General features: G+C 37.9%; 10 protein-coding genes across 28 annotated transcripts; 6 read left to right on the forward strand and 4 right to left on the reverse strand.

Moving 5' to 3' along the window:
- The first annotated feature begins 23365 nt into the window (after nt 1-23365).
- On the forward strand, nt 23366-25805 carry LOC116255150 (SPX domain-containing protein 4-like). Its single transcript, XM_031630915.2, has 3 exons — nt 23366-23963; nt 24926-25091; nt 25169-25805. Exons 1-3 carry the CDS (start codon nt 23544-23546, stop codon nt 25636-25638), a joined length of 1056 nt encoding a protein of 351 aa, XP_031486775.1. The 5' UTR covers nt 23366-23543; the 3' UTR covers nt 25639-25805.
- A 2238-nt stretch (nt 25806-28043) lies between these two features.
- LOC116254135 (uncharacterized) lies at nt 28044-43283 on the reverse strand. 13 transcript variants are annotated; one of them, XM_050077723.1, is made up of 9 exons: nt 42675-43283; nt 42398-42596; nt 42048-42195; nt 40328-40386; nt 33915-33988; nt 33520-33669; nt 33037-33322; nt 29180-29413; nt 28044-28661 (listed from the first exon to the last, which is right to left on the reverse strand). In XM_050077723.1, the coding sequence occupies exons 2-9, from the start codon at nt 42542-42544 to the stop codon at nt 28302-28304; spliced, it is 1458 nt and encodes a 485-aa protein (XP_049933680.1). In that variant the 5' UTR covers nt 42545-42596; nt 42675-43283; the 3' UTR covers nt 28044-28301. The 13 variants fall into 13 exon arrangements, with proteins under 13 accessions (XP_049933680.1, XP_049933681.1, XP_049933682.1 ...); XM_050077724.1 differs by lacking the exon at nt 40328-40386 and adding an exon at nt 40202-40254 and having other exon boundaries at nt 42398-43283; XM_050077725.1 differs by having other exon boundaries at nt 40328-40380; nt 42398-43283.
- An 8886-nt stretch (nt 43284-52169) lies between these two features.
- On the forward strand, nt 52170-59576 carry LOC116254502 (pentatricopeptide repeat-containing protein At5g38730). 3 transcript variants are annotated; one of them, XM_031629926.2, is made up of 7 exons: nt 52170-52604; nt 52839-54186; nt 54309-55102; nt 55191-55403; nt 55478-55680; nt 55760-55804; nt 55930-59576. In XM_031629926.2, the coding sequence occupies exons 2-3, from the start codon at nt 52884-52886 to the stop codon at nt 54770-54772; spliced, it is 1767 nt and encodes a 588-aa protein (XP_031485786.1). In that variant the 5' UTR covers nt 52170-52604; nt 52839-52883; the 3' UTR covers nt 54773-55102; nt 55191-55403; nt 55478-55680; nt 55760-55804; nt 55930-59576. The 3 variants fall into 3 exon arrangements, with proteins under 3 accessions (XP_031485786.1, XP_031485787.1, XP_031485785.1); XM_031629927.2 differs by lacking the exon at nt 55930-59576 and having other exon boundaries at nt 52839-52953; nt 53039-54186; nt 55760-55851; XM_031629925.2 differs by lacking the exon at nt 55930-59576 and having other exon boundaries at nt 55760-55851.
- A 3578-nt stretch (nt 59577-63154) lies between these two features.
- Nucleotides 63155-73957, forward strand: LOC116254501 (DEAD-box ATP-dependent RNA helicase 3, chloroplastic). The gene is made up of 10 exons (XM_031629924.2): nt 63155-63848; nt 64838-64974; nt 65094-65508; nt 66095-66193; nt 67494-67718; nt 68260-68637; nt 69511-69654; nt 71074-71169; nt 72349-72605; nt 73559-73957. The coding sequence occupies exons 1-10, from the start codon at nt 63435-63437 to the stop codon at nt 73635-73637; spliced, it is 2244 nt and encodes a 747-aa protein (XP_031485784.1). The 5' UTR covers nt 63155-63434; the 3' UTR covers nt 73638-73957.
- Nucleotides 73958-80458: 6501 nt separating this feature from the next.
- LOC116254463 (arogenate dehydratase/prephenate dehydratase 2, chloroplastic-like) lies at nt 80459-81586 on the reverse strand. The gene has a single exon (XM_031629858.1). It carries the CDS (start codon nt 81584-81586, stop codon nt 80459-80461), a length of 1128 nt encoding a protein of 375 aa, XP_031485718.1.
- Nucleotides 81587-90753: 9167 nt separating this feature from the next.
- LOC116254751 (uncharacterized) lies at nt 90754-95872 on the reverse strand. Of its 2 annotated transcripts, none has more exons than XM_050077987.1 (3): nt 95028-95872; nt 92056-92355; nt 90754-91284 (listed from the first exon to the last, which is right to left on the reverse strand). In XM_050077987.1, exons 1-3 carry the CDS (start codon nt 95608-95610, stop codon nt 91088-91090), a joined length of 1080 nt encoding a protein of 359 aa, XP_049933944.1. In that variant the 5' UTR covers nt 95611-95872; the 3' UTR covers nt 90754-91087. The 2 variants fall into 2 exon arrangements, with proteins under 2 accessions (XP_049933944.1, XP_031486172.1); XM_031630312.2 differs by having other exon boundaries at nt 91915-92355; nt 95028-95869.
- A 3503-nt stretch (nt 95873-99375) lies between these two features.
- On the forward strand, nt 99376-99993 carry LOC116254464 (uncharacterized). The gene has a single exon (XM_031629859.1). It carries the CDS (start codon nt 99376-99378, stop codon nt 99991-99993), a length of 618 nt encoding a protein of 205 aa, XP_031485719.1.
- Nucleotides 99994-108648: 8655 nt separating this feature from the next.
- Nucleotides 108649-110154, reverse strand: LOC116254465 (RING-H2 finger protein ATL64-like). Its single transcript, XM_031629860.2, has 2 exons — nt 109950-110154; nt 108649-109623 (listed from the first exon to the last, which is right to left on the reverse strand). The coding sequence occupies exon 2, from the start codon at nt 109447-109449 to the stop codon at nt 108649-108651; it is 801 nt and encodes a 266-aa protein (XP_031485720.1). The 5' UTR covers nt 109450-109623; nt 109950-110154.
- A 2081-nt stretch (nt 110155-112235) lies between these two features.
- On the forward strand, nt 112236-123181 carry LOC116254691 (uncharacterized). Of its 4 annotated transcripts, none has more exons than XM_050077985.1 (10): nt 112236-112357; nt 112479-115326; nt 115420-115542; nt 116347-116412; nt 116797-116947; nt 117092-117192; nt 121875-121919; nt 122004-122297; nt 122478-122580; nt 122892-123181. In XM_050077985.1, exons 2-10 carry the CDS (start codon nt 115309-115311, stop codon nt 122972-122974), a joined length of 984 nt encoding a protein of 327 aa, XP_049933942.1. In that variant the 5' UTR covers nt 112236-112357; nt 112479-115308; the 3' UTR covers nt 122975-123181. The 4 variants fall into 4 exon arrangements, with proteins under 4 accessions (XP_049933942.1, XP_049933943.1, XP_031486092.1 ...); XM_050077986.1 differs by having other exon boundaries at nt 112239-112930; nt 115242-115326; XM_031630232.2 differs by having other exon boundaries at nt 112239-115326.
- Nucleotides 123182-131299: 8118 nt separating this feature from the next.
- LOC116254835 (uncharacterized) lies at nt 131300-132552 on the forward strand. Its single transcript, XM_031630439.2, has one exon. It carries the CDS (start codon nt 131796-131798, stop codon nt 132138-132140), a length of 345 nt encoding a protein of 114 aa, XP_031486299.1. The 5' UTR covers nt 131300-131795; the 3' UTR covers nt 132141-132552.
- The last annotated feature ends 10966 nt before the right edge of the window (nt 132553-143518 follow it).

A 143518-nucleotide genomic window follows, 5' to 3' on the forward strand; every position in this document is an offset into this window, starting at 1 on the left:
GAACCGTTTGGCCCACCCCTAAAAAAAATCTCAGCTCCGCCCCTATAGTAGTAGATACATGGAGGCTGGTGGGGGCCACTGCCTGCACCAGCTCATTAAAAATTTTCATTGGAAGAAATAAAATTACTATGTAATAACTCAAAAATTATATCTAGCGCTCACACGAGACTTGGGCTAGTGACTCAAGTGCCCCTCAGTCAAAAAATCCTAGCCCCACCACTGCTAACTTGGCCCCGCCCATATTTGACCCACTTTTGTCTATATTTAGTTCACCCTATGCAAATCATTGTGACAAACCAAGTGATCAACTCAGCCATAAATTTGGCAGCCATTTGAAACTTTTCTTATTTATTTTGCTGGGAAGAGGTCGAATCGACTGATCTGAACGATGTATCAGTTGGTTGACACCAAAAGTTTTTCATGCACTAGTATCTCATCTAGATGAGCTGATAAGCAGTGCAACAACCGATGCAAACTGATAAGACGTTAATATATTAACACAAATCGATACTTTCCTTGTGATCTCGGCCAAATCATTTGCTCTCAAACTGAAATGCATATCTCAGTATGGATCTAATGAATGAAAAGTAAGCAAATCCATGTTTCTAATCGTATCTATGTCTAGACATCATCAAACATGAACTGGATACGACTCAAATTGTTTATCAACTTACGAATTGGATTTGAATCTGATAGTGAATGTAGGTACCACATTTGGTTGTGACTAAGTGTTATTAAGTATAATCAAATTTGGTTAGACATAATTACATTTGGAGAGTCGTATGAAATAAGTGAGTAGGATATGAATCTCGCGATTATCTTAAAGTTCTGCCTAGAAATTTGTCCTCTTCAACATAAAATGAGCACTTTTGCTAAAAATCCTGATTTCCAGAGTGCAAAACTATTGGAAGGTGCGACTTTGGTTTGAAGGCTGCCACATTTTCATTCAACTGTTGAATTTTGTTATTCCCTTCTAAGCTGATAACCGTTTAGTTTTTTCACTGTTTTGTATAGTTTTCTTAAATTTAATAAATGAGCAATTTTGCACTTTTTTTTATGTTACGTTTCCACGTTTGTGCCATTAAACCAAATATTCTTCTTTGCCTTTTATATTGGATAAGTTATATTCTACAATCTATGTACATGGAGCAAATCAACGACAAATTGAAAGTACTCCACTGCTCACCAAGATATCTCTTAAAACAATAATCCTTTTTTATCTCTTTTCACCTTAATTTTTTATCTTTATTTTAGGAGCAGAGCAAGGTGTGTCCTTGTAGAGAAGGGTAGGGGTTTCGGCTTTAAACGGTAACACAAACAACTCCTCCTGTTCCTCCGGTTCACAATACAGTGGTTCTTATACCTAATCTTGTTTATTGCATGTCAGTGCCACAAAATCTTAAGTTTCCGGTGACAGATTTCTTGTTCCATTATTGCTTCCGGTCACACCGTGAACATGGAATAGCGACTCACTCAGTTTTTTGTCGTTGGAGCATGCAAACGAGGTGTAGGGAGTGGAGCTCGACTCACTTTTATGGCTGTTGGAGCATGAGGTGTGGAGAGTGGAGCTTCTATTCTTGAATTTCTTTTTTAACCCAATAGGGCATGCAAATGAGCTGTGCAAAGTGGAGAAGTTGCGGAGAGGATGAGAAGGGCAATGGGGATGGGTACGGACTACGGAGACTCGAACGTTGGAGAAGGTAGATGTGACAGAGACAACGCAGTGGCGGAGCTATTAAAATTGGCTGGAGGGGCACTTGTTTAAAAATACTGAAATCTGGTGGGACACTTATATATATATAAGGATAAGCATTTAAGATTCCTATTTAAAAATAAAGAACTTTTAAGAAACTGGTGTGGGCAATTGCCTACACCAGTCATCATGTGGCTACACCACTGGGTGCAACAGCAGTGAGATGAAGAAGTTCGTCCAGAAAAATCCTTGGAAAACTCTTGGTTTGCAAGCAGCAGAGGGAGTGCTCCGACTGAGCTCAAGGCAGAGGAGGCACTACAAACAAAAGGGGACAGGGAGATGGCTGTTGCAGCCATTGTAGTACTTCTTCCATGCGTCGGCTAGGTCAGTCCTGGTGAATGAGGTCTTTTGAATTTTTAAACATTTGTGGCTCAACAAACATAACCTGACTTATATATATGTATATTTTTAAGAGTATGCTTTATTGCTTTTGTGGTTATCATTCAGTATTAGAGGTTAGAAATGATTGCATATGTGGTTTCTTTCCCCTAATCCAGAAGCATGAGCAAACCTATGCATGTCAGATGAACCAAACATTTACAAATTGTCACGATTAGCATGGCTTTTCTGATAGGCACTCTTGAAAAACTGGAGTCTCCTTAACCCTATTTCCCAATGCTACCATTACCTAATAAGACTTCTCGCTGTCTTCCTGCACAACCATCATTTTCTGCAACAGGGCTCCACCGAAGGCTACCTCCATCTTGGCAATCAGTACCCAGAAATAAACCAGCACAAAGCAAATGATTTTTTTTTTTTTTTTGGAGGGAGTCTAAAAGTCCATTTTGATGGAGAAGATGGTAATAGCTCACCCACTAATTCAGCACCTCTTTATCATTATTCATGAAAAAACGTAATTCAATGTTTTTAATTTAACACGGTCAGTAGTAGCTACATATAGGCTGGCCCATGCCAACAACAAATTTTTTATTTATTTTTACATAGATTTATTATAATTATTTACTTATCTATATATGTTGTGCCCCTTCAAAAATGAGAATTTTTATAACAGTGCCCCATAGCCAAAAATTTCTAGCTCCGCCACTGAACAAGGTGACACATTTAACAAGATGATAATATACTACTTATGAAATCAAAACTATAAAAGTAAGCCAAGTAAAGATCTTTGATTAGGCAACTAGAATACCAAACAAATGACCTTTCATCTTAACAAGAGAGTTAGGCATGCCAAAAGAATATTGGGCACTTACAAATGCACACTTGAAAGAATCAAATGCTAATCAGTCTGCTTCATGCTTCATGCTTCAAGTTAATTGTTGTTGACTAAATGGCTCTACCAATCAGTTTGCTTTAGGAGTTAAAAGAGCAGACATGCTCGTAATGAGATGAATATATGTACAAAAGAAGATGCTGACAACTTCCAAATTTGGTCATTGAGGTACTATTGACAAGGAAGCCTTGGGGAAGGAAACAAATAAACGGACAATAATAACATTATCCAAATTATGAAGTAACATACAAAAAAAGTCAAGCAAAATAAAATTGCTTTAGTAAGTTGCATAATTTTTTTTGGAACATGCAAAACAAGTCCTATGTTATGCTGTTTGACATCACTCCAAGATGTGTAAGTAGTATTTGCTCATTTTATCAACCTATTGTTATTAAAGATGAAGCATAATTTTCATTCACTAACTTATGAAAATTGAGTTGAAGTACTACTCAAGAAGGCTTCATGGTCTTCAGGTCACATTATAAAAGTCAAGCTGATTATCACACTATGCTCACATACATCTAACGAAATTTAAAGAAGGTTTATATCACCATGAATTCACTACTATGAATGAATTTTACATTTTCATGCTATTTTATCCATTCAGGAAAAAAAATTGAATCAGCACTTCTACGTAGAACATTGAAGAACAATTGCATAACCTCAAATATGGTTTTCAGATCGTTTTCTTTGTATCCAATATAAAAACCAACTAATATTTAGATCTCATGGGACTTGAAACACGTGCTGTTGATATGAACAAACAAAAGTCGACAAAACCTATCGTCGAGCAAGCTGAATTTGGAACTCACCTCAAAATATAAAAAGGCTTCATTCTCTACATATCAATTATCCATAGTGCTTGATATTTATAAAAAACTTACTGAACAAATCTTGTCATGAGTTTAGAAAGGATGTTACGTCCATTTTGGATGAAAATCTAAAATCTCATTTAGGAGAAAATGTATTCTTAAAGTTGTAAAAGGAGGAAATGATCAACACTACTAGAAACTCTACCTGAGGCATAGATCAGAAAAATCTTATCAAAGTCAAGGAGACAAACATGAAAAATGGTTGAAAGAGGAGAACAATGAAGGAGAAATGAAACAGCCATAGTTATATGAGTGGAGATCAAATGCAGTAAGAGAAGATGAAACATACCTGGTAGTTTTCCTCGAGGGAAATAAAAGGTAGTTGGAGGACATGAAAACACCTTATGAAAGGAATGTAGAGGGGATGAAATTGGCAGATTTTACCCCTTGCAAGTTCGGGATTTGGAGTTGGTACTTTTCCAATATCGACTAATTGCATTTGATGATTTATAACTCTTTAATGTTGGGATCTGAAAATTGTTTTTAACTTAGTTGCAATGTTTTCTACCATATATAACTTTCTCAGTTTCAGAGAATCAAAGTGTTACGATAAGATCTTTTGATGGTCTTAGCATATACTTCTTCAATATTAAATGTAACCACATTCTTTAGACTAACAAGATTGTGGAAGTTGATGATCTGATGCTTGAGTGTTCTGTCTTGTATGAGAGTGTGCAGCATATAGTTGTATGAGTTGAGTGCAAATTGTATAAGTGTGAAATTCCATCCCTTTTAGGGGCTCTATAAGATCTAACTCGAATTCTTTCACGTTTCTTGACAAGCTAAATGTTTGCATCCTAAATTTTTTGTTATTTGGTTTTGGAGTGCTCCAGAAAAATGAGTTTTGTTATGAAGATGAAAAAGAAAGTGACTCACTCGTTGGTACGAAGATCAACCGTTCCCGGCGCCTTTACCGGGGGTAATCAACGCAAGGGTTATGTTTACCCTTGATGCATTTCATTTTGACTTGTACATCTTTTCCATTTTATATGCGGTGTAGGAAAATGTTGAAAGTTTGATGTTTCAAACTTTCAAAAAGATTGTTGAAAAATTACTTGAAAATGTGAAACATTTTGGAAAAAACTAGAATTGGAGAATATCATTTGGAAACCTTTGAATATCACTTTTGGAAATTATTTTGGTGTTCTCTTAAGACTTTAAGTAGGTTTTAGATTTTGCTCTAATTTGGTTGCTACCTAGTTAGAGCTCCATCACATCTTGCTTAAATTCTTTTAGAGATGTTCTTGTGGTCATTTGTGATGTTAAGTGAATGTGGATGCATGAATGCATTGATCGTATATGATTTGAAAGTAAAATCATTCATTCCTACCATAAAATTCATCTACAAACAATTCTATCACAACATACATATAAGATTTTTGTAATAAATATTTTTGATGAAAGAGAAAAGTTTTTTAAAATGGAATGAGGTTGTAGACCCTGAAGCATGAATTCAATATTATGTCATTACTTGATTTTTGGTCTTAGTGAAGTCGGCAAATGAAAAATTAAAATCTTAAATGATAAGAGGAAAAGATGAAAGACTTTGATAGAAAGAAATGTAGAGAAAGAAAGAGATAAAGATATCTTGAAAATCATAAAATCAAAGATTTAAAAGAAAGTAATATATATATATATATATATATATATATATATATATATATATATATATATATATATATACAAGCTTATGAAAATGAGGTTTAAATCAAATAGATAAGAGAAAATCATTTTAGAAAAAGATAGAGATTTAAAAATGGAATACACGTATATATATTCATATATATATGTACGAGAGTTTTAAAAGTATGTTAAATTATAAAGAGAGAATGACAAAGAAAGATATTCATGTGCACACATACGTATATAACATGTATATATGCATACGTTTTCATGAGTATTAAAATCAAGAAATGACTTGAAAATCACCGACTTCAATTTTTGATGTAGGCCGGAGGGGAACTACTACAACTATTCAAAAAAAAAAATTGATTTCTCCCACCATTGGGTATGGAAGAAAGTCAAAAATACATGAAATGAGGATTGACGAAGCACTCATTGGGGTTCCTAATCGGGCGATTAAGAAAGAACTAAATGTGAGAATGACATGAAAATGCATATTAACATGTACACATTCGCAAATGGCTTTCCCGAGTTGGATAAGTCCCAACCTCAAAATCAACACAAGAATAAAAAAGTCTCAACCCCAAGCACTCATTCTTACCGTGCAATTGCTCATTAATTAAGGAATAGAATACAATGCATGAACATCAATTCAAGCACGAATGATGGATAAAGCGACATAACAAGTATGTTTTAGGAAATAATTGAAGAAATGAGATTTATTTCACTTTGCTCATGCTCCTGGTGCATTCAAGATATAGCTTTCGATTCCGGATAGGAAATCATTCGAACTTTCTTGCACGGCCATGAGGAGGTGACAAGAGGAAATGAAGATAGATGAAAATACGAGGAATATTACATACCTCGAATATGGATGGTGTTGGAAATGAGTCCTCTCTTTTGAATGATTTTGGAGTCGCCTAACATGAAGAGATCTCTTTGTGCTCCTTTGAAGAGTTTGAACTTGAAGAATGTTTGCTCTCAATGTTAGAGAAGAAGAAAGAAATGGAAAGAGAGAGCTAAAGAACATCAAAAATTTCAAGTGTGGAAGCATGAGAGGTTCCTTCATGGTTGGCCCTCTTCAAGAGGGAGGATTGTGAGGGTATTTGTAGAGATTTTGGAGCCAAAATTTAAAATTCGAATTCAAGATTTTAATTCAAGGGGGAAGAGTTTTGGAGCCAAAATTTGAAATTTGAATTCAAGATTTTAATTCAAGAGGGAAGAGTTTTGGAGCCAAAATTCAAAATTTGAATTCTTTTGAATTTGACAAGATTTTCATGTAAATTTTGAATTATTTTGAAAAAGAAATGGGTTCGCCAATGGGTGTGATTGGCCACTAGGCTTGAAAAACACTTTTTTTGAGGCATAGACAAGGCTAATGCCTACTCAAAACGTTCAAAATGCCCTCCAACGATCAAAATTTTGAAGAAAATGGGGTCTACGCACAAGGCAAACCCTGGACGATGCTCTCGACCGCACGCATGCGTGACAGCGCATTGCTCACTGTGCGACGGGCTGTCACACTACGCGATCGTGTGCTGCACAATGCGCAGTCGAGGGACAGTGCGTCGCGCGATGCGCTCGCACGCGAGCCCGATTTTTTTTAAATCAAATAAAATTCAATAAAATATAAAAAATGTTATTTATATAGGAAGCATAATATATTTTTTATTTAAAATGCAAAAAAAGGTTTTTCAAGTAAAATCATAAAAATTCATTTTTTCTTGTTTAATTTATTTAAAAGGCATATAAAACTAGTTTTTTTCGTTATAAAAGGATGGTCGACTCCATTTTGAGCGACTCCGAACTTGCTCCAAATCCGATTTTGGTTTAGTCGATTGTCGACTTGCTCGAGCGTGCAACTTGGGTTTTAAAACATGTTTTGACATGAGAATGAGACCTTAAAACAAAGGGAAGGTCCGTGCTCGCGTGACGCTCAAATTTTGTCGTTTCGAACGTGATTTGAATTTTGGGTTTGAAATGCTCGATTTGGATTTAAACTTAGGTTTAGAAATTTATTTTGCATCGACACTCGCAAATTTGTTTTAAATCCAAATAATAAAATAATGGCCTTTTTTAAAAAAAATTGGGGTGATAACACTAAACCATAACCATCTGTTGAGGTAAAAGTCAAATTTTTTGTCATTAATAACCTGAAGACAAAACTTTTGCATGTCACATTTATGTAAAACCACGTATTGCTTTATTAATTCAATTATCCTATGTTTTCTAAGACAAGAAAGCTTTTCTTTTCGTTCATGGAACAGGGTGGTGTCATACAGATATTCTGAGTAAGTTTCTTGTTGATCCAACCATGATTGAGTAGGAGTTTGCTCTAGATTCATAGTTAATGACAAGGTCCTCAAATCTTCTCGGTTCCTTAGCTAAGGTGAATCTACGACTTGCTCAGTAGGAATAGACAAGATGATCTTGGCGACAACATCATGGGGTAGATCGTCTAGTGGGCTTGATGCAGCTTGCATGTTGTCTGCATTATCTCACACTCCTTTTTGTTATTCTTTTTAGTCTTTTTGTTGAAAGTCTTTTTTTTTTATATCCAAGTCATAGTATCATGTTTGTCAACTATCCACCCATCAAGAGGTTCGAGTGGTTCATTTTTATTTGCACAAAAATTCGTTGTAAAGTTTTTAGCCCAAACTGATCATCATGTGTAACCCATACAGTTGTAGGGATGTGGGGGTCTCATCTTCCCTTTCAAACATCAATGAAATATACTTTTTTGTGTGTTTTTGTTTGTCTTCTACCCTTTTTCGTATGTTTGTCTTTGCTAATCTTTTTTTAATCATACATGAATCACTGTGGCCACATATCCCTTTTGCAAAATCTACAGTTATACTCAAATTCAGAATGTTGAACATGGAAAAAATATTGCAAACAATATAGGAAATATCCCAAGCTGCACCAAGGCCCCTACACGATCTGCTTAGAGAAATTGTTGCAAAGATTGTCTCATCCTTTTCTATTGAGCAAGCCACTAACTCACCTCGGTTGAGGAACCGATAAGATTTGTAGACCCTGTCACTGATTGTGAATCTAGAGCAAATTCATACTTTGTCATGGTTGGATCAGCAAGATCCTTACTCAGAAATATTTGTATGATGTACTGTTCCATGAATCAAAATAAAGACTTACCTATCTCAAAAAACAAAGGATATTTGAACTAATGGAGCCATACATGGTCTTTCATAAAGCTGACATACAATAGTTTCAACTTCAAGTCATCATTAATAAAGAATTCGATTTTTACCTTAACAAATGGTTGCAATTTTGCCTAAAAAGAAACTTACAGTTAGATCTCAGAACCCTAGATGGGATGGACCGCCATGCTTATATTTGCAGTGGTAATCTCTACTTCATAAATATATATTTATATTTGAAGAGTCTTTACAAGATTGTCACAAGATTTGTGAGTTTAAACAACCACAACATAGTGGCATTAGAGTGCACAATTTTTGTAGAGTTCATTATGATTGGAAGATGGAGATGATCACTAGTAGAATGATTTCTTTAAATGGAAACAACTGGGCTATATGGAAAAGCAAAAATAAAGAGTTTACTTTATTGTAAATATTTATATGTTCTCGTTGAGGACAGAGGTTAACGAATATGATAGATGATAAATGGAAGCTATTGAACAAGAAAACCATTGATTGCATCAAGCAACAGTTACATGATAATGTTTTTCATTTAGTGTCCACAGAGATGACCACAATGTCATTATGATAGAAATTGCATAATCTTTATGATAGAAAAACAATTGAAAACAAGACTTTCTTAATCAGATGATCGGTAAATCCCAAACTAAAGAAGATGAGTCATGTAGCAGACCACTTGGATGAAGTGCATAACATAATTATCAGTTGTCAGCCTTGAAAATAGCATTAGATGATGAGTTTAGGGCATTCTTATTACTAATTTCTATACCAAGTAGTTTGATGCCTCTAGTTGTTTCTTTGAGCAATGTAGCTTCATATGGTGTGCTAAAGATGAAACATGTAATAAACAGTATTTTAAATGAAAAGACAATGAGAAAGTCCCTTGGTACCACTAACTCATATATGCTAGTGGTAGGAGATAGGGGAAGGTCCTGCAATAAATGACATGACAGATTAAAATCTAGGTCTAAAACAATAACCTAGATAACAAGTAAATGTTTCTATTGTGATCTTTTAAGTTACAGGAAGATTGATTGTAGGAAATAGAAACAACAAAACGAGCAAAAGAAAAAAAAGGTTAAGAGAGTGGGAAACAAAAAAAAAACACAGCAGTTGCTTTAAATGACAATGTAGTATTGCTTTTATATAAGGAAAATGATTGCTTTATAGTTGAGAATGATGATTCTGCGTAGATATTCTATATGGAGGCATCTTATCATGTCATTGGGATAGGAGATGTCTGCATTAAAACAAACAAAGATATAAATTGATTTTGATAGATGTGAGACATGTCCCAGATTTTAGAATAAATTTGATTTTTGTATGGAAATTAAATAAAGATGGATATTGTACTTCTTTTAGTTAGGTTAGTTGGAAATTGACAAATGGAACATTAATGTTGGCTAAAGGTTTTCGATTTTGCTCTTTGTATGGTATGAAGTTTTAAATCATTAGCATTGAGCTAAATATGATTACTAATAATACTTTATCATATTTGATAGGATACTAGGCTACATAAGTCAAAGATGAATTGATTTTCTTGTTTAAAATAATTTGTTGCCGAAGTTACATGGTGCATAGTTGTCCTTGTGTCCATTTCTTAGTTGGCAAGTTGCATATAATTTTCTTTCAGAAAAAAAATTATTTAAAATCTAAAGGTGTACTAGATTTGATTTATTCATATGTTTGTAAATCTATAAAGATGGAGCATCTTATTTTATTATATTTATTGATGATGCATCTAGAAATGTGTAGGTCTTTACAATGAAAAATAAAAATGAAGTGAGTAATATCTTTATGTCTTTTTACGCAATGGTTGAGTTTAAGACAAGTAAGAAAATAAAAGAATGTGTAAAGATAATGGTGGTGAGTATAATGTTTCTTCTTTACAAAAGTATTGTCTTAAACATGGTATTAAGCATGAAATGATAATTCTCTATAATCCATTGCAGAATAGACTTGAGGAAATGATGAATAGGGTTATAGTTGAGAGACTCAAAAGTTTGCTTTATTGTTCTAAGTTGCCTAAGTCCTTTTGAGGTGAAGCAATGCGCACTGCAATTTATTTGATAAATAGATCTCTTTCAATGCCTTTAAAGGGAGAGACATTCCACAAAGATTTTGATCAAATATAGAGATAAATTACCTAACGGTTGTTGGGTGCCTGGCTTTTACGCATGTACCTAAATAATAACAAACTAAACTAGACGATAAAACAATTCTTCTAATATTTCTTGATTATGCAAACGATGAATTTGGTTAAAGGTTACGTCATCCAAAGAATGACAAAATCTATAGGAGTCATGATGTTGTCTTAATGGATGATAAAATGATTGAAGATATCATGGGAGGCAAACAGTCAAATGTGAATGCAAATGATATTTATAGACCAACATTTGTAGAATCTAAAGAACTTTCATTTGAGCTTGGTGAAACTGATGAAAATGTACATGAAGAGGAAATAGATGCAGATAAGCAGTATGTAGATTGCTCTCATATGAAGACATACACTAGTTATGAGCGTGAGTTGGAGGGAGAGCTTCCTTCTCATGCAGAATCAATTGAAGAGTCAATTAATGAGGAATATGAGAGACAAAAAAACGTATATTCTGTCCACTAGACATTCTGTTAATCAACATGTTATGTTTACAGATATTGGTGAACCAAATTTTATGTAATAGTACTATATGATGTGCATAAAGATGAATGAATTCAAGCTATGCATGAGATATGAATTGTTTACACAAGAATCAAATTTATGATTTGGTAGAGAAACTAAAATACAAGTGTTGCAAAATAAGTGGATCTACAGGCTTAAAAATGAAGATCTAAGCAAGTTAAGATGCAAGACTTGATTAGTGGTGAAAGGTTTCAAGCAGGAGAAATGCATTGATTTTTTGTTTTTCTGTAGTTAAAATATTATCTGTCAGGGTAATACTTGATTCGATGGCATATCTAGATTTAGAGTTGGAGCAGTTAGATGTAATGACTGCTTTTTTTCATAGAGATTTAGAGGAAAAGATTTACATGATACAGTCAGAAGGTTTTGTAGTTGCCAAGAAAAAAACACATGGTTGACAAGCTGAAGAAGAGACTATGGATTTAAATAGACACTTAGGCGGTAGTACAAGAAATTTGATGCATTTATGATAAATCAAAAGTACTGTAAATCAGATATAGATCATTGTGTCTACATCACAAAGTTTTTATGAGGTAACTTCATTAGTTGGTTGTCATATGTAGATGACATGTTGATTGTTCTGCAGGTCAATTAAAGAAAGACATGAGTAAATTCTTTGATATGAAAGGCTTGTGACCAGCACAACAATTTTCTGGGTATGAAAATTATTCGTAATAGGAAAGCCAAAAAGTGTTGAGAAAGAGATGAAAACTGATCAAGAAAATCCTCTCCTTCCTGAGATATCGAATGTAGGTCAAAATTATAGCCTCTTTCCTAAGATAGTGGATGGTGATCGAAAATGTAATCAAGATCCTAAAAATGTGGATATGATTTGTAACAACTGTCTATTCAAAAAAAAAAAAACTCTCCAGAGACTATGAGAGAAATCTTCACCATGGACGTAAGGCAAGTCAAGGGTTGAACCATGTTAAAATTTTCTTGTTTCATCTTCTTCTTTTCTTCATTTTACAAGAAGTTGTGGTTGTCACAAGATAAATATGTAGAAAAGATGCTCAGCAAGTTCAATATGAAAGATGCTAAACAATAGTACTCCTTCAGTATAACATTTTAGATTGGGTACTGTTGGACGTTTTTCTATGCAGCAGAAATCTCCCTATGTTGGTTCAGCAAGATCTCCAGCGTCCTCTGTGAAGAACAGCAAACAAGAGCAAGCGGAAGAGGAAGAGAGAGAAGATAAGTCAGTTTTCTTTTGGGGTTTTCTTCCAAAGGGCTTCTCACGGATTATCATCTTGAGAGTTTGCTAGGAATTTAAAGCCCAGCCCTTTAGGTTTTCCCCAACCCTAGCTACGGTTACGTGGGAGATTCTTTAGGAGATATTGTAGGAGTACTTTTAGATGAAAATCTAGTAACTGCTACTAGATATTTGGATAGGGCTCAATGGCCACTATCCAACATCTCCCACTTGGCCATGAGACCGCCAGTTTTCTTCCACTATATGTGGGTTTTCTTTTCTCAGTTTGTTACGTGGTTTTCCTTAATTGGTTTATCCAGCGTAACCTAAACCTTTTCCGAGGTTTACAGCGAGGTTTTCCATTCAATGGTTTTTCCTTCGCAATCTTTCAAATATATTTCAGCCCCATATGAGCTACATGTTTTGAAAACAAGTCTTCAGATATTCCCTTGGTTAAGGGATCAGCCACCATATCATTTGTAGGCAAATATTCTACTGAGATTTCATTTTTCTCGATCATTTCATGAACATAATGGTATTTCACCATTATATGTTTACTCTTTGAGCTGACAGCTCCATTTTTCATCAGAGATATTGCTGCCTGATTATCACAGTACAGTTGAACCGGTTCATGAGCAAGATCTAATTTCAAGTCTTTCAAGAACCGATTTATCCAGACAGCAAAAGTAGTTGCAATATTGCATGCTACATACTCTGCTTTTTGTGTGTGCTGAGCAACACATCCCTGTTTCTTACAGGACCAGGCTATCGCCCCACCTCCAAAGAGAAAGACATACCCTGAAGTGGATTTACTATCATCTTTACAACCTGCAAAATCTGCATCAGAATAGCCAACTAAAGTTAGCTCATCTGCTTGATAAGACAATTTCAGTCCTTTTGTTCCTTTAATATACCGAAAAATTCTTTTGACTGCTTGCCAATGAGGCCATCCAGGATTACTTTGATAACGACTTACCAGACCGATAGGAAAACTTATGTCTGGTCTGGTACAAAGCATTAAATACATCAGACTACCAACTGCTTGTGTATATGGAACATTTAATTTTTGTTGTCATTCACTGGGACAATCACTCCTGCTTAAGTTTGCTCATTTAGCTATAGGAGTCCCAATTGGTTTACAGTGTAACATACGAAATTTCTTCAAGATATGATCAATATACCGTTCCTGGCTTAAACTCAGGATTCTTGAGTTTCTTTCTCGAGTGATTTTTATTCCTAATATATAGGATGCTTCACCCAAGTCCTTCATTTCGAAGTTTTTGTTTAGCCAAGTCTTCGTTTTGTATATCATATCGTTATCATTTCCTGTTAATAATATGTCATCAACATATAATGATAGAATACAGAAAAGACTCCCACTTTTCCAAACGTATACACAGTGGTCTAGTTAGTTTGCTACAAACCCAAGTTTTGTAATTGCTTTGTGAAAAGCAAAATACCACTGTCTTGGAGACTGTTTCAGTCCATATAACGATTTATTCAACTTGTACACTTTGTCTTCTTTTTCCTTGATGACATATCCCTGCGGTTGAGTCATATATATAGTTTCTTTTAACTCACCGTTCAGAAAAGCAGTCTTCACATCCATCTGACAAATATCCAGGTCATAGAATGCCGCGATAGCCAAAATTATTCTGATTGATGCGAACTTTGCAACTAGCGAATAGGTCTCTGAGTAATCAATTCCTTCCTTTTGGGAAAAACCTTTCGCCACTAGTCTGGCTTTGAATTTTTCAACTGATCCATCAGTTTTATACTTCTTCCTTAGCACCCATTTACATCCAATGGGTTTTCTATCATTAGGAAGATCTACTAATTCCCAGACTTTATTCTTTTCTATGGATTCAATTTCTTCATCCATAGCATTCACCCAATCTGACGATTCATGTGAGCTTACCGCTTCATCATATGTCAGATTGTCAGACATTTCGTCAATGTCTGCTAGGTAGCATAGCTCCTCAGCCAAATATACATAATAATCATTTAAATATGAAGGAGGAGCTCTTGGTCTTTTATGACCTGATAACGTCTGAGATGATGAAGTATTCATATCAGTTGGTTCATTGCCTAACTGATCTTCAGTCGGTTCATTTCCTGACTGTTCCTCAGACGATTCTTGTTCAGTTGGTTCATTGCCAAACTGAACTCCAGTCGGTTCATTTCCTGACTGACCTCCAGTCGGTTCATTACCAGACTGTTCATCTGAATAAATCAGATCATCCAGTGTATCATTTCGATATTCCACTGGATCGTAATCTTTATTATTGAGTTCTTCTATAAACTCTACATCTCTGCTTTCTATAAGTCCCATAGATGAATGATATAATCTGTAGCCCTTGGATCCTTTTGGGTATCCAATAAATATACATCTCACTGATCTATTATCTAGTTTATCCAATTTTGGATCTAGAATTTTCACGTGTGCTACAGATCCCCATCTCCTTAAATATCTCAGATCTGGTTTTATACCAGTCCATCTTTCATAAGGAGTGGTTGGGACTGCTTTGCAGGACACTCGGTTTATTGTATACATAGCTGTCAACACAGCTTCTCCCCAAAAAACTTTTGGTAATTGTGCTCCTGCCAACATGGATCTCACCATGTTCAAGAGGGTTCTATTACACCTCTCAACCACACCATTTTGTTGTGGTGTCCTAGGCATTGTCTTTTGCCTATTAATTCCAAGGTCTTTGCAGTATTCGAGGAATTCACTAGAAGTGTATTCTCCTCCTTGATCAGACCTTATGATTTTGATGTTCCTTCCAAGTTGTCTCTCGACTTCAGATTTGTATTCCTTGAATTTCTCAAGTGCTTCAGATTTATATCTGATTAAATATATGTAACCAAATCTTGAGAAGTCGTCAATAAAAGTTATGAAATATAACTTGCCACTATGAGTTTGGACCCTGAAAGGTCCACAGATATCAGTATGAATTATCTCTAATAATTCAGTGGCTCGAATTACTTCAGATGGAAATGGTTTTCTTGTCATTTTTCCATATACACATGACTCGCATTTCGTAAAATCACTTAGATTTATGTCAGGTATTAAACCTTGTTGTGCTAGAGTCTGCATCTTTTTTATGCTTATATGGCTTAATCTTTCATGCCATAAGTTTACATTCACACTCATTGCACAATCGAAATAAGTAGAACTTGAAGCTTCATTCATGTCATTCAATTTGAACATACCATGTTCTTTTACAAATTTTCCACTAAACATGAGTCTTCCATGTTTTCCTACTGTTACTTTCCCTGGAATAAAACGTACTTCAAAACCTTTCCCAGTTAGTGCAGGAACTGACACTAGATTCCTCCTCATGGAGGGGACATACAAAACTTCGTTAAGTACAACACTTGTACCCCCAACATTTAAACGATATGCCCCAATTCCCATGACATCACAATAAGAATTGTTTCCCATATAGACTTTGTGGGTTCTCGGACTCAGATTTTCCATGTGGATCACTCCTTCTTTCGTCTTCGCAATATGACGAGTTGCTCCTAAATCGACCCACCATCCAGTTAGATCTCCATCTGCAAACAGACATTCTGATACGACACAGATGACTTCCCTGTCAGAGTCTCCTTGAGGCTTCCTTCTGTTGTAGTTGCCCCGACCAATGTTGTCTTTCTTACTCGGGAATTTTGTCCTGCAATTCTTCTTTATATGTCCAGGCTTCCCGCATCTGTAGCATTTCACTACAGTTCCTTGATATTTCTTAGTACCTGCATAATTGCTCTTGAACTTGCCATCGTTTCGATTTTTAAATTGTTATGATTTTATAGGCACATGACTACCAGCAGGTTTTTCCTGGACTGTCATCAACTCTGTTCTATTTTTCTTGGTCAGTCGTTGTTGCTGTAGAGCTAACTGTATAGGAAGCTTTTCTAACGTAAGGGTATCAAATTGAACACTCAAAGCAGTAACTGCCATATCCCAAGAAGGAGGTAGGTTGTTCAGGATTGTGCTGATCTGCATATTGTCAGATATGACATTCCCTACCACAGCTAAATCTTTAGCCATGACCAACATCTTGTTGACATGGTCCATTACATTATCTGACTCTTTCATCCTATAGAAATTGTATTGTTCTTGCAGTAGCTGTATGTGCATCGCAGTCATGGTATTGTATTTAGAAGCGATAGTATCAAACATATCCTTGGCAGTTGGACAATCCTCAAAGACTCTGATTTGATCATCTTCCAAGAAGGCTAACATAATTGTTTTAGCCATTAGATCATCAGAAGAAAATGACTCATATGCCTTTTTCTCTTCATCTATATGTTTGTCTCCTAAAATTGGAAAAGGCTCGTTGATTACATAAACTAGTCTTTCTAGGGTCAAGGCCAACATTATTCTACGCTTCCATGCATGAAAATTTGTCCCATTCAGTTTTTCGGTCTTAGCTAATTCAGAAGCTCCGACTCTTGATGTCATTTCTAAATTGATTTCCCATGGCAAATTAAGAACAACAATAGCAAATAGAAATAAAATTTACAATAAATATTACATCAAGAGGTCTTAAAATAAATATGCATGTACATCAATCTCAAACAACATTCTAAAATAATATTTAAAACAAGAGAATTATAGATTAAATTTAATACGTACATAACTCTTTTTCAGAGTCATTTTCATTTTCAAAACCCTCTTTCTCCACTGTTTAACAAGCTAGAGGGTGCCATACGAAATTTCGTATAAGAGCAAGGTTTTCCGCTAAAATTGCTAAATAAATTTCCGGAACCCCTTATAGCAATTTATAATAACGCTGAGAGTCCCCATAAGTAATTTCTTATAAAGTTCCAGGTCTTTGATGAGAATTAACTTTCGCGAGCCTCTTTTTGAAAAACTTTTCAGCAAAAATGTTGCGGCTTTAATTTATGAAAAGTGTAACAGCCTATTTGAAAATCAAGCGTAATTGAAGGACATTTTTGTAATTTGTGAACTTGGAGTATAAAGTTCTTTCCGCCCGTTTTCTTTTTTCATTTTCACTTTCGTTTTCTCTCTCCTCCCGAGAGTTCTTCCCTCTCGTGTGAAAACTACCGCAGCGCCTGTTCGTCCTGAGCGTGAAAGCTGCGTTGGTGCCGCCTCCTTGGTCCAAGCCGAGAGTTGCGCTCCGGCGGGGTTGCTCTAGGGTGGAGGATACGGCGTGAGGCTAGCTTCACAATACGGTGGTCACGCACGGTTGTAACTCGAGTGAGGGCGCATGAGTTGGTGGGACCGCATACTGGTCGGGTTCGGCGAGGTTGAAGGTGCACTTGATGGACTGCCCTGTTCCAAGCCGTGAGTTGTCTCAGCGCACCCGGCCGAAGGGCTGGTTATTATGTTACTTAAAATGGAGGGGACCGCGTGAGGCTGGTTTCACAGAGCAGCGTACACCTCCCGCTCTCGGCAGTGGAAGGATAACGAGCCGTTGCTCCCCTCCCTTGCTTACCCGAGCCTGACCCCAATCCTTTTGGGTAACTTCGTGCCACTCAGAGAGCGGCGGGAGCTTTTCCCTGTCAAGCAGGGAGCTGGCAAAACCAGTGACCGGAGCTTTTCTTGTCGGCATTAGAGAAAACAGGTCACCCACTGCTCACAGGTGAGTTTTGGAGAGTTTTGGATTTTTGGGTTTCCCTAATCTCTGGCTACACTCGAGTGACTGCCGTTTGCTGAGACAAGGGTAAACAGACAGAGAGAAAATTTTCTTGAAATCAGACGCGTCTTCCTCTGTGCTCAAGCCCAAATCACTTCTCTGCCATCATCAGGAGGAAGACGCCAGGGTTCCTAACGTTTGGTGTTGGCTGCTCATCGGCAGAGAAGGCAGGAGCAGAGGAGTCGAGGTTTACAAGAAAGTGGGTCATTAAAAAAATGTGAGAATGACAAGAACCACAAGCCCTAACGCTTTCTGCCCCTTTGTGAACAAATTTTCGTCACTCAGTTTTAAAGTTTGAGGGCAAAAAAAAAATTGCCAGACAAGGCAACAGGGACGATCACGGAGGATTTCTCATCTGTAACAGAGGGTTTTCAAAAAAAAGAAGGAACTCTCAAACCAGGTATATGTTTTTTTTTTTTTTTTTTTTTAGGTTCTCTGCTTTGTGATGTCGACAATGCTGTCTGAAGCGTTGTCTGATACAGAAGATTTTATGGTCTAAGCATCTCAAAGGAACAGAGGACAAATAAACTGAAATACCATGTTCTAGAATAACAGGCACATAAACTTCATGGATCGATTTGCAGTCATCATGCTTCTTGAATAACATGTTCAAAAATAATTGAGCATGCTAATTTGCATACAGAAAGCCTTAACTTGCTTCATCCACACAGCATAGTTCTAAACTTTTGATCTAGCATGTTTTCATCATTCACGGAACATGATTCTAAGAACATGATGCATATTTACGCATTCACAGCATGATGCATATTTAGGCATTCACCAAGGACATCACAGAAGTCTGAAAGGACTTACTTCCTGGCTCTGATACCACTGTTGGACGTTTTTCTATGCAGCAGAAATCTCCCTATGTTGGTTCAGCAAGATCTCCAGCGTCCTCTGTGAAGAACAGCAAACAAGAGCAAGCGGAAGAGGAAGAGAGAGAAGATAAGTCAGTTTTCTTTCGGGGTTTTCTTCCAAAGGGCTTCTCACGGATTATCATCTTGAGAGTTTGCTAGGAATTTAAAGCCCAGCCCTTTAGGTTTTCCCCAACCCTAGCTACGGTTACGTGGGAGATTCTTTAGGAGATATTGTAGGAGTACTTTTAGATGAAAATCTAGTAACTGCTTTGCAGTTACTAGATATTTGGATAGGGCTCAATGGCCACTATCCAACAGGTACAACATGATATGTAGAGGTTTTGTTAGGTGACTGCCTTTAAGGCAGTACACTAAGTAGCTTGTTTGGTCGAGTGTAGCCTCAATAGAGGACTGGACCCACTCACTCACTCGAGTGAAAATGGTAAAGGCACCGGTGGGTGCCTTTTCACTACCCTTTTGATCATCAGAAGAGAATGAGAGTTCCCTTCTTGAACTCCCAAAAAACCAGCAAGAGGGGGCTGCATAGGGTTTGTGTAGGAAGGAGGAAAGAAAGATGAGCAAGAACACAGTAGTGGGTTCATGTGTAGAGAAAGGAAGTGAAGAAAACAAGGGGATGAGAAGAAAAAAGTTTGGTGATCTTTTTTCTTGTAGTTTTCATTTGATGGTTTGGTTTATTTTTTAGTGATGATTTATGTTATTCTCTGTAAGAAGAACATCACATATATCATGTTGTTGTATTGCCTTTTATATAAAAAATCGAAGCTAGTTACATGCAGAGGGGTCTGCACTAACAATTGGTATGGATGAAAATAACCAAAATACCCTCATTGAAATAATAAAAAAAATTAAAAGGGTAAGAAAGGATTGTGAAGAAGTGAAAATGTCTAAAATGTCTACTCCTTTATAAAAAAAAATCAAAAATAAAAAATGTCCTCATCCCCCTTTGGTGTATATTTGTAGTGTGCACACAACTCAACCTGGCTAAAAACATAAACTTTTGCCATGTCCCAAAACTTGAGTATCTTAAAACAAACCACTTTACTTGAATTCAGCTTTCGGAGTTGCTTGTGGGCATGTATGTTCGATGGAACGGAGGAATGTGCACGATAGTCTCCATTTCAATCTGGGCAGACCAATTTTCCCATACTTTTCTGCTCTTTCTCTCACGTTTCCATAAAACTGGTGCAAAATGATTTTCTTGTCTCCAAATTTGTGATCAAAGCAAAAGAAACTGTTCTCCAACATGTCCATCACAAGTGCTCAAACGTTAAGAAATGGTCTGTTTGGTGGTAGAAAAAAACATTTTAAAATGTGAAGAGGTGCCCATTGAAAACCAAAATTCAAACTTAACCGTGTTGCTGTTTCCCCTTTAATAATTGAGCATGTATCTTTCTTCCAAGATCTGTAAAAGTAAATAGATGCCAACGGCTGGTGTTCACCACGGTATAAAGACCAAGCGGTTCATTTTCTGTCAGATATTTCTATCTATATCTTGGTTTCATTAAAAGAAGGAGAATTTCATCGGCATCACATCAGTTAAATGTTTATATAATTGAAATCAGCGTGCTACACGATGTTATTTGATGGCTAGAAAAGCAGAAATCATGGCTGAAATCTTTAGCAACCCTAACATTAGGGTTGGTTTATGGAGTTTTTAGTTAATGGATAGATCGGATTGGATATACTCTTAACTATATCCACTCGTGCAGATATTCACATATTCAGATTTGAATTCGGATCAGGATACGAATAAAAAAAAGTCATATCTAAATCCGAATCCGAAAATCTGATTTTCATAATCCGAATCTGATTTGTATATGCATATCCAAATCAGAATCAGAATTTTGAACCCAAGTTTGTCAATTTTCAAAATGCAAGAGAATTAGATAGGAAATTTGTCTAAAAGTAAATTCAATCTGAATCCGTTTCTGAATGCGGTCAGTATGCATATTTGAATTTGATCAGATGTCATTTCTTAAATCTGAGTCCCTTCTGATTTCTTAATTGGATATTAAACTTTTTTTCCATGTTTTTTCTGATTTCTTAATTGGATATTAAACTTTTTTTCCATGTTTGATTTTTTAGATCGGTTCAATCACATGTCCAATTCAAATCAGATGTCAATTAATTCTTAGCAATGCTGGTTGATTTCAATTATTTTATGTATATGTTTATATGAATAGGCACGACAAGAAAAAAAAAATGATAATTGGGGAGAAGAAGAAAAAAGGAGAGTAGAGAAATTTAATATTTTTTTTTGTATTATTTGAGTGTCTACTAGGGCAGTACACGACTACACGTGTCTGGTTGGCACTAGCCCTGGCATGACTAATATCAACCTAGAGCCAAAAATGTAAGACCGGGTTTGACCCGACTTCGAATGGAGACAAAGTGCAAGGGTCGAAATCCGAATGTATAGGTGCTATCGGCTGACCCGATCCGACCCACCTGGCCTGTTTCGAAAACTTGAAGCTTTTCCAAAACTAAGGTCAAAAATAAAACCTTTATATATTTTTTCTTCAAATGAAAACACATACTTATTATAATAAAAAAAAAAGAGTCATAGATAGATAATATTTATCACCAAGTGCATAAAACCAGCGTCAATATACTTATATTTTACATTTACCTGTAACAACATTTGCAATGGATCGAATACGAACCGGATATACTCTTAACGGTATCAATTTTTGTGGATATTCACATATTCATTTGCGTTGGGATTCAAATAAGAACAAGCAAAGGTTATATCTAAGTAAGAAATTTGATTTCACTATCTGACACCGATTTTGAATATGATTTTACATTCATATCTAAATCCGAATTTTGAACCAAATCAAGCTGCATGACATTTATTTAAAACTAAATTTGATCTGAATTTGATTGAATGTCATTTCTAAAATCTGATTCCGGTCAGATTTTTTTATCAGATATGATTTTTTTTTTCACAACTAATTTTTTTGAAACTGTTCCAGACATCCCTAACCCAAATTGATTCACACAATTGAACTAAGATTTGTGCCAACTATTCTGCATCGAGCTGGAGCTCGACTCGGTTAATTCCTTTAACACTCGATTATGTTAACTTAGTTTGTCTCATTTCAAATTGTTAACTTGTTTAATTGGTTTTTTTTTAATTGATTCAACTGTGAACAACCATCTAACAAAAAATTCCAAATATCTTCTAAAAAAACTTGTTTCTAGAAAATATCTCGTTTATAACCTATTTATATAGTCGAACCAAGCCGAATTTAAATGAGTTTTAGTTCTAACTAAAACTCGATTCATTCAACATTTCGAACATAAATTTGAACTCTCAAGTTCTACTCATTCATAAAACGAGTCAAGCTTGAATCAAGTTTGTTTGAGCGAGTTCGAACCAAGCAAGTGTGAAAATCCTGAGTTTTTTTCGAGTCATAGAATCCAATCATCAATCACCTTCAACTTCACAGGTCCTCTCGATGGTTATGGACCAATGCAGACATACAATTTCCTCCTAAAACCATTTCCTAACTCTTTACATCGCTAAAAAAAAGTGTCTGGTGGCGAGAATATGCCTTAAAAACAAAATATCTGAACTAAAAGTAAGCTTCTGCAGCAACAGCCCAGCCCATAGTTTGGTGCCGATAAGATGCCATGGGAATTCAGATATAAGATATTTTGGAATCTCAACTTTTCTTGCTTTGTGGTCTCCCTTGTGCTCTTTTAGAGGCTTTCTGGTCCATCTTTAATGCTGTCTTTGCAAAGATAGACCCTTTTAACTAGGGATACACAAAGAGGGAGTCGAGATCAAACTCTGAGTAGCCACAACACCAAAGTTGCATCATTTGATATATATTATAAGTTGGAACTCAACTCGTTTAAACTCGTGTCTTTAAACTTTTAAAATTTTTTATTTTTTAGTCATTTTAAGTTTTTGAAATTGCAAAAATAAGTACTAATGCTAAACAATTCTACTCGAGTTTAATCGTGTCGAGTTCATCCTAACTCGATCTATCAGTTAAGCTCGACTTCAACTCGTTTAACTTATAAGTCGAACTCGAGTCGAGTTTAATCGAGCAAGTTTGAGTCGGTCTTGAACATTCTTACTTTTAACCTTTTCGGTTCCATGGGTCTTAAGAACTGAACCCAATGAATAATTGGATCGGGTTGGACCTAAAGCCCTTTTGAGTACCTTTGTTTGCAAAGTAGCAATAAGAACAACGCTGTTTTAGTAAAATATATTAACATAATCAAACTTTGTTGTTTAATTATATAACCTATTTATTAAAACAACACCATTCACAACTACGGCTCGGTAGTGGCCATTTGACATCCATGTGGGAGCCATTCTTTCGTTGGTGGCACTGAGCTTCGTTGCCCACGATATACATACAAAAGTATCTGCAGATCTCTAGGGTTAGGTTACTTTCCTCCTTCTACTTGCTTTGCTCATCAGAGTTGGTGGTGATGGCGGTGGTGGCTGTTGGTGGGAGGAGATGAAGTTTGGGAAGGAGTTCAGAACGCACCTGGAGGAGACACTCCCCGAGTGGCGGGACAAGTTCCTTTCCTACAAGCCCCTGAAGAAGCTCCTCAAGCAGATTTCTCTCCCAGACTCCTCCTCCCCGCGCCCCCCCGATTTCTACTCCTGGCTTGATGGCAACGGTCCCCCTCCATCTATAGGCGTCGCTGCCATTGATCGCGATCGTGAGGCCGGCGGGAACGGTGCCGCCGGTCAGGTTCCCGGTGGGATCGATGTGGGTGGAAGAGCTGGAGTTGGAATTTCGCCTCCTAGAGGGGAGGGGAGAGGGCGGTCGGCCGTTTTGGAGGAGTGGTTCGTTGGACTGCTTGATCGGGAGTTGGAGAAGTTCAATGACTTCTACGTTGATAAGGAGGAGGAGTTCGTCATTCGGTTGCAGGTGATTTTTTTCAACCCTTCTTGATAGGGAATTTCTTGGGATCTTTCTGCTTTTCTTTTTCTGGGTTGTGGGCGTAAGCGATTGGAGATTGTTGACGTGCCACCCGACTCATTCGAAAAATGGGGATTAAGTTGGAATCTTTGAGTTCTCTTCCCCCATGGGCTATTGAAAGTTTTTAGCGAGTCATCCAGATATGTCAATCTCTAGGCTTGATTAATCTCGGCGTACGCTTTCCTTTTTCAGTGTGTGGACATGGTAGAGTTTCTAGTATCTTACCTAGTCTTCTTCTTTTAACCATTGCATGCAACCTGTACACCCTGGTGAATGATACGTTTGTGGAAAGCCTGTTTTGTTTCATGCTATGATTGTTCAAATCGTGTTTCTCCTTGCTGCCTTTTAACCTTACGGTGCCAAAAAGAATTCCCCATAATTCCTCATCTTGACGAAGCAGATTATTGCAACTCTCGAGGAGTATGGAATTCGTTTATGGATTAATACAGAGTTTTTCAGGTCCGTTGATTTTGTGTAAAATGGTTACTAAGATGTCCTAGTGCATAGCAGATACTTCTGTAATAATGGTTTGTTCTCTGAGACTTATTTTGCCTTCAATGCTGATGATTACGAGGACCACAATTGGTAATATAATGGCAAGACAAATTACTATTATGGTATTCTATTTGCTACTGCGAGAATTTGGTCCTTCTGGATATCCCATCTCTGTATTTTTCAGAGCCCATAGCAGATACTTCTGTAATAATGGTTTGTTTTCTGAGAGTTATCTTGCCTTTAATGATGATGATGACGAGGACCACAATTGGTAATGGGAAGACAAGTTACTATTATGGTATTCTATTTATCACTGCGAGAATTTGGTCCTACTGGATATCCCATCTTTGTATTTTGCAGACTCATAAAAGTTGTGATTCAGGTTTTGGTTTGTTTGTAAATTCTTTACAAAACAGGAACTCAAGGAAAGGATTGAAAGGGTGAAAGAAAAAACTAATGGCGGTGGGCACTTCAGATCTGAATCTGAGTTTAGCGAGGAGATGATAGACATACGCAAGGACTTTGTTACCATCCATGGTGAAATGGTGCTTCTGCAAAACTATAGTTCCCTTAATTTTGCAGGTAGCTTTGGTACTTGTTTACCTGTCTTAAATATTAGAATCACTTTGTCAGGCTGCTTGACATTTTGTGATCTTCAGGGCTTATTAAGATCCTGAAGAAGTATGACAAGAGAACAGGGGCACTGCTACGACTGCCGTTCACGCAGCGTGCCCTCCACCAACCTTTCTTCACAACTGAACCTCTTACACGATTAGTTCGTGAATGTGAAGCCAATCTGGAGCTTCTTTTCCCACTGGAGGCAGAGGTTGTTGAACCGCAGATGCACTCTCAAGTGAAGGATGGCTCAAGCTCCACTGAAGGTCCAGCATCCCTTCAGGAGGATACTGTGGAAATATACAGAAGTACTCTGGCAGCGATGAGGACCATACAGGGGCTCCGGAAAGCAAGTTCAACTTGCAATCCACTATCTTTTGCCTCCTTCTTCCATAATCGGGATAATGATGAATGTGGAGAAGTCACCACTGATAACTCGTCTTCCAATTCACCTTTGGGATTGCAGAATGAAGAAAATGACCACGAGACGTCTTTTCCAGTAAGTAAGACTTGAGCAGAGGAGTAGTGTTTCTTAACCACAAGCAGGTAATTGTTAACTGAAATAAGAGGCAGATGACGGAAAACCGAAAATGTAAATGACAATGGTAACACGATATGCTGCTATACAATGGTCTCAATTTTATGTCCATAATAAAAGCTCCAAGGAATTTAACTGGTTTAGCCAACTTGTAGTATTTTGTTTCTTTATATAGAACAGAAGATTCAAGCTTGTGTTTGGGAGGATTTTGTTGATGAATCTGCAGCGGATATGCATGATTTCCATGGCTTTTCTTTGTTTTCCTTCCTCAATTTGAGGAATTGGAAATTGCTGGTTGATCTGTCATCGTGTTGTACACCTGTGTCAGCTGAAAACCAACACGCTTTGTGTGGAAAAACTCAATCCAACAGAGGCAGGCAAGCATGCCCAGAAAGTCTGTGGAGCTGGGATGCTGTATAGCTCCTCGCGTGGTGACGCATTTTCAATTTATTCTGGTTAGATTATTGTGTACATCATATCCCTACAAGTCTCATTGTATCGGTTCTGGCCACTCCCATTTACCAGGTGGTTGCACTGTTCTTGATAAATCTTCTCTTTTGGACTAAATAGAAGGGAAGCTCAATTCATCGATCCTGAAAAGAGGAGCTGTAAACCACTTGGGTGTGTCACCCTAACCCCAGGTTGGATGTTTGTAGTGCTGGCTTGCTCAAGAGATTGACGTACATGGGGCTTGAACCATGACTCAAAACAACCAAGGTTTGCCCTACTACACCAACGATTTTGAGCTTACTGTCTAGCTATTCTTGAAGCACTCAAAATATATTGATTCGCTTCGAAGACTTCGTGGAGCATCATTGAGTGCACGCAAATTTTTTTTTGTTCTGTATCCAATTCTAATGGGACACATCTAAGTGTGTCGCTGGTCTGGATCCGATTCATTTGCACTGTGAATAGTCATTGTTCGGCTCCATGTTCCAAGATTTCTAATCAAGCCAAGCAAAGTTAACAATGTCCACAGAAACTGGTCTGTGTTTTCAAGTAAATGTTCATGGTCAAATTATACTTGCTTGTTTCTGAAATGGACGCGACCGAACGTTGCTTGAAGGTTAAAGTTAGCTTCAAATTTTTGGAAGGAGGGAATGTCTTTGGATTGGACGAAAGGTTAGTGAAGACACAGCCCTCCAACTCTTGGCAAGGCCACAGGATTGGTCGACGCCCAACTACCTAAAAAACTTATCAAGTTTTGCATTTATTTTATGGGCATAGGAAATTCAAATTACGTTCCAGTAAAAACGACGATCAGCTTGGGATTTAAAGATGCTTTGTTTCCTAACTCATCGAGAACAAAAAACTTTTAGTTCCTGTCCCTTTTCGAGCGAGGTGGTTTGAGGAGGTTGCTTAACCTTAAATGTCGCTTGTCATTCGATTGAATTATTCAAAAACTACATCTCTTCGATGGTAGAAGATGACGTTCATATTATAGTATACTCGCTCTCTGTCCATTCAGGGACCTGGAAACAAGAGAAAAAAGAAAAAAGAAACTTTAGATGTTGCTAGCTTGCAGACCGCGTGAAGTGCAGGAGCCTTTCTTTTCCAGTTCTGGTGAAGGCTTTGATTAAGAGATTGTCCTGAGTTTTAATTGTAATTGGCAAAGCAAACGTGAAGGACGGCCTAGCAAGAGTTGAAGTAACTTACATGGAATCTGACTAATAAAAGATACCCATGCAACTTCTAAAGCCAGTTGGTAGAGAGAGAGAGAGAGAGGTGAACACAAGGACCTTAGCTAGTAAGCAGAAAATATAACTTCAAGCCCAATTGCAGCTTCTTATAAGATTATGCCCCTGCATGCTTCTTGAGCCAAGGGGTTAAATTGGCAGGGGTGAAAATCTGATCAGTTTAATTCCTATTAAGTGTTACTCGGAACTGCAAGTGGTGAATGTGAAAAAAGAAGAGGGACTTCAGCTTCTTTGGAAACAACTGTTTCACAGGTTTGAAGGGCATATCTCCCACCCCAAGCACTTTGCTTTTGAAATAAAACATTGTTATATCGAAGAAAAACTGCACAAAAGAAATGATTGACAACAACGCAATTGAAACTAGAGCTCTGCTAGGGAAACTAGATAGAAGGCATCTGAAGGTTTGAGCAGATATAATGCATGTTCAATGACTTGGACCTGCCACATTTTATTGGCATAGCTGTTTAGTTACATGAAATTGAAATTTAGATATTTAGATGGCAACGCAGGCCAAGGCCGACACATCCGATTCCCATCACTTACCACCATCTTCATTTTCGTCCAATTTCGAGTCAAGCACTAAAAGATGTACACTTCTTGTGGTAACCATCACACGGACATTTCCTACCCCGTATCGAGTTTGATCTTCTAAGAGCGTGTGTGTGTCAGAGAGAGAGAGAGGGAGAGAGAGTAATTCAACTATTTCCCAATTTTTAAAATACGTACAAGGGAACATTCCTCTAAAATGAAAATAAATGTACAAGGAAACCGGGACACACACGAATCAGAACTACAGAGCAAAATGGAGCCCATAGATACAGTCTCAGCAACGCAATATAAATGAGCTGACAAAACTGCAGCTTGCTTTTGCACTCTTGAAGCTAATGCTTCCGAGGGAAGGGCACTGAAATATCAAACATAAAAATCCACCATCATTCCATGTCAATGAGAACCGGAATCTTTTACTGCAGGAACCTTCGAGGGCAAGTTACCCAAATCCAAGTCTATGAGTGACAGATCATATGGTTGTGAGTAAGAACCAGATGCATCTAGTAACAAGGAAGACTTCATTCCTTCTGGTTCAGCAGGTTTCCTCTGAACATTATTAACAGGGCTGCTGGTTTCAGAGGAGACATTGGAAAGCCGTACACCATCAGGCTTGTTTCCAAGAATATTTTTGCTTTTCCTAACAGCATCCATCTCCTGGCCTGTTGGCACAAATGTCCGTGAACGGTACTTTCTTGGCCCCCCATCATCACCTTCATTGTTGTAAAGTATGTAATCATGATATGTTGGAGCAAACTGAAAAAAAAGAGAGCTATTAGCTGCAATTCAAAGTCTAGTTGGACATGGAACCCAGAAAGTAACCCAATTAGCACCTTAAATTCTAAGTTAAGCATAAGAAGACAGGCATTAAAGCTGAGAAAACTAGCAAGACTTAGGATGTCCCCTTGGGCATTGGGGCCGATTAGAGACTGATGGGTCTAATTGTAGGTGGGCCTTGTTATCCTGCACCAAAGGTTATATTCACAATCTTTACCACTCAGGCTTAGGTCTGGTTAGGCAGTTTTCCTTTGATGCTTTTGTCCACAAAATAGACCATTGGTGACAACTGCTTGATCAGTGAATTGTCGTACCAAAGAAAGGTAGATATGTCAACACTATGCCAACGCTGTAGTCCCCCCATTTTGGTTCAGGATTTTTAGCCTACTCCCACGCCAAAGTAAAGATGCATCATATAAACAAAGCCATGCAGGTCACTTTACAGGTTTACCGTGCAACAAAAGAATGTAAAAAAGATATGTAGATTTTGGACTGACCTGGTGAACAGTGTCATGGTAGAAATCATTAAACTTCAAAGCATGGGCCAGGCTTGCTCCCAGACCGCCAGATGCACCAATATTTGCACCAGCATACTCTTTATATGGAAATGCATAAAGGTGCCCCACTGCAGCAGCTAACATCTCAACACAGATGATAAAATTTTGGAAATCAGCAGCTTTTTCAGCACTTTTTATGAACCGAGACCTGGCAGCCAGAAAAACCAAGACACCCTGACAGCAAGATTCTCAAATGTTAATTGTAGGTAATGTATAGCAGCAACATGATTTCATATAACAGAACCAACCCTTGCACATTAAGTTGTTCACTTTGAATGTCTAATAGACTTCTGAGGTTGAGTGCTAAACTTAATTTCAAACAATACCTACCTATCCAGCAAGGAATATCTTGGAGATACTTGGCACAAGGAAAACATGCAGAAGAACTAACATATGATATAAGTATTTAACAATCTGCTGATGGCCTTTTACACCCCTTGGTGTAAGTTGTTGCACCTAGTACACCTCAACCAGTAGTCATGAAAACTTTTCTTCTCACACTTCGGCCTGTCCTCAATTCCCCAATCTCTCTTTACCTTCAGCACTGTTAACATGTTCATACCGTAGGGCTCATACATATCCAAAATATCCATGGTTTCATTCATTCAGTTGTCTGGACATGTGTTACTTTTCATTCTTCTCCTCTCCTCTACAGGTTTTGATGTCATTAATCTAACTAGATGGTGTGCTGGAAATAGATGCATCAATGATGGAAGCCTGTAAACAGCTATGTTCATGCATAAGCATAGAGTGGGCGCACAGATGAGTAGATACCATAAGTTGGAAAATGAAGAGATGTTAAACAGCACCGCACCCATGTCGACAAGGCCAGACATGGATGTGGCCCTGGACTCACTCTGACAAAGTGAACCCTGTCTCGAAGATTTCATGATCTGCGGCTAAATACCAAACCTATTCCGATAGCTCGGACTCAGATAGTGGGATCACGGGAATACTTCCTATCAATAGATATTCGGTATATCAATATTGGTTAGACCCTAAGATCCACCCAAAGAAGGCCAGAATTTTCTAAAATCTAACTCAGTCAACTTTGACTAAGTCCATTCCCATCCTTTTTGTTGGGACAGGGTCGAGTTCAACCCTCTTCAGTCTTCCATGTCGGTCTACCTAAGACCAGTTCTCTCTCTCTCTCTCTCTCTCTCTCTCTCTCTCTCTCTCTCTCTCTTTTCAGATTCAGATAATACTTCTGTCAGAAATTATGAAATTGTGTGTACCAGCATCTGATAGTCTTGTGTTGTTCAAACTGCATGATCATTTGTTTCTTTTTCTCAAGAAAACCTCCTGAATTCAAAAACTCAAAAAAAAAAGAAAAATTTGACAAATTTGAGTTTTCTACTTTTTTTAACAAAGGAAGGCATTGTATCGTCACAAAGAAAGTAATTCATGGACCTTTTACAGGAGACAGGAATGTTGGAAGTAAAACCTGTGTTTATTCTTATGAGTCCTAGAGCTCACCCACATGATGAGCAGTCAGAACATGTACAAAGAAAATCATATTGGTCCCTTTTAAGCTTTTATATATCACTGTCAAGAGATTCAATATATCCTTAGCAACTGGGAAGTTAAGTTAATTTATTGACAAACACGAAATGTGCATTGGAATATAGCAATGTTGGTGCTCAGAAATTTAAAATCCTCTCCTGGAAAAGGTCTTCTATTCACAAAAGACTCCTCTATTGATATCATTGTTTTTACTGACGCTAACTATGTGGGATCAGTTGATGATAGAAAGTGTACTGTTGGCTTTTGTAACTTTGTTGGAGGAAACCCGATATCTTGGAGTAAGGAACAAGGAGTAGTAGTTAGATCAAGTGATAAAACTGAATATAGAGCTATGGCACAAACTGCCACTGAGATGACGTGGATAAATTCTATGCTTTCATGTCTGGGAATTCTATGAAGATGATGTGTGATAATAAAGCAGATATCTACATTGTGAATAATATTGTCCTTCATGAAAGAACTAAGCACACTGAAGTAGACTGTGAAAACATCAGGGATATGGTTCATGTTAGGGTTATATCTATTGTTCATTTTGCTTCAAAGGATCAAGTTGCTGATGTGTTCATGAAAACTCTTATCCATTTTTTATTTCTCTAGGTAGTGTAACAAGGTGGGCATGGTTGATATATATGCTCCAGCTTAAGGAGAAGTATTAAGAAATAAGGGTGGTATAGAATATTAAATAGCCGTGGGGTTCTACTTATTAATTTTCTTGTTTTTAGACAACTTTTATGTAATTTCCTACTTCCGTCCCCAATCACTATTAAAACCATGATTAGGGCTTTGTAAGGAATTTGATTCTCTTTCTCCTTCATCCTGATTTCTACAATATATATATATATATATATATATATATATATATATATATATATATATATATATATATATATCCCAGCCCTACCTGCACCCTATAACATAAAGACATTTCATCCTAGAGAAAGAGGAGGGAAACTCACTTTTACTTTTTAACTTTCAAGAAGAACACATGCCCCATCTTTCGGGATCATAATAAACATATGAAACAACTAATAGTCCATTTCTAAGTTTCCAACTCTTGTCTATCAAACTTTCACAATTTCAATGAAGGTAACATTTTGAGACCCTTGAATACAACTAAACAGCTTTATCTTTTATTTGTTCAAAATCCAACATTAGTGAATTTCACTGTCATGAGGATGTTCAATGTGAGTAAACTGTCTCTCACACTAGACATGTCGGAACCTCCAGTTGCATCTGCAAAGAAGTAACTTTGTGTTCTACTCATAAGAATCATGGTGCTAGTGAAGAGTCCAGGAACGTGTTCCTTCAGATATTTCAAGATTAGAGTGAAGAGTGAAGATGACATGAGTTCATAGAAGAATGACATGCAAAACAGAGATGGAACAGTTAACATACTATGATCCATATTCTGTAAGAAATTATGACCAAAACTAACCATTTCAGCATAACCAAAAGCAACAAGTAGCAGTCTAAAAGAGCAACCGATATGAAGACGGTAAACACAGCACATAGAGGTAGTTCAATGTCCTAACATCAAGGATATGGAGCCGATGCCTCGTAAAAAAGAAGGCAGTTTCACTTGCATGAATGAACAGAAAAGGGGGAAAATGCAAGAGAAGCATAGGGCCCATATCAGAGGCGCTCATTAACTATTACCAAAAAGCTTCATACTCTTTCATCAGATTTTACCACGAGTGTGGTGATTTGAATGCTTTCCAAATTCATTCATCCACACCACATGTTTTCAAAACCATCATGTCTTAGACGATAGTTGCCTACTACCAGGAGACAGTAAATCAAAACCATAAATATGCACTGGATGGGATACTGCAAGCAGTCAATGATAGTTTTAGGGAAGATGAAGAAAGAGTTTCTTATAACTGAATTTACCTGTACATCTACCCACTGCCTAAAAAACAGGAACAGTGAAATCAGCAGCTAATTGCAAGCTTCATTTCATCAAATTCATTAATAAGAATATCAAGGTAATCCTTTACTCAAATACAAATATGGATCTACCAACATTTAATTTCCTCATATGCTATAGTGCAGGCAAGGAACCCTGATTCTTCTATGACGTATTTTCAGGCCATGAATTTGAGGGCACTTAATTTACTATTTTTCTTTACACGTGTTCCACCAAACTCATTGCTTTCCCGTAAAATCCCAAAATTTTCAATGCTAAAACCGCAAGAGTAAATAAAATGTGCAGCTAAGTAACAACAACTTTAGGGGAAGTGAAAAAGAAGAGGAACAATTCTACAAAAAGATACCTGCCAATACGTAAGGAAGACGACAGATTTTATCAAGATGAACTTTGGAACAGGATTGAATGGACGAAGAAGATCTCGACAAGCCACATAAAACAGAGCTAAAGCATACAATGCCATAGAATAAGAGACTGTATAGATGATTGTAATATACAAGTAGGCCTCCTTTGCGCTGAAATTTCCATCTTCATATTTTCCTTTGGCATAAAGTACAAAGGTAATCGCAACTAGAATAGGCTTGAGGATTACAAACTGCAAGGCACCTTGTTTGCACCTTCTGATAAAACGCCTGTTCAACAATAATAATCAGGCACATGCACAAAATAAAATGGAACTGCAAAATAATTCACTTCCAACATTGCCACAACAGGGGTGTGTGTATGTGCCTGATGTACACATGCACATGTGTGCACACACATGCATATGAAGCAATGTCACAAGTTCTAAAAGAATAAGCCATTGTGTTCTCTTTAAGTAGATACAAACCCATCAAGAGGGATGGCAGGCAAGCAGCACGTCATGAGATACCACGATGGTTTCAAAACCCTACCATTTAAACTCAAAACAACAGCACTAGGGCCTCCCACCCATGCAAGGCATAGTGAAAGGAAGTTGTAAATGACCCATGCTTCATACCTGAAAATGTAAAAGAAGCGCTTGAATAATTAGTCCACAATGCACTTGCACAGGAACTGTGTCGCCACATACTTTTTTATGTTTACATATGGACCTATAAGGGATGGAAATGAAATTAAGATAGAACACTTCATAAGCATCTCCAACAAGTGTCCATAAGCCATAAGTGGTGGAAGAACATTAATGTTACTTGTGAGATCATGTATGCCACTTTTTATGAAGAAAAAGTTGCATCATACACTTACACTTCTCGAAGTGAATTGAAGTAGATTGATTTGTCGTTGAGCACAAGGGACATAAAGGACATCAGTGCATAAACCTGTCAAAAAAAAAATGATGATTGTTGTTACAATAAAAAAGGTAGATAGGAATCCTGAAATGAATGACAAAAGTTGAAAATTAATAACTACAAAGTAATATCCTGAGAAAAGAAAGTAAAAGGAGCAATTAACAAATTAGGAAGTGTTAGAATATATTGTATTGGGAACCGGGTCCATATATGGACCCGGCCCTATGGGGCACGGATACCGAGGCGGACTCGGTACCCTAGGCGGCACTCTTTCTCTCCCTCCTATATATTCTTCACTTACATGTAATTGTTGAGTTAAGTGAATATTATTTTCTCTCTCCTAGGGTTGCGGTTTGCCCCTAGGTCAGAGCTTCCCCGTGGTTTTTCACCTCTTTCTGAGGTTTTCCACGTATATTGTGTGTTCTTTCTCTGCTCTCTCCTTGTGGTTCGTGTTCCTACATGGTATCAGAGCCACCGCGTGTGAGATCGTTGGTGTGCAAGTAGTGTTTTTTCCACCGTTCACGTGCCGCCTCCGTTGCCGTTTCCAGCCCCGCCGCCGACACTGTTCCCAGCGCCGCTGTTGTTGCTGTTTGCCGTCTGACGCCGTCCAGGAACGCCGCCGCCGTCCATCGTTCCCAGCGCCGCCGTCGTTTTTCCGCCGCCCAGGAACGCCGCCGCCGTGGTTCCCTGCGCTGCCCTGCCTGGCCGCCGTCGCTGCTCCCAGCACCGCCGTCGCCTGGGTTATCGTCGCTGTTCCCAGTGCTGCCCTGCCGCCGTCGCCTGGGTTAGCTGCGCCGCCGCCGGGTGTCTTGTTTCCGCCGCCGTGGGTTGTGCCCTCTCTACCGCCGGTTGTGACCTTTGGGGATTGCGATGGCTGATGCAGCGATGCCCAAGCTTGATGATGCCCTCGACACGGGCAGCAATACCAAGGGTGAGAACTTGCCTGTTCATGTCACCTCCATTCGGCTGAATAAGGATAACTATCTCTCGTGGTCTGCTGCCCTAGAAATCGGAATTACTAGTCGTGGTCGCCTGCACTATATCACTGGGGAGAAGCCTGCACCTTCTAAAACTGATTCGCAATGGCCGACCTGGGCGTTGGAGGATAGTCAGGTAAAAGTATGGATTATTAGTTCGGTTTCCGCAGATATTCAGCCTTTGATCTTGCGTAAATCGACGGCGTATGATATGTGGACTGTTCTTGCCCGTATGTATGGTCGTAAGAAGCGTGTTTTACGTGCCTATCAAATCAAACGTAGCATATATGCTCTTAAACAGGGAGATTTATCTGTTGCCTCCTTCTATGCCGCCCTGAAGACCAAATGGGAGGAACTTGACTATCATGTGAATGATGACTGGAAATGTGGTGTAGATCATGCCCTGTATTGGGAAAAGGAATGGATGGACCGCACCTTTATCTTCCTTGGAGGCCTGCGTGATGAGTTTGAAACCATTCGAAGCCAGATTCTTAACTGTGATGAGATTCCTGGAATCGAAGAGGTGTATGCCCGTATTGAGTCTGAGGAGCAACGGCGCCAGATTATGCATATTGACTCCCATCAGGGGAGTTCTCCAGCAGCCTTTGTGAGCCATACTTCTGGGACGGGGCAGCGTCCTACTCGACGATGCAGCCATTGCAACAAAGTGGGTCATTCTGTTGATTTTTGTTGGGATCTTCATCCTGAGAAGCGTCTCGTCCGCGGTCGTCCTCCTCCTCATCGCCGAGCCTCTTCTGTGCCAGAGCCTAGCCCGGGGTCGTCCAATGTTGCCAAATCCAAGCTCTCCTCAGATCAACTCAGAGAGTTGCAAGCCTACATTAGTCGGTTGTCTACCCAGGATGATGCTTCTACTTCTGAGGGTGCTAAGTTAGCCCAGGCTCTGGTTGCTACTAGTGATCAAGGTAATTCTTCTCTCGGTGATTGGATTGTTGGCAGTGGGGCTACTCATCATATGACAGGGGACCCTACGATGTTTCAAGAGTACAAGTTGACCTCTGGGCAGCAGCGTGTGTCTATGGCTGATGGTTCTTCTATCTCTGTGGCTGGAAAAGGGAGTTTATCACTACTGAACAAATATTGTCTTCATAATGCCCTGCATGTTCCCAATATTCCCGTAAATTTGTTATCTGTCAGCAGTATTACCAAAGAGCTAAACTGTAATCTAATTTTCTCTGCTGATTGTTGTTTCCTGCAGGACTTGGGGACGGGGCAGAAGATTGGGATTGGTTCGGCTATTGATGGGCTCTACAGACTGCCCGTTCGAGTTGCTTCTGCTTTGATTTCAGCCACCAGTGGTCAGTTGCCTGGCGTGGAGGCCAGATCCGTCATTATGCGTTGGCACGAGAGACTTGGTCATCTTCCCTTCCAGTTGCTTAGAAAGTTGTTTCCTAGGATGTTTCATTCTGTTTCTTTGGACACCTTCGCCTGTGAAGTGTGTCAGTTGTCTAAGCATGTTAGGGCCTCGTACCCTATTTCGTTCAATAAAGCCAACCGTCCTTTTGCTTTGGTTCACTCTGATGTTTGGGGTCCTTCGGGAGTACCCACTTGTCGTGGCTTTCACTATTTTATGACTCTTATTGATGACTACTCCCGGTGTACGTTCGTGTATCTGTTGAAAGAACGTAGTGAAGTTCCCAACATTGTCAAAAACTTTGTGGCATTTGTCGAAACTCAATTCCAGACCACTGTTCAAGCCTTCCGCACTGACAATGCCCGAGAATATGTCTCCCAATCCCTTGATGACTTCTTGCGAAGCAAGGGTATTATTCATGAAACATCCTGTAGCTACACCCCTCCTCAGAATGGCGTGGCTGAAAGAAAAAACCGTCATTTGTTGAATGTTACCCGGGCAATTATGTTTCAACGTCATGTCCCTAAGAGGTACTGGGGGGACGCCCTTCTCACTAGTGCCCACCTTATCAACCGTATGCCTACTCGTGTGTTGGATGGTCATTCCCCTTATTCTGTGTTGTGGCCCACTCAGAATCCCTGGCCTCTAACCCCTCGCGTGTTTGGGTGTGTTTGTTTTGTCCATGATCATAGTCCCACTCTCAAGAAACTTGATCCTCGGTCCATCAAAGCAGTCTTCTTGGGATATTCCTCCACCCAGAAGGGATACAGGTGTGTTGACCCTAGCACTTCCAGAGTATATGTCTCCAGGGATATGACCTTTCATGAACATGAGGCATACTTTCCTGCGAATCATCTTCAGGGGGAGTGTTTAGGTGACAGAAGGGAAGAGTATTCTTCGCATCAGTTGATTCAGTTCATGGATTTCTTGGATTATACGGTGAGTTCTCCAAGTGTGGAAAACGTTGTCAGTGAGGACAGAGACAGTCAGATGGAGGGGGGCCCTGTGGAAGAACAGTCTCGAGATCACCTATTTGGTCAGGTTTACAGCAGGAAGAAGAAGGATGTGATGGAAGATGTTGATGTTACCAATCCCAATCTTCCCAATCTTGTGACCTCCCCGGATGATCCAAGTCCAATGAATGAAGAACTTCCCATAGCTCTGCGCAAGGGCACCAGGTCATGTACTTCTCATCCTATTCAGAGATTTGTTTCATATGCAAAACTCAGTAAAGACTACAAGTGCTTTGTTACCTCTTTATCTATGGCTGTTATTCCCAGGTCAGTGGAAGATGCAAGGAAGGATCGTAAATGGCTACAGGCCATGACAGAAGAGATGGACGCCCTGGAAAAGAACAATACGTGGGAGGTTGTTGATATCCCCAAGGGAACTCACTTAGTTGGCTCCAAGTGGGTGTTTAATGTGAAGTACAAACCTGATGGCACTGTAGAACGCTATAAAGCTCGTCTTGTTGCTAAAGGGTTTAGCCAGAAATATGGGATTGACTATCTTGAGACGTTTGCTCCCGTGGCGAAACTGAAGACCGTAAGGGTCATCTTAGCTCTTGCAGTGCAAAAGAAGTGGAGAATGGACCAACTTGATGTAAAGAACGCCTTCTTGAATGGTCACCTTGAGGAAGAAGTCTATATGAGCATGCCGCCTGGGTATGCTCGGAACGGGAAGTGTTGCTATCTCAAGAAAGCTTTGTATGGTCTCAAGCAATCCCCTAGAGCTTGGTTTGAAAGACTAAGGGTTGTAATGAAGACTAATGGGTATAAACAGGGAAATGGTGATCACACCCTCTTCATCAAGCAGAGAAATGGTCTGGTGAGCCTTTTACTTGTATATGTTGATGATATGATTGTCACAGGCGACGACGAGGGGGAGAAAAGGAAGATGAAAGAAACGTTAGCTGCAGAATTCGATCTCAAAGATCTGGGTAAACTAAGGTATTTCTTGGGGATTGAGATCGCGCGATCTGAGACTGGGCTTGTTATGAGCCAAAGAAAATACACGTTGGATCTTCTAAAAGAGACAGGTAAACTGGGATGCAGGCCCTTTCTTACCCCAATGGAGTCTGGCACAAGGATAAGTATCAAAACTGGGACTATCTTGGATGAGGAAGGAAAAGGGAGGTATCAGCGTCTGGTTGGTAAACTTATTTATCTCACTCTTACTCGCCCAGATATTACGTATGCTGTGGGTGTGTTAAGTCAGTTTATGCATGCTCCTACTGATTGTCATTGGAAAAGTGCTGAAAGAGTATTGGGATACTTAAAGAATGACCCAGGGAAAGGACTACTCTACACTCGGCAAGATCAACTAAGCATTGAAGGATACTCTGACGCCGACTGGGCAGGATGCACAGATACTAGGAGGTCTACCACAGGATACTGCATATTTCTTGGAGGTAACCTTGTGGTATGGAGAAGTAAACGTCAAGAAGTTTGTTCCAGGTCCAGTGCTGAGGCTGAATACAGGGCGGTTGCTATGGGGGTTACAGAGATGTTATGGCTCAAAATTCTTTTAGCAGATATTGGGGTTAAAATGGAAGAGAAGATGAGGATGTATTGTGACAACAAGTCTGCGATTAACTTGGCAAACAATCCGGTCATGCACGACAGGACCAAACATGTGGAGATCGATCGTCACTTCATACGGGAACGCATAGATTCAAAGGAGTTGATTCTGCCCTATATGAAGTCTGAAGATCAAGTTGCAGATGTCTTAACTAAGTCTTTATGTACATCTCAATTTGAGAAAAATGTTAGCAAGCTTGGCATGTTTGACATGTATGCCAAGCTTGAGGGGGAGTGTTAGAATATATTGTATTGGGAACCGGGTCCATATATGGACCCGGCCCTATGGGGCACGGATACCGAGGCGGACTCGGTACCCTAGGCGGCACTCTTTCTCTCCCTCCTATATATTCTTCACTTACATGTAATTGTTGAGTTAAGTGAATATTATTTTCTCTCTCCTAGGGTTGCGGTTTGCCCCTAGGTCAGAGCTTCCCCGTGGTTTTTCACCTCTTTCTGAGGTTTTCCACGTATATTGTGTGTTCTTTCTCTGCTCTCTCCTTGTGGTTCGTGTTCCTACAGGAAGGAAAAGGAAGTCTAAAATGAAAAAGAAACATCTTCGATTTACTGAAACATAAGAAGAAGCATTTGCAATATGCAGCAGAGAAACTATACTAGCATTTGGACTTGACTCGAGTAATAGATCATGAACATGGATAGAAAATGTGTCAAGGACTTTAGGAGAATATGTTTGTAATTTAAGGGACAAGGTTTTCATTTCTCAATGTGTTAATGAGGGATTGATGTCTAGTCCTAGGTGCAACTTTGTTTTTTTTTTAAATTCACCTGTCAGCATAGTATTGTGGGAAAAGTAACAAAATACTGTATTCACTCAATCAGAAGTCATGAGGTCACTATTTTCCAGTCCAAGGTGCACCTTTGTTTCTTCCCATTCTTTTATGAACACAACATTGCTGAAAGTGTAATGAAGTGAGCTTTGAGCTCTTCCTCCATTTATGCTTCCCAACTGGCCTTACAAGACAAACCACAATCAGCAAAATTATGTCTACGACTCTACATCGATCATGAACAGACACTCAGCCCATGTTGCTTGAACCAGATCGCTGTGCAATAAAATTTGAGTGTAACATGTTTCACAAAGACAAAAATGTTAAGAGTTTGTGAGGATAGACAGCTTCCAACAGAAAGGTTTCAAAACTGATAATTGTACTTTTTAGAGATTTTTATTTCACACCTCATACTATCTCAGATTTGGCTAGGCTCGTAGTATACCACACAGCCTCACCAAGTCTGAAAATCTTCTTTTGGAGATTTAAAAGCCTTAAGTATTTTATAAACATAACATTGCTGGAACCTGGAAGTGTAATGAAGTGAGCTTTGAGCTCTCCCTCCATTTATGCTTGCTAACTGGAATCTTCTTTTGGGTCACTATGCTAGATTAAAAGCATTAAGTATTTTACAAACATAACATTGATGGAACCTGGAAGTGTAATGAAGTGAGCTTTGAGCTCTCCCTCCATTTATGCTTGCTAACTGGCCCTACAACACAAACCACAATCAGCAAAATTATGTCTATATCGATCATAAACAGACAGTCAGCCCATTTTGCTTGAACCAGATATGGCTGTGCAATAAAATCTAAGCGTAACATGTTTCACAAAGACAAAAATGGTAGAGTTTGTGAGGATACACAGGTTCCAACAGAAAGGTTTCAAAACTGATATTGTAATTTTTAGAGATTTTTTTTTCACACTTCATACTATCTCCAATTTGGCTAGGCTCGTAGTATACCACACAGCCTCACCAAGTCTAAAAATCTTCTTTTGGGTCACTATGCTAGATTAGACGCCTTAAGTATCTTTCCAGATAGAAGGCATGCACCCTCTTCAGCTGATTCCACCTCCCCACTCCAATCGCCAAGACATGTTTGCAGTTTGCACACACCGTACACATGAACCATATAGGTGCAGGCCAAATACAAACATTACCTAAATGATGCATGTAAAACACTATGTAAATATAAACATGCATGCAAAGCACTACCCAAATAAACACTACGTAAATACAAACATGCATGCAAATCACTACGTAAAACAAACATGCATGCAAAACTCTACCTAAATGATCAAATGCCAACATCTTGTTTCTTTTTCTGTCCGTATTGGCAGAAGCCACTCAAAAGGTGCTATTGAATCCTCTTCTGGGATCTGACTTGGTTACAAAAGAGACTATCTAGTAATAAATCAGTGACACAAAGCAACCAAATTCTTTCAGATACTTCCAAGTTCTAAAGAAGCAGCAGCTGATTCAGCAACCAGCAATTAATAAGTAACAGAAGTAGGAACTTTCTTGTTTGCTGTTTCAAAACAAAACAGTCTCAATAAACTCTTTCTTGTTTGCTGTTTCAAAACAAAACAGTCTCAATAAACTCGAGTTTACATTTTCTATTGCCAGATATTGAGAAAGATAATATGTTTGACGCACATCTACAGGAATGAAAAACTGTCCCACATGGTACATAATTTTCAGAAAATGCATCAGAAAGTAATAGCCATAATACGATAGAACTAAAAATCTAGAGAAAGGAACATGATACTGGTTTATAATATCCTTCGAGTTCTTTTGTAGTGTATATCTGGTAGTACACAAATCACCCCTAAGAAATCCTCTTTTCCCACCTCTTATTCATCCAGTCACAGTCTTGCTCCTTCCTTGATATTATAACACGCCCTGGTGTAACAGGAGTAGTGCATGGAAAGATACTCTACAAGCAGCTTCAAAACTGGCCGGATAACTTTTAGGGATCAAAGTGAGCTAAAGGTCGTGAAGATGTAGTTTGAGAACAATATCACATGGATACTCTTCCCTCAAGTTCTCATGGTGATGTTATTCAAACAACTTCCACTGAGATGCTTTCAATGGACTTTTCTTGAGGTGCAAGGTTTTACAAGGCTTTAGACATTATTGTGAATGAATGGCATGAGCTTCGGCAGAGACGTCCGAATGGAATGAGCTTTGACTAATTTTAGACAGCCAGATATAGGGATTCCTGCCAATTCCACCATCGAGTAGTTTGAAGTTTGAACCGCATGCTTGTCCATTTTAGTTTGTTTAAAATTAACTATTCGTTATCAGAAAAGGGGATAAACTCAATCAAAATCACGGAAATGTAAAAGGGCAGAATATCTCCCAGATATTACATGCCAATAATGAATTGCTTTTTGAAATGTCCATTGTCAGCAACGATATAGAACTAGACGAACCCAGACTGGAAGCATAGACCGCACGAACTCTGATAAAATCTACTATGGCAGTTGTGTGTCCCGTTGAAAACTTACTTGCCACCAACTAAAAGAGAACCAATAATCTCTGTTAGTCCCTCTTACTCGTCTTGCAATAAAATAGCAAGTGATCTCTAAATTTTACAACATAATTTTGACCTACATAGTTACATAAAATAGAAAATATGTGCTGGAGAGGAAGGAACCAGAAATTCCAGATACTGCAGATGAAGGAGATAAACCAAGAAGATATGGCAATAAGAACTTACCGGGACCATAAAAATGATGCGTACTATGTAACGTTGATAAGTAGGTTCAGTATAATTCACAAGGTGCCTGTATATGTGCCAAACTGCCAAACCAACCGCCACAATAGTACAGGGAAACGCCACCAAAATAAAAAGAATCGGAGCCATCTGACCTTCTAGCAACAAACCGTCCAAGAACTTGCCCTAGAAAACAAGACACCTACCACGAGAAAGACATTCGGGTTAACACCGCCAAACCCAAACTCCACCGTATTCCCAGAGCAGAATCAAAAGCCACCTCAATGATCTCCAACTTCTCTTCTGCCACGCCGAGTCCCTCTAGTCTCTTCAAATGGAAAAAACCGACTCCGGCGTCGCAAGCCCATCATTTCCAGTCGCCGCAAACGTCATGATAAACCCATCGAGCAGCACATCAAATAAGATCAAAGTCTGAAACACAATCTAGGAGAAAAAAAAAAAAAGAAATGTCCCGTAGCTTCGCCGCCGATCTGATCCCACTCCACCACAGTCAGCCGCAGTAAAATTCCTCGGCGCCTAAGGATGCCAGTGTCAAAAGAGGGTCAAAACCCCGAAGTTCAGAAAAGGGAAGACAACTGATTCTAGAATTCCGGCAGCAACACAGGGAGCGCGCATTTTTGGGGTAACGATGTTCCGGATTCTACGGGAAATCCCCCGAAAATTTTCACTGGCTTCTTCGAAGATGAGTCCTCAAATGGTTCGCCGCACACACACACACACAGACAGACAGACAGAGAGAGAGAGAGAGAGAGAGAGAGAGAGGAAGAGAAGACTCTGGATAATGGGAATCGAGAAGAACCAAGAAAATTGACGCGCACCACCTGAGGAAGAAAGCGAATGGCAAACGCTGGAGGAGGAGGAAGAGGAGGTTCCTTCTGGGTTGGAGGGAAATTTGTTATCCAATTATACCCCTCAATGTTTTTTTTAATTTCTCGTAGCACCGTTTCTGTCCGTTGGAATTCGAAAAGAAAATCCGGCTCACCTTTCCAGTTTTCCTAATCGACAAGAAATCGGGTCCATTTTATCGGGTCCGGTAGAGGAAATAAGATTTGGATTCAGGGTGCAGCTCTGTAATCAAGTCCAATTATGATAAATATTGTATTTAAATTCAACAATAAAAAAATAGATTTTATCGTTCTTTAAATGCACGTGATTTTATCATTAGTAAAAACAAACGACTTTTTTTGCACTATCAATCAAAAGTATCGTTTGGTTAATCTAATCTTTAGCTATTTTAAATTTTAAGTAAATTAGTTAGCCAAAAGTACCTAAAATATCCTGAAATTAAGTCCATTTCTTTAAGTTTGTTACGATTGGTAAAGGAAGATCTGCTTAATTTACAATACTGTATTCAATTTTTTTATTAATAATATTGAGAGGGCGTTTGAATGACACCCTGAATCTAGGTTTTGACGGCAAAGCATGGTTTTGCTTCTAAAATTAGATTTTGAGTGTGTCTGAATGTTATGAAAACTTGGTTGGATTAAAATCCAATTTTAACGAAACCTAATTTTTGAATAAATTTTTGTCATCCCATGTTATTCAAAAAATAAAAATAAATTAAATTAAAAAAAAAACTGTGTTTTAGATGTGGAGGATCAGAAACAAGTCAGAAGCATGTGGGCTCTGCAATTTTCTATTTAATTCAAAAATATTATTATATCAACTTTTGATACTTCGTATTTGACTCATTAGCTGTGACAATTGATTCCCCCATTTTCTTTTTTACTTAAATCTCATCATGAATGTGCAACCCTTTTTCTTTTTTCCTGCATCAGATGTGGTCAAAAGGTTAAAAAGAGCAATCTTGATAGATTTCTTGACCGGATGCCACTTTCTTAATGGATAGATCTAAAGGTTAACTTTGTTTAATTGGAAAAAATCAGCAATTTTATAATACTATTACAAAAAAGACATCTGACTCATTTGGGTATAATAAAAAAATGACGTTATTTAATTTGGATTTGGCGAAATATGCCTTAACAGTTGCTGGTGTAGCTAGCCGAAAAAAAAATAAAACTAAAACAATAAACATGGAGATAACTTTTCCAAGAGGCGATTTAGCCATTTTTTCATATCAAGCAACCTGAAATTTTGAAAATTTAAAACTTGACAATAAAATATGTGAATATATATATTCTATGTGACAATAATTTGGCACATGGCAGCGTTGAATCAATAGTTCTTGATCGAAGAATGGTGTTCTTGCGATTTGTTCAAATACCGAGGGCTATTAGATGGCGGCCCCATGATTACGTAGAGCTGTTGGTTAGGAGTTGTCCCTTCCCGCGGCTACCTGATGTCGTGTGAAGCTTTGTCGGCTTCTACGTTTTCAAGTATACCAATGAGTAAATCTCAAATAACTTAGGGCCCTTGATTGGCTGGAAATATATTGTTGAACAAGAATTATCTTTCAAATATTTAAAATATTTTCATTTCATCAAACGTGGAAATATTTTTTGTAATGTTGAAGACGTTTTTGGAAACATCTTTCCATCGAGAGGTGGAAAGATATTTCCGGTTTTTTTTTTTGGCCCGTTAACGCAAAGGTTGTCTTCTCGTCCTCAGCTGCTTCACCCCACCCGCAAGAGAGAAGAGCGCTACTCCTGCTGCTGCTGCCTTCTCTCGCTGCTGCTGCCTCAGACACATCTGTCGTTCATCTCACTCTCCTGTTGTGTAAGTAATACTTTCTCTCTATCTCTCTACCTCTTTTTCTCTCTCTTTCTATTCCTGGTGATCCACTGACTATGCATTCATCTCTCCATCGTCATAACACAGACTTGTTGTTCGATTTTCAATGGATCTGGAAAAGTTGCATCAGGAAACATCGTCAACTCCTTGCAAGGGCTGAAAATCAAACGGGTAGGGTTTTCACGAGATCCTCCTCCTCTTACATCTTTTTGTCTATTTTTTTTTCCTTCTTGATGAATCTTCTTCGAGAGCCATTTTGCCTAATTTTGTGATTCGATTGACACTTGATTTATGATTTTTGTTTTTCACTACACGTTCTCTGCCTTAATATGTTTCCTGTCTTTGGTAGCAGTTATGCCTTTGGTAGCAGCTATTTCAAGCATTGAGTCTACAAGATCCCTTCATTCTCTCTCGCTCCATTGCCTCTCTATTATAGTTGTAGTTATGCCCAGCCTTAGCCATGTTCTTGAGGTTCTGTTACCAAGCTTAACTCTTCATTTTCTTTGGGTTTGAAAACCAAAGAACAAACTCCAGGTATGTGATGTAAGAAGTGTTACCAGGCTTAACTCTTCATTTTCTTTGGGTTTGAAAACCAAAGAACAGAGTCTAGGTATGTGATGTAAGAACTCTCTGCTAATTTTTTGGCTAGTTGTTACTGAATTGGCTTTTAGCTTTCGTTATGAGTCATGTCACATTAGGTTATCACCAAGATTAATACAGTAGGCGTTGCGTGCTTTCGAACTTACTCTTTCTGAGTAGACCAAGTAGCTTACTGCTTTTTAATTGTTTTCCAGTGATATAGATCTCCTGATATAAGAAAATTGCGATTGACATTGTTGAATTTATTTCTTGTAATTATGGCATTGTAAGTTCCACAAAGCTGAAAGCAAATGATTTGGATTTTATAGGTGCATCTTTTAAGTCAGTTCATTCTTCAAATGGATTAGGTGACCTTTCATGTCATAATTTCTGACGAGTTCTTGAGGGATTATTTGACATGATCATCCAACCTTCTTTGTTCAGAAAATTAATTCCCTTCTAAATATTTATAGCTGAGGAACTCCATTTCCTTGTCCCCTGCTTAAGAAATGTTAAACAATATGCCAACAAATAAGGATTCCTGTGAAATTGTGAATGGGAATTTTTTTGTTGAACCTGAAAAGGCAAGATGGTCATTATCTGTTTTGGGGAACTTTCATGGTTTCTTTTTCCGTCTTTAACATATATAAATATGTAGATTGTAATACACATTAATGATTTTAACCTTTTCCTTATTGATTAGGATGATGAGTCTCTTTACGGACAAGACACCAATACATGTATGATAATATACATTATTATAAGTTGCTTTAATTTGCTAAGAAAATCTGATATTGAGATTCAGTCAATCATTCATTTCAAGATTAGACAAGTTTCTTTAGTGTGTCTTAAGGATACTAATTGATGCTAATTTCATTTCTCAAATTTTAATGTGTCCGATTAATATATAAATATACATATATTGCATTGATTTGTCAATGAGATGCCCCTCTGATCAATTCATTTTAAAGTTCCTAATCAACCATCTCCTCTTTCAACTTTTACAAACTTTAATCAAATTATAGTTTAGTTGGCTTACTTCCATCATCTGACCCTTGACATTTTGCATTCTATTTTCTGGTTCATCATTGGTGATATCATCCCTACATGGTTGCATTGAAGAGTTGGAATGAACTATATGACTAATTGTTCACTACATAGTTCAATGATGAAAATTTTAAATCTACCCATCACCACCACATTGGCCAACTTTTATTTTATGAACCAATGTGATTATCCATCGTTCCTGAATAGATTGATCACACTCTGTCTCAAGTTCTTGACCAAGTATGTTCATCAGGCCCCAGTTTTCTAGCTATATGATGGATAAAAATGTGCATTTTATATGGAAGCTGAATGTTTGTACATATTCATCCATCATTACAAGACGAGCAAATAAAGTTGCATCTGAAAAGTCATGAATAAATCTAACAAAAAATGCAAATACAATTTTTATTGATAGGAAAAGAAACATGTAGAAGCAAACAAAAGGTTAAAAAGAATGGAAGATTTTTCAATCACATGATACTTAATAAACGACAAAAGGCAGGAGTTGATGTTGGAAATGTAACCTACAAAAAACATAAAGCATTGAGTATTGGGTTTAGTCCCCACTTCATTCCTCGCCCAATTATGCTGGCAATATTATGCTATTTTTTTGTTTTGTTTTGGGGTTTGCAATTACTTATTATGTTTTCTTTTGTATTGTAGTACCTATGGAAGGATCAAACAACTCAAGAAATGATGGTCTCATATGAAATGATGCTCAACTAGAATATCTTATAAATCTTATAGTTCAGCAATCATGACTACCTGGCATGAAGTCAGGCAGCAATTTAAAGCCAAAAGCTTATAAGACAATTGAACAGAAGATGATAGAAAAGTTTGGGCCAAAATTCACAATAGAAAAAATAAAAAACAAGTTGAAGAGTACAAAAGCAGAACACAATATATGCAAGCAAATTTTAACAACAAGTGAGTTTGGTTGGGAACCAACAAATAAGTGCATAGATGTTGATAATGAAGTTTGGGCCGTTTACATTCAGGTAAGTATGGGAACATTTAATGTATAAAATTCATCATCATGTCAATTACTATATACAACACATGTGACTAAAATTCAAATTGCAGAAATTCCCTGACAGTAAGATTCAGTTTTCCTTTGTTGAACAAACTCTCCATAATTTTCAACGCACCCTTTGGCTATACCATGTAGTGTGCAATTTATATATAAAATCTACCATGGCCTATCAGCATTTGAGCATGGTAGCAAGAGTGCATGTTGTATTTGGTAATGCCGTGTCAAAAATGTCAATCTTAAGCACACCTCTTGGCTTAGTGTGAGATGTCATGTATTATCCCACACCAACATATAACAACATTTCAATTTCCTTGAAGACTAAAACAACATAAGAAACCTTCCTCAATCGTTCCACCCGCAACCTTCTTGGATCTCTAGAAAAATCATGTGCTCCAATTATCGCCGTGAGCTAAACTACACTTTCTTGTCTACTCTTTCGGGGAGAAAAATTGTGAATTTCATTATGCGTCCCATAATGCCTCTCAGCCTGTATCTTGTTCTTCACTATGAACGTCAATCAAACTCCATTTTGGTTACCCTTCCCTTCTAGAGTGTCTAGTGGCAATACCATGTCAATGGCGATATCGCTGTCACTATAGTCTAATGCAATTTGAATAGTAGAAGCACTCAACCTAACGAACAGTTGAGCAAAATGAAAAAATCCAGGAAAAAAAAAAGGATCATCGAACGAACACCAAGAACTAGATGCATCCCACTAAACCTGAAAATATATTTCTTTTTCATCAAATTAAGAAATAAATTTCTGGAAATTTATTTTTCAGTCATCACACACACATCAGAATGAGAATAAAAAAAAAGTCTCATTCTTTTATTCCAGGAAACTTATTTCTAGAAATATTTTTTCAATTTCAGATTTCTTTGTTATCAAATGGCCCCTTCGGTAGCATTTGACGTAGGGTATGCTTTTGAGTGGTAAACTTTTCATGGAAAATTTTTCAAACAGAGGGAAAGATTTTTTAAGGCTTGTTTGTTGCATCAAAATAAAAAATTACTGCTCATAAATTTTATTACCATTGTGTTGGAATTTCCAACGGTTACAATACAACAAGAAAGCACAAAACAGCAAGCAAAAAGTAGTGCTCCATATCACCTACATTAGGATGATCACTATAAAAAATTAATAGAAAAGCAAAATTTTAAACCAGTGGCACAAGAGAAAAATGGATAAAGCCTGCCATCGAAGCTCTAAGCTCTAACAATCAAGTTCAAACCAACTGCAAGCAACTAAAAATTGCTGTTGTTGAGCTGAGGAAAAACATACCAAATTATAACAAAAAATAGGCATGAGTTTTTATCTCCTTCAAACTTGTCTCCTTTTGAACTTGTAAATATTATGAATTAAACAAAATAGACAATAAATTTCCCGAGCAGCGCAAAGAAAGTACAACACAAGTTCTTCTTCCACCGTAAGACAATGCATATGTTAATCCATTTGATGCATGAGAAAGAAACTAAAACACATCCTTAACAAATCTAAACCAAAAAAAGGGGGGAGCAAATAATATCTAAGAAACAATACGAACAACCAATATAAAAAAGGATACAGTGATGTACCAAAAAAAAAAGGATACAGTGGAAATGTTCGCATTAATAGGTTTAACGCCGGCTATGAACATCTAAGAATGGTGAAGACGCTCGCGAACAAAAAGGTTGCAGGTGAAATATGACCCTTGGAGATTGTGAGAGCAAACATTTCTTTTAAGATGTTAATTCATTTAACTTTTTTTTTTTAACTAATTCAACTCCAAACAACCATCTAACAAAAAATTCAACAAAATAATATGCTTATTCTGTATCTAAATATTCCTTATAAAGAAAAACTTAGCAACAAGCAATATTTAATTCCCAACATATTTATGTTGTCGAGTTAAGCTGAGTTTAAATGAGTGGAGTTCTTACAACTCAAACTCGTCTCTTTTAACTTTTCAAGTATAATTATAAACGAATTGAGCTTGAGTCAAGTTTTTGTGAGTTAGTTTTGAGTTCAACTCGAGTTATTGTGCAGTCCTAAATAACAATTGGGCAATGACTGGATTAGAATCAAACAATTACACTAAACCAAACATTTCATTAAAAACAAATTGTAACAAGAAAAATACAGGTGCTTTAGTTTTTGGTGTTCAAGAAGCAAGCACCGATGATACGAATGCATAAGTATCTTTGAACATGTACAAATTTTTATATACATAGCCACAAATTCATCACAAATGATTGAGGAACGATTAACGCCAGGCATGGGAGGCTCTATGCATTCTAAGTAGATGAGTCCAAGCATCTAAACTTACCACAGGTGAATGATGTTAGTAAAAAAATAACTTCAAAAAAAAAAAAAAAAAAACTTGAATATATCTATACAAACATTTTAACCTAACAATGTATATCAAAGTGAGTATAGTCCAGTTAACTATTTATAAAAAAGAAATCATTTGGTCGCCATCATCCATTTTTATCAAAGTCACGTCAAGGTTGACATCGGATACCTGACATGAAAGATGGATAAAGTGAGTGCAGATATTTTATAGTGCTAGCCAGCAATAAATATAATGATAGAGATTTAAAAAATAGGGTGTATAATGCATATTAGACAAAGTTTTTCTTATTGCCAACTTGTAGGGCAAAGAGAAACCCGTAATTAAAGCTTACAATTAATAATTGTTAACTAAGTGCAATTAAATTAAAGGGGATCAAATTTAAAATAAAATTATGTGAGGGTTCTATGCTGCCATATGCTGCATGTTTTCAAATGACTAAAAAATAAAAATGTATCACTAAAAACAGCTGTTGGGGCATTAATGAAAATTTATGATGCATCAACCTTTTATAGTATTTTTAACAACTATTCATGGTGCTTTTAGCTATACCTTTTAATTTTTCGCCATCCAGCAAAATGGTAGCATAAAATAAAATGCTTCTCTCTCTTTCTCTCTCTCTATATATATATACACACTTTAGCCTTAGCCTTATGGACCTAACTTTTAACTATTTTTTTGTCTAGATGATGTCAATGATCATGGACATCAAAGATGAACCAAAGTGAATCGTGGCGTTTCTAGTGCTGGGGGCAAAAGATTTTTCCTCCATGTTTTCAACTTGCTTCTTTTATTTCCCATAAATACCTGTAGCACCAACCCGACTTAAAATATCCTAGAGGTGAACTGATGGTGCAGCTAAGGGTGGAGGATAATGGGTCGGGTATCTCATATATAGTTGGGCACTCGGTCCGTGATCGGTAGGGTTTGGGCTGGTTCTTTGATACTTGGGCCGACCCGATTAAATAAGTTTATCTGGTCAGGTTGGCCCACACACATATATATATATATATATATATATATATTCCTTGGCACATGACACAAGCAACCATTTCACTTGGTGTGTTGCTGATGGCACCTTAGAAATTCTTGGCATGTTGCTAAGGGTTTCTAATATATTAAAATATATGAAATATTATGGGTTTGAAATGTGAGTGGATACCAAATATAAAGTTGACGTGGGCCTGCCTGATAACTAAGCGGGTCATGCTTGGGCCGCTGTCAAAAACTTTGAGTTAGCCCGATCCCAATCCCTACTTTGCCGAGCGCTGGGGCCAGCCTTAGTTGCGGCCATATTTACATGAACATAACTCTAACTTTCTTGAAGAGTTAGAAGCTGTCCATAAGTTTCCTAGCCTTTCCCCCTCTTTGTCTCTAGAATTCAAGGATGCATCAGGCTTGATGTGGAGATAGTGAGGATGGAGCTTAGTGGCTGACAGTGGCCATGGCCCCCAGGATAAAAAAAAAAAAATGAAATTTTAGTGTATAAAATTTTAAAAAGTTCTAGTTTGGTCCTTGTACAAGATTTGTGAAATATAGTCGTTTTTACTACTACAATAGACAACTTGATGACAATGTTCCATCACCTTGGTGCTTGGTTCGATCAGGGCGAAGGCAAGGTAGGGTTGGCATGGGCTTAGGCTCCATTTCAAAAGGCAGGGTAGGGTTGGCATGGGTTTAGGTTTCATTTCAAAAAAAATTATTTTTAAAAATTTGTATGTAAATTTAAAAAAAAATTACTTGTTTTATATAAAAAAAAATTAAAAAATAATATTTCTGCCCTACTTAAAATTTTGAAACTTTAATTCGATCGTAAAATTTTTTTGACTCGTCTCTGACTACTTTCAAGAACATAATGCCTGTGGAATTGAATTTAACTTTATTTTCAAAGCACAAAGAATAAAAATTACTTTGATGTGACACGTAACATGCTTGTGAGGAAGAATCACAAATGATGAACTTCACAAACTTATGACCGAAGAAAAAAGTATTTTAATAACTAATCTTGTTTCCGTGATTGAGTTTTAATTTTATGGACGCGTTTTCCAAAACGTGAAAATAAGAGAGCGTAGTTTTTTTTTTCTCCTCTTCGTCCCTCTCTCTCCGTCGGTTAAGCCTCAAAGGGAAGGAGCTTCGAAGGTCCCATTGTTGGTTTTTAGGAAGAAAGCCGCAGCTGCCCTTCCACAGAGTTTGAAGATAATTTTGGACTACAGATTCGCCTCTCGTTAATGGTGGTTCGACCGTGTTCCAGTGATGTTCTGCCCCTTTTTTTTTCGAAAAACAACAGAAAGATAACTCTACAATGCATATTGTGGGTGTTTGTTGGTGTTTCTAAGCGAAAGAAGGGTTTCTTCCAAGAGTTCCATTGTGAGGTTTAGAGAGAAGCTAAAACTGCCCCAAAACAGAAGCCGAAAAAAAAAAAAGTTGGAAACCGGAGCTAGAAGGTGGTTTTGAACTGCAGATTCGCGCCATTCGCCTCCCGTCAACGTTGGTTCGGCTGGGTGTTCAGGTGATATTCTTCCCTTCTATCTTACGAAATACAAATAGGAAATTGTCTCTGCAATTTGAGAATTCAAATGATCGCTGTACTTTAAAATTTTTAAGCGGTAATATCTTCTTCTTACAATTTCACAAATATTGGAGAGAGAGAGAGAGAGAGAGAGAGAGAGAGAGAGAGAGAGAGAGAGAGAGAGAGAGAGGACTCACCTGACGAGGGGCCTGGTTTTTCTTGCTTTATTTTCAGTAGAAGGGGTCTGGCCACCAGCAAAATCTCAAGGGAGGAGCGAGAATGGCGACTTCAATTACTAAAGGAAGTGAAAAACATTTTGTCAGGGGCGTCTGCTCCGTGTTTTTAAAGGGTAAGTGGAGCACTTTATCTAATACCCACATCAGCTCTCGCTTAACGCCCTCGGTGGTGAACCTGGTTTTGCTTGAGCTTTCCAGAGATGTTTGCGACTCCTCAGGGGCTTTCTTCAAGTGGGTTGAATCGCTTCCTCACTATAAGCACTCCATACAACCTTGCTGGACCATGATTCATATCCTTACCAAGCGAAAACACTTCAAAGAAGCACAATCCTTGTTAAAAAGGATCATTTTCAAGGATTTTCTTTGGTCATCAACCGTTTTAAACTCTTTATTGGACAGTAGCAGCGATCCAGAGTCAAATGCCGAGATTCTGAGCTGGCTTATCATCTTCTATGCTCAATCTAAGATGACACAGGATGCAATTGAAACGTTTCGACAGATGGGGAATCATGGCATCAGGCCGCACCATCATGCTTGTACCTCACTCTTGAGTGCACTGGTGAAGGAAAGAGCTACGGCGGCTGCCTGGAAAATGTACCGTGAGATCCTGCAGGTTGGAATAAATCCAAATATCTACATTTTCAATGTAATGCTCCATGCTTGTTATAAGTCAGGGGATACAGAGGAAGCAGAGAATTTGATGAAAACAATGGAACGAAATCAAGTGCTTCCAGATTTAGTATCATACAATACCTTGATAGCATTGTACTGCAAGAAGGGAATGCATTATGAAGCACTCTGTGTACAAGATAGGATGGCCAGGGAAGGTGTTAATCCAGACATTATCACGTATAATGCTCTTATACACGGGTTCTGCAGAGAAGGCAGAATGCGCGAAGCTATGAAACTTTTCAATGAAATCAGAGTTGCTGTACCCACTGAGGTCACTTACACGATATTGATTGATGGATTTTGTCGAGCCAACAATCTTGAAGAAGGATTAAGATTGCGCAAGGAAATGGAATCAAAAGGGATTTTCCCAGGTGTTGTAACTTATAATTCAATTATTCGCAAGCTTTGCGCAGAAGGGCTGATGAGAGCTGCACATGATCTTTTGAATGAGATGAATGACAAAAAGATTGAACCTGATAGTGTTACTTGCAATACATTGATCAATGCATATTGTAAGAGAGGGGATATGGGATCAGCATTGAAAGTTAGAAATAAGATGCTGGAGGCAGGTCTTAGTCTTGACGTGTTTACTTATAAAGCACTGATTCATGGGTTTTGCAAGATCCAGGAGATTGATGAAGCTACAAAGGTCCTATTCGAGATGTTGGATTCAGGTTTGGAACATGGAATGCATATAATGCATTTTAATTTCTCGTTAATTTTGTTGCAGACCATTCACGAAAAACTCCTTTCAAGCCTTTTCTGAATGTAGTAATGATTCTGTTATTGAATGCAGGGTTATCTCCGAGTCACAGCACCTATGCATGGCTTGTAGATTGCTACTGCAATCAAAACAATGCAGAGGCAGCTTTAAGGATACCAGATGAGATTGCTAGGAGAGGCATCATACCAGTTACTTCTGTTTATAGAGCAATCATCCGCAGATTTTGCAAGAAAGGAATGCTGGGTTATGCGCAGAGAGCATTTTATCAGTTGAAAGGAAGAGGATTACCCAGTGACAGTCTTCTGCATGCTCATCTAGCTTATGCATACTTGCATGGCGGAATGCCTTTGACTGCCTCAGAATATCTTAATGACATGGCGCGAACAGGCATGATGATCACTGTTAAAATATATAACAATCTCCTTGCTTCATATGGAGATAGCAATCAGGAACTGGGCGTGTTCTGGAATCATGCAATGGAGAAGGGTGTTCTTGGAAAGAAATTATGCATATTGTTGCAGAAATCTCCTGTCTAAAATATTTAAATTTTGAAGTTCACTAGGATGCAGCTGGAAAACCTTTACATGAACACTTCTTTTCCCAAATGTTGGGGTTTCAATTGGGTACTGCTTGTGGTAAAAGGATGATTGACTTAGGCATATGGATGCAGTTCAATGGTTTTGTCATTGTGTTCGAGTGCCTATGGGGAGACGTTCATGATTTATGATCCTACTACGTCTTGAAGTTGCACACCAGCTTCCCGGAGTAGTGTAAATGGTACCTCAGCGTGCTAGTCACCAAGATGAAGGTGCAGGACATAAAGAAAAGCCTGCTGCTGCATCCTCTTCCTAGAATTCTTTCTGATTGTATGTCATCTCATAACATTTCCTTTTCTCACTTAAAACAGCAGTAGTTTGTCATTTTCTTATGGAATTTTTGATTTCTTGTGGACAGGTAATATCTCAGCTTTTGCAGCATCTAATGTGCTTACATTATGGACTGCAAAATGTTGAAGCTACTTTCATGTTGAAGTCACATAATGTACCTACTATAACCATGAATTAGACAAGTAGTGGCAACTGGCAACTATGTTATTTGTGCAAAACCACCAGTGGCGTGATTTGAAGCTTCAGGTGACATGCCCAGATTCAGTGAGTCAATGATCCGGTACGCTGGTGCTTCCTGTTCTCATTATTTGAGATTTAAGTCTACGTCCTTCTTATCTCCAACTGTTGAACCAGATCCCACTGCTAGGTAAGCAGTTGCAGGCTCATGGACCTGAGGGACTTGGGCCTGATTGGACGTTGCAAGGTTGACTGGAATGTAAATAAGCTCCACTCAAAAAAAAAAAAAAAAAAATCCAACAACAAAGATGAATTGCTGGTGATTGGAATCCCGTTGAAGCATATCAAAGGCAAATATGATGAGAAATAAAAACAACTGTGTGAGTCTCTCTCCCCTCCCCCCCTCCCCTTCTTTTTCTTCTTCTTCACTCTGCAGCTAATTTTTTTTCCCTATTCCAGATTTTTGGCTGGCGCTTTGCCTGTTTGAAGTTCACTGTTTCCAGTGTTAGTGGCCATCGATCATCAGAAAATAATTGATCTCTTTCTCTCTCTCTCTCTTTTCTTCTTCTCCTTCTTCTTTTTGATTTTCTTTTGATTTCGGTGTTTTGATTTGCCCATTTTGATTGCAGATGTGGTTATATTCTCAGTTCGGGGTTTTGATTTGGTTTCTAGTTTGGGGATGAATTCGATTGGGAGTTTTGATTGCATTTTTGGGCACTTTGATTTAAAAAGTTGTCCTTTTCTCATAAGCCTTCAACCTCAGTTTTGAAAAGCTAATAGATCTCTGTAGCAGTAAAGGCTTCTAATGTAAACCAACTTCTGAATGCAGATGTATAGATCATAAACCTCCATGAGTCCTCAATATCAGAATGTTTAAGAAACGTAGAGCCTGACTTAGGTTCTCTTGTTTTATGCTATTGCATTGTAATAATGATTTGAATTCCTGCATGTCCAAAAGGTCCAGTCACAAATGGTTGGAAATCCTACATGTTCATGTACCAGTCACAAATGGTTGGAAATCCTACATGTTCATGTATCTGCATAATAGATTTTACAAAACCCTTGTTGCATATCCAGTCACCAAGAACAAAAGAGCAATAGAAAGAGTGAACAAAAATATTAAGGAACAACTAGTTTTCATGTTATCCTTTTCTCTTAATCTTGCTTTATATAATTTGATCAAGGCTTGAATATTATAGGTGAAGTCCAATTTGAAGACAGTCCGTTAATAGGAGTTTCCACCTTAATATCTTGCAATAGCATCTAGTCACTCTAACCCTGAACAGGCTTTTGGAAAAGCAAAATTCTTAAATACACAGTGCAGCATAGCTTCCAGCCAAACAAGCAGCCAGGTGACGTGGAACTTGTCTACACTGGAATTCCACAGATGGAAAAAAAAAAAGAAAAAGAAAAGAAAAGAAGGAGAGATAACTCAATAACCATCTTATGTGTGAATGTGGCAGAGAGACCCCAATCACTTTTAAAGTTACCAACCAAGAAAACAAGCTTGGTTGAATTGGTTAGATATAAAAGAAAGAAAAGAATGTTGAATTTTGTCTTTGAGTGCATGTATGTAGATGTGCACTTCCATGCATGCCAAAGTGCTCGTATATCACCCATTTCAACTTTGAAGGAGCTTGTTGTGGTTATATATTTGTTGAGGCATTAGATTCCATGTCAGTGAGCTATACTAGACAACTTTCCACCAGATAGTTGTGCTTATTATAGAAATTTATCTTTCCTCAGTAGGAATGCAAATGGGCCAGATCTGCTCTTCGAATCATTTTTATCTATTGGCCGGGTTCTAACTTGACCAAGTTTTATCTGTCTTATCTGACCCATTTGAAACCCTATTTTTCAGAATTGAAACCCTATTTTTCAGAACTGTGCGGGATTCCTAGAATTTGTAGTTTGTGTTACTGCAGAATTACAAGCTTTTTTTCCTTCTTCTTCTATTTGCAAATAATCCGTTTGCAGTTGCTTTGATTGCTACAAAGCTTTCGTTCTCTTTTGTTTACTTCATTCTCATTAATATGGAGTACAAGTCAGTGTCCATATGACGGTCTGTATTCCTTTCCTTTATATGTTTAATAAGTTTTGGTAGCTTAATTCTCAAGAACAAAGCTAACTCTCTCTCTATCTCTCTCTTTTTCTTTTGTAGTACTTCAATTGGCAAAAAATAGCGAAGTCTTCGAAATTTTTTTTTTCCAAGTTTCAACAAGTGGCAGAGCATAATGATTCATCTTGTCAGCAACAACAATCCTTTGATGTCCTTGTTTTGTCAAATGTTTATCATGAAAGTTTTGTTTTTACACGCTTTTGTAAAATGTACTTTTTTAGAACAGAAGATAACTGGGACAGGTCACATCTTAGCTTTTTGTTGCCTATTTTATGCAACAAAACTCGAAACATCACCAAACCAAATTTGATTGGAAAGCTAGGAAATGTATTTTTCTAGCCTGCTCAAATGTTTAGAAAGAATGCAAATGACATGATCTCCATTCAAACAAAACTTTTGTTGGTTGAGTTGTCTTTGAAAATATTTGTCCTTCCAAAATATTTATGAGAATGATGATAAGGTTGTTCTTCTCCTGCACATAGACTCTGGCTAGTTAGTACCTGTCATTTGTCCTTATGAGTCTTTTCATGAGTTTGATTGAAGTCTCTTTGACGACGGTCACGACACAGAATCACTATTGAGTATTGAACCATCATTATCTCATAATGATCTTTCTTCATAAGAAGCCCAGAATGGATGTTCATCACCCATCTCAAGTTCACAAACCTGTTACATGGTTGAAAGATTTTTATGCTTACTTCTGACCTCATCCTTGTCTACCTTGGATTCCTTATGTTGGGTGTCAAAAGTACTGTTTTCCTTCTGTCAAAATTTGCGTTACTTCATAAGTTTTGGCTTGAAGATCAAAATTTTCTTGTGTCTGTGGATACTTTTCAGAACCCACTTCTTTTGACCATGTTGTGCATGATTCAAACTAGACAAATGCAATAAATTCATGGAACTAAGAAATAACAATACTTGGACTGTTATAAACTTACTTCCCTGAGTAAAACTTATTGCTTATTGGTTGCAAGTGGGCTTACCTTATCAAACACTAGGTGGATGGATCCATATACACGCTAGAGAAAGAAATATTCTCTGCAAGAAGATATTGGTTATATCAAGACCTTTGCTTTAGCAGTGAAAATATTATTGTGTACATAATTTTAGTTCAACTTGATAGAACTCTGGCTTTATACACAAATGAATGTACACAATGCCATGACCGTGCAGCCAAGATATAAGGACATACAGCAGTTGGTATGTGAATTCAGCAGATCCTTCTGGACTGAAAACACCATTTGATTTGGTTTTGTAGAATTGGTTGAACCCTTGAATGATTTGGTTTTGTACAGTCCAAGGGCGACTACTTGTTCACTTCAGTGCAATATCTGACTTTTGGTGTAGTCCCCTTGTATATATGTCAATGGCGTTGGGCTTACCGAAAAGACAAAGAGACCATTGAAGAACTGACTTGCTTTCCACATGTTCCATTTGAAAGACGTTGGGGCAGCATTAAAGGGATACGGTCTTTGGCATGCCTTTATAGTTCTTAATAGCAATATATTTTAGAAATTATTCATGAATATGGATTTGGGTAATCCAAGGCCCACTAAGTTCCGTACGAATCAACCTTATGAAACGAGTATATTTAGAAAAGAGGAGGGGGATACCTCGAAGGGGCTGAAGCCCTCCCTCTTTTTCCCTCATCCCAGGGGTTAAGGGCTGAAGCCCTCCCTCTTTTTCCCTCATCCCAGGGGTTAAGGGCTGTTTTCATACTTGGGCGGGAAATGGTACACTCATCAATTAGAGTATTGTACATCTATTGTTTGCAATCCATAGGATTAACACACTCTAGAATTGAACTGATGATTTTCATCTATCTGTGTATGTCTCTTGAGGCTAGCATGTTCAAAACCGGAGCTTCAAGAAGATTGCAGGAGTATGGGTGGCTGGTTGGATACCTTGTTCATGAAGCATTCCTGACTGACATACATCACTTTTGTGCATGGAAAGTTTGCATGTAAGAGCGTACATTTATAAAACTGGTTATTCTCCTTCGTATTGTTGTAATTCTCCTCAAAGGATACCATCATATTCTCTCTATTTTAGTCTTGTACGAATGCTTGCTTAAGAAATTGAGCTAGTGTTTGGCTTTGACATCTTTAACAAAATTAACAGGGCCTGCCTGGACTGAGTCCTGGCCTGGATGGACAGCAGGCTGCCTTCTGCTTTGAAGAAGTATTTCCACTTTTTGCAGCCTATAAGAGTAGTATTCATGGGAAACAAAACGAGAACGTGAAATTAACATGCCTTTAAACAACTAGTTTTCGCTAGCAGGCTTGTGACAAGCACGTTTTAAGTTTTGGGTGCTTTGTAACACTCAATTAGAATTGTGTTTCATACTTGGAACTAAATTATTTTCAGCAAAGCTTGTCTAGTGCACATGCAGTAAACGAAAACGATAAAAGATGTTGTCTAAGGCACTCTCAGATTTTCTTTGCAGTCTAAGGATGGGTGATGCATACTTAGAAAAAATTGGTCCCAGAAATGCTTCAAATATGTCGACTCATGCATGTTTGAGCTAGCTGGCCTCAACCAAGCTCAAACTTAGCCTTGGGTTGCTTTCGAGTTCGCTGACTCGCTGGCACTAAACTGTGGGTATGTCAAAGACAAAGGATTAAATTTGAATTGTATTTACCCTTTATCATATCCAATTATTAGATATTAACGTAGTTGGATTCAAAGGTAAACTAAGAAATAACAAAAAGTTTTAATTTGAACACAATTTTTAATTTCAGCATGGGAATGTGATTCAAAACCGACTTTTATTTTCACATCCGATGACTTTTAAATATACAGCCAACTAAATTATCATGTGTTAATAATTGACTTTCAAAACGTATGGAAATTAGATACAAGACATTTATTTAAAAATAAATCCAAATATGAACCCGATTGGCTATATATTTAAAACTGAATTTGAATTCGATTGGATTTCATTTCAAAAATTTGAATTCAATCTGATTTTTCAATTAGTTGGATATCTGGTGGGAATTGGATCCTTTGACATCCCTATTAACCAGCCTAGTTGGCCCTGAGCGCATCTCTGCCCAAACTAAGCCCTCAATCAGGAGCTGAAAACAAAATGCGGTGTCCTTGAAGAAGCAATTAGATTATTAAAAATAATTTAATGGAATAGTTTATATAATAACTAAGTTTCAAATCACTTCATGAGAATATGAAAGAATGAAAGTCAAAGGACCAAATATCAATAGCTGATGGGTTAGAAAATCATGATTTTATTTCCTAAAGCTATCATCTAATGGTTGTTAACAAAAGAAATTATGTTATAGTAATTGTATTTTTCTGGTGAGCAAGATGAGTAATTCATTCTACTACTCATCTCAGAGCCAAAGTCCCAATCTCTTCCCTATCATCTTGGGTACAATGCCTGTGTTTTGTGCCTTAAGGTGATATCCCTGTTATGCCTCTACATGCATATGGGTGTCCTCTTAAATTCATGTTAATAAAAACAATTCATGGAACAAATTAAACCAAAATTTGTTATCTAATGATTTGAGCATGGCTTGTGATTTTGTTTTTAGGGTTTATGGTTGTAAAACTTGAGGTTAGGGCCACCCACTCAAGTACTTTTGTTGAAACTTTTGGGTTCCACTTGTTTCGAGTGAGTAGGAGTATTTCATCTTATCGTCTGGTTGAAAACTGAAGCCTCTACCTTTCTCCCATCCTTTGAGGGTACTGGACTTGCTTTTGGTGCACCGCGGTGACTTCACTGCTAAGTTTTAACTTGCATATTAGTGATCTCTTTCTTACATTATGCGGAGTTTACACCACAAAAGTTTGAAAAAGAGATTGTCGCCTACTAGCAGCCCCCACTCCCCTCGGCCTCGGAGCTCCTTGCGCCTCACTTGTTATATATGCTTAAATTATCAACTAATTTTTGGCCCATGTAGCTTCAAAAGTTCGTTCAGGCCTTCAGCCAACCTATTCCTTTCTCAAAGTAGCGGAAGCTTTTATTTCTTTACAACATCATATCGAACTAGGAGCACTTACAAATTTTGCTTGACTTAGTATGTAATCGTGCCCTTTAGTTGACTTTATAAATAAAGGAATTGAGCTTCAATAGAGCAGAGATACATGGGTCTCCATGGGGCAAGGGCTAAGCCAGAATTTTTTTTAAGGGCGGGCCGAACAATCCAATTTCTGGATGCAGGTAGGGCCAAACTGAATTTGAATCCAAACAATACATGACACAACTAAAAATTTTTAATTTTTTCAATGTAATTTTTTTTTTAATTGGCTGGGGTGGGGCCATGGCGTAGGTGGCCCTCCCCCTCCCTCCGCCCCTGCCGTCCGGTACTCTCAAACCTTAATTTCATAGGTGGACTTGGGCCCAATTATATAACCTGCTCCATGAACTTAATTTCATAGGTGGATTTAGGAGGACTTCATGAACCTAAGTGGACTTGGTTCTTAACTATATATTTAGTGCCTGATCAAAAAATTTTCTAACACTACCAACCTTGTTTTAGTTTATTTTACTTGTTTTTTATCATAATTCTAACGTGTTTTACAAAGACGGGGACCCACTAAGTGGCTTGCTTCTGAGTTCCCGGCCATTAGAAAATGGGAACATTTTTTTTTTATACAAGGGACCACCGTTTTTGCTAAGTGAATTTAAATACAAGTGGCCACATTTTACTATATGCCTCAAGTTTACTAAAAACTGACAAAATAAAGGTCTCATAAATAAATTGTTTTGGAATTATTAAAAGTAAAAAAATATGTGCACTTGCAAAAGGGCCTACAATTGAACACGTGGTGAACTAAAGAACAACGGATTGTTTCCTCTTCTTTAGATTTTTCTTGATAAATATCTCCGAGCTCAGTAATTCAAACAAGAACTGAGTTCAGTAGTTCATAGTTGGCAACTTTATTCAATATCTACTAAGAATTAGGAAGCAAGATATGTAAATACAACAAATATATAGACACAAAAAACAAATGAAAAGAAAGATAAACCCATTCCTTTAAACACAGTCACACTTCTGCATGCATTATTCTGAATATAAAAAGTGCTAATTATATACTTGTTATGAAAAATGATTGCTCGAAATATAGTTGTCTATTATTATACGTCTCACTTTCTTGACAGTGGAGCTTATCGTGGCTTAGCTTTGGTGCATAGGGCTCGATCAAATTATCGTGAATCAATTGAATTTATCTCTAGCGATAAACTTTTTAGTGTCTGAACTAGATTTTTATTCAAAGAATTCTATCTAAAGCTGTTCAAGCTTGAATTTATGTGGCCTCCAAGTCTCATCCTAAGACACTACAATCTGGTTTCTCTTTATATAATTTTACCAGAAAAAATAATGCAAAGAGTTTTGAGTGAATAAGGGGTATTAAACCTATCGTTCGAAAAAAGGCCCGAAGGCCCCCATTCTTCCTGCCTCCGGAGTCTTAAGTTGCGTCGGTGTCAACGATAGCAATGGTGCACCCTTCAACTTGAGTGCCACGCCCTACCGCCTTAAGACACAAGAATATAACACTCACGAGAATCAAACTAAAAACCTGCCTTAATACATGCTCCTAACTCGACTAGCTACGCAAAGAGTGCTAAATTGCATAGTGTTACTGGGCTTTTGAATATAACGGGAAAATATCGGGATATTTTGATCTGGTCATTTTAGCGTAATAAACGTTCCCTCTCAATTTCACACCGCCCTCTCGCTGACTCCTCCGTCCGCCGGAACGCTATCCTCTTCTCTCTCCTCCCCAATCTCCGCCCTCTCGTATATAAGAGAGACTGGGGCAGCGAGGTGGAGGTTCATAAGGCCATACGTTGTGCTGGCCTTATCGACTCCCTTCCCTGCTTCATTCCTGCCTGGACTTTGCATTTTCCTCTCTTCACTATCTCCTCTTTCCTCTCCGGACGAACGAGAGAGGGAGAGGAAGAAGTTTGGCGGTGTCTGTGAAGAGAGTGTTGGTTTCTCAACTGTTTTGTCTTGGAAAGCATAGTTTGGAGTTCACTGTCGGGGGTTCAGGAAAATGGCGTCCATTCTTGGAGTCTCCTCTCTCTACCAGACAGTTTCTCTGGACCATTCGCGCAGGGGCTCCTCCCCCTTCCCGTCGTTGAACTCCGGGGACAAGCCGCAGCTTTCTGCGCTGTCGTCCGCGAGGAGCTTGAGCCGGGAAGCTGCGGCGAAGGGGTCTTGCGGCCGTCGGCTGCGATTGAGCTGTGTCTGCTCCGCTATAGCTACTCCCAACTCGGTGCTGAGCGAGGAGGCGTTCAAGGGGCTTCGGGGGTTGTCGAGCCGGGAGCTCGACGTAGAGAACGAGTTTGGGTTCGAGAGTGGCGGAGAAGGTGGAGAGGACGACCTTGCTATTGCTAATTTGGAACTGCCGGAGCAGCTTGTCGAGTCGCTTGAGAAGCGAGGGATTACCCACCTTTTCCCTATTCAGGTACTGCAATTCCGCATCTTCGGTTTTAGGTTCTCGTTTTTCTTCTTACTAATACAAATGAGTTATTTCTTGAGTCTATTACGAACGTTAATACTATTGCGAAGATGAACATTCGTTCCCTATAATGAAAGATGACGAGTAAAATTTAGTAATTCCAACACTTCGATGCGCAATTGTTTTCTTAGTTCGTTCAGCTAAACTAAAAGCGGGAGGCAATCTTTAATCTCATGATGGCGCACACTTAAAGCGCGTATAGGAACTTATGTCGCAGACAGATTCGGCCACCTTCTAGATATAATCCTACAGTTCGTTTAAGAGGAAGTATATATAAAGTTGGTCGTTTTCCATGTCTAAATGTTTCCTTTACGTAATAAAAGAGTCAACAGTTTATAAAACACCGGAAACTTGATGATCAAGTTTCAATGTCTTTTTTTTTTTTTTTCCAAAAAGGCAATGCCAAAAGAGCTCCTTGCACCTGGCTAGGGTGGTACAGTTAAGAACTTCAAGTTAAAAGCTGTCAAGAGTTCAAGATAGGGAGGGCTTGCATGGTTACAAACTTGGGGCCTCTCTCTCTCTCTCTCTCTCTCTGAAAAATGCTAGTACGTGGAAAAAATGATGCATCACAAGACAATGCTGCAGCAGGACCTTGGATTTCTTTGTTGTATGCATTCAGATGGTACCTATGTTTGATGAGAGAAGATAAAGAATGCTTCTCTTTTATATAAGTAAAAAATATCTTCAAACTTGGTAACATTAGAAGTGAAAGAATTGACATTTTTTCAGGCGATGAATTTCAATACATTAAGTAGCCTTTTACAATTTTTAAAATTTGAGTACATTTTTAACATCTCAAGCAAAAACGTGGAGGTAATATCACATAATTATGAAAAACCAAAATGGTTGAAATGCGGTCATGTATTGACGGCTTGACCTTGAACATATCTGTGGTTGATACTGTAGAAGGTTTCTTATGCATTGTGCATTTCCAGAGAGCTGTCCTAGTTCCTGCTCTAGAGGGACGTGACATTATCGCCCGTGCCAAAACTGGAACTGGCAAAACACTGGCATTTGGTATCCCAATCATTAAGAGGTTGACTGCAGGCGAGGAAGGAAATATGATTACAAGGTGTCATTCTTTTTTGCCTAGTTGTTTTCCTTTTGTACTTTGGATGTCCTACTTCTGAACTATAATTGTTCTGTAGTTTCAACTACTAACTGCTGTTTTTGCTTGTTTTTGTTTCTCAGGCGATCAGGACGCCTTCCTCGAGCTCTGGTTTTAGCACCAACAAGGGAGTTGGCGAGACAAGTAGAAAAGGAAATACAAGAATCAGCACCCTATCTTAAAACTGTGTGTGTTTATGGTGGAGTTTCTTATAATGTTCAACAAAATGCTCTTACCCGTGGTGTTGATGTGGTGGTGGGAACCCCAGGTCGCCTAATTGATCTTATAAACAGTGGCAGTCTCCAACTCGGAGAAGTTAAGTATTTGGTTCTTGATGAAGCTGACCAAATGCTTGCTGTTGGATTTGAGGAGGACGTGGAAGTTATATTAGAGAAGCTTCCAACTGAGAGGCAGAGCATGCTTTTCTCAGCAACAATGCCTGGATGGGTGAAGAAACTGTCGAGGAAATTTTTGAGTAATCCTCTAACAATTGATTTGGTAATATTCTTGTTCAGATGAGATGTTCCCATTCCTTCATATGCTCTAATCCTGCTCTCTGAGGAAAACAATTTTGTAGTAGGCAGAAGTCCCCTTTCCATTCCTGTTATTTTTTTAATTTGTTAAACTTAATGTGATTCAATCATGTTAATTTCCACAAATGTAATGTTAACGAGACTTTGGGTTTATGGTAGTTTTATGTTTTTTATATGCTGGAGGTAATAGTCGTATCGGCAACACACTGTATCATTATTGTTAAGTGTTATGCTTTGAGTGATAAATGGGTCTCACATCCCTAATTTTTCTAGTGAAAAGTGGGCATCTTTTGTTGAATATTGATGTATCCTACTTTTGTGGTTTTTTGACATTTTTGGAACTTAGTTTGTGCATGTTATTGGTAGACCTCTTGAAGTTGAAGCAAGTGAACCTTGTAGTTTACTACCCCTTGCAGTTTTTCTTACATGGATCTCACATAATTCCCCTCTGAGACATTTGTCTTCTCTAAATTTTGAACTGCTTGCTCTATTGTTAGATATTCTATATCAAATCCAAATTACAGCTGACAATTTTGTTCTTTTGAATTTAGGTCGGTGATCAGGAAGAGAAGCTAGCTGAAGGCATCAAACTTTATGCGGTTCCAACAACTGCTACCTCAAAGCGTACAATCCTTGGGGATATGATTACGGTGTGTTCTTCTCACTATCCATATATCTCCTGCCCCCTCATTGTTTCTCTTCTCACTGTCAAAATTATAAATACATTTCATGATCAAGTACCTAAATGTTGTCAGTACCCAAATTCTGTCATTCCATGATTAAGACCAAGCATATTCTTCTTTGTTTTTGATGGCTCCCATTTTTTCATCCAAAACTTTATCACACAAAGGTAAATAACATGTAACGTAATTATGTTAATAAAAATGCCTAAATGCTGTCTTTATGAACAATGTGGTTTTCCTGTACAACTGTCTCAGTCCTCATAGATTTACTGTTTCTCCACGCTGTTGTAATCCCCTTTGTCACATGGATATGACAGTAGATTCAGGGATTTGAGCAACTTTTATAGAGTTTGCATCTGGACTTGTATATAGGGGGATGATTTGTGAGAGTTCTGAAGGGCATCTGTATGACAGATAGTTCCCCAGGTACCCTGACCTTTGTGTGTCAATCATCGATGTCATTGTATAATTGCCCTCTTAACTTCATAAGCTATGCAAAATTATTGCTTATGATATATTGCTTGAAAATCAGACCCATATGGAAAACAGAGACCTTACCATATATGGTAGGCCAAGTTTTGAGATTTGGCTGGAGGAAAAAAAACCTTACTGGTATTAATATACCGTTACTAACGCTCAGTCATGAGTTTGTAACCTTTCTATTGTTCAAAGGAAAATTTATGTCTGGTAAAATTGTGTGATTTGTTTGTTTTTGAGCTTCCGTAGCTACCATAGGGCTGTGTGGGTGCTTGTAGTATAAAACTATATGTGAAAATTACTGCAGAACTATCTGTGCATGCTGATGCCTTTCAATTACTGAGGCTTATCTACCTACATTTCTTTTTCCCTGCTTAAAATTTTTGCCCTTTCCTTTTTTTCAGTATATTTTAGCATGGCTACATTTTACTGGAAAACAAGGTTATTGGTTACCAGTCCATTACTTATGAGGTGTGATGGTAACTTCAGATTATCTGTATTTACATTTGTATGCATTTGCATTTTTGCTTTTTCCTGGCTCTCTTATTGGAAAAATAGTTCTTGACATGGTTTCTAGTGGTGAGGTGCATATAGGCCCATATGCACCTCAAACATATTAATCACTAAAAATAGTTCTTGACATGGTTGATAGAAAATTTTTGCCCTTTCCTTTTTTTCAGTATATTAATGTGCTTTATTAGTGATTAATATGTTTGTAGATAATTGTCAATTTTCTATCCTTGTCTGGTCAGGGCTTGTGTTTTATAAACAACTCCCCCTTTATTTTCAGGTATATGCAAAAGGTGGAAAAACCATTGTTTTCACTCAAACAAAACGAGATGCTGATGAGGTATCAACAGTATTGGCAAATAGTATATCTTCGGAATCATTGCATGGGGATATATCCCAGTATCAACGCGAAAGAACATTGAATGGTTTTCGCCAAGGAAAATTTTCTGTCCTTGTTGCAACAGATGTTGCTGCTCGAGGCCTTGACATTCCCAATGTTGATTTGGTGAGTTCATATGGTTCTTTAGTTATTCCATATTCTGTAACCTTTGGTGTTGTTTATGTTAGTAATTTAATGTATAACATTTAAAACTGTTCTTGTCCTATGTTCTCAAGCAAATGAAAACTGTTAATTTTAGTTTTTGCTCTAAATAGTCATCAGGACTAGTTAAACATCTGTTCATTTAATTACTACCAGGGTAAATATCATAAATTCTACAAGTTTCTGTTAACTCTGATTTCTAGTATTTCATAGAAAAAAATTCTTCAAATAATAATTAACCATGAAAATTTGGCATGTTGAGTTTGTATTCATGGGATTGACATCTGCCTCTATTCTTACGGAACTCTTTTGGACATCTCCTTGTTTGGGTGTTTTATCCATTTTTTTGGCCATCAACTCAACTGGGGCTTTCAATTAAAATTCACGCTGTTTGGTAATTTAGCATATGGAAATGCAACTGTGGGACAAGCTGAATGAATAACAATTGAAGTTATAATTTATTTTTGAGATTGTACATTACACCAACATGTTTCTGTCTTTGCAGATTATTCACTATGAACTACCAAATGATCCAGAAACTTTTGTCCATCGTTCTGGCCGCACAGGACGGGCTGGAAAAGAAGGCACTGCAATCTTAATGTTTACTAGCAGCCAAAGAAGAACTGTTAAATCTCTCGAACGGGATGTAGGCTGTAGATTTGAATATATTAGCCCACCTCAAATACAAGAGGTCTTGGAAGCCTCAGCGGAGCAAGTTGTTTCTACACTGAAGGAGGTTCATCCTGAATCAATAGATTTTTTCCTCCCAACAGCCCAGCGGTTGGCAGAAGAACAAGGACCTAATGCTCTTGCTGCTGCTTTAGCACACATGAGTGGATTCTCACGGCCTCCCTCTTCTCGTTCGCTTATTAACCACGAGCAGGTACCCTGTTAGTTAACTGCAGTTGTAAAAAAGTTTTCTTTGTAGCAAATTTGGCCTTCTCTCTTAGAATTTTTTTTTTCCGTTTTTTTTATTTACATGAAATGGATAATGCTGATTCTAGGATATAAGCACTATCAAACTACATTTTGATTGGCTGAAAAAATATACGTCTCATCCCATCTTTTTGCTCAAATTTAACAACATTTAACTGATGATTTTCATAAAAGGAGGAACTTCCTGTGCAGATAGAATGCAAATCATGTGTTAGTAAATTTCAAACTTTGTTACCCTTTCCAATAAAATCATTCTATGATTTGATAGTGGAAAGTAAAACCAGTTAAGAAAAAGATCATTTAAAATGCAGAGGCTTAAGGAACATGACGGATGAAGCAAGAGACAGTTTTGGGGCTGGATTGTCAGATGTCAGCAATTGTAGATATGAGGTGTTAAATTAGCTAGTTAATCAGCCTTGTTGACAGGCATGCACATGTAAAAGCAAATTATCCATGGCACCATGCTAATTGCGTCTGTGATTTTCATCAGAAAGCTAGCATAATATGTTTTGGAAACATTTGATCTGCTGTTTTAAGAATTCCAGTCACACTACAAATTCATGCTGCAAAATTTGAATTTTATTCGGGCAATTATTGGGCTTAGGATAATTATGACAATCCAGTTGTGTCCATCAGTAGTGCTTTAGTCTATGAAAGAGAAACGTACACTAAGGAACTATATATTTGATGTTGGAAATTTACTTTTGTTATTTCATTTTCTTTTATTTTTTTTCCAAAATGCCTTTTTTTTTCTTTAGCTTCTGTTTGTAGAAAGTTGAACATACTTCTTCTGATCTCCCGTTACTTCTTTCTTCTGCAGGGGTGGATAACGTTACAGTTGACTCGTGAGCCTGGGTTCTCAAGAGGGTACTTGTCTGCAAGATCTGTCACTGGGTTTCTCTCTGATGTTTATTCTGCTGCTGCAGATGAAGTTGGGAAAATTTACTTAGTTGCAGATGAGAGGGTGTGTATTATTTCTGCTGTTGATTTAGATGGACTTATGTTGCCTTCATATGCAGTGACTGAAGTGGCATATTATTTGAATTTTAAGCTACCATCGGGAACATGTGTTGTCATTTATTCAACTTTTTTAAGGATTAGCAGTTGACTGCACATGTGGCAGTTTCTTAGATAAGTGTAAGATAAGGCCCCAAGAAACATTACTTGGAAAATAAAGGAAATAACTGACATGCTAAACTGGTAGAAACTAGATCCTAGCAACTGAGAAACAGTTCAATCTTTAGATTCAGGGTGTAGTGTCTAAAAAGGAGAAAGCTGTTTAATCACAAATTGCATTATTTCTTGGAGAAAACAAAAAAGATTTAATTACTAAAGCACCAAACTAAACTACAACAGCCTACAAGTTGTTAGATGCAGCTGCAGTTTAAAAAGAAGAGAGATGTTTAATGACAAATTATATTATTCCTTAGAGAATAAAGTCATAAGCTATTAAAATTTTAAAACTTATAGAAAGTTGCGGTCTACCAACCACATGTGAGGGATCCATACAAGCTTTTAAATTCGGCTGCCAGTCTGAAAAGAGGAAGCTGTAGCATCACCAGTTGAAAGAGGAAGGGGTGGGAGATATTGCTTGCCAAGTCATTTTGTCTCCCAGCTAACAGTCCTTTTGTCCTAGCCTTACTGGTCATGTTCCATGCACAAAACAGATGCCCTTTTTCTAGTTTCGGGAAATAATTGATTCTCTTTTTTTTTTGTCTGGGGTCTCTACTGTTTTTCTTGTTTAAGAGTTTCAACTTACGTCAAACAAGACTGTACTTGATCATGGCAGCAATCAGCAATTTTATGGTAACAGAAAAAAACTCAACCTGGGTTAGTAGTCATATAGTGGCATACCGCATGACTCTCCATTGAAGAAAGTTTAGTGGAAGGAAATGAATGTTGTGTCACAAAGAAAAGTATGCATTACTAGTAAAAGCTGTCTTTTTTCCATTAGTGACAATAATAGAAGTATTGAATTAATAAGTACATTTGTCATGACCTTCATCGCTGTTGTTCATCATCATGTATGATATTGAACGAACTGCTCTTCATATTTGACATCAAATACATAGATTTGTTGCTATTAAAGTTTGTGGTACGAATGAGAATTATGAAGTAGTCCCATTAGAAAATAATATAATAGTTTAAAGAGCTCCCAATAGAAATAATAGTTTGTTATCTTTCAACTTTTTGAGAATAATGTATACAAAATCTGCTTCTCCTCTCCTTGAAAGTGTTTCTGTGCCTGCATAGATTCGAGGATGTTATGCCGAGAAGCTCCAAAGAAATTCCGTTTAAGATTTCTTGTTAACCTTGGGACATGCTTTTATGCTTCTCTACGTAATTTATTTTTCTGTCTGATTTTTTTTTTTAATGGTTCTAGGTTCAAGCTGCAGTTTTTGATTTGCCTGAAGAGATTGCCAAACAGCTTCTGGAAAAGCAGATACCACCAGGAAATACCTTAACAAAAATCACAAAGGTAAGAGAAATCTAGCGTGTCAGCTTTTTATCTTGTTTTTTATCTGGCAATCAGTAATCAAGTGGGCCTGTCCATCCTTACCATATATACATTGCTTTCATTAATTGTCTAGCCTTTAACTTGTACCTGGTGCATAATATTCATGACAGTCAAGAATCAAGATGTCAAAGTCAGTGAGTGCTGTGACTAACATCGAGTCTGAAAATTTCTTTGATGTTTTTGTCTTCACTAAGTACTTGCAAGCTATGAAGATTGCTTCGTCTGCTTCTCCCGATTTTGTTTTACACACTTGTCATGATTAACCTCTAGTATCCTTTTAGTAATTTAAAGGTCGTTAACAGTGTGCTGTGTGAACTTGTTTCCAAAAGAAACTGAGCTCTCTCTCTCTCTCTTCATTAGCTTAACAACTATACTGCATTGGCAGAGTCCCTTTGAGAATGCTACATTAAGATATTCTGGTCTTTGACTGTGATCAATATGTTGCTTAGTCTCAAACTTGGACTGAATGAACTGGTGAAAAGTCAGCTTGAGATTAGCATGAGCCCTGTTGAAATTGATTGAAGTTTCTGTAAAGTGCCCCCCTCTGTTTTGAACTATTTTAAGGTTGAATTATCTCAACTGGCTCAGTGGCTCTTGATTCAGAGAAATGCTTTGCCAAAACTTATTTGATTCGTCTGAGGTTTCACTGCTCAAGATTTTCTTCTTTTGCTGGTGAGTTGATTTTAGCCAAATTTTTTATGGTTTAGCTACAATGAAGTTGCACACCAACCTGTGCCTGGGCAGGTGCACAAACTTCCATAGACGGCCAAATCTCATGAAAGGAAAACAGGCCCTTTTCTATATGAATGTTTGTGTATCTTACATCTTTCTTGTGAACTCTTTTATAGAAGGAAATATTTTTTATTACTCTTGTAAGTGTTTCCTTTGGTACCTTTATGGAAGATTCAGAGCCTGTTAAAGACATTTTTTGATACTAAAAGGCTACTTCATTTTTATTTTTTAGTCATTTAGGGTCTCGACTTAGGTAGACTGTCCAATTTGTATGAAGTGGGGAAATTATCTCAAAAACATGATATGGAGTTTTTTTTAATGGGAAAGAAGGTTGCCTAGGGGTATGGATAGATTGGTCCTAATGATATTTTGGTAGGCCATAATTGATTCTTGATTGTTCTTCTGTAGTTGCCACCCTTGCAAGATGATGCCCCTGCAAGAGATAACTATGGTAGGTTTTCCAACCGGGACAGAGGTTCCCGAGGGGGATTCACCAGGGGCTCAAAGGGTCCTCAGAGACGTGGTGGTTGGTCTGATGATGAGGACAACTTCCGTCGAGGTGGCCAAAGTTATAGAACAGGGAAGAGCTGGTCTCCGGGTTCAAGAAGCAGGGAAGATGATGATTGGCTTATCAGTGGAAAGCGATCAAGCAGGTCCTCTGACAGGTAATTCTTGCAGTTGACTAAAGCACATATTTCCTATTTTAGGCCCCACAATATTCCTGATTCCGTGTTTCAATGGACACCTCTTAGTCGCCTAGTTTCTTTTTGACATTTTATTTCGCATCAACGTATTTCATCAGGTTGCTAGTATAAGTTTCTTTTGCAAGGGGGATTACTGAAGCATGATAGAACAGTTACAGATACTTGTGTAACATGTATGGTCAAATTGATTTGAGTTTTGATGTCAATCTTAATGCTCGCAACTGGGAAGCTCATCTGATAATGAGCAACTCGAAGACCAAGATGAGAGGTGTTGGGGATTTCAGTCACACGGTTGCAGGTACCCAGTTGTGAGTCTCTGGGTCGTGCTTGATGTGGCCCAAATTTCCATATGCTCCGAGAACTTTAATGTTAAGAAAGACTTTTCTTTCCCCGTCTTTCTGTAACTTCTCTTTCTGTTTTCCTTCTCCACAGTTGGAGATATCCAGTCCTCACAAAGATTTCAATGTGGCTATGTCATGGTTCTAAATCTGACGATGTTTTAGTTAAATAATATAGTTAGAAGTTAGAACGGTAGCTACATAGAATGTCATAAAAAATATGTTATTGCAGTAAACGTGTTGCATATGTAGTCACAAAAAATCAAAATTTTAATTGCCACTAAGCACGTGTGGTTAATCTTTTTTATGCTGTTAGTCAATTTATTAATAATTTTTTAATTTTTTATTAAATCTTTATGACCCTGCCAGTTTAAATTTCTCCCTCTGGTCGTGAGGCCTAAACTAGTGTGCTCCCGGGTGGTCAAGCGAAGTTTGGGGCTTTAGTGTTAAAACTAATGCGTGCATTGATGATGGTTTTCCTTTTTTGTCCCAAAAATTTCCTTAATTTCCTTTTTTTTAGAAAGATAGAGAGAGTGGTCTACAAATTCTGACTACGTGTCCAATTTTGTGCTGCAGAAGCTTTGGTGGTGCATGTTTTGTCTGCGGCCGATCAGGACACAGGGCAGCAGATTGCCCCAACAAACAGAGATACTAGTTACAAGATTCCACTGCTTTAATAGGGTATGTGATGCCCACTGGTGTGAAAATGATACCCAGGCTTGGCTAGTGACAGAGCGACCGAATGATTTGTGAAGTTCCCTGCCCCATCAGTGCTCGGCAGAAAAAATTACAGAATGGTTTGCTTAAAGCTTCGGTCTGTTGCTCGCCCATGCCGTTTTTGGTGTTACAGGATATCTTGTTAATATTATACGTCACGCTTTTTTGGTGTTGAAGCAAACTTGCACTTATCATTGTCTTTATTGAAAACAGATATTTAGCTCAATGAAGTAATATGCTCTTCCATTTAGCACTTCAGTCGCTGACTGAATTTTATGTTATTGGAGAATGTAGAATCTTATGTAGAACTGGATTCTGAAATTTCTCCAAGTTGCCCATGATAACAATTTATTAGGTGCATTTGCTTAAACCCTTTTATTGAATGTACGAGACACAGGACACATCCTTTGTCCTTTGTTAGGATAGCAGCGAAAGGTTGGATCAAATGCTTTCTACGAGGACTGTAACACCCCAGAAGTTTAGTCCCGTATCGAAGATTGTGAGGAATCTTCAAGGGCTTATAATGGGAGGCTATTAATGAGATGATTGTCCTGGTTCCTAGCCTTTTTAGGATTGGAACCGAAATTGCTAGGGGGTGGGTTGGGATCCGTCGAACCAGGGGCCCGGGAGTGGGTCGGGTTGTTATAGTGGTATCAGAGCAGTTTCAACGCTCGGACCTGGGGTCCCACACGCGCGGACGCGTGTGCTTTAAGGGGGGTGGATTGTAACACCCTAGAAGTTTAGTCCCGTATCGAAGATTGTGAGGAATCTTCAAGGGCTTATAATGGGAGGCTATTAATGAGATGATTGTCCTGGTTCCTAGCCTTTTTAGGATTGGAACCGTAATTGCTAGGGGGCGGGTTGGGATCCGTCGAACCAGGGGCCCGAGCCCGGGAGTGGGTCGGGTTATTATAAGGACTAAGTTTAGTGTTTGGGTGGCACTTCAAAACAAGGTTTTGGAGGCAAAACACAGTTTTGCTTCTAAAACCAGGTTTTTAATGTGATTGGGTGGCATCAAAACTGAGTTTGAAGAAAATCCGGTTTTGACTAAACCTAGTTTTGTAAAATGGAGTTAAAAACCTACTTTCCTTTAAGTTATTCAAAAACCAGGTTTTGGGTATGTCACTTAAAAGAAAAAACAACGTTTACAACGTTTTTAAGACTCACTAAAAAATCTTGTTTTCGTAAAACCCAATTTTTGGAAACCTGGGTTTAAAGAGGGCGTCATCCAAGCGCCCCCAACACTTTTTTTTTTGGTGCGCATATGTTCACTGTTGTAAGCCCCAAAACCGAAAAATGACACCTGGGAGACTTTCATTGAGGGACAATCAGAATATGATGTGGCGAAAGTTGGTAGTTTTCTTATTGTCAGATCGATAAAAAATCTCGTGGCTGGTGTGATCGATCTTATTGTCAGATCGATCAAAGATCTCGTGGCTGGTGTGATGGAAACCTTGGGTGTCTAGCCTTCGTTGACATGCTACTTGAGTAGGCCTGGTTTTTGTTTGTTACTCAAGTGGTCTGGTATCTACCACCGTTTACATACCAAAAAAACTAAAGACAGATTTTTTAAATACATAATTGTCTCGAATATATCAATTAATTAGTTTTTTTCTATTCACAGGAAAGACAAAAGAAAAAACATTTTGTTGCTTCTTTAGCAATTTCTAATCTCCGACGAACCATTCACCATATGAAGCTTCGTCAAAGAAAAAGGAACCAATTGATCATGTAGGATTTCCAAGAAATTCTTTTATTCGAAAACAGATGATTATTCATCTCCATTCTTTTCATTTGAATATATATATATATATATATATATATATATATATATATATATGTGTTTGTTAAATGGTGACTTACACACTCATCTAAATAGGGTTGTTCGATTCCACATGATAGACAAGAAAAAATGTCATCCGTCATCTAGTACTAGTTGATACCTTTTTTGTTATTTTTCTCTCAACCATCCGTTTGAATGGATAGATATATATTATTAGTTCAAATTCGTCGAATGCTGAATGTTATGAGATAGCTAAATATTTAAAATCTCTTCTTAAAAATCAGCCACCGCATGTGCATTAGAGACAGCTTATAATGCAACTACGATTCATGCTGCATTTAGCAATGACTTATAATGCTTTCAACAAAGGATTTTTAGTTTTTAACAATCCGAAACCCTAAACCTTTGTTAAAAGCACCATAAACATACACATATTTCACCATAAACTATAGTTACTACCTCAGTGACAACTATTTCATAGTGTCATATTTTTAGGTTTCAGCTATCCTGTACACAGACACATACAAGATGAGGTGGACATGCCAACATTTTCTGGTCATCATGAACAAAGGTCAGCAAGGTTTTGATGAAAACCCAAATTATTTAAATTCGCAAATTGTTTGGTTCATTTCCAAGTCCTTGGTAAGTTTACACCCCCATTGCAGTGCACATAATTGATTTGGTCAAGTCTTCATAAGGGCCCTCACTGATGTCATCATAATGTTGTCATCGTTGTTCATTTTCCATTCAAGCTGCATGAATTGGACCACACTGAGAAAAAATATTATCTTTCTGTAAATTAAGACCTATGCCGTTGGTGCAGTTTCGAGAAACCACTCGTACTTACGATTACTACATTTAAGTTATGCAATTAGTTTCAGCACACTTTAGATAAGCTACAAAGTGGGTGTTTTTCCTTGTGAGCAGGGAGATCCACAATGCTCGGTAAAGAGCCGAAACTCTTATCTTATCCCCTGTCCCTCAATGACACAGTGCTTGCTTTCAATGTCTTAAGGTGTCACTACCATTATGCTTTAACTTGTGTATCAGTGACTTCTCTTGTGCAGCATAAGACTTTGATGCCCTTGACATTCGAAATAGAGACCGACCAACTTCTTCTAGCCACAAAGGTCAGCAAGGTTTTGACGGAACCCAAATGATTTACTGTTTGGTTCATTTACAAGGCGCTTTCCTAGTTTAGTTTACACCCCACATTCCAGTGCACATGATTGGTTTGGTCAAGTCTCCATGAGGGTCCTCACTGATGTGATCATAATGTTGTCATCGCTACTCATTTTCCGTTCAAAGCTGTCTGAATTGGACCACATAGTGGGAAAAGTATATGCGTGGAAAGACCTAGGCCATTGGTGCAGTTTGGAGAAAGCACTCATATTTATGATTGCTGCCATTTAAGTTGTGTAATTAGTTTTAACACACTTTAGACACGCTACAAAGTCGGTGTGTTTCTTGATGAGCGAGGAAGACCTACAACCCTAATAGAGAGCAGAAGCTCCCACCCAATCTCATGTCCCCATATAAAACAGTGCTTTTTTTAAGGTGTCACCACTGTTGTGCTTCAACTTGCATATCAGTGACCTCTTTTTTAAGGTATATAAGGTTGACGCCCCTCACATCCGAAAAGGAGACTTACCAGGTATTGTGCCGACTCCCTTCTGAATACAAAGTGTGCTTTTAAATTGTAACAAACAAACAACTGGTTTCTTTCTCAGTGCAAAGAAAAGGAAGATGACAACTCGTTTCTCTGTTATTTTCTAGTCTTCAATTGAGAGTCCGGTGGACATTGTAGCATATATTCCCAGCTTACTTAATTTTTCCGGAACAGTAAAGATACAAGCTAGCAGTGTACTTCTTGTCGGTCTTTCAAGCGATAATTTTAGTCTGGCGGGCCTTCCTTGTTCATTATTAGTACGTTTACTAGGACTTGAAATGGATTTTACTTGGACTTGGACTCGACTTGGCTTGGATGGATTAGTATGGCCAGATAGATACCAATGTGATGGCTGGACTTGTTTCCAATACTTTTAATTGGAAATTTATTCAATCCACTTTCTCGGAAGAAAATTTCTAAGGGCGCGTTTGGGTACACTTTTAATTGCGATTTTGACGTTTGGGGCGGTGACTCAGGCTCTGTGGAACTAAACCATATAATTAGACCCAAATCTACCCAGAACTAATCAATAAAACAAAGTTTTAGGGTGATCTCTTTTTGGGCATATGCCCCACACCCCATGAAGTCCCCACCTATATCTCATCCCCTAAAAAGGCTGGTTAAGAAGGTGTATGCCCTTGCAAAACTTGGTTTCCACAAAATCATATTTTATATTAACTCCTAAATACTTGATGTTGGATTAGTCTCAAATTGTTCTCATCCGTGAACCCGGGAAAGGAAATCCTCAGAGCTGTGGGTAAGAAAAGGAATAGTCATCGAACTCCCGGGAAAGGAAATCCTCAGAGCTGTGGGTAAGGAAAGGAATAGCCATCAAACTCCCGGGAAAGGGTAGAAGAATGCATTATAGACGTATAATCATTACGCTTCAACCGGGTTATTCTATTACACTTTTTATAGAGAAAAGAACTTAAATGAAAATAAATAAATACTATTTTAATAACATGGCCATACATGCATACAAAACTTCAACCCCTAGCACAAACAAAGGAGCCGTAGACAATCAAGCGAAATACAATCCACCAACAAATTTGATTTATGAACAACATCGCTGGTAAAGGTCGTAACAGTTTTGACCTCTCATCATCAAATCATGGGAAAAAAAATCTCGATACTAAAGATATTATTTTCAAGGAAATTTTGAAATATGTCGACAGCGTAACTTGCAATACAAAAACATAAAAGATGTAAAAGAAAAAAAAAATAATAATCTGGTTCTGCCCCGTAATCACGAAGCGATCCAATTGGTTGAGCAATACTTAGAACAGCAGTTGCGTATAATGGCCAGATGACAAGTGGGAAGACTAAAACATCTAGAGGTTGCCCTTCCAACTCAACAAATGGAAGAAGTTGGTGAGAAAACACACACTAATCACGCCACGCCAGCCCTGTTGCCCTTCAAACAAGGCAAAAAGCTGCCTTCGTTATATATATATATATATATATAATATTTTGATTACTCTCTTTAGTTCTATTTTTGTGGGCGTTACGTTCATGTGTCTTATGAAATATGGTAACTGTTGCTATCGTCGATGACACAGAAGCGGTCCTTCTCAAAAAGTAAGATGAACGGAAGGCCTTTAAGCATCTTTTCAAATGATAGGTTGTAAACCTTCCACTCACTTTATTATGAATGTGTGTTCCCTTACAAGAATAAGGTTTTTCAACATATAACCTTGTGTGTGTGCTGATATTTTAAATAACCTATGTTCTGCGATTTATAAAAGCGACAACTTGAAGAAAAATAGATGCTTAGACCGACTACTTGTCAACATGGGTAGGTGTTAGCATGGGTGGGTGTTTAAGTTACTCTTTCCAAATATACATTTGTTTGGTTTGTCATTTAAGCAAAGCACTTACAGTTTGAAAGTTCTTTCGTGGAAATTTGATGCATCATTTAGGATATTCATGAAATTTTGGAATTAACATGCTCAGTTTTTAAGAAATTAGAATTATTTAAGAAAATAGGTAGTTTGTTTCCAAAATTAGGAAACTGAAACTTGAAATTTTGATTTCATTCTAGTTTGAAGAGGAATCTGAAATTTTCATTCTTGAATCAAAATTTCAAAACCATCAAACGTTCTTTAAGAGGTCGTTTGATGGCTGTACCATAGAACATAACAGAGAGGATGTCGCATGTGCATAGATATTGCCAAGTATTTGAGAAATTCAAAGGCCATAAAAGATAATTATGTTCGACCAAGCACACAATTTTATAACCGAGTAAGATTTCCATCCCTGAAATAGAAAGATAGTGAACTACTCGTGAAATTTTACGCGTTTGTTTTATATTAAAATGGAACAAAGAAATAAAGGAAAAAGCTGAACCTAAAATCTTAGTTATGTTTTTTTTTGACAATTTCTTCTTCCCATACGGCAAAAGAAAATTTTTAAAGATTTCGTGCCATCAAAGTCTCCCTCGAGATAGGCGGCTGTGTGCACCTACCAGACCACTAACTAAAGCATTTATCTTAATTTTTTTTGTTAATCCAATCTAAGCATGTTGATGTGTTTTTCAGAGCTTATTCACTAAAAACGTACTGCGCAGACGATTATATCAAATCGGTTTATCTAAAAAATTCAGTTGTTCATCAATTAATTTTTGCATATTTAATAAAAACAAGTGAATGTACTACAACTAATTTTGTAACCATCTCTTCTACTACTAAACTAAAAAAGAAAAGATTTGCATACTTTTGTGAGATTACTGTGAAGCTTAACCACATCTTTCTCTGTTAAAACAATAAAGTTTTTGAATTTAAAAGCACCAACAAAAAGTTGATGTATAAGACTCACATGCTTGGATCAGATCAAAATATCTTAGATTATAATAGCTAGACCAACTTACATGAGCTTGAACGTACTGAACAATTTGTTTGTTTTATTATATACTCAACATGTTAATTAATTATTTTCTCGGAAATGGGAATACTCTGAAGCACGAGGGCTACAGGCACATAAAGAAGGTTCAAGAAAGATGGAATTGTCGTGTCGAGAGGCGTGAGACTGAAGCAGCAAAAGCACGTGAGAGAAAAGAAAGGGAACAAGAATGGCGTCCACGTTCCACAAAAGGGTTTCGTCTGAACGAAAGAAGATTCCGTGAAATTATTTACAGTTCCCTTTCCCGTGGAAAAATAATTTTACAACGCCCTCTCACTGAGCGACCAGCACGGTCCGATTTCGCACGGACGGCCAGGATCAGTCTGATGGTTTCGGTCTGTAAGAATTCACAGAAGAAGAACAGAGAGAAGAAGAGGAAAGAATGAGAATGGAAAGGTGAGGAGACGGTTCAACGGGAGGCGTAGGTGCCGAGGACGCGGACGAAGCCCGCGACCTCCGCCAGTTGGGCGAGCGCCCTCTCGACAGCACGATCCGACGCGGAGCCCTGGACATCGACGATGAAGACGTAGTCGAAGTACCGAACCGTCCCGTGCTCGCCCTCCACCACCCGAACCGGGTTTCTCCTGTTCGGTCGGTGCTGGATTCCAATCACGGGAATGCTCCGGCTCTCGAACGGCCAAACCGCTCGGAAGAGATCCGACACGCCGTTCTTCAGAGAGAAGGCGACGGTCGTCTTCCGGACGCCGGCCGTTGCAGGAGACGGGAACGCCGGGTCGAGGGCGAGCTGGAAGAACCGGTTCACGTTCGTCTCGCTCCGGTCCTGAAGGTTCTCCTCGAGTATCCGCAGGCCGAACTCCTTCGCGGCGATCTTGCTGCCGATGACGGCCGTGTCGGAGATCGGGTTCTCGGAGAGGAACCGAGCCGCCTCGGCCGAGTTGGACACCTCCTCCACCTCGACGCCGAGGGCCTCGATCCGCGACCGGCAATGGCTGAGCGCCTGAGGGTGGCTGACGACCCTCCTGACGTCAGACAGGCGCGTGCCGGGGGCCGCGAGGAGGCAGTGGTTCACGGCGAGGACGAGCTCGCCGACGATGCTGACGTTGTGGCGGAGGAGCAGGTCGAAATTCCGGTCGATCACCCCGTCGACGGAGTTCTCGACGGGGATCACGGCCCGATCCGCTGTTTTCTCCTGGAGCGCCTGGAACGCGTCCTCCATGTGGTTGCACGGGAACGCGTTACAAGTCGCGAAGGCCTTCGTCGCGGCTTCCTGGCAGTAGGAGCCGCGGACGCCCTGGTACGCGACGCGTACCGGCTGGCCGGAGGACCCGAACCCGGCGGAATCTCCAGGGCCAGCGCTCTTGAGCGCCGGATCCCCTGCCTTGAAGAGCCGCTCGAGCTCCTGGACCGACATCTCTAGGCCTAACCTCGAGGCCGATCCGGACTCCTCCTTCGACCTCTGCTTCACGCCACCGGCCGACGCACTAACGACTGCAGGCCCGGCGCGCAACATCTCGCCGGGCATGCTCCCGCGATTACTGGATTTGAAACCGGTCGGCATCGGAATCCTGAGCGCCATGAACCGCCAGATCCGGGACGTAAAAACTCAAAAAGTCTCAAAAATTGAGGGAGAAAAACCGAAAGGGAAAACGAACACCGGAAAATAAGCGTGAGAAAATGGAACCCGGCTTCCGACCTCCGATCTCCGGCCACCGATCGGAGAGCAAACGAGAGAGGGAGATCGGGAAGGGGTGAAGTGTGAAAGAGATCGTCAATGGATCCCTAGTTTGCTCCGTTACTGGGGGCGGAATTTATCAAAGCCACTTCGCCCGTGCGACGCGAAAGGCGCGCGGTAGGTGAGCGAGAGCGAGAGCGAGAGAGAGAGAGAGCCGTAGGGCCACGTCCGCGTCAAAGATTTCTAGGGGTTTCTGCATTTTCCTCGTTTCCTTCGGCTGCGGGCCCCACCTTACAAAAAAATCTTTTCGCCCGGTTAATTTTAAGTAGTTGGGAAATGTTTCCTTGGGGACCCCATATTTTGATATAATCCCGATAAACGGACTCAAAGTCCCCAATTTTATTTTAAAATGACTCCATATTTTCTTATAACCGACATGCTTAGATCTTTTTCCCTTTTTTTTTTTTTTTTTTTTTTTGAAATAAGCTGGAAAGTTGGGTTAGGTAGAGATTCTAATCATACTCATGGCAGAGAGATGAAGCTTGGCAATTGGAACCCATGAACATCTTTACTAAAGTATAATTATAAGGACGAGTTTAACAAATAAGTTAAATTACTTTTATAAAGAACATATTATTTACGTACTACTGTGACTCGCATAGATACATCAGATTCCAGTAGTTCAATTGTCAATGGTAACTAAATGGACAATCACAAATCCAATGCTCTGGTCAGATTATGAGTTTTTAAATTGGTGCAATCTTAAGGTATAAGCATATGAAATTAGCGGACCATGTTGCAACTTCTTTTGAATTTGTCCAAGTTGATGAGTAGGCGAGACCTTTGCAGCTTGGTGGTAATCGCACTTATATGAGAATCTTGACCTCTCTCTCTCTCTCTTTATATATATATATATATATATATATATATATATATATATATATATATATATATATATATATATAAAGAGAGAGAGAGAGACTCTGGGTGCAGGTCACTCATGATGAGAAGGAGGGTTGAGAGAAAAACAAGGAAAAATAATGTGAACTAATACTAAAAGATGAAAATATCTATCACATTTTTTTGTCTGTTTTTCTACCAATCTTCAATCATGTTAGATCGATCAGCCATAATGAGTGAGATAGGTGACTCTAGATAGTCAGAGTTGCCATTCTATTTTCTTATATATATAGAAATTGAGAAAGATGTGACCCTTGGGTGCATGATCAGTATGGAAAAGTTGTTAATGATGTTATATAACCAAAATATATAACCAAAATACCATATCATCTTTTTCTAGTAGCTTTTCTCTCAGTATTTCCATTAAAAAACGATCAACAGCCATGACATAAATCTTATACGTTACATACCTACCAACTTCTCTCTCTCTCTCTCTCTCTATATATATATATATATATATATATATATATATATATATATATATATATATATATATACGCCCAGCAAAAGTCCAGTCTCCCCGCTGGTTGGATCGCAGCTGGTTTTTGACAAACTCAACTAAACCGATGCAGTTGGGTCAACAAAGTTTTATATTCTGCAAGAGAAGACAAGCACACGCGCGCAACTCCAATACATAAATCAGATTTTTATGAACTCTTGATTCTTGTAATCTTATGAAGTTGGATCGGCGCATTTGATTTTAACGATTATTTCCTTGAAATATGTAGTTTCGTTGAAAGCGGGCTGGGGAATTCTCCCTCCCTTTATTGTAGAAAGAATACAAAAGAATGAGAGAAACTTGGAATTTATAGAAAGATAATCAAGTTTCTTTTTGTGCAATTTCATTTTATGCATATGATCTTATAATTAAATTTATAGAGAAACATGTTTAAGTCAACCATTTTTCAAATTTAAATGCTCTTTAATTTTAATCACCAAGATCTTAACCGCTCTTAAAATTTCAAACTTAAAGCAATTTGAAATAAAGCATGTTTTGTATTAAATTAATATATATATATATATATATATATATATATATATAACATTCAAACTTGATGTTGAATTGATATAAAACATAAATTTTAAAAAGCTTTAAAATATAAAAAATAACATCCTAATTAGAAGAATAAAAGCTTGGTATAGGATAAGATCATATCGACATTTACTATTTCCAAATTATTACATTTTCCCTAGCTTTTACCAAGAAAACACTAACCAAAGGTGGGGTTGGCTTTCTTTGGGACCATGATGTCGTTGTCTACAAAAAGAAAGGCGGGGTTTCCTTTTAATTATATTATATTTTTTAATGGAACATCTTTGTCAAAAGTTTTAGATGGCGGGCTCGTTGAGAGGATCTAATTGAATTATTTCATCGTCACAGGTAAAATGACATAACAAGAAACTTACTTTTAAACGAGTTATATATTAACCCATAAGCTAAAAAGCCATGAAAGTGTCTGGGAGAGAAAACATCTTCCATGTTGTGCCATTAATATGGGAAAGCATGTTCCCATATCTTATATAGGTGAGGTATTTTATCTTATATAGGTGAGGTATTTTTATAGTTTCAAAGTAAGAAAAAATTTTCCAAGTTCTACTTTTTGTCTTTAGCAGGGCGAGATCTTTCGTTTAACTAACAAGAGGATTTTAATAATAATTTTCAGCCCTAACACAAGATTTCTTATAGGGGTCAAAACGTATAGTGTGACGGTGCCAACAAAATTTTCATTGCAGGAGCCCGAAACTATAGTTTCAAAATTTTAATGGAGGCCAAAAGAGTATATAAAGTATACAAAGCTTACATATATATGTGATAATTGTTTGCAAAACATAAGGGGTTATATCTTATGACATAATATGCAAGGGACGTGCTCCAAAAGGGTTGGCTGATTCCAATTACACATAAATCGGCTTTGGAAGATAAGCAAAACAATAAAAGGTACAACCACTTTTTTGCAATTAAAGTTAATGAGGAGCTTATAATTGGATTTTTTTTTTTAATAATTCTTTGCTTTGAAGGTAGAGGATGGTGTTAGGTTTGATGTCCAAATTATGGGGTTAGGTGAGAGCTTCGGAAGCGGCCTACGCAATTGGTGACGAAGGTTTCCCGTCACCTTCTCTTCTCACGTGTGCGTGTTCACAATTAGTTGGAAGAATTTTTGTCCATGTAAAATCCCCAAAATACCCCTTTGTCGAAGGACCGGACCTTGTTTGGATCTTTGAGTTTCTAATGCAAATGTAAATAGGTTTTGAGTCACATGAGTTATTGACAAATTATAGCTTGGGTGCTACTCTTTTAAACTATAAAAATACTACGATAATTATGAAAATGCTTCAGACCGGATGACATTAGAGGTGAAGACTGTATGACGGGTCGCATGATCCACATCTAGATTCAAATAAAAAAAAAAAGGCTTGGGGCAGTTCGGTCTAATTAAATATCCAATTTGAATGACGAGAGGTGACGTCGGCGGTGGATGCGGACATAACAGTGAGGTCAAACCCATGGAGTCGCGCACCTAATCATCGTTATCTCTCTAGTGACGACAAAAATTAATTAAGAATGCTGGTTGTTTTGTTTTTTCATTAACACTGTTCCCACGCAATCGGATTCGCACTAAACAGTCTCTTTCATTTTTTTTTTCTCCGCAACTTCTTGAAATTTAGTGCTTTCAGATGTTTGGACGCATCCAATCATCCATTGATTTGTTTGTACATTTTTTTTTTCTTTCCACCGTTGGTTACTATGGACATAGTGTTAAAATTTCGTTTTTAATCTAGAAATAATTATAGGATGAATTTTTAGGTTCGGCCTCTTGATTTGATGAATCTCAATTTAATCCTTAGTAAGTTTTGGCTTTAATTTTAAAAAAAGTTAGGAACCAAGACAACCATTTATTTAATAACCTTTTATCAGCTGCTCTCGAAATCTTCAATACGAAACTAAATTTTTAGAGTGTTACAAAAATAACAAAATCTTTTGAGACTAGAACAAACTCAAAAATTTTTTTAATAGGAATTCTATTATTTTTTAAGCTGAGAGACTAGATTTTCTATCTTTTATCTGCATTGAATCTGATCCAGTCTATTTTTAATGTAATGACTTTGCTTTTTGTCATATCAGGTTCGATTTGTGTTCCACAACAGAGTCGTTTTGTTTGAATTCCAATGGACTTTTTATAGCAAAGAAGACCCGTTATCTAGGGTTTCTTGTAAAGTCCATTGCCTTGGAGACGGTAGTATAACACGGCCTGCTCTTCTGTACTTTTTGCAATATAGTACTTATCGCCTTCATGATATTTGCAGAAACAGGCACCAAAGGCACCCGCATGCCTTGATATTCGCATTTTTTGAGACATTCACACAAATAACTTTTACATGTAATTCTGGTGCCTAAATCTCAAACAATCAATTTAAAAACATGCTATTTTATTGTCTATATGTAAGGAGTGTCGATAGATTGGATTCGAATCTGAAATATTATTTACCAAATTTATTGAGATGTCATTTCTTAAGTCAGAATCCGACCATTATAAAAAATTTTCCATATACAACCTTTTTTTTTTAAATTGGTTTGGTTTCATAAAAGATTTAATTTTTTCTTAAATTTGCATTTATATCTAGATGAATTTTTTTAAGTAAAAAAAACAATACTCATTTCATAATGTAATTTTATCCCACCAAATGGGCTGGTAATAGTTTTCATTTCGAGCTTTCTAAATGCCAACTTTCTATACTACAAAAAGGTGGAATACTAGTAAGGTTGGGCACTGGGCTGAGCCGCTGCTGGGTACCGGCCTGACTCAGGCCCAAGCCAGAGCCAGGGAAAAAGGGACCCGGGTCGGCCCATAAGCCCGATTCTTTAACTGTATTGAGTTTTAATTATTTTAACGTAAGCTAAATGGAGACTGAAATGCAAATAACATAAAATATGGATAGTAATTTGCAAGGTCAAGGAATGCGCTTAGACTGGGCGAAGGCCCACCGCGGTGTGGACTCTGACTGCACCCTGTGGGTCCGGGGTTGGTGTGCCGTTGTTGACCCACTTGGTGTCGTTTGACCAGCCGCACCTGTTGACTGACCAGAGCCACTAAGCTCATGTGCTGGATAGCACAAGCCTCCTCACGTAAAACACATATGAGGATTCTTTACCCGAAACCGACCCGTTATTCAACTTAAATGCACTTTGGATCTGGATTTGGATTTGATAAGCCTGAATTCATTCAGAGTCAGTTCCGATCTCCGTCATTCTTTACAACTCAATTCCCCATGTCCCTCTTAACATTTGGCAAAACGATACGGCATTGAGACCGATACGGTCAACATTGACTACAAGTGTCAAGATACACTAAAATAAACCGTAGAACAGGGAACAATTTTTTTGTATATGCTATAAATTTGAGCGCTTATACCTTGCCTCTTCACTCTTATGGATCGTGATGATAATAATGATATATATATATTATTAATAATAAAAAATATTTTGTAAAGGTTATCGGGCCAAATCAGGCCCCCGTCTGGCTGATCCGGGCCTGGGCTCGGCCCGCACTGGCCCGGGTAGCAGGCCCCCACTGGCAGCCCGGCCCGGCGCCCACCCTAACAACCTTTCATTACTTTATCTATCAGAATGAATGATATACAACAATTCATATAGTCAATCGGATCTCTATACAAACCAAACAATATAATATTATATCAGTAACAAAAATTTTACATGTATTTTTCAAATTTTCTTAATTAGCTTATATAAAAGTTTTGAAAAATTGTATTCCAGCTCTTATTAAAATTTTGAAACTATCTTTGAAATTTTTTTGGCTCCGTCCCTACAGTCGACAGTCGTGTCTGTGTGACACCAACTGCCAAGTGCTGACAATGTGGAGGTCAAAGGATGGTAGTTGGTGGGTTGAACGAGCCACTCCTTGTTGTTTGTCTTCAGCCATGACCGGCAGGGGCAGGGGCTTTGGCTTAAAATTTCAGCAACATGTATTTTTAAAAATTTTCAATTAACCTACAGAAAAGTTTTGAAAAATTGTATTTCGGTTCCTATTAAAATTTTGAAACTATAGTCCCTCCATGAAAAATTTCTAGCTCCGCATTTGCCGGTGTGTTTGTATGACATAAACTGCGAGGTGCTTATAATGTGAGGGTCAAACTATAGTGGTTGGTGAGTTGAATGAGCCCATCCTTCTTGCCTGTCTTCACACATGATTGGCAGGGCCTTCCCTTAAAATTTCAGTAACAAAAATTTTACATATACTTTTAAAAGATTTCAGTTAGTATATATAAAAGTTTTGAAAAAATTGTAAAAATTTTGAAACTATAATCCCCTTTTCTAGTAAAAGATTTCTGACTCAACCATGATTGGTTGACAGAGGCCTTGGCCCTCCCTCAAAATTTTAGTAACAAGAACTTTACATATATTTTATAAACATTTTCAATTAGCCTAGATAAAAGTTTTGAAATATTGTATTTTGGTCCGTGTCAAAATTTTAAAACTATAGTCCCCTGATATCATATCAGGCTAGATATCCCATTGATACGATGCATATTGATATACCAACATAAATTAATATTTAATATCAAGCTCTCAGCATTACTTGTGTGACAGGCTGGTGTGATGCATATCTACTGATACAGGCCAATATAGACCAATACTCTCACCAGACTCTCTCTCTAAAAGGAGACAAAACTGGGCGATTCCATTTCCACCACGTCTGCGAGACAAAGAGTAAACACTTTCCACGTTCATCACTCATCGTCTTCATTCTCTATAAAACATTTGCACCATAAATAATGTGACCAAATATATCAACCAACAACGAACGTGATGAACATGAACCAGTCGGCATTCGCCACATAAAAGTTTGAGGTGCTTTCTTAAAGTAGTGGCGAAGCCAGAAACTTAACTAAAAAACCCGTAGATCTTAAGGGGCTCCACTACATATAAATGAACTTTTTCAAAGCACCAATATGAAAGTAAAGAGTTTTTTGTGAGCCAGCCTAGCCTGTATGTGGCTCCGCCATTGCTTAAAAACATAAAAAATGAGGGTGCCCTCAACGTGCATTTTCTCTGGCTCTAGGTGTGACAGATTGACAAGAAAAGTGACGCTGATTATCAAGAAAGTAAGTTTGATGTATGTTCCACAGAAGCTATGTTCCCTATGCATGAGATGCTTAGGTTTGAGCTCTACCATCTCTAGATGGTTTAATATTGCAAACAGTATGTCCTTAATTTTGTTTTTTTATTTCAGTCAAAATGTCAAAGAAAAATCTACAAATCTACTGATAATAAAAAAAGACACTTAATTTTTTGACTCCAAGAGCGATTTGCATATAGAACAGCGCTTAATCTATGTTTGAGTTACAATTAAAACTAGATTTGTGGAAAACCAGATTTTTACAACATGCAGTTTTTAGAAGAGAGTGAATGACTCCACCCCACTGAAAAAAAAGTGGGTTATTGAAGTTTTCTTTCTGTCTTTTCACTCGAACACACAGACCAAGTTTTAAAAACTGGTTAAAAAAAACTAGCTAGTAAAAAACTTTTTGATGATCAGATAAACTTTCTACTCTTTGTGTTTCAAACACAATATTGTTAAGCTAGTAAAAAACTATTACCATGTAAAGGATATCACAAATTGTACCAAAATCTTTGTAAATACACAATGTCCTTTTTGCTTAACTTTCAAGATAAATAAAATAAAAAGCATGCACCTCTGCTAATTCAGACATCTAATGACTAATTTGGATATAATTAACTGTGTTAACTATGACAAGCTTCTGTTCCTTATTTCTTGTGTGTTTTGTGCACACTTTATTCTATATGCTTCTTTCAACTTTTCTTTTGTAAGGTCTGGGAGGCGGGTGAAGTCGTGAAGCTCTTGCATTTGTAAAGCATACATACAGATTTTCAGGGCTACCTCTGTTCGCGACATATTTTACAAGCTTAAAAGTCACTTTACATGTTTGAATATTTCCTGTTGAACCGTCATATTTGTTGAGATTAATTCAAATTTTATGTCTATACTGCATGCCAACTTCAATTCGGGTTGTTAAGAAGATTCCACTTTAAGAAATCCAACAAGTTAGTTTCATATCTCCTACTGTCGCAGGTCATTGCAGGTCAGCTCATCTTTTCTTGTGGGAGCCCACTTGTTTTAGAACTTTTCCTTACCAGGGAAAGCCTTTTCACTTCTAGGTGAGCAGAAGAGACCCACCACCTGGTGAGCCGAAGCTTCTATTGAACCCCTTGTTCCTATAGGGAACAGCGCTTGCTTTCAATGTGTTGGGGTATCATCCTTACTGCACTTCAACTTGCATGTCACTGACCTCTTTTTACAGTATAGGAGGTTGACACCCTTAATACTCAAAATGAATATTGTCTGCTTACCAACCCCACCCTAAGCCATTGGGCCAACCCCCTCAGAGAAGGGGAAGCCCTTTCACTTGAAAGCATACAGACAAGCCACAAAAAATATAGTTATTTGAGATAAGAAAAACTACTGCCTCTGTCATGTCTCCTCAAGGAGATTTGGTACACTAGCTCGGAACAGTAGCTGGTAGGTAGTCATCGGTTTGAGTGGCATGCACATCAACTCCTCTTATGCTAGTGGAATGAGGAGCAGTATACTAATTGACATGCATTAAGAGTCATACACCAGGCATTGGCACAGCCTTGGAACTTAAGGGCATAGAGAAGGAAAAGGCTTTGACTTTCACTCGAATAGTACCATCACAAAACTGCCTCCATTATGGTCAGTGAGCGCATGGAAATGCACTTAGGAAATGTTGGTCCAAGAGAGGTTGGTGAATGGAATGAGACCAGGGACGCATATTCTTTGGGATCAAGAACCCTATTAAACCAAGTATTAGTAGTAGACCAGATGCTGAATGTAAACCGGTTTTAGGTGGAAGCTCATGATTACTGAATCTGACTAATTATTTGAGAAAGAGTTAGACATCCATCCAGTTTAGATGGAAAGCCTAAAGCAAAACCTGAATCGTATTGCTAATGATCATGTTAAGTTTTCTTTACCAAGCAAGCAGATTTATCTAACCCGTTCACAGTCCTCAGTGGAACTCTTATCAGAAAGACTCATCATTAACTGGGTAGTGACTAACTCAGGTCTTGCCATTGTTCAACGCTTATCAGAAAAGACCACACCACTTTTTATCTTTCCATTGTGTAAGCACCATGATAACAGACAAGGCAGTAACCACTTAGAAGCTCAGAATAGCTGGGCCTGAGTGGCTGGGGTAAACTTGCCGATTCCTACAAGTAACCACCACCAGACAGCTTTATTGCCAAGTTGGCAAGTTTGACTACTGCTGCACAAACTGAAGCATTTTAAAGCAGTGATTTCACCTACACCTGTTACTGCACATCCCAGCGACCTGTAGAAGTTCGCCAAGGAATTCTGAGCATCGTGAGAACTGGCAATCGGTTTAAGATTTTGTTATGGACTCTGGCTTGCTTGAGCCTGCACTAGACTGCTTTGCGGTGGCCAACGATGGCTTTGTAGCTCCATGTGGGAGATATGAATATGTCAGGAAGCAAGCGCCAATGACAAACGATAATCCAACACAACCCCATACAAGTCTCTTTCTCCTCTTTCTCCAACGTTTAAGCCTGCGAGTTGCTTCTGCAGAAAGAAATAAAAAGGATCAGTTAACAAGCCAACAAGCACTACCTGGTTAACAAAAATTTCCTGCCATGTCTAAAAATCTCATATAGGAGAGCAAATTTACCTTGTTCAATACAAATATACTAACAAATTCAATAGGGAGAAAAATCAGTCAGGATGTGTAAACCACGAGTGTGCAAGATATATGCAAATATGCATGACAAGTACCCACAAGTATCATGACACCAGTCACCAGATTAATAGGATTAAGGTGTTTGAAATGAAGCATGTTATGGGTTCTATTTCTGGGCATCCTCTCAGCCATTGGAAGGCCAAACCAGTGGAGTCACTTAACCCCCAATGGGCAATGCAAAAGATACCAGGATGGTTCACAGAGCACAATAATCAGAAAAGAACATTAAGAATGTGAACTTCTCCTTGAGAAATTTGAGTTGAATGAGACTTCTGTTTCTCACCTTGTAAGAGAAACAGAAAAGCATGACAAAAAATAAACTACAACCTTCCTTCTTTTTTTTTTTTTTTTTACCTGAGTAGACACTGGCCCATTCTTGTTGTAATAAGAGACCTTATTTGGAGAACATGAAGCTGCATATAGGGCACAGTGACTACCGAGACAGTAAAACATACCTATATTTTGCAAGTTTCTCTGAGTTATTTCACGATTTACAGTTTCATAATACTGCAGCTTATCATGAAGCCTTGCAATTTCAACATTTTTTGCGTTAATAACAGCCTCTGCTCTTGCTTCAGCTTCAGCACGAGCCTGACCTCTGCCAATAGCTTCAGCCACAAACCGTGCAATAGCAACTTCCTGGGACAGTGCGTAACCACCTTCGTCCTCTTGAACTAAGTTGCTGGACTCGTCAAGCATAGGTAATGAAAGACCAATTTGAGACAACTGCTTTGAAATCCTTTCCCACTGCTCATGCATATTCTGAACAGCTTCTTCTGCCCTTTTCCGCCTTTCAGTTTCCAACAGCAGATCCATCTTAAGAAAATCAAGGTCAGCCTGCAGACTGGAACGATAGAAAGGGGAACCTTGAGAGGATAAGCCATCACGCCAAAAATCTGTCAAGACACATGATAGAATAAAGCAGCGAATTGAGATTATATTATGAAAACGCTGTTCCTCAAATGCCAGTAAAAGAAACCACTTGCAGAAAAGTTAAGACGTATGGTAAAGTCATTTTATAGCGCTGATGCCACCTGCAGATAAGCTAACAGCTGAGTTAGCTCAGGCTGTTGATTGTTAATCCGTATTACCAACTTTATTCCATTTCCAGTTTGAGGAAATAAATCAGAAATAATGTCAAGCATGAGGGCACAAGAACTATGCTGAAAGTTTACAGGAAGTGATCTTTAGAAGCGTGGGTTGCATAAGGGTGGTTGTTGGGGTTTGAGAGGCTACAGATATCTCATGACAGAGTAGTTAGGCAGTGTGCCTTATCTGGAAATGTTACTTATATATATATGACAAAAAAGCATTCATACATTTCATGATGCTTTGCAAAATATACATATTTGATAATGACTCATATATTGTTTCGTGGGTGCATTACTTGGATATAGGGCTTATAGTTTCAAGCAAAGTGCTTCCAAAATGTGGAAGCAAACAAGCTTCTTTGCAAATGAAATGTCATAAACCAGGGAAACAAGTCAAATGCTAACTTGAATATTCTAACACTAATAAAAACTTGCTTTATCTAGTTCTATCATATCCAGGTTTGTGAGGCAACATGTTAGTTTACAATTTCTGAAGCATTTGAAAGGGGCATTGTACCCATGTAGATAAGACCTACGAAGGTAGCTTTCAAAATCAAATAAGTTCCAAGTTGCAAGCTACTAAGATCACCTTCCTAACCATGTCAAGATAGCTGGAACTTATCAGAGAAAGTAGTGGTACCGAGGGGATAATCAACAAATATCACCAAAATACATTTACAAATAGTGAAGTTCAGAAGTATTGTATTTATAATTATTCTCAACGAGGAGAAAAGGTGCATATTCTAAAGCTGAACATGTAGCACCCTATTTTTTATCTTCATTGCATGAGGAAAACATTTCAGAATTCAGCTACTCACCAGAATATCCTTTAACAAGCACAGGTCACCAGCATCCTCGCACCATCTAGCTAAATATTTTCATGCAAAAGTTTAACCTTATTATCTTCCAATTGTAATGACAGTGTGATCACTTCATCCTAATGACAGGCAAAACTAAGTGGAAAGTTGTCTAATGATTTTTGGCAGTTTCCGGAGCTACGATACACACACAGGACCATTCATCTCAATAGAAGGCTAGATGTGTCATTGCAATGGTTACTTAACAGTTTACTGAACATCTCAAGATATTTCAAGATCATGGACTCAGCCAAAAATAGAATATCCATGATCTACGAAATCATGCAAGGACTTCACCAATGAGATCTACTCAAAGGGCCTGCACAATTTCATTTATGAACATAATCTAACAATTGCATTTCAAGCTATATTACTTTAAATGAAGCGATTTGTTTAACTGCATCATGCAACCTAATAGAATAAATTAAGGAAACTAACACCTTGAGTTAATTGATTAGTTCATTCTGCTTCTGTTCCATCTTTATATGCAAAAGATTTCACCAGCAATTGTTGGATCTAGGATTCTTATTGTGAGTCTTAAAATCAGAATATCATAGTCCATGTATATTGTAGTCAGCACTCACTTTGTTTTTCTTTTTTTTTTTTTGAAAATGTAGGCCTCTAAAACAACGATTCTTAAGCAAAACATGAACATGAGGATTTGATTCTTCATTTCTCGAACATGACCCTGGCAAGCTGGTTTCCCTTGCTCAGAATTCACTGGACTAATATTAGTTGATTCAGCTTTGATGTCCTGTACAGAAGTATACTGCATCTTCTGGCTTTCTTATTTAACTGAATACGGAGGGCAAAATGGGGGTTAGATAGACTAAAAGTCCAGTAAGAGTAGTCATGAGTGGCCCATGTTCCCCATGCTGGGCATGAATATGAATATTCTCAATGTTTTATAAATGAAGGGGCAGAAAGAGTGCATTATAGGAGAGAAAACAAACCTTCATTTCTAAGAAAAAGTTGATTTGTCATGTAACTACCTATTTACAAATGCTTGGGAAGGTACATTTCCTTGTAAATATGAAAGTATACCTGCAGTTCAAGTCTATTCATCAGGACTAGAAATAGAAAACCTTAGCGTCATTCATCAATACCATAAGTAGCAACAAATTATGATAGCACAGGTCCACGGATAACCATACAAATTTCAGCTCTGTGATGTCATGACTCCCATGTGGACTGAGCTGAATCTGTGTGTTTCACGAAAAGATAGTTTATTGTAATGTACAATCTTCAAGTCCAACAAGTAGACATTATTTTACCTCGAAGCTGGAAAAACCGAAAAAGAGCCGAAAAAGATTTTCGGGAAAGGTTCTCCAGACAAACAAGATGGGAATGGGAACAAGAACAATCTGCTACCAGAATTAGTACCTTCAGGAGTCAAAGCATGCATAAGCCAATGACACTATTTAAAAAAATAAAAACCAACTGCCGTCAAACAAGAAGACAAAAAGGAGAAGGGAACGAACTCAGACACGAATAGTTTATGTGTCGTATTAATTCTATTTCCATCTCAACTTACGTAAACAAAATGCAATACCTAAAGTAAAGTCATTAGGAAAACTAGAGAGAGAGAGACAGAGACAGAAAAAAAGAGAGAAAGATTACCATCACTGGCATCAAAAAACTCGCTTTGACAGTATGGTGTGCGGCCGTCATCCTCCTCCATCTCCTCTCTCCTGTCAATTACGACGACATTGGGCACCCTGGGATCCAAAAATCTGCCGGTTTCCGCTCCTTCATCCACACTAATCTCCACATTTTTCCACAAATCATCACCACCACCATCGCTGCACCTCCTTAAAACCTCAGTCTGAACCTCCTCCATTGAGTCCGGCTCGCCATTACCCAAAGCTACTTCTCCGCCATACCCTGCCGGTTCTTCGATTCGGTGAACCAGGATCCCTTCTGTCTGCAGGCGCGGCTTCCGCCGCTTGTAATCGAGGATGTAAGGCGACTGCGAGAAGGAGGACGGTGAATCCGGCACAGGGGTCTGCTCGGGGGTTCTGTAAAGGGCAGGGGAGAAGAAGAGGTGCTGGGGTGGCCTCTTCTCATCACAAATCGAGCTCTTCTTCAAACCATTTTGCGGGAATCCATTTGGGGAGGTGGATTTCGGGCCTCTCTGCATAGTCGATTGAGTTACGGCGGGCGCAAGCAGATTCTCGAGTGCAATGGTTGTGAAAGTAGGCATCCTTATGTCATTGCCTCCACAAGAACGATTGCGTGATTGCAGGGAGATAAAAGGAGGAGCGAGGATCCCTTTGCCGTGTATCTATGGGTAAAATCTCCAGTAGTTGAGGAAAAACTACAAAGGGTGCAGAGGAAGGCAGAGGATGAAGCTTCCGTGGTAGAAGGGAAGTGGAATACTTGCATCAGAGATGGGATCCATGAAGAACCCACAAAGAGACAGAGAGGCTTGAATTCATGGACACGAGGAGGAGATGACAAGTGGAGAGGACGGTTGCGGTGGTCGTTAGGTGCCTTTTCCGCCCGAGTTCTGGGAAATCTTGCATGACAGGGACACGAAAATTAGACCTACGCATGGTTTTCTTCCTTGATCCAATTTCTAATGTACCTAAATTAAGGTTCTGCATCAACCTACAAGAGAGAGCCCGACTTGAGTTAAAGGGTTGGATCTGTTCTTTCACCTCGCCTCCAATTTGCTGAATACATCTGATTAAAATACTTTTTCTAATAACAATAAAAATAATATAATAATAGCTCAATGATAATATCGTATCAAATTTGATTTGTTTGATGAATATAACTTCCAGGAGTATATCCAAACCTTATATATGTGTATATATAAGGTTCAGTGCTTGTGTGCGGCCCTAATTTCAGGAGTATATCCAAACCCTTAGCTGTTGACTGCCCAAAATACTCGTTTGACACTAGAACTTATGTGGAAAATTTGTTGCCCAAAGCCCCAAGTGTAGAAGAACTGCACAACTTCGAAGCATTTTTTTCTATATTTATTAGAGAGAAACGGCCTTCAGCATGAAAATCTTAAAATCACACCCTTATACCTTCATAATTTTGACTTGCTTTGGTTTATATATGGTTATAGATATATCGTTCAACTCGAGTGTTGCACTTGTTACTGTTTATAGATTTAAAAAATAATACACCTAAACATGACAATGACAGTAAGATTTGAACCCTGAATCATTTATGAGCCACATTTTCGTCCGGTTACACTATGCTCTTGAGGCAAGTTTGAAACACTTTTCTCCTGCAAAATATACAGAGACCTGACTGGCCCAACCTTATATATGAGTATATATATAAAGGAATTTGAGATTATCTGGTGTTTGATCTGTCTTTGAATTTGATCAATCAGGTTCGGCCAAAAGAGTTGAATCTGATTTATCAATTGAATTTGGATTTCTATAGGATATTCTTATTGACTAATCTAATGGTCTACTACCCAAATTCGGTTTATGGGTAAAATTTGATGCTCATGTTGTTTGAACCAGCAACCGACACCAGCCACTAGGCCAAGCCAGTGCACCAAACCCTATGAAAAATTTGGAATTAAGTATTGTACTTCATATATTTGGATGCCATTAGTGAAAGATGGTAGCATTACATCGTCATCCGTCTTTATAGAGGTCCTGTTTAGAGAAAGAGTTCAAACCAATGTTGTAGAAACCAATCTCTTAGTCCAATATATTGGCACTGCTTTCCTTACGAGCTTACTCACGACTCTCTCTCTCTCTCTCTAAGTGGCTCATGGACTGCGAGACGGAAGGTGCGACGAAGGAAGCAGAGGAAAGCCCTAATCGAAAGGTGCATGCAGGTCGGAGGGGAACGTGTGGAGCCGTGGAGGGGAGTCCAGCAAGGATGGCAGGGGACGAGTGGAGGCTAGCCCAACAGGGATGGAGTGTGAGACCGAGGAGGAGAGGTAAGCCATAATTAGAAAATGCGTGCAGGCGATGGGGCGCGCGAGGGAAATGGATGGAGGGGCTCTTGGGCGAAGGTGGTGGACATCCAAGAGAAGTCGTGCATGTGTGAAATGGAGGAAGCACAAGTCAGCTTCAAGGGGGAAAACAGATTAATGCGGTGGGAAAAGATTAATGTCAGGAGATGAGGATTAATGCAGTGGAAATAGATTAATGCGGTGGAAACGGTTATGCTATGGATTCAGTTACCTCAACTACCGATTCACCTATAGAATGAATACTGCTACAAGGGCATAGCGAGGGTCCTATGATGAGAATATGTGGAGGAAGATACCTGCTCGGGCAAATGGGAGAAGGTTGGTTTTGCAAGAGTGAAGCTTGAAGTGCCGATCAACTTCCTCCCAGTGTTGTGGGTTTGTCTGGAGTTAGGGGATGGTCGACAAATCTCACAGGAGGTTGTTTATGAGTCCAAGATCTTTTTTTGTGACCTGTGTGGTGCCCTCACCCACACGAGGTCAATGTGTAAGGAACACATAGAGGGAGAGCCAGCTGCAGCTAACCCTTGGTCCAGGGTAAAGATGGCCACCAAAGCTTGGAAGAGGCACCATCGAGAGGCTGGACAATCCTTTGCCAAATAGACCAGGCTAGGTGTTCAAACGGTGAGGAACGAATCGAGGGAGCGGTGAGGGGGAACACACACCAAGTACTAGTACTCGAAAAGGAGCAAACCAAGGGGAAAGGAATGCAAGGCGACAATGGGGGAGGTGCTGCCAAGCATTAAACTATGGAGCCAAGCCTTCGAGTGCTCCTTCCAAAACCTTAACTCCTAACCCTTTTCATGTTTTGGCTAACAATAAGAAGACGAAGGATCTTGTTTTCCCTCTCAGTTTCACCTTTGAATCTGGGAGGTCAGCGATGAGGCTGAACTCTAGTGGGGCTGAGACAAAAAGAACTATAATTCAAAATAAGGTGGTGAGAGGCACTCGCATTAATGGGTATAGACCAAAGAAGCAGAGCCTTCTACCCATTGATACCATTCCCCTTTAGACAAGACTAAGCGAGGGGAAGGAGAAAACAAATGGAATTCAGGGTTGAACGGAAGAGAAGGAAAAAAAGATATGACTTAATCAAGAAGATAAGTTGTGCCTTAGATGAAAAAGAAAAGGACAAACAACCAGGGGAAATGGAAGTGGCTATGGATGGGGGGGATGGAGAGAAGTCGGCGATGCGCTGATGAAACTAACTTGTTGGAACATGAGGGGGGCTGCACGACGGGCAGCCCAACAAGACCTCGTAAACCTTTGCAAGTCTGAAAGGCCTATGATCTGCTTTCTCCTTGATGCGCAAGTTAAAGGAGGTGGTTATCACGAGTGTTGCTCGTCGCTTGAACATAGAAGGGGTGCAGAGGAATAAAAATGGGGAAGATGGGCGAGCTCATATTTTTGGCCTCTGGAACCATGAGCATGTTCATAACCTTGGTTGTAAAAACCAGTGGTGGTTGGCTGGTTATTTCTTCTTTACTAATATGACGCAATTTTTCAGATAGTAGCTGTTTACATGCCTAACAACCCTCTATTGCATAGTGATAGCTTTGCTGAGCTGGGACTTTTTCTTAATGCTCAAGACATTCCTACTTTAATATATGGAAACTTTAATGCTATGCGTAATAACCTCAACAAAACAGGGAAGCCTCCGACTGCTCAAGCTTGTATTGATTTTAATAAGGTCATCCTATCTTCCAATTTGAATGAGCTATGTGACAACCAAAGCAACTATACTTGGTCCAATAGACGCCAGGGTAAGGATAGGATCCTTTACAAACTTGATTGAGGTTTCACTAATTCTGCTTGGGGAAGAAAGACAAATGTTGTTCGTGCTCAATCTACGTCCCCCAAAGCCACTTCAGACCACAAGGTGATCATGGTGAAGATGGAGAGTCACTATGGCAAAGTAGGAATACTAGACGTTTCAGAGTCATAAAACCCTGGCTGCTAACTAGGGAAGTCCGTCATGTTATCAGTGGAGCGTGGGGGGCAGAGGTGCACGGGTGTCCTATGTTGCGGGTCCTTCAAATGCTTGAGGTGGTTAAGCGCAGCCTGATACACTGGAACAAAAATTCTTTTGGGCGTATTGAGGACAACATAAAGTCCCTACAATGTCGTCTTAGGCAGACACAAGTGAATAGTGAGGCAGGGGATGGGTGGGCTTCTAGGGAAGAGGAATCCATCCAGAGAGAGCTGGAGCAGGAATTACACTTGGAAAAGATCATGTGGAAGGAAAAGTTCAGAGTCAAGTGGTTGTTAGATGGCGACAAAAACACACACTTCTTCCAAACTATTGCCAACAATAGATCTAGGAGGAAGCGCATTGTTGAACTCGAGGTGGTTGGACAAACCTTCTCTACAACCAACAACGTGTTGGAAGCAATTAGCAGCCATTTTGAATGTTTCCTTAATGATGATAGAGCTAGTGGCGAAATCTCTAATGATATTTGGCAGAGAGAATTTGTCACGGCGGAGGAGAACTCTTTTCTCTTGGAACCAGTCACCTACGCGGAGGTCAAGGAAGCAGTTATGTCTCTTGATAAGGACAGTGCTCCGGGGCCCGATGGCTTCTCGAAATGGCTTCTCGAACTTTTTTTATCAAATCATGTGGGAGGAGATTGGCCATGATATTTGGAGAGTGGGGGATAATTTTTTTAGAACAGGGAAGATGGTGCGTAGTTTGAACAGTACCTACTTGATGCTCATCCCCAAGAAAAGAGGAGCACGTCAGATTGAGGATTTTAGACCCATTGTCCTGTGCAACAACCTTTAGAAGGTGATTGTTAAAATTATGGTGCAGCGCATGAAGAACATCTAGCCCTGTATGATTGGGATAACTCAAGAGGCCTTTGTTAAGCCTAAGGTGATCCATGATCAGATTGCTATGTCCAATGAGCTGGTTCGTCTTTTTGATAGCAGGGAAGAGATCGTGGCCTGTCTCAAACTCGATATCTTTAAAGCTTATGATAGAGTTTATTGGAGATTCATGCATGACAGCCTTCTTTATTTGAGATTTCACCCGTGGTGGAAAAAGTCATGCTTTATGTCTCCTCAGTCTCCTATATAGTGATGATGATTAATGGTGACGTAGGGAGAAACTTCACTGTTGCGAGGGGTGTTAGGCAAGGCGACCCAATGCCTCATAACTTTTCATTCTAGTAATAGAAATGGTCGAAAGGTATTTTAAGGGACAAATAATGAAGAGAACCATTCGCCTCCCATACTCAGTAAGAGCCATACCTGATGTTCACTACCTAATGTATGTAGATGACCTCCTGCTGTTTACTATTGCTTCTTTCAAATGGCTAACCAGTATCAAGAGTGTCTTGAGCCAGCTAGAAGGAAGAATGAGCTTCATAATCAATAACTCTAAATCCTCTTTGTTCACCTTTAACGTTGACACTCCTCTAGAGCAAAGGTTGGCCAACATTAGTGGCTGGCAGGTGGTTAAACTGCCTTTGGATTATTTGGGTGTTCCTCTTTTTACGGAAAACTTAAATGTGGACCTTTGCACTGCTTCAAGTCAGATCTAGAATTAACTGTTACTGAAGCATGTCAAAATTAAATAAGCAATACAAATAAAAAATATCAACTGTCCATACATTTATCGAACCTTATATGGAATAAAAAAGGGCCAGACTGAATTTGAATATGCGACCAATCCAGACCCAGTCTAATTATAGAGTTCAAACAAACAACAATTGAAGCTTTCTTTTTTTTTGTGTTTCCAGAGGAAAACTTTCTTCGAATTATTTTCCTGCATATTTTTGATAGGTATGAAAAAAATTGTAAACTCTAAAACTATCCTCAGAACTACAACTAAGAATATCAAAGTTATACAATCTACAAATAAGAAAGCAAACTCCAGAAATTGCCCCTTAAATTGAATACATATAAAAAAGTTTGATTCGTAGGAAACTTTTCTTCATTTGTCTTCCCTTGATTAGCAGCGATCCCTGGAATATTAGTAGCGAATAGGATTTCTCTTTGATACCAGACTCGGTGGCTAAGCAAATCGAACAAGAGAAGAATATGTTGGAAGAAGAAGAAGCTTCAATTGATAAAACAATTAACTATGAAGGAAGAACAAGTATTAAGGAAAGAAATAACAAAACAACAAGAAAGCAAAGCATCTAACATGCCCCTAAGGAATGCTAATACACTTAGATAGTGGATCTGGATCCAATTGCAAGGGTCTAGACAATTTACATCTGGTAAGGATCCAAGTAATGAAATTAAAGGGATAATCTGACACAAAGACATGAAACTCAAAACCAAGAATCCAACATACTGTTTTCCATGCCGCTTTTGATATCTCAGCACCCACAAGGATCTATGCGGAGGTTGCTCACTCTCGTTCAGGTTTTAGATCTCCGTAGTTGAGGAATGCAACATTTGAAGCTTCAACCCACGACACAGGGTAAGGCAGACTCAGGTCCACTACATCATTTTCCCTTGGTTGGAAGCCACTATAAAAAACCAGTCTCTATTGTTGCAAGAAAAACGGTCTGTAAAAGTCGCCAAACCGTCCGCAAAAATATCACTGATGTTGGTAGACGAACATCAGTGAAATTTATTTCATTGAAGATATTATTGACGCTTTAGATCAGATGTCATCGTATGTGATTTTTTTACTGATGTTTCAATGGATGCAAGTGTAGGGCAACTTTAATGACGGCCAACTCCTGTCATTAAGGGAGAGAGAGAGAGAAAAACAAAGAAGAGGGGGGAATAAGAACCGGTTTGCTTAGCCTTATAATGACACCCTTAATCTCAAGATCAACACTACTCACCAATTTTATCACTAAGAATAATCCATGTTCAATAATTAACCTCAGCCTCTACTGCTCAAAACTTTAGATATAAGTATGCTTATATCTATGCTAATTGGTAATATATGACAAGAAGCCAAGCCTATTGGCTGAGGTTTTTATAATGACAAGAATTGGTCCACTTGGTTTTTATAATGACATCCTTAATTCCAAGATCAACAATCCTCAATACCATCAAGATAACCTCCTCCATGATTGGATGACACCACCCATGCTGACTAGAGAGAGAGAGAGAGAGAGAGAGAGAGAGAGAGAAGAAGAAGAGGGGGTAATAAGAACTGGTTCGCTTGGCCATATAATGACACCCTTAATCTCAAAATCAACATTATTCACCAGTTCTATCACTAAGAACAATCCTTGTTCAATAATTAACTTCAGCCTCTATAAGTATACTTATATTAAAAAGAACAAGAAAAGGTTAATTAGTATTATGACAAGAAGCGAAGCCTTTGTGAACCATGAGTCTTTCACCTGGAAGCAGAAGAATCCACCTGCCTTGCTGCTTCCAAATCACTTTCCGGATCACAAGGCTGCAGGCTGCTACTGGACATCCCAGTCTCCCTTCTCAACATCCTCTTCAGCTTCACTAGTGGGTTCTCACTTGAAGACTTTGCCGCCGGCCTCTCAGGATAGTACTTGATGCTCTCTGACCGTTTTGCTGGCAGCTGGCGGGCAAAATCTGCCGATGAAACAACTACAGTCGCTAATCACTTAGAACGCCAAAATCCCTACCACCACCAACAGGGGAGCTGACGGTATCCACTGGCGGCTTTTTGGATCCTAAGTTGTGTTGTTGCCTGATCACTTAGAACGCCAGAATCCCTACCACCACCAACAGGGGAGGTGACGGTATCCACTGGCAGCTTTTTGGATCCTAAGTTGTGTTGATGTCAGCCATAGCAATAGTGCACCTTTTAACTTGGATGTCGCGTCCTACCACCTTAAGTTACAAGAACATAACATACGAGAATCGAACTAGATATCTACCTTTTTATAAGCCCATAACCCGACAAGTTACGCTATGCTCGTTGAGGTAAAGCGGGATATATGTTGTAAGAATAAAATTACAAATAAATTTTCACTAACTTGATCAGTTATACTGCGTCCCAAACCTTGACGTGACGTGAGAATGATCCATTTAATCTCTCAATTTTTGGTTCAGGTGACCAAGGTGCGAGCCTGTAAATGCGTGCAGTAAATGGCCTTGATATTTTCTCAATCTTCGTTTCATTAACGAATGTATATTTAAGAGGATTGATGATAAGCAATATCAACATGACATTTACATAAACAATTTATATGTTTGTTATCAATTCAATCAAACCTTATCTTCGTAACCCTTACTCCACACAAAACCGGTAGATGGCGGCCAACTCTGGCGACATGTCGATCTCTTTTACTCGAGACCGTCCCGTTCCTTTTTTTAATACTGCCTGGATTCCATTTTTGCGTTCTTGTTGTCCCCAACTGACAGCTTTTCTTTATATTTCTTTCTACGTCAGCAGTAACGAGCTCTGTTTCTTTATTTTTTTTCAATTGATTTTTTTTTAAATAACTTTGTCTTATTCTTTTTTCCAGCAAAAAATTTAGAGCAGCAAGAATGATAGGTTTCGTGGAGACATTTACATCGCATATACAAGATCTGAAGAACCTTGTGGGTCGTCAGAATTGGTGCACATCATAAATTGACAACAATCTTCTCTCACTGGCAATATTGATTTCCTAACGATTTCATTCATGATATTAAGTTCCAAATCCTGACGATAATTTTCATTCATGTTTCTTTTTCAAGAAATATAATGTTGTCGTGAGTGCCTTTTTTCAGATCAAAACAGTGGAAATTTCTTTTTTTAAGAACTGGACAGTTGTTCTTATGTGTTTTAAAGAAACTTGCATTTAAAAAAATATATAATTCTGATCAAACTTTTTTTTGTTTTGTAATTGTGGTTGAGTAGGGAGAGACGCCGAAACTCTCATCCAACCTCTTATTTTAAGAATTATTTGACAAAAAAATATTCTCAAGTACGCTATAATCTTAGAAAGCTGATTAATCTACACAGGTCAAGAGAACAAGACAATATTAAATCTAATGTACAGAAACAAACTTCTACCAATTATTGTTGCCAAGTTCTTTCAGAATAATGACAAATACTCTTTGTATGAGGACCCAAAATAAGGCACGAAATTTAAGCAATTAAATGGTATCGCCTTTTCTCTCATTCTCTTTTTGTCTTTTCTAGAGAAGAAAAGCGTAAGTGGGTCACCTCTGGCCTAAGATTTTGAAGAGCGAAAATTTACTAGTTAAAATTTTCAAAAAATTTAATTTGAACCCTCCACTGTTTCTGAAAAAAAATATATTTGGCTCATTTGAAAAAAAAATTCAGAAGTTTCTTTTAAAATTTCAGCCCCCAACATCAAGCCTCTACCTCCCCTCCAGTTACCGATTATAAAGGAATATTTTGAAGAAAGATTTCATGCAAATGCCTGCGATGCTTCAAAACTAATCACATTGCTCAATTTTAAGTTTGCCTCTTGTGCGTTCAAATGCTCTTGCACTGCCAGTTAACAAAGAAAAGATAACCATGAGAAAAGTTGGACCAATATTGCAAATGCTCACCTGCATTGGAGTCTCTTAGAGCTGTTTGGCATTCATAAAACACCACCATTACAAGTGTTCAATGAATCTGTTTTATTTTTTGGAGCATATTCAAGAGACAATAACATAACATAGTATCTTCTCTTGGCTATTATATGGATATATAACTGCATACACCACTTGCCTGCATTAGAGGTAAGATTGTATATGGATGCTAAATATAGTTGGTCCCATTTATCCAATAATTGAACCCCTATCTGTCTCTTAATTTTGCCACTACCTAGTAACAATATACTCAACTCTTTTATATATATATATATATAATTGAACTATGTCACAGGCATTTATTTGTCAAAATGATAACTGATTTGAACCATGTCGTTTTGTGTTATTTTATTATTATTATTATTGTACTTTCTCTCTCCTCTATTTTAGCCTCCCTCCAACTAAGCCCGGTCCCTGGTCTGGCTTAGTGGGAGGGAGGAAGGAAAAGATGGTAGAATAATTCACCTTCTCTGCCACCACTGCCTGACGCCTCACCGACAGACTTGGCTAGTCAACATTTTGAAGTAAAGGTCACTAAAAATTCTCACCTTCGTGGGCTTTCAATGACGCTTCTTGAAAAACGTCACTAAAGAACAACCTTTATGAGGAAACACCACTAAAACAATAAGTCCCCACCTCTGTGGGTGCTTATTCTGGAAAGTGCCGTTATAGGTCAACAATTATTGGTATTTTTAAAGAAGCATCAGTGTTTCTACTACCATGTTGTGAAACGTCAACGGAAGTATCAGTTATCTGACTAACGTTTTGTGTAAGCGTCAGTAAAGGTTTTATCTCGAAGTTTTTCTACTATTGTTATTGACGTTATTTTTGTGTAAGTAAGGGCCCATATTTTCTGATGAAAAGAAAGAAGAGAGAGAGAAAACAAGTGAGAAAACCAGGCAAACAGGAGAAAAGAGGCGCTCTGGGTGTCAATGAGTAGTGGTTTGCATTTTCACAAAGTATCGTTTGGAGGAATTCATAGTGAGACCTTGGAAAATATAGTCGGTTATAGTCCTCTACGAAGTAGTATTCCTGGTAGATGGGGGAGACCCACCACCACAGTCACTACGGTGCGGCAGAAAAGAAAACGCACCCGCGTCGACACGATGTGGGTGTGGGTGCGACCCAGATTTGCACCTAAACCGCACCACGTTCATTTCAGTTCATTTTTGGGGGTTTTTTTAACAAATTTGATATTATTAATATATTATAATAATAAATTAATAATAATAATAATAATAAATACTCTCACCGCACCGTCACACTTAAATTTTTTGAGATGTGCCGCGCCAGCACCCACACCGGCACCAGCACCCAGCATCTTGGTGACATAGCCCACCACTTGGTAGAGCGGAGACTCCTACCTAATTCCTTGTCCCCTAGAGGCCGTTTGACACTAGTAACAACTTGATAGAGTCTAATGAAACTGGCTTAAATTTTGAGACAAAATCATTGGATAGTATCATGCTGTTACGAGTGTCAAACAGCCCCTTGAGGGTACACAGTATCATTTCGGCGTCTCGAGGTGTAGTTTTCACTGTATTTCAACTTGCTTATCAGTGTCTCCCTCGCACTCCTTCTGCAACACATGATGTTGATGCGCCCTATACTCGAAATGGAACTAGCCACTTACCAACCCCCTAATTAAGGTCAGGATAGATGTGCATTAATCATTATGGGCATTTATTTTTTCATTCATATATTAAGCATATTTTCAATACTCATATGACTCATTTACTGCACCTGCTCAACATATAGTATCACAAACAGTTTTTATGACTTGTAATGCCATAATACAAGTTCCTGACCATCAGGATCAATCTTTCAATCATATCTACACAAGCACATGCATTCATTTCTGGATCTCAAATATGAACTCAATCAAATCTATAATTTTGCAAGAGCACAAATACAACTACATACAAGTATATGTTGACACAGACATCATTTAAATCGATACGAGATAGATACATACGACATGACTTAGATCCATAACGGCACATGATAGCTACATCCACATATTCATGTCTATTTCAAGCTGGCTTTGTCTTCTGGAAATTGTTATTATTATTTATTATTTATCTTGAATTCAATTCATAACAATAAGGACAAGATACTAAGTCTGAACTTGGTTTTGTTTAACTAATATGGCCAACTGAGTTTGGATCCAGATTCAATTTAAAAGGAACCAGCAAGATTCAAATCCATTTAGACTTTGAAAATATATGTTGATGGTCTTCCTAATGTTAAAACTCAAGAGAGAATGAAGTTAGACTTTGGTTAGCCATAAAGAAATTAAAAACGATGCCAACTTAAAGGAATCAATTGATGGAGGTAAAACCAATTTGAAACAATATGTAGATCCACATTTGTGAATTGCAACTAAACTATGAACCAAAATCTTTATTTTAAAACAGATCAGCGGTTGGATCCACATCAAAATCTACTTTTAACAATTAAATTTTATTTTCAAAGGAAGGTGGATCCAAACCCCAATTTAATGTAAATTTACTTTCAATAATTAAAATATATTTTTAAATGATTCAGAATTATATTTAAATTTCTTTTTTTCTTGCAATTAAATATTTCCAAAACAAGATAGTGCCACTCCAATCCATTTTTCATAATTGAAATGTATATTTTTCTAAACCAAATGGATCCAAATCAGTTTCCTGATAAATTTGAGTTTACAACCATTCTTTTGCAATCGCCAAAATTAACAAAGCATCGAAATCATTAAGTTCTCAAACTGTGATAAATCCAGTGCAACCTCTATTAATTGAGTTTCAAATTGTCAGGAAACAAACGAAAACTTTCGGGAAAGAAATCATGATTTGAAAATTCAAAAGAGAGTTAAAACTCTAATTTTACAGCAAACCAGTCCGAGAACCTTTCTTTAGAATTTTACAAACTAAAACAGTGCATAATGAATTTTCTGAATTTCAGAAAAACCCCATCTCCAAAATTCATAACATGTAAGAAGGTAGAGCTAGAAACCTGTCTCAGCAAATACTTTTATGAAAAAGTATGCCAAATGAATTTTCCAAACTTTGAAAAGCTATTTCTGGAATATATATATATATATATATATATATATATATATATATATATATATATATAGAGAGAGAGAGAGAGAGAGAGAGAGAAGTCCATTGCTAACTTCTTGGGACGTCAGTGCGGACAGGAGATTTATTGACATTGAGCTCCTGCCAATGAAAAAAGTTTGCACTGACGTTCACATGAACATCAAAGAAAGGACCCTCGTTGGTAAAGAGGTCTTTACTGACGTTTCTTTAACTCATCAGTAAAGATTTGCTTATTTTTTTTCGTTTTGCAGGTAGGACTTCACTTATGATCGGAGTTAATTGTCATTGAAGGCTGCCTTTACTGACACGCGGTTTTCCTTGGTCAGTAAAGGTTTTTTAAGTGACAGAAAGTTGTTTTGGATGAATAATTGCAACCAGAGTAGAAAAATATATCAGAATTGCACTTTCCTTTGCCCAATTGTACTTGTCTTCATAATTTTACTTTACTTTTTATACATGTCATTAATACTTTAAGTACTGATCACATGTACATCTCTTATTCTATATATATATATATATATATATATATAATAAGAGAGAGAGAGAGAGAGAGAAGCATAACCAGTTCTATCGCAAGAACAAACCTGGTTCTGCTCATAACAAGTTAATTAACCTCAGCCTCTACTATTCAAAACTTTAAATATTTACATATATATTAGAAAGAACAAGAAAATGTTAATTAGTATTATGACAAGAAGCGAAGCCTTTGTGAACCATGAGTCTTTCACCTGGAAGCGGAAGGATCCACTTGCCTTGCTGCTTCCAAATCACTTTCCTGATCACAAGCCTGCAGGCTGCTACTGGACCTCCCCTTCTCCCTGCTCAACATCCTCTTCAGCTTCACCAGCGGGTTCTCACTCGAAGGCTTCGCCGCCGGCCTCTCCGAACAGTACTCGACTCTCTCCGACCGTTTCGCTGGCAGCTCGCCGGCAAACTCTGCTGATGAAACAGCTACAGTCGCCTGATCACTTAGATCGCCAAAATCGCTACCACCACCAACAGGGGAGCTGACGGTCTCCACCGACGGCATCTCGGGAGCCGGAGAACCGCCGTCATTAATGGAGGTCACATTGCTAGAGGAGTCCCAGTGTCTGACCTGGGTCCTGCATACCGGGCAGGTCGAGTGTGATTGAAACCACATGTCGATGCAATCGACATGGAACTCGTGATTGCACTCCGGCAACAGCCTCCCCATTTCCTTCTCCTCGAACGCCGAGAGACAGATGGCACAGTCCAAATCGTCCTTTTGCCCGCCGCCGCTGCCGGCGGCGACGGAGAAAGTGGGGAGTGACCGAATGACCGATTGGTCCAAGCCAGAGTTGCAGAGGGCCGGTAAATTCGTGGACGGTAGAGCCCTGTTGCGCCTGCGCGACCTTTCGAGAGACCAACGCACGTAGAAATGGATGAGGAGGACAAGGAAGAGGACGGCAAATAAGAGGACCATGGCTGCCATCAACGAGATCTTCCCTGTTGTTGAAAGGCAGGTGGAGACATAGTCTTCTGGAAGAGCGCTAAAATGCCCCATGGCCACGACGAAGAAAAAGAAAGGTAGTCGTCTAGCTAATTGGCAGAGGAGATACGGGGGGAGAGAGAGAGAGGGAGGGAGAGGACGATGGATGTTTCTGAATCTGGGTTTTTGTCATTTGATGTTCCTGTATTTATATACGCACGCAGAGCGATCGAGAGAGTTTTCTCCTTTCTGTGTGAAAAAAGAAGAAGAGGGGAATCAACATTAAACAACATGTTCCAAATTAAAGAGAAAGAATCAGATGTCGCATTTCAAGTTGAGAAAAAAAAAAAGAAGATCGAAATTTGTGGTGTTACAGTGGTAAATCAAGTCGGAAGACATTTTAAAAAATTCAAAAACAGAGAAATTATTATAACAAGATCTCCTTGGAATAAATTTACTAGTTCTATTTGGTATATTCTTGTTGATTAAAGACGGAAAGAAAGAAGTGGCGTCATTGTTGACATGTGGAAAGAGACGAGACGTTCAACAGAATTAGCACCCACAGAAACTCTCACCGATCCGCCAATCCCGCCGGCGCCGGAGCATTGACGCGATGGTGATGCGTTCATTCTCTTGGTTCCAAGCTCAGTGGCTGGTTGAAGCTTCCAAGGCGCGAGGCAATAAATGTTTGCCGGAAACCGCCAAAGCTTGATACATTCCCAAGCTCCGCTCCTCCGTCCCCTTACTCCACACAAGGCCGCCAGATGGCCGCCAACTCCGGAGACGTGTCGAACGGCTTTCTCTTTTACTCGAGGCCGTCCAGTTTCGGAAATGCTCGAAAACTGTCGCTGCTTTTCTTGAGACTGCCTGGATCGCATTTTTGGGTTCTTCTTGTCCCCAACTGGCAGCTTCCCTTCATATTTCCTTTTACGCCAGCAGTAACGAGCTCTGTTTTTTTTCTCCAATTGATTTTTTAAAATTTAAGTTTGTCTTATTGAGCAAAAAAATTTATTTTTAATTGATTTTTTATTTAATATTTAGCAAAAAATTAGAGCGGCAAGAAATAGTTGTCTTAATATGGCTTTGGTAACGTATGCATGTATAAATTATGTATAATTTATTACCTTCAAACCATATGAAAATTTTCATCAAATTTTGATTAAGTAATTTAATACTAACCTACCAATCACTACCCTTTTTTTAATTTGTGTTCCTTGAGTCTTTTAAAAACTTAAAACCATAAATTCAATCTTGAATAACATTGGAGGAACATTACTCTGCATTTCCAAACTTTATCATGGTGCTGCTTTCTTATGAAAACATGTTTCTAGAACTTGTAATATCATATGATCATTTGGGAAAAGAAAAATTTTGATGGTCACATATACCATAATCTTGTCATCCAGAGTATGCTCAGACTTGAAATTTATTATTAAAATTTATGTGCTAAAAATAATAATTAAGTAGTCAAAATTTTAAAGCCTAACGAATCTAGTGTATTGGACAGTAAGCCGCCCACTCTAAAAGGTTTATATTACGAAACCCATGGTTGCTGTTAGGATCCAGTGTGCTATTCTTTTATATTGTAACGGTCTCAAAACAAGCTTTGTAACCTCAAAAGGGCAGGATGATGGAAAAAACCAGTCACCCTGAAATTTAAAAAAAAAAAGTAGTTAAAATTTTTAGAAAGATTAATAAGTATATTTATTGAACCTCTTAGTTACTATTTTGTGATCTGACTCAATATTATATATCTAATCAAAGCAAATTAAAAGGCAGATTGGAATTCACTAGATATAATTTGAGGACAAATTCGTGGCAGCTAGTCAGAAAAATCATTGTCAAGAACGCAATGGTCTTAGTGAACTCATTAACCTGCAACTGCCCACAACCCGGGTCTGAGGGCTGAATAAAAAATATATTGTTAATATAATTTAATAATAAAATACGTTTAATTATGATATAATACATATAATTATAATATATTTATATAAAATAATATTAAATATAATGAATAAAGTGAGGCCTTTCCGGTAGCTGATTTTAAAAAGGCTACAAACAATTGCTCAAGTTTAGATTCTCATTTTTGTGGCAAGCACTCATGATGCAAGTACATAAGGACATGGAATAAAATTACACAAGAAAATATTAAATCTAAAATGCAGAGACAAACTTCTACCAATTGTTATTGCTACGATCTTTCGGAATAATGATAAACACTCTTCACATGAGGACTCAGAAGAAGGCACTAAATTTAAGCAATTAAACAACATCATTTTCTTTTCTGGCTATTATATGTGCATGTATATATGCATGCACAAGCCCTCATTAAAGGTAAGAACGCCTTTGCTGATCTAATGCTATAGCTGGTCTCATATATATATATATATATATATATATATATATATATATATATATATATATATATATATATATATATATATATATATATATATATATATATATATATATATATAGAGAGAGAGAGAGAGAGAGAGAGAGAGAGAGAGAGAGAACCGAATTTTTTGAAACTTTTTTTTTCTCTTTTAAAATCCACCAATTCTAAGCTGGGGAAGATGGTTGTGAAGCATAAAAAAGACATCTTCATTGATGTGAAAAAAAATGCATCGATGATGGTTTTGAAAAACGTTACTGAAGGTAGATTTTCATGGCCTTCCATAGGAAACATTAAAACGTTTTCAAGTAAACGTCCCTACATTTGTGGGCTTTTAGAGGGCGTTTGGTTCAAGGAACATACTGTTCCAAATGTTGCTCAACAAACACTAAACAATAGACCGCTTAGGACAAAAAGTTCCGTGCTTGACAAAGGGTGATAAAATTTTCCAGAATCCACCAAATCCGGACTGAATTGAAGGTTTTCTGCAGGAAAGAGTTTGGCTCCAACGTCTGCCCTCATTGTCGACGCGGTACCATCGACCATAGCCAGGTGCTCTTTCACAACTGAGCCCGTCTGCGTTGCTAGGTAAGCGTCGTTGGTTCAGTTGAGTCACGCCGGCTATGGTCGTCTACTGGCGCCGAAGTTCGGCAATAGAATTTCAAGACGTTGATTGTAATGGAGGCTTTCTCTTTCACAATTTGATAAGGCTTCGACGAGTTTGGTGCTACTGTAATCATCTCAAGCCATCATTGTTATGGTATATGACATTCATGGGATGCATTCGGTGGCTGCTAAATTGCTGTCATGGCGACCTGCACGTAATGTGTTTGCTGGAATGCCTCTAAGAGGTTGTAAACCAACTAAGCCAGATACTCGTGGCCCCCGCTCTCGACATGACGCCAGCACTGGTCTATTAGAATGCAAGTGATGCATGTGTAGTCTCGGGCGACCAATCACTGGATTTCTTCTCCTAATTCATGTTAAAGTTGGAAGTACAGTAAGAGCTTCTGATTTAATTTTGAAAATCCCAGAACAGTAAGATTACCTTCTTTTTTCATATATTCATGCTGTAGGGACTAGGAATAAGCTATGTTCAGCGAATGGCTCTGTGATTCTTCTTTTGATTTTCAGTTGGAGGAACGCGACAGTAAGCTGAAGGTTGGTTCTAGAGGGAGTGAAAATTTTGGGGTTGTATATTTTAGGTTGCTTGTATTTGTAGAGATAGAAAGAGCAAGAAAGAGAGTACTTTTGTTGGCTTAGATGTTTTTTGAAAAATTTTATTATTTTTTTCATTATATGTTGATTTTAAGTCTCTCATGTGTAGAGAGAAAACGAAAGAGAGAGTGAATATTTTTATTTTTTTTATATCTTTAATATGCTTTCAAAAATATTTTTTCTTTGTCATATGTGACTTTTTTTATTGGGAGAAAGGAATAGTATTTTTATTAGTTCATATACTTTTCATTTGTTTTATCATGCGTTTTAGAGAGAGAGAGAGAGGGAGATAAAGATAGAAAAATGCAAAACACATGTTAAACTTGTTCATACTAGAGAAGATAATTTGAAAATTTTGCATTTATAAACAAACGTTGGACATAATTACAACATATAGACAATGACTCTTTGTTCACACTAGTTCTAAGGAGAAGTGTTTTAAGAACAGTTGTTCATGCAACCAAATGATATTTTCATGATGGTTCTTGAAAAATGTCACTAAAAGTCAACCTTTACAGACTTTGAAAAATCATTAAAGTTCCCCAGTTTTGTAGAAAATGCCACAAGTAATAGTGTTTCTACTAACGTGTTGCGAAACATTAACAAAAATATCAGCGACATTGTCTAACTGATGTTTCGCGGAAATATCATTAAAAATTTTGTTGATGATTTTGTTATCTTTACTGACATTATTTTTTCGTCAGTGAAATCCATATTTTGCATGAAAAAAAGGAAGAGAGAGAGAGAAAAGAAGTGAGAGTGAGAGAAGAAAAAAAACCCACAACATACATGAGAAAAGAGGTATAGGCTGGGGTTGTTAATGAATAGTGGGGGCATTTTCACATATGTCTCTGTTGGAGGGATTTTGGGTGAGACTTTGAAAAATGTAGTTAGCTATAGTGCTCCACTGCCGAGCTCCCAGTGAGTCGGGGAGACCCACCGCTCCGTAGAAAGTCAAAGCTTCCATGCAACCTTTTGTCTTTCTAAGGTACATAGTCTTCTTTTAGTATCTTGAGGTGTTGTCGTTAATGTGCTTCAACTTGCACATCAATGACCCTTCTTCAAGAGAGTGGATACCCCTGACACTGAAATGAAGACTAACCACTAAAGAGATATTAAAATTAAAGTGCTGTGTGAAAGCGATAGATAAATTGCTTTGAATTTTGCATGAAAATGATTGTGCAAAACCCATATTATTTCTTTGGGGAAACAACATAAACTCTTTTTCTAGTTTTTCCTGTCCCATTCATGCTCTCAATCATCTAGCATTTCATTTACCAAAGAGGCACGGTGCTTGCTCGACCTTGAAAAATCTGGAAATAAGATTTGGTTTTCATTTTTCTTGGATTTAGATTTATCTTTATAAAGTACTCAAAGAAAACACGACCAAAGAAAACTGCCACTGAGACAGGAGTTCAGTTAGAGGTTTGAGACAGCTACCTGCAGGTCTTGTTCATGTTAGGTTTGTGAACAAGCTCAAGCCCATCAACTCTAGCCCTGCTCTGTTTATATCTCGCTTGGCTCGAGCTCAGCTCAAGCTTGAGTTCAGACCCGAGCTCAACAAGGTTAGAGTTCAAGCTCGATTTGTTTAACTCGTTTACTTCACATGCACAATACTTTATTTGGGGGTATAAAATGAACAAACTTGTTTAAGCTCATTTAACAAATATTTTTATAACTGATTACATAAACTTCAGTTGAAATGAGTTGAGTTCCTGTAACTAAAACTTGGCTTGGTTAAATAAACAAGTCATTATAATTGGAGCTACTCTAAAACCTTAAATTTATAGTTGGATGTAGGTGGACTTGGGTCAACTTATACGGGGCAGCCCTATAAGATGTGAGTCACTGCCCCCCTATAAGACGTGAGTCACTGCCTCATGAACCTTGGTGGACTTGATTGTTAACTATATATTTAGAACCTTGGTGACTTAGATTGTTAACTATATATTTAGTGCTCAATCAAAAAACCTTTTTTTAGCTTTGTTGCCCTTAGGACATTTGAAACTCATTATATATAAAAAACATGTTTTTTTTACTTCGATTCTTAAATGGTTGATTGTAAAGAACGCATGCTTTTGGTTTGTTTTGTTAAGCATAGGTCCAGAATATGCGCTTTTGCGAGAAAAGATTATTGTACTCCTAATAGTTATTTTTGCAAATTTGCAATACAAAAAAAAAAAAAGCTGATGAGCTGAGCGCAGCCAATGTGCAAAATGTGTGAAACGAGACATTTTTGTGAAATGGTTCACAGGGCAAGGCTCTTTTGCCGAAAGCCCTTTCTCTTCTCGTCGCGAAAGAGACTGCAGCTCTGAAGCGCCATGGCGAGGACCCCCGAGGTTTTGATTCTGGAATCCCCTTCTCTCTCTCCCTCTCTCTCTCTCTCGGTCTCTTGCTCTCTGTCTGATTCCCACTTTGTTGGATTGATGTAGGAGGCCGCCATGTCGTTTACTTTTTTCACCAGAAGCCTCTCTGGCCCTGGTTCAAGCTTCCCCGAGCCTTCCGATAAGCCTTCTCATCCTCTCCCACCATGCCTCGAAGTTCCATTTTCTGAGGTAAATTGGGCATGTGTTGATCGTGTACATCATGGTTTGGTTACTTGAGTTTTTTTGGTTGTGGGTGACTGAGACGGCTTCAGTTTGACAATGACAACAATGCTTTTTATGTTCGTTGTGGTCTGCAAAAATTGCGTGGTTTACCCAAAATTCCGATTCTCGGCGTCTAACTAGAGTTCGATGAAGTGGATTCTCGCAGAAGTTTCTTACCAATTGAATGTCATTCACAGTGTACATTCTGTCCTTAGTAGGTGCAAGGTCTCCTCCATGGACACTCTTCTTAGTCGAAAGGCGCAGGAAGAGATATATTTGGTAGTGAATTCCGTAATAATATTCAAAGATGCGATTGGAATAAATGGGTCAGCACCGAGCGCAATCTTTTGGATCCTGTAAGATATACGTTCTCTCACTGTAGGTTATACTAAAGGAGGTTTCGCAGATATACTAAGGGTAGCTACAAATCTTGAAATTTGATGCGTTTATTAACATGGCCTTCTTACAGTTTTGCTAGAGGATATTCGTTTCGACATAATTAATCACCGGCCACCGATAGAATGCATTGGAGTAACTAAAAAACTTGGTCCACATTAGATTAATATAAACTGATGAAGGAGTTTCTAATTTTGATTTCCATGTACTTAAGTTTCTAGTGGACACGACATGTGGTGATTGGCTTCGGAATCCACGACCTTTACCTTACGTCCACGTCCTTTCCTGCAAGAAAAAATAAAATGACCTGCATTTTTGTCATGTTATCACGGTCGAACCACAAAGTTGGAGCTGATTGCTTGATTTGGTGCACAGGATAACACTTCCATAAAGCATACGGTGGAGTCTATTCATTTAACTGGAGATTTGACGTTGATCAAGGTATGATTTTCCAATAATCAGTTGAAAAAATAGTTCATGTTGGTACAATTGCAACCCCATTTTTTTAGTACGTGATGCCTATTTGAGTGAATTATTTGTGCTACTTTTTCAGTAGCGGAGAAACCAACTTTGGGGTAGGGCCTGGCCTCGCTAGTTTAACCTGCTGTACCTGTTGTCGCTCCCCAACAGTGTAAAACCCTCTGGAAGCATCTGATAAACCGTTTGTGCTTTTACTGCTGAAGATCTTCGTTCTGGTTATGCTACATGATAACATGCATTTTGCTTTTATCATCTTTGAAGTTTGGAGTGCATTGAAAGAGAGATTCAACACCTTATAGATTCAAGAAGAAGATGAATTCATAGAAGTGTTTTTGTTTTTCCCAGGGTGACAAGGAGCGTGACTTTACTACGTTGGCCAAAGAAAGTGGAATGTCTAATCTTATCCTTTTTTTTTTCCTTTTTGAGCAGTGTAGGGTAAGCACTGCTGATGTCTTTGGTCTAGCCAACTCAGATTTGGTCGCTGGCAAATATGAAGGTTTGATTCTGTACTCATTTTTATATTTGAGCCATGCGATCATGTGGTCTTTTCCTTTTTCAATCAATCTATACCTTCATATGGAGTATGATGGGCCATTTATTACTTAAATCAGAAAAATATTACTGTGTTCTTCTTACACAGGAGGGCTTAAGCTATGGGAAGGTTCACTTGATCTGGTTAAAACCTTGCACATACATGTTGAAGATGGCAGTTTACTGCTCTGTGGAAAGAGAGTATTAGAGGTGCGCTGTCTGCACTAAGGTGATATGCAATTTTTTTATGGTCTCCTCCATGTTCTTTCTCCTGCTGGATCCTTTGAGACAAGGGAAAATAAAAAAATAACAAAAGTGAAAATAGGTAGTTGCTTTTCCTGGTCAAAAATTTATTCTAGTTGCATAATCCATTTACTTTTTATATAAAAAGCTTATATAATGTTACTCATTATAGATTTTTGTTTTGCCCCAAATGTGTGTCCGTAATATTTCAATGAGTCAAAATCGATGTCAAATGTCTTCCTTGGGATGGGGACATCTTTTTTGTTTGTTGAGTGTGTGCTCCCATGCCACTTGATGATGCATTCATGTTCTAAATTCTGTAGCATTCACATCTGAATATCTGATATGAACTTGAAATCATAAGTCTTGATGTAGTTACTAGTATTAATTCTCCATATTACCACTGGCATGCTGCATGGAAGTTAGAAATGTGGCAAGAAATGCAATAGAATTGAACTTGAGCTTTGGTATTGATAGCCTCAGGAAGGTGGTGTGGCTCCTGGATTGTATCATTTGTAATCCTTAATTGTTTTGGTGTTTTTTTTTATTAAGAAAAACATACAGTTTTACATGGCATAAGTTGGTAGGCCATCCATTTCTTTTTATTTTGATTAGTTGATTGGATAAATCAAAATTTTTTGTAGTTCACTTTATAATTCGATTAATTTTTCAGTGTGCTTGTTTGATATAATTGAAAAAATTGTTTGGATAACAAAAAGCTTATTTGAAATACGAATTTTGAGTCCATTACTAAAATATATGTCATGGATTATTATTCTTATATAATTAAGCTTTTTTCTTCATATTACTTTATATTAAGATTGTTCAAAAACGGTAGTTTTGTATTTTCATTAAACATGCTTTTACAGTATTGATTTTTCATTTTTAATTAGCTAAAATTTTGTGGACAAATGCTAGAGGTTTTGAGGTTTGATATAGTTATAGCAAGATTCAAATACGATAAAATCTGACTACAGGTTGGGGCCATCAAAGTGAGAGTGTCAAAAGGCCTGGTTTAGCCAAGAACCAACTTTTGCCAGCTATTGGATAATGGAGAAACAAGAAAGTCCAACTAATGTTTTTGCCAATGAATGGGGTCAGACCATTACACGGAGATGGTGATGGTGATGGTGATGGTTTATGAATGTCTGTAACAGACCTGCGTCCGTTCCACAATTTAGTTAAAAGCCAAGATATTTCAATGCAAGAAAACCAACTGATGGAAAGAATAATATAAGCATGGTGCTTTCTATGATAGGTTCAATCCAATTCGTGTGGATTTAGTGTGTATTTTGGTTCTCAATCTTTATATAAGTTTTATGTTCACTTAACATCATAAACTTAATATGGTACTTTTGTCTAAAGCTTTTGCTAAAACAATCCAACATTTTACCAAGCTGGAGTTTCAAAACCCATAGATATATCTAATCCAACATTTTAGAACATGGTCATGGGTTTGGTTTCAGATATCTTGATCTGAATTGAGTATTAGCTCATGGCTTCAGATTCAGATATATTAAAATCCGATTGAATATTAGCTCACAACTCAGATATCTTGAATCAGATAAGATATTAGCTCATGGCTTCAGATTCAGATATATTAAAATCCGATTGAATATTAGCTCACAACTCAGATATCTTGAATCAGATAAGATATTAGCTCATGGCTTCAGATTCCATTATCTATGTTAAGTTGCTTATAAATTTATACTCTGATCGGGTATTTACTTAAAACCGAGTCCAAATCTGAACCTGATCGGACATCAACACTAAATCTAAAACCAATCCGAATTCTTAATTGACATTATATATCCAATTTCTTTTGAAGCAAGTCTGTGGGATATCCGGTCCAAACCTGATCCATTGACATCCCTACCTAGGCTCCCATGCTTGGTGATCTCTTAGGCTAGCTGTTCCTAGGCAGCTTGCCATGCATTAGTTACAGCCGCTGTTTCAAAATGAATGTTTTATTTTTGTGTTATTTTAAGTTTAACTTGCATATATATGTACAGCTTCTTAATATTTTTCTTGTTAGTTAGAATCATAGCCACAAATATCACAATATTTTTGAAAATATTGCAATATTAAGAAAAAAATAAAGAAAATGATAAAAACCGGAAAATATCATGATATGTTAAAAAAATGTTAATTTATGATGATTTTAGCACGATTTTATTGCGATTTTATCACAAATTTTTCATCTATTTTTATTTCATTTTCTGTTTTTATTTTTTCCAACTTTTGTTTCATTGTTTTGTGTCTTGTTTTAGGTATTTAACATGACCTCTTAAATGCAATACAATACTTTTTTTTTCGTTTCTTGTATTTTTACCTTACATTTTGATTTTTTTTTTAAAACTCTGAGATTTTCCCAAAAAAACAACTTTGCCGATAAATAGCAAGAAACACCTTTCTAATAAAAACCCAAGAATGATATTTGTGGCTATGGTAAGAATTATAATAGAAGTCAATTTTATTGCAAGCAATGTTAACATGAACTATGATCATATTGGGGACTTACATTCCCATTTTCTTCTAATTAGATTAATAATTTTAGGTCTTCCTTTAGGATTTTAATTTTAGAAATTAAAAATTAGAGATTTAACGGTTGGGATTTAGGAAATGGTAAGACTTAACTGAAAACATTGATATTTATTTTGTATGTTTTTTTATGCTATATAACTTGTAAATTTATTCATTTATTTTTCGTTAAATTTTGATTTTCAAACATTTATTTATGTCTATTATTATGTTATGAAACATTTACTCTGTCTGCGTTGTCGTGCGTTTTAATTGTTTTATTGTTACAAGCTGATAGTCATAAGATTTCTATTGAAAAATGCTTCAGTTTCCTTGTCAATTTTCACATGTATTATTGCATTTTATTTGTTTCTCTTTTTGGGGTGGTCCACATAATACCCCTAGTCAAGTGTAGGCTGTAGGGTGTAGGCTCATCTAGCTGCACAGGTACACTTGATGCTTTTGACAGCGTGTGTCTGCATTTCATTTGCATTATTCTATATTATTTTGACAATCATTATGTGGCTATGTAACTGTGTACTTTTTGTATATTTGACTATGTATAATACATTTAGTGTTACATTTTATTAGTTTCTTCATTTTTCCTTTTTTACTGCTTAAGCCTTAAAGCACCTAGTCCAGCCTAGGCATGCCTAGGCTTTAGGCTCTACTTGTCGCAATTTTGGGAAGCTGATAGGATGCTCTTTGGATAATAATGAATTACGAGAGCAAAATTCGATGCTTCATTCTTTCTGTCGGCCTTCTCAATGATAGATGCTGTAACACATATTTGTATGTCTAGTTGTCTACAGACAGTGTGGTTCTGTGGGTGGAGTGAGACTTCATGGTCTTGTTGACAATATCTTGAGCTGACGGAGATACTAATGCTTCATTAGCTGGTCCCTTGAGGGGCAGAATTTGCAGGGGAATTCTTCAAGTAGGCTATTTTATGGTAACGTTGATGTTTAATTCAGGATGACCCATCATGGATTAAAAATAAAAGTCCCAGCAGAGTTGGCAACATAACCTGAATTTATTTTGCATAAAATGTGGGCATAAACAAGGATATTAGTTTATCAAAGATCAGTATGTGAACAATGCAATCCAGTCTTTATAGCTGTGCATATTCTTTGTTAGTTTAGAATAATGTTTTGGCAATTCAAAAGAACTTGATTATTGATCACTATTCACAAACGTTAGTGGGTTGTAATATCGTTTCCAATTAGATTATGCTGGATTTTATTTTATAGTCAGTGAACCAAGTTTGTCATCTGAGTGGTGCATGTTCACAATGCCTTTCTGGTCGTTAATCAGTGTAAAATCCCATGTAATCTCACCTGCTCATCAAGAATGTTTCCCCATTATTTTGTTTTCATGAAAAAGGGCACACACCACAACTATTGAACAGTTGATCTCTCCTTAAACTTGGAGACTTCAAGTCAATTCACCTAGAGATTTAAGCGCTGCTCATGCAGTCGGAAAAAAATATGAACAAAAATTTGGTGTTAAAACAAGTTTCACTTAATGAGAGGTCACTTTTCCATTTTTGTAACATCTCTTGATAGTAAAGAATCTTCTGTCTGATGGGGAGTGATGCCTTTCAAAGGCTAAGTTGTCTACATTTGAACATGTTTCTGTTTGAGGATTGAGGTGTAGTTGTGATAGGATTTTCTTCATCAACTTCTATAAGAATTCAACTCTTGATACAGCATCCTGTGTGTGGGCATGACTTGCATATATATATATTTTTTAAAAAAGGTGTCTTTGCATGCCTGAGCTTAGTTGCTCCTTGTGTCCTAATTCGTAGCACTTTAGGTGCAGAACAGAAGTATGTCACAGGCAGGATGGGATCTGCCACGCTGCACACAAGACTCAGTTTTTCATTTTAAGTTTCCATCTGCAATGTAGCAGAAGTTGATAATGTTACAGAGTTCTTTCATGTTATGGATGCTGTCTCTTTCTTTCTAATTTCTATTTAAGATGTTTAAAAATTCTTTCCCATTGATATCGTCATTTGCTTGGACAAGAACTTGAACTCCAAGCTTCCTAAAATTTTTATGACTATTATCTAAAATTTGTCAATTGCTGCACATGATTCAAGTTGCTACTTCTTCTTTTGGCTTTATCAGCTTGGATGTGGCCATGGTCTTCCTGGGATCTATGCATGTTTAAAGGTGAGATATCTATGATCAAGTTATCTTCAGGATAATATAGCTTCATTTGGTGATGGGACTGGTTCTTATATTTCTGAAAATCAGGGTGCAGCTGCAGTTCATTTTCAGGATTTCAATGTTGAAGTTCTTCGTTGTCTCACTGTGTCTAATGTTAAAGCAAATCTTCAGAAGCACCTACCAGAGACTGCAAATGATGTGTGCATGCCAGAAGTTCGGTTTTTTGCTGGTGATTGGACTGAAGTTTATCAGCTGTTTGGCTGTGGAAATGATTCAAACTTGGTGTCAGACCCAGATTTTGGTTACTACGATATAATTCTAATGGCAGAAACTGTCTACTCACTTTCATCTCTTCAAAGTCTATATGAGCTTATAAAGAAGGTAATGTCTTTGTCTGGCTATATGACAATCTTTTTCACTGATGATCTCTTTGTCCCTCCTAAAATTATTACCAATTGGGGGTGTTCTTATGAAAGAAAGTAGGCCTGTGGTCTCGTTATGAATATTTTGTACGTCTACTTAAATCCAGTCCTAAGGGTAGGTTTTTCCTATTGGTTGCAGAGTCTTCGACGACCCAATGGTATTGTGTACCTTGCAGCGAAGAAATATTACTTTGGAGTAGGTGGAGGAACCAGAGACTTCCGATCAATTGTAGAAAATGATGGTGATTTCTAGTTCTATGGCCTCAGAATCTCAGTTCTTATTTTGTTTACTATATTTTAGTAAGCCCTATCTTCTCCTCATTTGAAAATAATTAACCAATTGCAACAGTTGCACTATAACCTTTCTCTATGTTGCTACTGGAATACCTTGGTAAGAAGCTGCTGCTTGGTGCAATATATGATGCATTATTCAGTATTTTAAGCATTTAGAAGCAATTTGATGGAATAAAATTTCAAAGTGGAATTTTTTACAATCTTGCATATCTTGTATTTCTTTCTTATACATTTATTGATTGTGGAATGTTGTCTGTAGGAATCTTGGAATCCTTCTTGGTTGCAGAATTTGCCGATGGTGCATCAAATATGCGAGAACTGTGGAAGTTTTCATTTAAGTAGGTGTTGGTTTTGCAGAGCGAAGTTCTATCTGCACTTTAGTCAATTTAATGTTTCTTTCAATTGTTGCATAGTGAAAAGGGATACCTCCAAGGAACTGATAAATATTTTTCAAGTTGGATGTGTTGTCTATAGCAATGTAAACTTATTTATGGATTTATCCTTTTGTCTCCTTGGAGAAAAGAAATGAAAGCCATGCTTTTTGGTAAATGCTGAGTTAAAAGTATATTATTAATGCATTTTATTGGCATGTGAGTGTTTCTGTCAAGCAGTAGGACAATCTTTTGGGTATGTTAACAGCTGAGTAACTTTTCGTACAGGTAGAGCCATAGGTTACCCTGTTATTATTATTGTTGTTGTTATTTGGAAAGCTAGGGTTTGGCTGGTTATGAAAAGCAAGCAATGAAGTTACAGATTGGGTTTACAGCTATATGGCAGTTGGGCCTTCAATCTGATTGTTTCTCCTTCCACTGCCTATTGATTTTGATCAGAAGGCATCCAAGCCAATTCACCAGCCAAAAGATGATACTTTTATCAAAATTATATTGTTGAATAGTGAACAGGGACATTTCTAATAAACTTATCGATATTTTGCCAGTTCAATGGTTTGACTAACAGAGCAATATAAACTGATTCATGGATTTATCCTTTTGTCTCCATGGAGAAAAATAAATGAAAGCCTTGTTTTTTAGTACGAGATGAGATAAAAGTATATCATTAGTGCATTTCCATTAGCGTGTGTGTTTCTGCCAACCAGTAGGCCAATCTTTTGGATATCTTAACAGCTCAATAATTTTTTTTTACAAGAAAATTCATAGGTTACCCTGTTATTATTTATTTATTTTTATTATTGTTATTATTATTCTTGGGAATAGAAAGCTAGAGTTTGGCTGGTTACTCCAGACGAAATGAAAGCAAAGAAGCTACAGATTAGATTTACAGCTATAGTGGGGCCTCCAATCTGATAGTTTCTCCTTCCACTGCCCATTGTTTCGATCTGAAGCCATTGAAGCAAACTGACAAGCCAAAAAATGATATTGTTATAAAAAAATTTACAGTTATGCTCTGAAATTTGTATAGAATCTGGTTCAGTACAGGATACCTATGGATGACATTCATATTCCCTGGACTTCTTAGCTGATGATGTAAATGTAACGACATTTATAATCCCTGGAATTCTTCTCAGCTTGAGGCAAAACGTATATTATCACGGCATTTCCATTGGCATGTAATTGTTTCTGTCAACCAGTAGTTCAATTTTTGGGTAGATTAACATATCAATGACTTTTTGCACAGATAGATCTATAGGTCACCCTGTTATTATTATTTATTACTTCGAATGAAAAACTGGGGTTTGGCTTGTTATTCCTAAAGAAAAGAAAGAAAATTAGTTACAGATTGTGCTTACAGCTATATCAGATATTGGGGCCTCCAATCTGATAGTTTTCTCCTTCCGCTACCTATTGCTTTGGTCCAGTGAGGGAGCCAAAAAAATTTGCTGGAGAGGCACTATTTCAGAAGTTTCTAAATCCTAAGGGGCGCTCATATGAATAAAAAAGCAAATATTTGAAGCTCTAATATTGAGGGCTGGTGTGGCAGCCCACATGTGGCTCCGTCACTGCTTTGATACGAAGCCATTGAGGCCAACTGACAAGCTCAAAGATGATTTCTATCAACAAAATTTACAGTTGTGCTATGAAATCTGTTCATAATTTACATTAAGGGATTGTTTGACAGCGTTGAATTTTGATTCTAAAATTAAAATTATAAAAACAAAATTCTACCTCAAACTGAAATTGAAATGAAAAATTCAGTTCTAGTTTCCTTTGTGTTTGATAGTTTGGAATTTTGATTCCAGAATTGAAAATGGGCCATTTGATAAAACATGAATTAAAATTCTAGAGTTGGTGAAGTAAAACCATCATGGCATATGCTTTAAAGAGACAAAAAAATCTAAAATTCTGGAATCATAATTCTACCCACTAGGATAAAGTTACAATTCTGAAATTTTGGTTCGAGAATGGACAAAACCTCTTCATGACGATTTTACAACAATATTGGTATTCGACTCAATGTGATCCAAGATAGCTGCGTATGCACACCACTCTGTGTGAAGCTGCCTTGGACACATTACTGTACCAATCTTTAGTTCCAACATTTTTGAAACATTACTGGGTTGGTGATTGTAATTTGTGCATGCTTTTTTTATTCCAAAAACAATGATGGGGATGCCACATGCAATCTTAGCTTTATGAATTATGCATGCTTCACTAGTTTAGCATTGTCTAGCCTGCAACTTCCTGGTTTTACATATGGGATGAGCACATAAGCTTTTTACCTGTGTGGTTGTGCTACCACCAATATTGGCAATTTTGGAGTCGCATACGTTGCTGGCGGACTTGCATTCATTGTAGAATTACAGTAGACTCTGGAAAATTAGTTAGAATGAACTCTTTTTAAGTTTCATGCAGCAAACTGCCTCTCAGGGGAATGGACTACTCGGTGGTTGTGAGCATTGACTTGTAGTTTCCGGAGCTTTTGCCGTGGTTCTTGTTCAAGTTTGCATAGTAAACGCCTGGGAGAAATTAGTTCTCAATAAAGAAAATGAACCACTCTGAGATCAGTCATGTTCGGCTCAGAAACAGAAAGGACGAGCTCATGAAACAAGGCCCGCAAACCAACGTGAAAATGTATTTGGCATGGTCTCATGATAGTTCAGTTATAGTTTTAAATGATGTTGAAGCAATTTTTCCCTTTTTTCTTCCCCAAATAATGGTTTGGTGTTCGAATTCTATGGCTCATTGCGGTTGTCAAAGGTTTTGGCTTGAGAATCAATGTATCCATTCTACTAATTATTGAGCCAGTTTGAGATCCTTAGGGAGCTTTACGGGTTACATTCTACTGATTGCAGCTAATTTACTTCTGTTGGCCACAAGAATAATCTGATATTAGACACTCAATATTAGACATAAGCGGCATGTGTTATTGGGGAGTAAAAGGACACACATGCGGCACACACTAACGGGTGTGAACATATGTCAGGTTGGTCTTATTTGATTGCATCTGATTAGGACTTGAAGGTGACTGCAACCTACATGGATCCACATTATTGTTTTCTTTTAAGTGTAAATTCAGGAAGAAGATCGAAATCTCACTAATCATCGTTCACGGATTCAGGAAAAGTTCTTATAGATATGATAGATGAGGCAAATTATGCGGGCTTAAGTGTGGTTTTCTCCACCCAATTGGAATATGAGACGTGTTAGCGAGTTGTGATAGTGATGGGTGGGGCAAGGCAGAATATAACTGAAACTCAAGAACAACCATTGGTGATTCAATGAGAGGTCGAAACCTTTCCCCCATCCCTGTTGTCTAGGGGTGTTTTGGGACCAGAGTGTGATCTTACGATTACACCCGTCAATTGGAATGTAGTGTTTGTTAGTGCAGTACAAAATAATAGCACCCACGGAAATTGAACTGGCGACTGGATTTTGACTGACCTGCCAGTGCAACCCCCATTGTACTGGTTTAGGATATTCTAAGATCATAATTTTACATTTTCTATCCAAATCTAACACAAATGTAGTTTCGCATGCAATTAGCTAATGCCCAAGTAATCTCTGTCATAATTGCTATATCTTACCTTATTTGACCTGTTTATACCATAGCAGATAAGAGCTATAGTCACAAAAACACAATTTTTTGAAAAAAATATGAAAAAATGGGATACATTAAATGACCATTTAAAACTTAAAAAATGCATTTTTAAAAAAAAATTTTAAAAACAAAAAAACACTTTAAAAACGTGTTTTTTTTCACTTTTTTAATTTTTTTAATGCCAAACATTTTTTTATTTATTGCAAATCTACTTATCTTTTGATGTTTGTGTTATTAGTTTTTCACTTATTTTATTTCTTCCTATTTTTAATTTTTTAAAATTTAGTTACTTTTTCTATTTTTTTCAAGCTCACTGTGTTATACCTGAGAAAAACTTTGGCATTTAAAACTCTAAGACATTATTGGTGACTATGATAGAAGGTAACAGCAGGCAACTAAAAGAATCAGATGTGTATCTTGTCATTAGGTTGTTGCAGCCTCAGTTAGCGAGCAACCCAAGCTTGTGCCATCTTAAGGAAGCTTGCTTGTTAAAAGAAGTTTCAACTTTGAATTACTTATTTGAATAAAAGGATCACAAAATGAGCTAAGTTTGAATACTAAGCCAATCACATCAGGAACATGGAAGAGCAAATGGCCGGGTTGGCTCTTTGTTCCTCCATATCTTAATGTATTTTTGGAGAAGTCTTGGATTGAATTGATTTTGAACCAGTGCAGACATATGGCCAATGAATCACGATCTCATTAACCACCTAGACATCAATCAAGAAAGTATATATAGTTGGCATGAATCAATTGCTGGATTCTTGATAATTGATGGTTAATATTTTTTTTTGTTTAATAGCGACAAAAAACATGCATTATTAAAAGAAACACACGTTTAAAACGTTAAAATTTGGTCAGGCGAATAAAAAATGAAAAACAAGTCTTTTCCCGGGTTTTTGCATTTTTTCATGTTTTTACATTTTTTGTGCATTTTTGCTGTTTTTAGTCATCAAATTTTTTATTTTTTATGTTTTATTCTTAATATTTTAGCCACTTTTCTTTTCCTCGCTGAAAGATGAATTGTTTTAAAATTATTCAATTTTTTTTTCTTTTCCAGCTAGAAACAACTTTGCCGTTTTATACCATACAAAAACTTGCCGTTTAAAATCTGAAAACAATACTCATTGGGAGAAGTCAAAACCCTCATATTATGAGTAGTATTTGGAATTGCCAATGTCAATGTCATTGTATAATACAAGCAGCCATTCATGATGTTGTGATGTGCATTATTAATGAAATACAATTTCCTTCTTGTTCAGTTATAAACCATTCATATATATATGTATATATATATATATATATGCAAGATCACTTGAAAAGGTTAAAGCATGATTTACATAAATATAACTGAAAGTTCAACCTGAATGAGCCAAGAGAACCAAATGCCAAAATTTTCAGCTCAGCTTATTATAACATTTTAATAGCTAAGAATCAGCTGTATGCAGCTCAACTTATCAGAAACATGTGTTTGTCAATAATGAGCTCAAAACTGTCTTGATTCAATATAATGAACTAATCTCTCCAGTCCCAACTGCAAAATAAGTTGCCCTTCGAACATTAAATAACATTTAAGAAGACCTACTCTTGCCCATTCAAGGAGACTCATTATTTCTCTTTTCAGATAGCCAAGCTGGGCTTTTGCATGTTCTGCAGAAATAATTCACTATATAAACATCTGGCCAAATTGATAAGCATTTACAGCCATGTTTTCTTGCTGTGCCTCATCAGAAAAGCATAAAAAACCAATCAACAGAGAGAGAGAGAGAGAGAGAGAGAGAGAGATTGTTAAGTGGAACAGTTATATTGGACAGTTAACTACTGTAACTACTCTTTGACAGTGCAGATAAGAAAAAAGGGAAAAGGGTGCCCCATAGTCAAGGTAAGCCTAGTTAATTCACAGATTTGGTGCCCTAATGCTGCAGAGAGCCAAATATTCTTTACACATTCATTATTGACATTTACTTCCCTTCTTTTGAAGTCAATGCGCCCCTTCAATTTGATATGCCAACATTGATGGGGACTCACCAGATATATATATATATATATATATATATAGTCACAAGGAATTTGGCCGTCCTTGCTTTTGCCAGTTCAAAAGAATTGGCAGAAAAGGGCACTTTAAATTTTCCTTTCTTTTTGTCAGATTCACTTATTTGTTCTAACTAATGGGTAGTTAGGTGTTACGTAGACAGTCATACCTGGTGACCCTCTTCCCTAGTCCTGCACATGAGCTGAGGATCAGCCTGCCCGTTCAAGCTTGACCCATTTGGGCAAGTGGGTTCGAGCTTTACTCGGTCTTGACTTATTTATGTACCGCGAAGCTCGAGCCGAGACTAGATTAAGATGTATGAGACAAACTTATGAGACAAACTCAGACTCATACTTTCTCTTTTGGAAAGAGAGATAGAAAGAGAAAGAGAGAGCCATGGCCCTCCTTCAAAAATCATCTAAAAATCGCAGATTAAGAGGAGCTCATGAACTTTCCCAGCAATAACAAATGACAGCTTAACTTTTCAAACACTTTAAGCAGGTCCCTAACTTTTCCATGAAATCCATTAAAAGCTACAATTACTCCAATCAGATTCTTTATTAAGACATTTCACCTGTGACGGTTTGAAAGTTAAGTGTCTGTTTGATGTCTATGAAAAGTTGCACCGATTTGTAATTCACTCTTTAATCTGTTGGGCAGCTCTTTGTAATTTTTTCATGGGAAGCTAAGTCATATTAAATCAGGCTTAGTAGAGCTGATCCCCCCAAAATTTTGTTATTTACTTCCTAAATTTTTTAGTCAACGATTATTTTAACGAACTAAAACGCCATCTGATGATTAATTATTTTTATGAAATTAAAGAGGGCATTTGATTGGAAAATAACGCCATCTCATTTAAAAAAAATAGAACTGCTCTTATAATGTCAAAATTATGAGAGTAGATAACCAATTTTTTTTACAAAAAATAACCTGAACTAAAATATGATTTATATTAAATTTGTGTTTGTCAGCACGTTACCATGTTTGGATTTTGTTTAAAACAATTTCCAAAACAAATTTAAGTGGTCTGATTTTTTGTCTCTTGCTCAAGTGGTTTGACATCTAGCATTATATATATATATATATATATAAACAAATTATTTTTTATTTTTTCTATAAATTTTGCATATGTTTTAAATAAAGTTATCTTTTACACGACTGGTTGTTCGACGTATCCTCAAATACATGCTTGGCTTTCTTTTTTTCCAATATGGACCTCACTTTCACTAAGAACTGCAGTTGAACGACCGCATTCTGGAAACAGTTAAAAGATTATGCTTTGGTGTGGATGTGTGATTTAGATCTGATATCTGGCCAAACTGCTTTGAAAAATTCACGTGAAAAAAAAAAAAGATTAAGAGATACGATCAGATTCATATTCCAAAATTGACATCTGATCAGATTGGGATTTAATTAAACATGCAACTGGATTTGGATGCACATTCGGATCAGTTATAGTTTCAAATAAATATCATGTATTCATAATATAGTTTGCATTCAGTTTAAAGGTTGGGTTAATATATGTTAATCGAAAAATTTGTGTCAGATATATTTCAAATCCAAATTCGAATGCCAAGATATAATCATTGCAAAGACAGACATAACAAAGATTCTATCTGCCGATTTTTTACTATTGCACGGATAATTGTCCTTTGAATTGAAAAGTATTTTTCACTTTTTACACCCAACTGGTACATTGGGTAGCTGTCAATTTGGAACGTTCAACCAGTCGGGCTCCACTCGAATCCACTTGAACTCGCTGAGTTGTGTTTGATTCGAACTCGACTTATAAGTTAAACTAATTGAGTTCAAGCTTAATTAATAAGTTTAGTTTGTAAACAAGTTGAGTTCGAGAACTCGACTCGACTAAACTCGATTAGATTCGTTTAACACTACTACTTATGTTTTGCAATTTTAAAAAGTCAAAATAATTTAAATAAAAACGTGAAAATTTTAAGCATAAAATATAAAATGAGGAACATGAGCTTAAACTAGTCGAGTTGGAGCTAACCTCACGAAAGTCAAGTCAAGCCGACGTATATGTGAGTCAAGTACTCGAGTTTGAGCTGGTGAAGTTCGAGCTCGGCTCGCTTGTTGCACATCCTTATATCAATAAAAAAACTTAATTTTAAAAAATTATAAGAACATACTCAATTTGATGAATATTACAGGCATGATTTTGTATTGATTTCTTTTAATTAACATCTTCAATTACATAAGAAGCAATTGGAATCAAAATTTAATTGCGTTAGTTTCTTTACATCCATTTTTGTCCTCATTGGGGTATTTTGGTCATTTCCTTATTAAACATGTTGAGCAAATCATAGAAAATAGCTCGGTTTCAGATGATATACATGTCATAGATTAATATGTGTACATTGCACGCATGCATGGCTCATCATACATAGAGATGATGACGCATACATAATCCTACTGCCAAATCCCATGTTAACCGCATGCAAGCACGCTGGAGATCATGTAGGTACATCATGATGATGGATGAGTGGATGTGATGATGAAGATGATGATGACGACGACGACAACAACATCATTCAATGAAGGAGATGGCCATGAGAACCGGAAGTGGAACGAGAACAAGGTGAGCGTGACTCCCCAAACGCTGCCTGTAACTTGTCTTCTACGTGTTCTTCTCTCTCTCTTTTCGTGAATATATAAGGAGAGAAGAGGAAGTGAGCGTATAAGGCTCCCCAGTCTCGATACTCAAAATTTTCTGAGAAATCAAAGAGAGTACCGCCTTCCCTTCTTACTTGTTTCAGATGCAGAGATGAATCCTATATGAATTTCTCTGTCTCCCTCTCTCTTCTGCCCACAATGGGGAACCGTTCCTTCCTCTCCCTCACGTCTCTCCCTTACCGTTCCTTCTCTCTTTTTAACTTCTTCTTCTTCTTCTGATGAGACATCATTCTGAAACTTAGCTAACGTATCTCCCTTTGACCTTTCCTTCACTTGAACTTCATCGTCTTCTGCAGAGACATCATTCTGAAACGTAGCTCCCTTCTCTCCCTTTGGCTTTCCTTCTCTATTTAACTTCTTCTCTGCGACATCATTCAGAAACTCACCTCTCTCTCTCTCTCTTTCTCTTCTCTCTCTGTTTGTGGGGAGAGGGAATTAAGTATGGCGACGGTGGGCAGCCTGTCGATGCCGTTGTTCAGGCCAGACTTCGGCTACTCCGACCAGTACCCATCCTACTCCTCCTACTCCTACTACTCCTGCCCCTACTTCGAGAAGCGGCAAGCCTTCCTCCGAAGCTACCGCTTCTGCCGCAAGCGGGGGACCGTCGAGAGGGTCAAGCTCTCCTTCGCCCGCGCCAAGAAGGTCGTCTGGTCCAAGCTCCGCAGCGCTCGGCGGATCCGCCGCGTCCTTTGGCTCAGGCTCCGGCTCGCCCTCTCCTGCCGCCGGAGGTTCCACCGCCTTCCCCGGCGCTCCTACTACTACCCCTTGTTCTCCTACTGGACATGACGTCGAAAATGGTGCCATTGGCTGGCTGTCCTACTGTAATAGCTTTGACCGCCGCCGGAGATTTTTTTCCGGCGTTCCTAATATTTGTTTGACGTAGACGACAAATGGGTCGATGGTGCTCGTCGCTTCCGTTCTGCTGATCGCCGCGATTGGTATGTCCCCAGATTTCACCTGAACAAGTGCCCATCGACTCGACTTTGGTGGCGTCGCCTCCTATATTTTGGGCCTCTCTTTCTTGGGAAAATGTTTTCCTAGGAAAATATTGTGCAAATGGCCTTTTTGTCTGCCCTTTTTTTTTTGTTTCCTTCTCTGGTGTTTGTTTTGTTGTAGTCCTGCCGCCGGAAACGTCGTCTCCGGCGTGGGGTGATGTATAAAGTTAGTGACAAGAGAATGAAGAATATGATTGCAGTAAGGTTTTCTGGCCGTTTTCCAGATTTCCGCCGGGAATTTCGCCTGGAAAAAGTCAACGGTAGTGTTCTTGGGATGACGAATGTACCGTGCTCTGGTTTTTCAATGGCGCATTTACTTCCTTGCATTTGACTCCATGAACAGCCCTATGGAGTCTAATATGGTGACAGGGGAATCCAAGAAGACTCTGCTCAAGAGGAGTACGATCGGCAGAGATTTCATATGGGGTGTGTGTGAGAAACAAACCATACAAATGATATGATCATAGCAGAGTTTTAAATGAATAGCCAGTCTTAGACATCTGATGTAGACAACAGCCATTATATTATGTATATTTTCACAATTTTGAACATGAAAAGCATGGTTTTCAACAAAAATGACTCTGATGAATGGCTGACACCTATGGAGTTTTAAAAATTGCTGAGGCTGAAGGGGAGAAGTGGATATTCCAAAAATTGTTCCATTGACAAGTTCTTGAAACATTCAGATAAATTTTTTCCATGAATGTGAATGATGAGAGTGAGCGGCAAGGACCGAACCTTGACAGAAGTTTGAAGGGAATATAGGAAGCTTAAGGTCTTCAACTTGATAATATTTGAGTTCCTCTCTATCACCTCACCTTGGATATCATTTCCCTTGGAAGCTCACCTTCCTAGGAATAGTTTTCCCAGGTGACGTCGCCTCTTTGAGTTTGTGTTTCAGTTCACCAACTTTGCACTTTAGACTTGGTCCTAGGAAAAGAAAAATATTCCAAATCGATTTCTCTCTATCATAAGCGAATTGATGGTTCCATGATTTCCTTATCAAGGACATCAGACATCTGCATGGCGCAGTTGCGTAGTGAGAAATTCTGTTTTAAGAGGTACTAGTTATAAATTCTAAATTTTTAAGGGACAACAATAAGTAAATGAAAAAAAACTTCCCATGAAATATTAATATAAATTGTGGGCCTGTGTGGGCAGTTGCCCACAGCTGTCTCCGCTAAGTTTCAAAATTAATTAACTTGGTACTTATTTTTCAGATCTTATATATGATCCATTAAAGAGTTCAGTAAAAATTTCACATCCGAGAATCTGCGGTATATGATTTTTCGATACCACTGTGACTGGCCTACCTATGTCCTTATTGCATGCTCTCTTTTTAGCGTTAGTGAAGAAATCAACCCATGCACCGACCATGAACATGGACTGTTTGGTTCATTCCTGTGGACTATTTGGTGATTCGATGAGAGAGATGGAAAAAATTATATGTAAATTTTAAAAAATTTTACTTGTTTTATATAAAAATTTTAAAAAATGATATTTCGGTCCATGTCTAAATTAAAAAACTTTAATTCGGTAAAAAATTTCTGAATCCACCCCTGGTCGCAAGCAAAGTACTCATCAAATTGGAATGCAGGACATCTATCTCTTGTAGTCTAGAGGAGTAATTTCCATGGAAACTGAATTGACCACCGGAGTTTCGACGGCCGGCCAATCCAATCAGTTATGCTACACCTGTTGGGGCATTCATACGAAGTATTTGCTTTGCTCAGCCTGTTGTAATACATCTTTTTAATTTGAACTATCAAATTACATCCTCAAGCTTGGCATGACGTACACAATAAATGAGCATAGATCTAACATGAGTACTCTTAAGTTACTAAGAGTACTATTCATATGTAATTGGTGATTGGGTCACTATAGAGTCTATTAAATGAAGTGGGCATTTCTGAATAAGGGTGGACTTTTCTTGATCCACTTGACATGAATATTCAGGAAATGCAATGTTAGATAGCAGTTGAGAATTAATGAATGTTTATGTATCATGCCAAGGAGTACTATGACAATAAATTAGAATTTAGTGTCCAATTTAAGTAATCCCCAGTCAACCAAAACAGTTTCTTTTCCTAGCTAAAAAAATTCTACGAATTGGTAGTCTTCAACTTCAAAGAATCAAACTCTAGAGGATGGTAAACATCAGTCCACTTTTAGAAAATTAAGTTGGAGCAGTCGAGAGCTACAAGCCCTAGAGCATGTAATCTCAACTACAGTCTGCTCTGCTGTTTAATTTCTTTTGCTGAGCGCAATATTAAAGAGGCAACCTAGCAGGTAAGGCCAAGATAGATGAACCCTAGATATTGAAGTCTTGAGGTTATTATATCCAAATTAAGTACCATTCCTTGTTTTGCAAGCATGCTGAGTCAACCCAAAGTATGGTTCAGTATTAAGTTTTTAAAATATAAGATTGAGTCAAACTTGCCTCGACATGCAGGGGCCATGGCCTCCTTCAGATTTTTCTTTAAAAAAAAAAAAATCAAAATTTTACTTGTAAATTTGAAAAAAAATTAGTTTAACCTATATTAAAAAATTTGAAAAAATATAATATGTCTCTGTTAAACTTTTAAAACTATAGTTCGGCCCATGCAATGAAAAATTCTCAAATATATATGCAGGACTGACCAAGTTGGGTTGGGGTTCACTGATCCATGCCAAGGCTCGAACAGGACTCATCAAAAACTTGAGAAACTCAAGCAGCTGGGCTGGCTTATAACAAATCAAAATATGCCAATCTTAGCAATTTGGGTTTATGAGCTTGGTTTTGGAGCCAGCGATTTGTGAGTAAGGGTTACTAGCATTTTACATCTTAAACAACGGGCATCCATATATATAAGTAAATAAAAATTACAGAAGTTTCAACATGTAAATAAGGTTATTTTTGTGGACTGGTGTGGGCAATCACCCAACCAGCCTACATGTGCCTCCGCCACTGATTCGAAACTAGAGAATGTTCGTGAACCGGGTGCTTTTGAACATATGAGATAGATTTGAAATACAACTACAAAGGAAAAGTTGAGTGGAGCATGTTTTCCGAGTCGACTCGCCGAGTCATGGCCAAATAAATTTTTTTCAAGCCACACCAATGTGGGTCACTTGTATACTTAGGTAGCCTGTGAATGAAGCTGTTGCTGACTAAGTTTAAGGTTGAATTAAATTTGTGTATGTCAACAATATTAAGATATGTTCCACATCAATAGAGGGTAGGGGTGGAGCCAAAAAAAAATTTTATGAGGGGGTTTTGACACGGGCCAAAATATCATTTTATATAAAAATAAGTAAAATTTTCTAAAACTTACACGTGATTTTTTTTTTTGAGGTGGGACTAGGGCCTACGCGGGCCCACCCTTTGGCTCTGCCCCTATAGAGGGTGGTTGGCCAAAAGTGGCATGGCATTGGGCCCGTTAACAACCTTACTCTTACCTACCTCCCTCCTTAATTAGGTTCCTTCTAAGAAGTAAGCTCCTGCTTTGAAGATTGAAGATCATGAAGAAGATCGATAAGAAGAAGCAACATAGTGAACTAAAGAGAGAAGCAATCCCCTTCCTATGAGAGGAAAATAAACAAGGAATCTTGTGTCATCCCCGTGTCCACATTGTGCTTAAGGAAAAACTTAACTGACCTGATTCTATCAAAACTTTTTAATTTTTTTTTATCTGATTTTGAAAAATATCATTTGGGTTATACTTTTTTCACATAATGACAAAATAGTACCACTTTTGCAATTTTTTTTTCTAAAAGGAGCTAACTGAGACACTTTTCATCTTATAGCATTAACATAGGAAAGCATGTTCCAATGTTCACTCAGAGGGGAATTTTAATAATTCCATAGGATATATATATATTAAAGATTCTATGTTTGCCTGTATAAGGGGAGGGCGGGCCTTTCCAGCCCATAACACCATTTTGGTCATTTCCAAACTATGACACATCATCCCTTGTTAGGAGACACAACACTACTGCTCAGAAACATAAGCAAAGGATCTGAAATTAACAAAAATATGTGCTTGTAAAGATGAAAAGTCGATCCATCTCTTGCAAGGGCAAAAATCCGAATGAAAGAATTTTCCTTCATATTAAATGGCTTAAATATACATTTCTTTGCTTAAAATACCAAAACTTCCTCCCTTAAAAAAAGGATAGAATATGGGCAGTGTAAGGAGCTGAACAGAGTATCTAATTTAGATTTGATATTCGATTGAAGCATTCTAAAAAAAAATATCAGATATAAAAAATTTAATTTTCAATTAAAAAATCAAATGACATCCGACCGAATTCGGATAAAATTTTAGTTGTAAATAAATATCTTATATCCAATGTGCTTACGTTTTGAAAGTGCGTTGGGCTGGTTTAAAATTCAGATTCAAGTATGAATTTAGAAATCAGGTTCATATCAGATTTAGATTGTCAAATAGGATTTCAAATCAGACACATGATTTTTTTTCTTTTTTATTCAAGTTTGAATATGAATCTGAACATATGAATATCCAAAAAACTGATATTGATAAAAATACATCCCATTCCAATCCAATTAATTGGCATGGTAGCTGAACATTGAGCCATTGATTTTGTTGAAGAGACTGCCGTCTTTTAGTAAAAAAATTCTAGATCTGCCATTGTCTGAATCATGCTATGAAGATCGAGTCTCGTGAACTTTGGTCGCATCCTACTTCCAACCAGAGAAAGACTCTCGATTATTGGTTTTCCGTGCCCACTTGCCAAACACTGTCCTACTCGCCAGGAAAAATATTCTCGTCAACAAGTGAGCGCACCTCAACTTGGAAGATGATTACAGTGAATGGTGATATGTCACAATGCATCGTATGTGCCACATGCCATGATGGTGAACATAACTGGCAACACATCAGGATGCAGCCATGGCTATGATGCATGCATGTGACATGATGATGATGAGTACCGTGTGCCCTTTGGCCCACGGCATCAGCAGCTCCCTGTAAGCTTTGGTTTCTTCCACAAGAAGTAGAGAGGGGGGAGCTAGCTTGGATAACGTGTAATTTGGCCACCAACTCTGATCTACAGCGAAAACCAATAATGGAGAGGGAATTTAGATGTGCACCTCTTCTGACGTGTAGGCGATTTAAATATATTCTGTGTTCCCCTTTTCTAACCAAACGAAGCTGAAAAGTGTAAAAAGCGTGGGAAAACGGTATCATTCCAATGGATATGTTGCACAGAAGGGGGACGATGGGTTTCTGTTGGTTAAGGGGAAAGGGCAAGAGGAGATTGAAGCTTCTTTTCCATTAAACAATCTTTTCCGAGGAACCAAGTTGGTTTTCCCTTATGGGTAGCTTGTCAAATTTCTCTTTGAATCCAACCGCCCATTGAGAATTGTTTTCTTGGCTACTTTTGGAAGGATAAGGGCTGCCATTTTGCTTGTATTAGCTGCCAATGTCGTTGAGAGAGAGACAAAAGAGATGTTGTTAGGCAATATGTGGTTGACATTAATCTACTTTGACTGCAACTTTTTCATGAACCTACTCGTTTTTTTAGTATCAGTTGTCAATCTCATAAGGAGGGAGAGAGAGAGAGCATAAGGCGTGTAGTCGTGCAGTGGGTGCGTTGTTCAAGTTTCATGACTGTTCAAGTTTCATGACTGTTACTTTCCTGGATCGTAAAAGGTTGAATCATAACACTCAAGTAAGGTATACCATTCTCTACTCACATCCCAACTTAGCGTATGACAGAGGGCGGTTTTTTTGGGGCAGATTCACTCTGCTATCAAACAAGAAGGGAATTCAAATTGATGGACAATTTTCATTGATTTTCATTATTCACAAAATGATATGAACTTTTTGAAAGCAAGTTTCCTGCTCACCCAAAGGGGGATAAGAGAAAGAGAGGTTAGCCTAAAAGGCAGGATTACAACCACTCAAGTTGAAGGTGTATGTATCCTACCCCACCCAAATCACAACGTAGCCTACGACTTTAGAGGCATGGAAATTAAGGACCTTCAAGTTTTTTTGGGCAATGGGTTGTTAACTTGGTGCTCACCCAAAAGAGAGGGAAAGAGAAAAAGAGAGAGCGAGAGAGAGAGAGGTTAGCCTGTGTGATTAATCTACCTTGACTGCACTTTTCTCATGAACATACACTTATTTATTTCAGAGAGAGAGAGAGAGAGAGAGAGAGAATGTAGTTGATTCATAGACATAGATAGTGGAGATGTCGAGATTAATTTATCAACTGTGTTCCAATCTTCCCTCCTAGCAGGACCAGATGCAGGTCCAAATAAATCTGGACCGATAACTGTGCAGTATCCAATCCTTGGATACGCACATTCAACTAAGCATGTTCATTGCTCCTATTTGCATAATAAAAATGCGTATGACGTGTATGAGACTATATACTATTGCTACTACTATTATGTATAACGGGTTGGAAAGTTTCTTTTCTTTTGTGTTTTTCCTGAAGTTGTTGCACTGATTTCCACAGAAAAACTAACTTCTCCTAGAAACTATGGAGTCGGTGGATTCTATGGTCGCAGTTCTATGTCCCACCATCGAATGATTCAGCCATTTTCCAGCCAGTCTTTGAAATCCAACCATGTACCGAAAGGATGAGAACTGTGTCTAAATTCATATGCACAGAAAACATAGAAACTAAAGCGAATGCATAGATTAGATTTCAAAACGGAGTAAGATTCCAACTCTTTAATTTTATGTACATCTTAAATAGATAGTTCATCATAAAATCACATCTGTAAATCATAGTTTGGCCTGATTTTTTTCTAGCAGACTTGAGTTCTGTCCCATCTATGGTTCATTTTTTGAAAAACTTCTGCCGCCGGCATGCGCCCGCCGGAACTGCCAACTCTACAAAATGAGAGAGAAAAAGGGAGAGTTTCAGTTAGAATAGATAAAGTAGTTCTATGATTTAAGCTATTTCCAGTGCCTCAGGGTGTTGCCCCACTACGTTTCAACTAAGTATTGGTATTATCCCCTCTTTGCTTCACAAAGTGTGATGTCATATGAATTCAAAATGAATACTAGCCGCCTACATGCCCCGACACTATTTATTGGACATCATCTATAATGTGTCAATATTAAGTTACTTTGAAGAGCTGAGAGAGGTAAGGTCATGTATAGAAATTAATTTTCACATTGCTGGAAAATCTTGCTTGAATATAAACCCAATTCCCCGCAAGCTGAAACATATAGATACATGGTTGAGTGCTTAAATCAAAGTTTAAACTAATGAGTCCTACTGCCATTTTTTGCTGAAGTTAAGTTTCAGTTTCCCCGTAGTCATTCCTAAGGTGGGTACCATCTGAGAAACAGAATGGTGTTGTTCTTTTTAAACAATTCTGAGGCAAAATGTAACATTGAATTTGAAACTTCCATGGTAAAACCCTAGAGCTCAGTCCCAGTTCATGAATGTATGTACCCATTTGGTGGATGGAGATTCATGTGGGGATTTGAACCATGACTCCCTGTCCAATAACCGCACACACTGCCGACGAGAATGAGTTGCATGCACCAGGGTGGTGCACGTAACACATGCACCAAAAAACAAAAAAGAAAAAAGGAGATTGAGTATTTTGTGGATTTTTCACTGTTTTTTAATTGTCCCTGAAAAAGATTCCCCTTTTAACTGACCAGGGTATTTTGGTCATTGTGCACTTTAGTGTGCATATAACCAGCTTCTCTCTCAGGACCACTATATGTCTAGGAACAGGTGTTGAAATGCGATATATGCTATATTAAATAAATGCGTGCTAGTAATTAACTGAACAACTTGCAGGTATTATTAAATGAGTATGGCCCTTAGGATCAAGCAAGATAATACTTAAAAATATGCACATGTGATACCTTTCTTAGCAAGGGTTCACCTCGTATATTATCTTCGAAAACCAACCATAACCAACCCTGCTTGGCACTCAAACTAGCCGTACCAACTTGGTTTATACTTTAAACTCACTAACTCAAATGAGGTTACAAGTTTCATTCATACTCAAAATTATACTCCAAAAGTGATTGCATTAATGAGACTAATAAATAAAGGATTAATGACCCTAATTAGTAGATTCTATTTCTGAACATGAAATACGCCATGGATAAATTGCCTATCCTCATGCTCCAATGAATTATTCTTGCACTTGTTCAAGCTATAAATCAGAATACACCGACGAGAAGAAACCGATCTCCAAAGCATGGAAGCAGGTTATATGCATTTCCCAGTGCACAAAAAATTATGCACCAAAGTGTATAATGACTATAATACCCCTATGTCAGTAAGAAGGAGAGACTCTCTACAAGGACAAAAAAAGGTACTGAAAAAGTTAAAAGTCCAAAAAAACATTTCTTCTTGAAAAATCCTCCAAATGCTCAACCAGCCACCTTTCAATGCATACTTGTTGCCTGCACCACCTTAGTATGTGCGTGCTTAGACAGTGTTGCCTACTGTCTACTATTTGATGGTCATTTGGCCTCTTTTTTTCAAAATTTAACCACGATCTGCAGGAATTAGAAAAAAATCGTGAAATGTTAATGTATAGATCGAATTTTATAAGTGTTTTTAAATTAAAAGTTCTGGCTTCATGAAATCATAAAATCTAGATATAGAACTAGAACTAGAACTCATAAGATCCTTTAAATCTAACGTTTTCGCACGTTTGACGTTGGCCTGTTCATACGGTTAAAGGAACAAAGTAACCTCCGATAGATTGTTGTGTCAAGGTGCCGACCAATCTGATTAACAAGACCAGAAATTGACTTGAGGGAGCACAAAGCCTTTTCATATATTTTTTATTAGATATCAAACCACTGTAAACGGTGACATGCATGACACTCAAGTTGTACAGTGTTGTACAGTGTATCATATGAATATTCAGGTCTGGACTCAGCTCTAGATCTCGGGGCAGCCTCTAACTCGGGCAAATGTTGCAGCGATATGTGGTTGTTTGGAAGCAGCTTGCATGAATCTTTGTGGGATGTGAACAACGGAATGTCAAGTCTTGCATTACAAGGATATACGAGACAACCCACCAGCCTAGGTTATTGGATCGGATCACAAATTAAGTTCCATCCATAGATGATATATTGTGACAATATGTCCTCCAAAACACAGTTTTTAGGTGTTATCCAAAACAGTATTCTTAGTCATTAATATTATTAATGCCCACTTTCATAAATAATGTCACTATAAATTCCAGTCTTCACTAGTCTATAAAATTGTTAATAAAGAGAGTAAAAATGTCTGTAAAATTTTTACTAATGCAGCTTGCGACACAGAAAATAATGACACTCAAGGTCATGCCATTGAAATTTTAATGGCGAACAGCACACACGTTAGTGAAGAGGCACATTCACCATTGCGTGGGAAATTGCATCTTAATTTTCTCTGAACACAAGCTGCATAAGGAAAGTTATCAGGTGATTCATAGACAAACATCATGACATAGTAGCTGCATCAGTGGAAATGACCCCTCGTGCATCAATGGTAAACAGTAATCCAAGATTTTTTAATAACATGATGTTGATCACCGTTATAGCTCTATAGTGAGATTCCACACGCCATTAAATAATTCAGCAATTCTCTACAGATGATTTAAGTCACCCCTACATCCGTGATTATTAAAAATATTTGTACAATTTTACTTATCAAGACTCTGCAACTTTTAAAATCAATATACAATGAAAAAAACACAAACATCAAAGTAAATGACTTGGGGAAAGTCTCAAGATTCTAGAGTATATGAGAAAACTTAACTTCAATCAACAGTTTCACAGTAGCACTTCCCTCAATAATGCCATCAGAACCACATCCATCTATTTCCAATAACAAAACACACATTGTTGAATGATAATTTACTTCAACAACTTTCAGGTTCACCATATCATCCTTCATAAACTCCCTAACAATTGCACGAGTCGGAGAGTCTCGGGATGATAAAAACTAACCAAGGAACAGACTGACTCCTTAAAGCACGGCCACCAGTGACATCAAACTCACTTGCATGATCACATACAAAATCCTTACACCTGCGTTGATAGATTAACAGGTATAATAACAATTCAGCTAGTTGGTATGCTTAGTCCAATAGGAAATTAATTTGAAATGGCACGGGATTTCCTTTGGCATCCATGTCAAGCCACTTTGAACTGTTTTAGCCTTTCATTTGAGAGGTCCAAAAAGGTCAAGTGGATTGAAAACAACTTACAGTTTTATGAAAAGAAATAGCCTCAATAACGACTTCAACTTTGAACTGGAAATGATAAAGATACAAGTAGAGGAATCCATGTGAAGCATCATGTACTACTTTCATTTGATGTGTTGGTGTAGTAGATAACGAAAGTAGCACCTTGAAAAGATTAAGCAAGAACAAGAAAGATTCTCTAATAGGAAATGACGTTTCTAGCATCAGATTCTATCATAAAATCCCTTTTGATGGGATAACTTATATTTCATCGTCAATGTGCATTATTAGAAATTATGCAGAGCACTTACATGGATGAATCACAGGAACAGATTGATACATGCAGAAAAAACCAAGTAGTTCTTCCATGGAGGATGCCATACAAGACACAGTCATTTGCCAGGAAGTCTTTCAATAATAGTTGCACACGTCTGATACCTAAAATGGAGAGGAGATACTGTAAGCAAGCATTTATGAACTCGGAAAACACAGTTATACAGAAAAAGTAGTCCAGAAAAGCCAGTTTTTATGAAGATGCATGCCATACGAAGTAAACAGTTACACAATTGTAATGAGGACCTGAAGTAAGAACACTTGTTTATGGTAATGCGACACATCACTAGAAACATCAATATTTGGCATGTAGCTTACTTACAAGCACCATGCATAAAAGATCACTTTTTTTTTGTCTCCTTAATCTGCCAAATTTTTGGCAGCAATGCTACATCTTTTAGACCAAGAGAAACACTTATGGCATCTAAAATTTCTATAAGAGAAGGAAAGAGAAACACTTGTATGTATAGAATTGCTTTGAGAAAAAAGAAAGGATCCTCACACTATCCAACTTGGATGTTTAGCAGAGTAGTAAAGAGAACTTCCGAGCAAACCTCTTTTAAGAAGCATGATCATGCCTGCTTAAAAAGCAAACTGATATATTTAAATGCCCTCATACTTACAAACTGTTATTGTGAAATATTTAGTAATCCAAATGCAGACATCTT

Source organism: Nymphaea colorata, chromosome 5, assembly GCF_008831285.2.
Source record: "Nymphaea colorata isolate Beijing-Zhang1983 chromosome 5, ASM883128v2, whole genome shotgun sequence".
Taxonomy (NCBI): domain Eukaryota; kingdom Viridiplantae; phylum Streptophyta; class Magnoliopsida; order Nymphaeales; family Nymphaeaceae; genus Nymphaea; species Nymphaea colorata.

What these genes read in the sequence shown, in the direction of transcription:
- LOC116254464 (XM_031629859.1), top strand. Translation starts at nt 99,376, where the DNA reads ATGTTGCGGGTCCTTCAAATGCTTGAGGTGGTTAAGCGCAGCCTGATA.
- LOC116255150 (XM_031630915.2), top strand. Translation starts at nt 23,544, where the DNA reads ATGAAGTTTGGGAAGGAGTTCAGAACGCACCTGGAGGAGACACTCCCC. An exon ending in AGTTCGTCATTCGGTTGCAG is followed by an intron (nt 23,964 to 24,925) that starts GTGATTTTTTTC and finishes TTTACAAAACAG; the next exon opens with GAACTCAAGGAAAGGATTGA. An exon ending in TAGTTCCCTTAATTTTGCAG is followed by an intron (nt 25,092 to 25,168) that starts GTAGCTTTGGTA and finishes TGTGATCTTCAG; the next exon opens with GGCTTATTAAGATCCTGAAG.
- LOC116254835 (XM_031630439.2), top strand. Translation starts at nt 131,796, where the DNA reads ATGGCGACGGTGGGCAGCCTGTCGATGCCGTTGTTCAGGCCAGACTTC.
- LOC116254751 (XM_031630312.2), bottom strand. Translation starts at nt 95,610, where the DNA reads ATGCCTACTTTCACAACCATTGCACTCGAGAATCTGCTTGCGCCCGCC. An exon ending in GTTTTTTGATGCCAGTGATG is followed by an intron (nt 92,356 to 95,027) that starts GTAATCTTTCTC and finishes GTGTCTTGACAG; the next exon opens with ATTTTTGGCGTGATGGCTTA. An exon ending in GAGAAACTTGCAAAATATAG is followed by an intron (nt 91,285 to 91,914) that starts GTATGTTTTACT and finishes TTCTTTCTGCAG; the next exon opens with AAGCAACTCGCAGGCTTAAA.
- LOC116254463 (XM_031629858.1), bottom strand. Translation starts at nt 81,586, where the DNA reads ATGGCGCTCAGGATTCCGATGCCGACCGGTTTCAAATCCAGTAATCGC.
- LOC116254465 (XM_031629860.2), bottom strand. Translation starts at nt 109,449, where the DNA reads ATGGGGCATTTTAGCGCTCTTCCAGAAGACTATGTCTCCACCTGCCTT.
- LOC116254501 (XM_031629924.2), top strand. Translation starts at nt 63,435, where the DNA reads ATGGCGTCCATTCTTGGAGTCTCCTCTCTCTACCAGACAGTTTCTCTG. An exon ending in ACTTAGTTGCAGATGAGAGG is followed by an intron (nt 69,655 to 71,073) that starts GTGTGTATTATT and finishes TAATGGTTCTAG; the next exon opens with GTTCAAGCTGCAGTTTTTGA. An exon ending in TCAAGCAGGTCCTCTGACAG is followed by an intron (nt 72,606 to 73,558) that starts GTAATTCTTGCA and finishes TTTGTGCTGCAG; the next exon opens with AAGCTTTGGTGGTGCATGTT.
- LOC116254502 (XM_031629926.2), top strand. Translation starts at nt 52,884, where the DNA reads ATGGCGACTTCAATTACTAAAGGAAGTGAAAAACATTTTGTCAGGGGC. An exon ending in ATTCGAGATGTTGGATTCAG is followed by an intron (nt 54,187 to 54,308) that starts GTTTGGAACATG and finishes TATTGAATGCAG; the next exon opens with GGTTATCTCCGAGTCACAGC.
- LOC116254691 (XM_050077985.1), top strand. An exon ending in GAGATTTGACGTTGATCAAG is followed by an intron (nt 116,413 to 116,796) that starts GTATGATTTTCC and finishes TGTTTTTCCCAG; the next exon opens with GGTGACAAGGAGCGTGACTT. An exon ending in GGTCGCTGGCAAATATGAAG is followed by an intron (nt 116,948 to 117,091) that starts GTTTGATTCTGT and finishes CTTCTTACACAG; the next exon opens with GAGGGCTTAAGCTATGGGAA.
- LOC116254135 (XM_050077723.1), bottom strand. Translation starts at nt 42,544, where the DNA reads ATGGCTCCGATTCTTTTTATTTTGGTGGCGTTTCCCTGTACTATTGTG. An exon ending in GCATCATTTTTATGGTCCCG is followed by an intron (nt 42,196 to 42,397) that starts GTAAGTTCTTAT and finishes GTTCTCTTTTAG; the next exon opens with TTGGTGGCAAGTAAGTTTTC. An exon ending in TTCAATTCACTTCGAGAAGT is followed by an intron (nt 33,670 to 33,914) that starts GTAAGTGTATGA and finishes TTACATTTTCAG; the next exon opens with GTATGAAGCATGGGTCATTT.